Source organism: Cryptomeria japonica, chromosome 10 (assembly GCF_030272615.1).
Source record: "Cryptomeria japonica chromosome 10, Sugi_1.0, whole genome shotgun sequence".
NCBI lineage: Eukaryota > Viridiplantae > Streptophyta > Pinopsida > Cupressales > Cupressaceae > Cryptomeria > Cryptomeria japonica.
This window is the reverse complement of record NC_081414.1, coordinates 560,764,021-560,908,199: the sequence shown is the minus strand read 5'-3', so window position 1 is coordinate 560,908,199 and position 144,179 is coordinate 560,764,021. Positions and strand designations below refer to the sequence as shown.

General features: G+C 37.8%; 1 protein-coding gene across 1 annotated transcript; it reads left to right on the top strand.

Annotated features, from left to right (window-relative positions):
• The first annotated feature begins 65,380 nt into the window (after positions 1-65,380).
• On the top strand, positions 65,381-122,961 carry LOC131859067 (uncharacterized). Its single transcript, XM_059212589.1, has 3 exons — positions 65,381-65,489; positions 121,389-121,531; positions 122,294-122,961. Exons 1-3 carry the CDS (start codon positions 65,381-65,383, stop codon positions 122,495-122,497), a joined length of 456 nt encoding a protein of 151 aa, XP_059068572.1. The 3' UTR covers positions 122,498-122,961.
• The last annotated feature ends 21,218 nt before the right edge of the window (positions 122,962-144,179 follow it).

The window sequence follows — 144,179 nt, the reverse complement described above, 5'->3', positions numbered from 1 at the left end:
ACATCCTCTGGAATGAGAATGTCCTGTGAACACAACTAGGAGTTTGTTGTGCGTTATGCACACCTTGCCCCTTTGCTTCATAGGGGACCCCCATGTGGTGTCTCTCTCTCCCGAGCCAAGAGAGAAGCTAGGTCAACACGCAGGGTATCCAAAATGGGAAAGGACTGAATCGCACATCCTCAGTTTCAATCCCAAGTTGGATGAGTGAAAGTCAAAATCGGCCTCCAAGCTAGGAATATCAGTTGTAAACTTCCGAGTCGGTCCACATTGCTATAATGCAAGCAAAGATCGTGAGAAAGAGCCTTGCTCAGCCGAAATTGGGAGTAAAAATTCCTTAAATCAACAAATATCAAAACTCCTTCACACGCTGAAAAACTCTCCAAACTCTCAAAACGGCTCATTTGGCCGAAATCACAAAGGAGCTCGAAATTCGCCCAACTCATTATTCAGGCCGATTTGCAAATAGGAGGTAAATCCCGTGGCTTCGTATACCAAAAATCAACCAAAACATAAATCGTGCAGTGAGTCCATTTAGGCCGAAAAGGGTGAAAAGGAAAGCTTAAACTTGCAGAATGACCTCCTAAGCTGAAAATATTATGAGTTAAAATCTTGCGAAACCTCTCACTTGGACGAAAACCAAAGGCATTTGAAAATCTCACAAAATGACGTTTAAAGCCGAAATTTGTTATAATAGGCTGAAAGAGTTAGGGGCTCATGAAGTCATCCAAAGCCGAACTTTAGTAATTCAAAGCTCGCAAAAAGACTCCCAAGCCTGAAACTCAAAGACAAAGGGCAGAAGCTTAGGTTAGACAAAATCCCACACTTTGTCCATTAGGCCCGAGGTCGATAAGAAAGCAAAATTGGCACCAAATTGTCAAAACTCGAATTTTAGAGGAGTAGAGGTATACTTCAAAATCACGCATGTTGGACCAAGAACCCAAAATTCACAACAAGAGGGATTTTGGTAGTTAAAGGCAAACTCTCTCACTTCGGCTGAGTCGCCCTAGATTTCAAGATGTCATTTGAGGCTTAAAATCCCACAATTACCCTCAGGCTCGAATTTTATAAAGCACGAAAGGTGTTCAAAACCAAAAGAAACTGTGCACTTTAGTATAGATGCCCCAATTCTATCAAAAGGCCCATACTCTTTTAAAATCGCACAAACACTTCATTTAGACGGAAAACTTAGGAAAGAGAAAAGGTCACAACAACGCCTAAGTCGTGCAATTTGGCTTAATTTGCCAAAATAAGATACATCTCACAAAGGGCTTCTCGAAGCCAGATGTTGTAAATAAAATTTAATGTTTGATTAATTAAATTAATTAATTTTTTAAAATGATTTATTAAAGTGAGATTGATTGTTCACAGGACGTCATCACATAGAACCAGGAGAAGGCCTGAAAACACAAATCAAAGAAGGATCACAATCAAGGCCAGGCATTGAACGCTAAAGAAGAAGATGCAGGAATGCGTTGCAGGAGCGCAAGATCTGAACCAAGCATTGGGAAGCATGCCATTAAACAACAAGCTAAAATCCACCACCGGGACCAAAGACCGAAGAACACTCTGAATGCGGCAATCATGCATTCTCGAGAAAAGTACACAACCGGATTTAATTCCAGGAATTCAGTTTAAAAACTGAAATTGTTTTATTAGAAAACTGCACATTGGCCCCACTCTCGATATTTTAAAACAAAGGGGACACAGGTCAGTTATGTCCAACTACCGGATAGACTCAAATTAATGCCAAACAGTTGTAGGCAGTTGAGAGGTTTGTTGGGTGGATGACTGAGAGTTTAATGGGCATGGGTTAGGGCTGCCAGCTTCTGGAAGGCAGATCAGGACCATTGGGTGCAGTCTATCCTAGCCTTCAATTCAATATTGTAAAGATCTATAAAAGGCAGAGGCCTTTCTTTTGTAAAGAGTTAGACTCTGGTTAGAATTTTTGGTGGTTACACAGTTAGAAGGTTAGATTGTTAGAGAGTTAGATTTTAGAAGTTGAAATAGGTTAGATCTTAGTAGTAGCATAGAGATGCTGCATAAATTGTTGTAATAGGCAGCAGAAATCAATATATAGACATCGATTTGGTGTTTATTGTCTTGTTTTCATCCTGTTTGCATGGTTTCTTTTAGCATTTTAGAATCTTAGATAGATCTTTCTGGTTTGGGTGTGCAGGTATTTGATAGATTCAGGCTCATACCATTGAGGATGTACTGATTGTGTATCCTTTCGTATGGTTAACCTGAGCCTTTAATTGTGCTTAGTTCAATTACAGGTGTCTATCTGAGCTGCGCTAGAATTGGGTGCTTAGCCGTGCGTTTGCAGTCTGAAAATCTTCCAAGTCCCTTTGAAGATTGCACCGTTCCTGCAAGGTTGTGAGCTATTTTGGCCAAGCAGGGATTGGTAATGTTGAATCCGTCTACCCGCATACCAGTCTTGTTAGTTTTAGATCTCTTATCCCTTCCCTTTTGATTTTATTTCGCAGTTCGACAATCGCAGCAAACCAGCTAGTTGCAAAACCGTAAGTCCCCTTGTGTTTCCAGCAAAACACATCAACTACTAAGCTATCTTGCAGTGAAGACCTGACAACGAAAACCTTGAGGTCGTCCCCATTGATCAACTAAACCAGGATTAGGAATTTCCTTATCTCAAGAGAGGATAGGATACTCGGATTCTTAGTATTCTATTTTGCGTTGGCCAGATGAAGTCGTAGTTCTGCGACTTTAGACATGTCAACAGAGTTATATTTTCAAACTCGAAGACTGTAAAAAGCTAAGAGGTATTCACCCTCGAAGCAACGTTATGGAAACAAACCAGCAGCACTTCGTTGCATAAACATTTGATGATGCAAATGAGGAGTAGAGCCATGTATTTATACAGAAAGATCCCGTCAAATTCAAATTCAACTCCCTCCAAAAGTGAAATGGAATGAAATGCTTTTTTGGACACCAAAATATAAAATTATTTGACTTAGATTAAAGCCAAATATTTGTCCAAGGGGGATGCCAACTTAAGCTCATGTTTTTGTATTTTTGAAAGATTAAAACCTTTAATAAAATATTTCCAAGGTGGATGCCCAAATAAGGTGTAAATAACTTAAGTCATTTAATTAATAAATGACTTAGTCCATTCCATCAAATAATCAAGCTGGAGAATTTGAATCCAATCTGGCTGCCAAAATTAGAATTGAATCCTTGGATCATCATGCCGAGTTGGACTACTATAAATAGCGTGTGTTGCACTGGTTCAACCCAAAATTCTAAAAATAGTGTCTCCAAAGTCTGTTAGGGCACAAACCGGGAAACAACCGTCACTTACAGATGGAGATGCATGTCACACTGCTGCGAAGCTCTCAAAAAACACAAAAAATAAACTGTGCTCGCCCTTACTAAAAATAACATATTGCTAAAAATAGTGTGTCCAAATGCATTTTAACCACATTTTGAGCAGCCGCGCAACTCACTAAAAATAGTAAGTTTGGAAAAGTCCTCAGATCCAGTTGCATGCCACACCATCGCGAAGCTTTCTAAATACCAGAAGGAATCCAAAATCAGAACTGTAAAACTCCAACATGCCAGCCACCAAAATTGCTAAAGCATCCTCCTAGAACATAGGAAACCCTAATTACTGCTCCCGACTAGCCTACGTGCCTCTGGAATAGGCTAACAGCCAGCTGAACTAATTACAGCTGAGAAGGGGACGTTACACACTTACATGCTATAAGTTGTTGTGGTATTAGAAAATGTGAAAGGAAAAAAATGAGGGGGTTATCAAAAGAACAAACTATGGCATTCATGAGAGAACAAGAAGAAGCAGATGTTGATTGAGAGGGAAAACTTAAAATCTCATCCTTTTAGTAAAGAAAACATCATCTAATCCACCTATAGATTCTCCTTCAATAATGGCCTCTCAACATCCTTTGTTGGAGATGCCCTCTATTCAAGAAGATCCCTCTTCTTGTAAAAGAGGCCCATTGGTTAAGGCATTTCAAAATGAAACAAGAGATGTTGTAGATGAAAAAATTGCATGTTGCTTTTATGCAAATGGTCTTCCTTTCAACTTTGTGAGATCACCATATTGACAGGAAATGATGATGGCAATTAGTAATGTACCTTTTGGTTACACAGGTCTTTTGTATGAAAAGGTGCACACCATGTTATTGGCAAATTTTTTTCTTTTTTATAGAGACATCACTCAAACCAATTAGGGATTCATGGATTAAATAGGAGTACCCATTTTTTCTAATGGATGAAAAGATTGCAAAACACAATCTTCAATAAATGTTATTGTGGTGTCCCCCAAAGGGCCAATGTTTTTGAAGGCGGTTGATTGTGAGAGACAAATCAAGGATGTCAAATTCATATCCAAAATCCACATTGATTCCATAGAGATTTTGGGTCTTGATAATCTTGTCCAAGTCAATACAAACAATGCAAAAAATTGTAGGGTAGAAGGTGCTTTGGTTGAGGAAAGGTGCACAATCATTTTTTGGACACAATGCTATGTACACTCCTTTAACTTGGTGTAGAGTGGGTGAAAGCTATATGCATTGAGGGTGAGGAAATCCAAGTTTTTGTGACAAACCATCATATGCTGCAAGACATCTTCAAGACTGTCTTCTCGAATTTGGAGTTGTTGAAGGTAAGTTTAATTTATGTCATATTTACTTACATTTTAATGTGTTAATAACTTATGTTTTACACATCATTAGGTTGCTGAGACGTGATTTGTATCACACAATCATTTTGAGACTTGTGAAGGTGCGAGGGGCATTGGGCACTATGGTCATCAGCCACCAATGGGGTATTTGGAAGCAGCCAAATTTAGAGAGGGCCCAAAAGGTCAATTCATTGATCCTAGATGATGATTGGTGGGCTCATGTTGACTATGTCTTGTGTTTCAACGAGCCTATTGTTAGTTTGATCAGGTTTGTTGATATAGATTGGCCATGTTTGGGGGAAATCTATGATGGCATTGACTCCGTGATAGAAAAAATAAAGGTAATAGATAATAGCATGAAAGGAGAATGACCTTGAAATAAACATTTCTCTAAAGTGTAAATAATATCATTCATTGTCATTGGAACAAGATGAACAAACCATTGCATCTCCTCACATATGCATTATCCCCCAAATATTATAGCACAAAGATACTTTCTTTTGCCAAGGAGAATTGCACCATATAGAGATAGTGAAGTTGCTAATGGTAGAAGTTGACATTTCGAAGAATCTTCTCAAATCCCAAAGTGGTGGATAATTTTAGGAAAGGGTTAGGCATGTTCATCTCAGGACGAGATCATTGTATTGGTGCTCTTCAAGACCAACACAAGGAAAATGTTGGTACATGGGGGTACCTCCACAAGAAAGATAATTTGTTATTCCACCCTCTTGCAATCAAAATTCTATCACATGTACGCAATTTTTGTTTTTTCAACATTCGTAGACTTTAGTACTTACCATTCTTTTGCATTTTTTATTTTCAATTTGTGTTGGTTTTTTTTTCCAATTTCAACAATTTGCAAGTTCTTTGATTGAACTGAAGTACATACTCCATTGTACTTACCATTCTTAGACTTCAGTACTTACAATTCTTTTGCATTTTTTATTTTCAATTTGTGTTGGTTTTTTTTCCAATTTCAACAATTTGCAAGTTCTTTGATTGAACTTCAGTACATACTCCTTTATCCACTTAGTGAGGCATAACTAGTCGGCTGCAAAAAAGAAGAAGACTTGGTTTATATCCATTCCAACTTGTGTCTCCTATCACGTAAGTAATATAACTACAAGGAAGGGGTAATGAAGAATTGGGGATATAGCCCTTGAGTGTACCAACTTGGATGCATTTGTTGTAGAGCTTGCTAGTGTCAATGTAGATGATGACGAGGCTCTTACACATGATGTACCTAGTGGGATTGACACTTCATTTGCTTGTGGATCAAATGATATTCAACCAAGTGAGGACCTCAATCTAGATGCTTTTGATGAAGATTGAACACCAGGATACAAATTTTTTGATTGTATTATTTTCAAATTTTGTAATTGTAATGATTTTCATTTGAATCATCTTGGAGACATATGATATATGACATAATATTGAAATTTTTAACTATTAATGGCACTCTTTATCACTATCATTGATCAATGATGAAGCATCATATTATCAAATATTTAAATGTCATTATTTGCTATTGACAATTTTGTATGTTTTTCAATTTTTTGTTGCATACATGCATACATATATACATACATGCATGCATGCATACATACATATATACATACATACATGCATGGATGCATACATACATACATACATACAGTGTAATGTCCCCTTGTGATGTTGCATTCAGTGGTCCATTGGCCTATCCTGGAGACCCGTAGGCTATGTGGAAAGGTGAATTAAGGGTTCCCATGTTCCTTGGAGTTCCGACCAGACTTGTCAAGGGTGGAATGTGAACTTACTATTTTTAGTAAGTTAGGGTTTGGCTGTCAGGATGGTATAGAGTTGCTAAGCTCGCCAAGCTCTTTCTCTGGTTGCGAAGATAACGATTTTTGGAGCATTATTTCATGACTTAATATTTTTAGTAAGTAACAGTTTGGGGCATTCTATTTTTGGCAATCCTGGATTTGGTCTTGTCCCAGCGCAATTCAGTGATCCTCATTGCTCAGCCTCATTTGGATTCCGTTAATAGTCAGTACTGGAACTATATGCAATTTAATTAAATATTATTCCTTATCCTAAGGTTATTATTTAATTATTTTATTACTTATTGATGCTATGGGAAATTGTGCAAAATATGATATTTTTCCTAAGTCATGCTTGGGCGATTTATTTGGAGATTAAAAGGAGATTTCATTCTTTATATTTTAAAAATAGTTTATAATGCCAAAAATCGTGGCCCCTCTCCTTGGCATGATTTTGACTTAGGAAAGTGGGCACCACTTTGCGTCCACCATGAAATGAAATACAATTGGAATGAGGCAAAATTGGGAGGCAGTTTCATTTGAATTTCAGATTGGAAAAGCTATATAAACAGAGGTTGGGCTCCTCATTTGGTCATCCAGAGAAAATATATCGTTATGCTGTCAGAATGACTCCAGACATTCTTCGAGGGTGAATACCTCCTAGATCCTTCCTTCCGGTTTCGAGTGTGAGACATCACTCCTAGTTGTGGTGCATAGTTGTGAGCTTTTTGGTGATTTTTGGGTGTGTTGGTGAAGATTTGAGTGCTGTTGGTTTTTTGGTGTTGCTGGTGTGTGCCGGCTGAAAGTGTATTTTGCTCGTAGCTGTCTGTGTGTTGAATGCATCATTCTGGGTGAGGGCTCGTTGGAAGCGTACCGGAGAGACGATAAGTCTACTATATTGGCATGGCATTTGGAGAACTCCAGTTGCGAATCGAACTATTCATCAAAAACGCCATTTCCAGAATTGCATTGGGATGCATGCATTGCTGTTGGCGCTCTTCAGTTGCAGTTTTGAGGTATTGTTTTGTTTGCTTATGTCATACGCTTCATTTGCTACTGATTTGGCATGATTCTATGGGGTTTTGAGTGAGTTACATGCAATTTAGTGGGTTTCGGGATGGCTGGTTCTGTGTTTTCCTTGTATTTGATTTTAGAACAGCAAGTAGTATTATTGGTTAGATTGTGTTAGTAAATTCATAAGATATGTACTTCACTCTATCTCCTTTCACATTTCTATCATTGTAAGAATTGCTTCAGTAGTACTGACCAATTCATTCTATGTTGTATTTCCCACTGAACAAGTGGAAGACGATGGCTTAGCTGCCTGTATGTTTGTAATTCAGTTTTGTCCTCTCACTGAGCAAGTGGTTGAGTGATATTGTCCTTTCGCTGAGATATGCGGTTGAGTGATAGTTTCATTTAAAAGTCCTTCCGCTGCATAAGTGGTAGAGTGATTTGGTTCTGTTATGCTTTGTTGCGTTGACTAGTTTACCACCAAGTTTGTGTTCTTCATCCCACTGAAAAGTGGAAGGGGCTGGCTTGCCGCTCGGTTTTGTAATTGCATTGTAATTTCCAGCGGATTAGAAAGCTAACGAACTCCTTGTCACCGTATGCTCTCACCTTCCCGCATTGAGCTCTTGGTGATCAGAAAGTGGAAGGGTTACCTTTCAGTGGCTTTGGAATTATATTTTTTAACTTGAATAGGTGCATTGTAATGTTGTTGTGCTTGAAATCCAAAAAAAAATAAGAGCGAATTTTACAGTGGTATTAGAGCTGGTTTTTCTTGCCAACCTGTGAAGTCAGGGTAAACAGAGTTCTCCATGAGTGACAGAGACGTCCGCTACTACAACATAGAACAAAGACGCCAGCAGTATCAGATTCCTGCAATGCCTCTTGAAGAGACTTTTTCAGAAGTCTTGAGAAACAGAGATAAGGAAGTTGATTCAGTGGACTTAGCAGATTCAATGGGGGAGAGCTTTTTTGGACAGAGTGAAACGGCTATGGCTGTAGAGAAAATAGAGAAGAAATTTGACACTATGATGGACATGATGTCCTAGATGATAGCCACCTTTAGGCAGAGTGTTGGAGGAGGGCATAATCAAGATCCAAATCAGAATATGAGTGGTAATAATGGCAGTACTTCCAACAACTCCGACGGTAATGGAAATGGCAACAACAATAGCAGCCATGCTAATGGAATGCCTGTTTGATTGGTGACTAGGCCATTGCAACCTGTTTTCCCTCCAAGGGAAACACCGCCTCCTGAAGTGGAAGTTCCTGTAGCTGAGGAGATTCGGGCCAGCTTTGTGGAGTATGCAGCATTTCCCCAAGAGATTCAAAATGGTATGTCTCTTGACTAATACATGAATCAAAAGAAGAGAAGGGAAGTGAGATATGATAATCGTTACTCCACTCCCATAGATTTTCAAAAAGCCCTTGGGAAGGTCACTCTAGCACACTTTGATGGAAGCAGTGTGAGAACGGGTAGAGCTTGGGTGCAGAAGTTGGACAACTACTTGTCCTTGAGACCCATGCCCGAAGAAGAGGCCATCAAGTTCGCCACCTTGCACCTAGATGGAGCTGCTCATGAATGGTGGTACCATGGGTTGATCACCCTTGGTCACAGCTTGATCCATACCTATGCTGAATTCACCAACAAGTTGATAGAAAGATTTGATCCCAAGGATCCGGAGGTGAAGTTTAGAGAGCTAGCACAACTCAAACAACAGGGTTCTGTGGACACCTTCATAACTGAATTTCAGAATCTTTCAGTTATGGTTAGTAGTATCTCGGAGAAAAGACTGGTGGTCCTGTTCATTGAAGGACTTTAAGAACCATTGAGAGGTTGGGTAAAAGCCTTTGACCTGCCCACCTTGGCTGATGCAATCAAGAAGGCTAGAAGCATGGAGTTGGCTGCCCCTATGTCTAAATTTCAGTCAAAGCCTTTCCCATTTCGTAAAGACAACAAGAAATTTTCTAATCAGCCTAAGAAGTTCCCTCCCCGGATGGATGATGAGCTCCGTCAAGAACTTCGAAGGAAGAATTTGTGTTACTCATGCAAGGAACCTTGGGTTCCGGGTCATAGATGCCATGGAAAGGGTAATGCTCGGCAAATGGAAGAATATTCAGCTGATGGATCAGATTCTGAAAATTCAGAACAGTAGCTTGATTCGGAGGAAAGTGAGTATGAAGAGGCTCCAGAAGGGCCTGAAAGTGATCAAGATGATAAGGGTATAGTTGCCCAACTCTCTAGCTTCCACAAGAATGAATCATTCAGAGTTCGAGGAGCATTGGGAGAGCACCGACTTGTTGCTCTAATTGATACAGGAGCAACTCACAACTTCATTGATGCTAGGATTGTTGCCAAGAGAGGTCTTATCACTAATGATGTTGAAGACTTGAAGGTCATGGTGGCTGATGGATCAACAATTTGTTGTAAACGGATGGTGTCGAACATATCAATGAAGCTTGGTAATTATGAAGTCAAGGATGACTTCTATGTTGTCAATATTGGAGGGACCGATGATGTGGTCCTAGGCATTTGGTGGCTGCGATCTCTTGGTGAGAACACTCTTAACTTGCAAACCATGGAGTTAAAGTTCATGACTGAAGGGAAGAAGGTGGTTTTGCGAGGAATGTCTAATGGGGGTCCTCGGATTGTATCCTTGAAGAGGATGGCAAGGCTGATCCATCATAACCAAGTAGAGTGGGCAGCAAAATGTGTGTTAATGCCATCAAACCCAGTAGAAGACAAGGGCAACTACACTACTGATATTCAAACTCTAATCATAGACAAGAGCAAGGTCTTTGGAAATCCGCCACTTAGAAAATCTCTTGAGTATATGGTCATGTCATCCCACTCATCTTAATAAAGGAGAAGCTATCCTGAAGACATTCAGGCTTTGATTTCAAAGAGGAGCACGGTGTTTGAGACTCCACCCCCAGGTAGGCCGCCTGAGCACGGTACTGAACACATCATTGAGTTGGAAGAGGGTACTAAGCCTATCATGACTACTCCTTACCGTTACCCAAAGAAGTAGAAAGATGAGATTGAGAAAGCCATTAAGGAGCTCCTAGACGTGGGTTACATTAGGCCAAGCAAGAGCCCCTTTGCTTCGGCTGTTGTATTGGTGAAGAAGAAGGATGGGACCATGCGTATGTGCATGGATTACCGAGGCTTAAATCAGAAAACCATCAAGAATCGGTACCCCATTTCGAGGATTGATGAGCTCATTGATGAGCTGCATGGTGCCGTGTACTTCTCCAAGATAGATCTCAGATCGGGCTACCATCAAATCAGAATGAGGGCTTCTGATGTGGACAAGACTGCTTTTAGATGCCACTTTGGGCATTTTGAATTTCTAGTCATGCCTTTTGGTTTGACTAATGCTCCAGCCACATTTCAGTCCTGCATGAACAAAATCTTTCAGAAGTAGTTGAGGAAGTTTGTGCTCATATTCTTCAATGACATTCTCATCTTCAGTAAGTCTTGGAAGGAGCACTTGCAACACTTAGATGAAATTCTTAGCATTCTGTAGTCCGAATCATTGTTTGCCAAAGAATCTAAGTGTGAGTTTGGAATGAGGGAGTTGCTCTACTTGGGGCACATCATCAGTGCAAAGGGTGTGAAGGTGGATCCCGAAAAGATTAGAGCTATCCTTGATTGGCCACCACCTGAGAACATAACTCATTTGAAAGGATTCTTGGGTCTATGCGGTTTTTACAGAAGGTTTGTGAAGGGTTATTCTTAGTTGGCTGCCCCCCTCACAGATCTCACTAAGAAAGGAGGCTTTGAGTGGTCTGCAAAGGCACAAACAGTGTTTGATCAATTTAAGGAAATCATGAGCTCATGCCTGGTTTTGGCCTTACCAGATTTCACCAAGCCTTTTGAATTGCAATGTGATGCGTCAGGGGAAGGTGTTGGTGCAGTTCTTATGCAAGACAAGCACCCTATTGTCTTTGAAAGTAGAAAGCTGAGAGGGCCTGAAAGGCTATATTCAATCTATGACAAGAAGATGCTTGCCATAATGCATGCCCTTGCGAAATTCAGGCAGTACCTTGTGGGAAGTAGGTTCGTTGTTAAGACTGATCATAACAGTCTTAAGCATTTCATGCACTAGAAAGATTTGAATGAAAGGCAACAAAAGTGGGTTAGTAAGCTTCAGGCTTATGACTTCGACATTGAGTATGTGAAAGGGAAGAACAACATAGTGGTAGATGCCCTTTCACGGAGACCCCATCTAAGCTCTATATGTGAGCTTACTGCTGATTGGAGGAACCTATTGCTTGCTGATTATGCCAAAAATCAGTTTGCAACCAGTATTGTTGAAGGCACTTTTCATGATGAAAAGTACAGTTTGCTTGATGGATTGATTTTGTGTAAGGGAAGGATCCTTCTTCTACCTGAATTGAAGTTGAAGATGAAGGTATTGCAGACTTTTCACGACATTCCCCTTGCTGGCCACCAAGGTTTTTTCAATACTTACAAGCAGATCTGAGAGAGATTCTCTTGGAAAGGGTTGAAGAGAGATGTCTTGAAGTACGTTAGGGAATGCCATACTTGTCAGAAGAATAAAAATGAACACACAGCACCCGCTGGTTTATTGCAACCATTGCCAATTCCAAGTCAAAAATGGGAATGTGTCTCTATGGATTTCATCACTGGGTTGCCAAAGGCTAGTGGGAAGGATTGTATCTATGTGGTGGTGGATAGAATGACAAAATTTGCTCATTTTTTTGCCATCACTAGCTCATTTACAGAAGCTCAGGTTGCTGATTTGTTCTTCCGTGAGGTGTTTAGGCTACATGGGCTGTCTAAAAATATTGTGAGTGATAGGGACAACAAGTTCCTAAGCTCCTTCTGGCAAGAGATTTTCAGATTATTTTGGTACTGTGCTAACCCCATGCACGAGTTACCATCCCCAGACAGATAGACAAACAAAGATAGTAAATAAGTGGTTAGAGGGTTACTTGAGGAACTACATTTTAGAACAGCGGAAGGCTTGGGTAAGATGGCTACATCTTGGTGAATATTGCTACAATTCCACTTATCACATGTCCATTAGGATGTCTCCTTTCATGGCACTTTACGGTTATGAGGCCCCTAGCTTTGCTGATTCGGTGTTTGGAGATAATAGAGCACCTCAGGCTAGGGATATGGTTCAGCAGTGTCAGGACATTCTGAAGGCATTGAAGGACAACCTCCAGATTGCACAAAACCAGCAAAGGTTGTATGCTGATCAGTAGCGTATTGAGCGCTCATTTGAGGTTGATGATATGGTCTACCTAAGACTTCAACCCTTCAGACAGTCTACTCTCAAGAAGAGTGGAGCGGAAAAACTCAAGCCACGTTTTTATGGACCATTTAGGGTCATCAGGAGAGTGGGAGTTGTGGCCTACGAGTTGGAGCTACTAGCGAGTAGTCGAGTACATAATGTCTTCCACGTGTCATGCCTCAAAAAGGCTCTTGGGCACAATGTGATAGTCTCTCTTTATTTGCCTCCTTTGGATGAAGAGGGAGAATTGGTGCTAGTTCCTGAGGCCATCCTTGATGTCAGGGAACGATTGTTGAGGAGGAGAACCATCCGAGAGTATTTGGTTAAGTGGAAGGACTTACTGGTGGCGGATGCTACTTGGAATAAGAGGAGGTTTTACAGCATCTTGGCTTATGATTGCTTGAGGACAAGCAATTTTGGGAAGGGCGGATTTTAATCTCCCCTTCCTTGTGATGTTGCATTCAGTGGTCCATTGGTCTATCCCGAAGACCCGTAGGCTATGTGGAAAGGTGAATTAAGGGTTCCCATGTTCCTTGGAGTTCCGACTAGTCTTGTCAGGGGTGGAATGTGAACTTACTATTTTTAGTAAGTTAGGGTTTGGCTGTCAGGATGGTACAGAGTTGCTAAGCTCGCCAAGCTCTTTCTTTGGTTGCGAAGATAATGATTTTTGGAGCATTATTTCATGACTTACTATTTTTAGTAAGTAACAGTTTGGGGCATTCTATTTTTGGCAATCCTGGATTTGGTCCTGTCCCAGCGCAATTCAGTGATCCTCATTGCTCAGCCTCATTTGGATTCCGTTAATAGTCAGTACTGGAACTATATGCAATTTAATTAAATATTATTCCTTATCCTAAGGTTATTATTTAATTATTTTATTACTTATTGATGCTATGGGAAATTGTGCAAAATATGATATTTTTCCTAAGTCATGCTTGGGCGATTTATTTGGAGATTAAAAGGAGATTTCATTCTTTATATTTTAAAAAAAGTTTATAATGCCAAAAATCGTGGCCCCTCTCCTTGGCATGATTTTGACTTAGGAAAGTGGGCACCACTTTGCATCCACCATGAAATGAAATACAATTGGAATGAGGCAAAATTGGGAGGCAGTTTCATTTGAATTTCAGATTGGAAAAGCTATATAAACAAAGGTTGGGCTCCTCATTTGGTCATCCAGAGAAAATATATCGTTATGCTGTCGGAATGACTCCAGACATTCTTTGAGGGTGAATACCTCCTAGATCCTTCCTTCTGGTTTCGAGTGTGAGACATCACTCCTAGCTGTGGTGCGTAGTTGTGAGCTTTTTGGTGATTTTTGGGTGTGTTGGTGAAGATTTGAGTGCTGCTGGTTTTCTGGTGTTGCTGGTGTGTGCCGGCTGAAAGTGTATTTTGCTCGTAGCTGCCTGTGTTGAATGCATCATTCTGGGTGAGGGCTCGTTGGAAGCGTACCGGAGAGACGATAAGTCTCCTATATTGGCATGGCATTTGGAGAACTCTCCAATTTTTATTTGCAAATCGATCTATTCAGCAAAAACGCCATTTCCAGAATTGCATTGGGATGCGTGCATTGCTGTTGGCGCTCTTCAGTTGCAGTTTCGAGGTATTGTTTTGTTTCCTTATGTCATACGCTTCATTTGCTTCTGATTTGGCATGATTCTATGGGGTTTTGAGTGAGTTACAAGCAATTTAGTGGGTTTCGGGATGGCTGGTTCTGCGTTTTCTTTGTATTTGATTTCAGAACAGCAAGTAGTATTATTGGTTAGATTGTGTTAGTGAATTCATAAGATATGTACTTCACTCTATCTCCTTTCACATTTCTATCATTGTAAGAATTGCTTCAGTAGTACTGACCAATTCATTCTATGTTGTATTTCCCGCTGAACAAGTGGAAGAGGATGGCTTAGCCACCTGTATGTTTGTAATTCAGTTTTGTCGTCCCACTGAGCAAGTGGTTGAGTGATATTGTCTTCCCGCTGAGATATGCGGTTGAGTGATAGTTTCATTTAGAAGTCCTCCCGCTGCATAAGCGGTAGAGTGATTTGGTTCTATTATGCTTTGTTGCCTTGGCTGGTTTACCGCCAAGTTTGTGTTCTTCATCCTGCTGAAAAGTGGAAGGGGCTGGCTTGCCGCCCAGTTTTGTAATTGCACTGTAATTTCTAGCAGATTAGAAAGCTAACGAACCTCTTGTCACCGTATGCTCTCACCTTCCCACATTGGGCTCTTGGTGATCAAAAAGTGGAAGGGTTACCTTTCAGTGGCATTGGAATTATATTTCCTAACTTTAACGGGTGCATTGTGATGCTGTTGTGCTTGAAATCCAAAAGAAAAATAAAAGGGAATTTTACACATAGCCATACCGTACCCATGGATGTTTTTCCATATTAGCATACTAGAAACTTGTATCCATACCCGACCTTGTATCAGCACTTGCAACTTAATACATAAGCTTTTAGTTGAAAAACCAAGTCTAGGACATGACAATTTTGCTAATTGATAGGCTACAAATGCCTACCTAGCTAAGTGTAGGTATGAAAATTGAGTTTCATAGGGGTGCAACAAGTTAAACTAAGGTAAACCTTCTCTCAATCAAACCACATCCAAACCAACTCTACATGGGACCTTGTAGGAAAAGGAAGTTGTCTTAAAATACCTCGTGTTGCTTGAGAAGGGACTTGAGGATCTCTATCCTTGAAGATGAAAATATTTTTTTGGAAACTTAGGGGGAATTATCGGAATGTTGCAAACCAATAATTGTTCAATCAGTCATGGGGAATCTACATGTTGATTTATATTGCAACTAGTAATAAACAAATTTAATGGAGGCTGTGTTGCCACTTCTCGTGAGCAGAATAAAGGGAGTATCTTGTGCTAAGTAACTTCTTCGCTAAGCTCTAATGTCCTATGTAATGGAGATGACTTCATATCAATGTGCAGTTTGATGACAATAATGCTTGGAGCTAAATTGTGCTGGGCTTTTGTTTGGCATTAAAATTACCAAGATACTCATACCTTGACCTTTGGTACTCGACTCTTGTATCAGAAATGCATCTGCATATCAGATACACATATACAGATGTCTCTTGATGTTAGGTAACTTCAGATAAAGTTTCTTTGCATCTCTATTTGTCTCCTAGAAGCATTCCTTGAATTGAGAAACTTCCTACTGAGGTTTTTCAGATATATCATATAAATTACATTATCTTTTCCTAACTTGTACTGATACGTGGTCGACAATAGCTAAAAGAACAAAATAAATACACCAATAGACTTGTAATTTTATACTTTTTCACAAAACTTACAAGTTTGTAGCAGAAAATTTTCTTATCATCTTCCAAAGAGGTCTTAGTACAAAGAGAACCAACAAGGCTTAAGTTTTGTACATGCATTAAAGTTTTATCAATTGATTGAAAATATGGTCATTCAAGGATCTCTATTACATGTTTTTAATAATTCTTGTCTTGGTGTCTGTCTACCATCTCTAGTGGATTATGGCTTGAAGTCTTAATTTTTTGTATTATGATTAATGATTATCAAATATCAATATAATTAATCTTTTCTTTTGTTTGACATATATTTTAACTGTATAAAATGTTAATCCTTTTAAGTATTTTTAAATTCTTTAAAGTTGCATATCCATTCTATTATTATTTTTTCTAAATGTAAATTATAGATAAAAATATTTAATTGTTTTCTCCATTTGGGAGTAGTTGTCTCCATCTTTAAAAAGAAACGGTGTGTCCATATGTTTCCCCATCTCTTGTATCAATATCAATCCTTGTCTCTTCATAATTGTGCTTTGTATATGCACTCACTCTGTTAATTGGTAGAATCCTAGTGGTGGTGGTAGGCCTACACACTCTCAATCTCTCAATGGGTTATTGGGGTGATTTCATTATGGTTGAGTGATATTTAAATGAGGTTGGAGGTATGAAATTAAACTTTGCCTAAAGAAGAAGTTTTGAATGGTTGTAAAAGGACATTCAATGTTTTCTTGATGTTTATTGGGGAAAAAGACTTTTGATTTCACTAGTTGGTATTCCTAGTATAATTGCTAAGAAAGGACAAATTGGATACCGTGCAATCCCTCATGTTTCCACTTTCCCATCTTTTGGCAAGCTCTTACTTTTTTGTAGTCTTTCATTTATGATTCTCATCATCTTCTCCTTTTCACACAATTGATAATTGGAGTTGATGACTAGGGAGAAAAGTGTTGTTCTTACAAGCTAAAGTCTCCTTTCTTGAGTTAAAGATTGCTTCAGGTATATTGTTTCAATTTGATCCTTGACTTATTCCTTGAATAGGGATTAAAGTTAGATTATTTGGACGGAAGTAGCCTTTCTAAGCATTATTATTTTTATTCAAGGTTAGAACTTGATAATTGCCAAGACACAAAAAAGCAAGCCAAATATAGGTTGAAATTAGATCCTTTATATGCTAAAAAATAAGGAGTAACTAGTGACCGAGAATCTCAAACTTAGAAATTTGAGCACAATGTGAGAGGAGGTAGAATAAGAGGACACCTTCAGTTTTGGAAAATTATTAACCCTTGAAATTTTACCTCTAATATCTAAAACTTAAGCATACGGAAGAAAGAGTTAATATGTTTTGTGATTTAGATAGTAACTTTCTAAATGATGAATGTCAAATTCGAGATAATTTTCAAGGTAATTTATAAAATATTTTCACATATTTTGGAACCAATTCTTTATGCATTTTTGGATCTTGTCAAGGGAATGGCTCCTTAAGAGATGAAAAGTTATAAGAGGGTTTTTCATCTAAAGAGCTAGAGTTAGAGTAATGCGAGGAAGCCTTGAAAGATATGAAAAATGACAAGTATCTTCCTCATTTATATCTCTATGGAGTTCAATAAGGGATAAGGCCTATTGTTGATTGACCTTGTTAAAGATGCGTAAAAAATCCACCAATGGGGGGTGTCACTCAATGCAATAACGATCATATTCATTTCAAATGGCTCCAAAAGGGAGTGGGTAAGAGGTTGGCATCCTATTACTGTCTTGAATGTTTCATATGAGTGTTAAATTTGGTGATCAGATTTATAATATCAAAATTATCTGATAGTTGTCTAGAATGACCTCTCAAAGAAGAATCAACTTGGTTTAAACCCTAGGTTCAATATGCTTTATTAATGGTGATCTGCTGAATAGATAGATCACATCGGTGATAGAGAATATGCAGAATAAGGAGTTCGATCTGCTAATAATACCCTATGAATTTTATATACTGAAAGAGGACTATCTTTTCTTATGCTACTGATCGATCTTCATGTGGAGGGAGAGATTGATATTAAATACCTAAGGTGATGCCTGTGCTAAACAACACATCTCTTATCCAATCATCATGTCTCTCCTCCTAGAAGCGAGTATGTATTAATGCGACTAACTACAGAAATGTGAATACATTTAAACAAAGAATCGATTCATGCATTAGTCGATTAACATATTAATAATTATTAATACCATTGTTATCATAACTAAATATTAATTAATTGGTTATATAAGTTGTCTAATTCCGATTAGACAACTTAGTTGACTCAGTCAGATTGGATGATTTCTTACCAACGCTAATCTTCAACAATAAGATTTTAGCAAAAACGAAGGATAGAGGGATTAAGCTTTTGGTGGTGAGAAATGTTTGAAGGGAGTAGACTAGATTAACCAATAGTGGATTTAATTTGGATAATGTTATAATTGCATGGAACGCATTGATTCAGAAAGTGAATATGGTCAGAAAGCTTTTTTCTAAAGGTTGACATTGGTTAAGCTTATGACTAGATAAAGTGGAATGTTTTTGACTATTGGAATTGTTGGGTGTTTAGATCCTACTTCCATAGGTTACTAGAGCCTCCTATGAATTCATCTACAAAGATTAGTGAGAATGAAATTACCATATATCCAATTCAGTTGTAGAGATTCATCAAATAAGGATGTCCTCTACCAATCTACCTCTATTTGATTGCCACCAAAGCTTCAGAAATTTTGCAAATTGAAGAAAACTTAAGCTTGTTCCTAGGGAAAGATGATCCTCTTCCATGGCTGAACCAAACATGGAATCTCATAAGTTTGGCACTTAATTCTTAATGGTTGAGCAATGGTGTTGGATATTTGAAAGATTTGAAAAGAATTTACTAACGTGGAATAGGACTATGTTTTATCTACCTCTTGTTGGGAAGGTTACTATTATTTGCAAAATTTTGGTCACAAAGAATATGTTATACTCCTTGTTTGTTTCCCTCTCAAAGCATCATAGAAAGCATTTGAGAAGATTTGCAGAATTCTTTTCCTAGGTAATCAAGGAGTGGGAATGGGATCCTACTAGTTATATTGGATGTTTGCATTCTTCCAAGGAATTTTGGGGGATTGAAGAAGAGGGAAAGGAGAAGCCCTTGCATAGAAGTTATTGTAAGAATAGTGGAGGCTAGGGTTTTGTGGAAAGTCTTTTTGCATTGTTAGCATTTTAATTTGTCTCTCTTGAGACAACACAAAATGGAATAGTATGCAAGGATGAACCTCTCGTCAAATTCTGCGGGGAAGCTCCTTGGAAAAATTAAATTAATCCTAGACTCTAATTTATGAATAAAATATATAATTATAAACACTATACAAGATTTCTTTGAGGGCATTTTGCATAAATGAAATAATTGAAATAAACCTTGGCCTATATTTTTGTCATGAGAATAAGCACGAGGTCCAACATGGTTCTTCTCTCACAAATCATATTTTATATTTTAATGCTTGCAACTGAATAAAATATCAACTAAACAAGACACAAAAAATTCTTCCTTGTCTAAAATTATGGACTGGTAAATTTGCATACTCAAAAATAGGATAAGTGAATTACTTCTAAGTTTTAACACACACACAAAGAATAAAATATTTCATAGCTTGAATAACTTAGATGCATGCAAAGTTACAACTAAGATGAATCAAATAGTTATTACAAAGCCTAACATTATTCTTCACTTTTATTTCAACCAATGCAATCTAATCATGCTAAATGCACACAAAATCCAAATCTAGCACTTGAATGCAAATTGTTGTAGCATAAATATAAATACAACTCTCATTAATCATCATTTGTGCCCAAAGCACTTATTTGTAGGTTACAAAAGATACCCAAATTTAGGGATTGAAAATAAAGATTTTTGGGATCATGGTTTAAACACTTAAAAAGCTATAGAAAAATAGGAAAGCAATATACTTTAAAGAAAACTTACTCTAAATAACTAATAAACAAAACTTCAAGTTAAACTGATCTAAAAATAGGCTTTGATCCTTAGTATGGAAATATGATAACTCGAAACAACAAATGCTAAAAATAGCAATTTGACAAATGAATCCCCTCTATGATTTTGAAGCATCTTTTTGCTTGTGAAGATCTTTAGATCTTATATTTGAAATCCTAACCACCATGAAACTTCACCAACCGTCCTAGTGGCTGAAATTGATGTCAACTGTCCTAACCCATTCGTAAATTGAGAAATATCTCCTAGGATTTGACACTTGAAAATTATTAACACTTTAAATTTTACTTCTAATATCTAAAGCTAAAGCATACGGAAGTAAGAGTTAATATGTTGTGTGATTTAGATAGTAACTTTCTAAATGAGGAATTTCAAATTCGAGATAATTTTCAAGGTAATTTATAATATATTTTCACTTATTTTGGAACCAATTCTTTATGCATTTTTGGATCTTGTCAAGGGAATGGTTCCTTAAGAGATGAAAAGTTATGAGAGGGTTTTTCATCTAAAGAGCTAGAGTTAGACGAATAGGAGGAAACGTTGAAATATATGAAAAATGACAAGTATCTTCCTCATTTATATCTCTATGGAGTTCAATAAGGGATGAGGCCTATTGTTGATTGACCTTCTTAAAGATGTGTTAAAAATCCACCAATGGGGGGTGTCACTCAATGCAATAACGATCATATTCATTTTGTTGGTTGAAAATTTTGTACACCTGGGAAATGTAAAAAATTGTGGTTTCAGCCACAGCGTGTGAGTATGATACTCTCCTAATTAAGGGAAGGATGCCCCTATCTATAAACTACTCCTAAACTAAAACGGATGAGACAATTGTTTTTTTTTTCTTCTTTCAGGAAAAACTATATCCTTTTCTCTTCACAAAAAAGTGATAGCAATTGAAAATAATAGCAATAACAACTTATAAAACAAAGTGAGAGAAAGGAAATGAAGTTTCCTGAAAGCACAAAGACCTCCGTCACTTTGTTTGGGACGGGACAGCAATATCAAGCCAAAGTCTTGAATATGTGAAATCCTATCTACCCTTTTTTATATTAATGATAACAAGAACAAAGTATGGCAGCTCAAAGTCTGAAATATCTTATTCTTCTCTACATAAAACAATAAGAACTAGTGTGAGCTCAAAGTCTCCCTACTATTTCTTATCACCAAATCTACTTCTACTTTCTCTCAAGAACAAGTGTAGACATAAAGTCCTATAGCTTCTCTCAACATAATATCTACTCTTACTGATATTAATTTCCAATACTTGCAACACAAAGTTTGCAAATCAAATTTGATTAAGCTCTTATAGAAACACTAGCAATAAAGATAATTTTGAACACAAACTCAAGATATTTAGCACAAAGTCTTTCTTGCTGCAAATTTTAGTAGAGTTTACTTGCATGCTTTTCAAAAGATAAAAATTACAATAGACCCCCTCAAGTATCTATAGGAGAGGAGTCTTGATAAAAATGTGGGAGGATCCCAACTAACTTGAGAGATTCTCTCAATCACCATGACTTATTCAACAACTAACTAAGACTTATTCAAAGTTACGAGTCATATCCTAAATCGACTTGTAACTAGCCAACTTGTAATTACAAAAGTGTAAGTGATGACTTGCATTTTACAAAAATGCTTTTACAAGTAAACATGTCAAAAAGGAAATTACAACTATGAAATTACAACTTTGAAAATACAACTAAGTGTTGAAAAAGACTTAAGTTGCAGCATGTTTAGACATGAATCCTTCGAACTTCTGGATAACCATTCGTAGCTCATCAGGATTTGGCTCGTGGGTGTTCTTGGCAATAATCATGGTCTTCACAATGGTATCATGGCACTGAAGAAGCGTAGAGTTGTTCTTCTCCAAAGTGGACTGGATTTCCTGCAAGAAGATTTGATGTTTCATTAAAACTTGAATTGAGGCAGCTGAAAATTGTTCACTCCACTCATTATGAATATTCATTTGTAGATCTGCAAGAACCTCTTCTTCTGGTAGAAACTCCCCATTCTGATCCATGATATTGCAAGAGGTCTTCTCATAGCGAGAAACAACACCTTGGAATACTTCAACTCGCAATCTCAGAGCGTCATCAATATCTTCAATGAGGGATTTGAGAACGAGGGCTTTGTTCTCTAGGAGCTCTTCACATTCTAGATACATGAACCTGGAAGGAATAATGTCATGCTCCTAAAGAACACTCAACTGTTGTTGAGGCATCTTGCGCCAAATCGTCAAGCTACATTCAACCCTTTCCAGGTTCTGTTTGAAAGTCTTGGAGGCCTGGTTCAACTTTTATTCAATGGTCTCCAATTTAACCATCATTTGGAATATGTCTTTCAGCACTTGCGCACATAGATCATGAAGCTTATCCACCCCAAGAGTCTAACTCTTGTACCTTCTGAGCAGCGCTTTTAACTGCTTGGACTGGTTCCTGTGTACTTGTAAAGGTTGAAGGACTGTACCCTTCACTTGAAGACTTGGTAATCTTTTGGATTGCTGCAACAAGTTGCACATTTTCCTCTTCTAGCCTATCCTTCTTTGCTAGAAGTTCATCACACCGCTGCACCAATGAGGCTAAAAAATGTTGAGCATCATGTTTGACTACTTCATGCGTTTGTTTGCCCAACTCCACCCTTGTGATCCTGTAATCAGAAGCTTGCATCTCTTCTTGTGGCTTGTCTACAACTGGCTCAACAATTTCAGCCACCTTCATCCTGTTACTATCAACTGTTACCCTCGAGATCATCTTAGCCCTTTTGCCAACCTTGGGTTTTGATTGCTTGAGATGCTGGAAATCAAAGATGTCAGGAGAGATTTCTTGCTTCTTTCTTCTAGGTGTAAAAGAACTATGCCATGGAGGTAAAGTCATCAATTCTCCTTGAGCAACGACTGAAAGTGAGGGAGAAGCAGTTTCTGTTTGAACAACAGTCGTCATCCTAGGAGAAGTTATTGTTTGAACAACTATAGACTGCTCATTAATCAAAGGTCCTGATGACTGCATCATGAACTCATCAAAACTAGAAGCAGAAGTATCAATCTTTGACAAAGGGGCATATGCAGGATTATCCTCAAAGATATTCATCAAATTCCCTTGAGGATGATCAAGAGATAGCTTTGCAACTGAAATCGGAATAACTCTCTGAGGAGATTCACCCGCTGAAACAGGAACAATATGAACAGTGGAAAAAGCATCCACATTCGCATCAAAAGAAGACATAAATAATTCTAAAGGAATCTGTGTGGGAACTTCATGAGGTGACTCCAAAATGGGTGACTCGGGAGCATTATCTGATTGTAGTTCTTCCTCTGGATCTTCAGCATCAATTACATGAATATGAAGCTGAGGCTTTTCTTTCCCTCGAACTGTCACTTCTTCAGGAGGAAGTACCATTGCTCTGCTAACCTTCAACTTGATTCTTGTACTTGAAGATGATGCACCTTCCTTGCTGTCTACTTTGATTTCAGACTTGAGTCTGACAGGTCCTGTGGAATCATCTTCTTTTCCAACCTTGATCTTGATGAGTCTAACATCGTTACTCTTGAGCCAAGTATTGGTGTTAGCTAAGATAGGCTGAAATCTATCAAGAATGGAAGTGCATTCCTTATGCGACCATTGAATTGATGGAAGTGGTGCTTCATCAACTCTCTTTTCAACATATTTAGGATCAAGTATCTTTCCATCATTAATCATTCCTTCTGGAATGTTTACCAAGTTCTGGTCAACAATCTGCTCAAGAGTGAGTCTGCAATAATCCATCTTACGAACCTCCTTTTCTGTGCGGAGATCAACCCAAATGTTTTCTATTCGATGCACATGCATGAAGGACTTTTTGATCTTCTCCTTCATGCCTCAGTAATCATAATCTACTTTTGGCTTGAACCTGTTGAGTTTTATTTCCTGCATTTCGATCTCCATGACCTTGGCTTTGGTGGATGTAATGAGGGAATAATGGCCAATTTTCAATGGGTTATTTGTATAGATTCCCATTCCAACCTTATGCTTAACAAATTGATGTGCATGAACAACCATGATTTGTCTTCCCAACTCCATAAGAATGATCTTATCAGTTGGATATCTAGCAAGCGTATATGGTTGGTTGCTATAACATCCAACTCTCATGTAAGTGAAAGTTGGGAACTGAAGGAATAGGAAGCCATATTCATTCACCTTCTCCCAAGCAGCATCTGATACTCTCCTGTTTTTCAATGTCTTATCAAACATGCACATATAATGACCAAAGAAGGCATCTTGGACCCTCCTGAAGTGCAATCTGCTAGGTCTCAAAGGCAATTGGTCATAGTAATCCCACACTGGTATAAGCGAGCGATCACCCTTGGTAGAAAGACTAGGGAAGTGTCTAAGTGATGTTGCTATATACACCAAATATGAGTTCATGTAGAATGTCATGGTGGAAGGAACTGCTGCAAGTTGTTCACAAAGCGTATCACTGATGATTTCACCCCAAGAGATGTGTTGAGACTGCTTTATGAGCATGATGAACTTATACATCCATGGTTCAAAAACATTAGAATGTTCTAAACCCATCATCTTGTTGAGAGAGTGATTGTGTCTCTGATTTCCCACTTGAAATCACTACGGTACAACTTTGCCCATCTTGTAAAAGCAGCTCGTGGCTCACTGATCCATCTATTGATATGGTGTTTGCAATCTTTTTCTCTTGAAACATAGTACTCAGCTACACTATCCTTGGAGATCTCTATGTAAATAGGTGCTGGTGGTATTTTGAAAACCTTCTCAATAGTATCCGCATCAAGCCAGATTATCACTTCCCCATCATCATTCCTGATAGTTCTTGTTTCTTTGTCAAAATGATTGGCACAAGCAAGAACGAACTCAGGCTCTAGGGCAGGCACTGGAAAGGAAGAAGCATGGTGAATGTGGTTGTCCAACAGGCACTGCATATTGCTATCCTTGGGATCCTCCACCCGTTTAACAAACTCTGACATGTCAACATGCCCCTATTTCCGTATCTTTGATGTGTTCCATGGGAGTGGAAACTTGGGATGGAGAGATCTCATTTTGGTACTTATCATATTTGTATTTCATCTTCTTTTGGGAAGAGGAAGATGGTAAATCAGTCATTGAACAAGAGCTTTGCACGCTACGACGAAGATCTAGAAGTGTCAAAGCAACATTAAGATCAGCCAAATGAAACATATGTCTTCTTTTCAATGGGAAAAACTCGATCCCTCTTGAGAGGAAAATGGTGAATAAGTAGGAACACTTGGAACTCGGCTTTTGGTCAATTTCGGATCTTGGGAGGCATGTTACAAGTATGCAAGTGGGGTAGGACATATTCGCAATTGGGTTTTTAAAACCCGAATGCAAGTATACTTGTAATAAGAAAAATGGAAGGATGTGTGAAAAATGGAATTTTGGCATGGAAAAGATAATGAGAATGGAATGTGTGAATAAGGGTAATGATTGCAGATGAATAAGGAAAGAATTTTGGAAGATCATCTCTATTTTAACCTCGAGAATGGGAAAAACCTTCACTTGTAATCAGGTTTTTAAAACCCGAAATTGAAAAGACAAGCTTTTAACAACTTTGAAACTTGAACTTTTGGCAAAAGATGATGAAGTCTTTTCAAGCGAAGGGGAAAAACTCACTTTTTCATCTTACTTGCAATCGAATTTAAAAAACCCGAAATGCAAGTAAAGAGGGAAAAACGAAAGGGGAAAGACAAAGCAATCCTTAAATTACTTGGGAAGATCTCTCTCAAACTTGAGATGAAAAATAACATGTAATGGACACCCTAGAATGCCCAAAAACTAAACCAGCCGCTAATAGGAATTTGGTCAAACAGTTTGCAGCCAACTCCTTATTTCACCGTTTAATGTTTAAACCCCTTATGGCTTCGGAAATGAAATGCTTGTTTGTTTTTATGTCTTTGCATAGATTTGAAATCACATAACATGAACAAGAAGGAAACTACAATAATATGCAAACTGAAGATTGAACTACTGTTGATAAGATGTTATTTTTAGAATCAATAAAATCAAATACATGGCAGATTATCAACTCACTAATTATTCCAGCATTATTGACATAATACTCCACCAATCATTTTCAATCTTGCTGCTACAGTGACATGAATAGTACCCACGTGAATAGTAACTACGTGAATAGTAACTGCGTGAATAGTACCCGCATGAATAGTGTTGCGGCAATATTTATTTGTCTTCAATAGGTCCAATATCTTCATAAAATCATCTCCTCAAAATGGCATAAGCATTGGACAAGTAGGGAAGAAGATATGAACAAACATTAAATCTGCCTGTAGCTGGAAATGCACCCAATCTGCCTGATAATGAAGCTGGTAGCAATGGATTCCAAAGGCCAAACCCCAGGGGAATGACGTCCAGAATGTCACAAGAGAGGATAGACGTCCTCTAATGCCAAGAACGGATCTGCAACTCACACATACCAATTCTTCTCATATTCAACATGCTGAATGAAGCCACAAAAGATTCCTTTTATTCTTTCTCCAAGGGACGACCCAACTCACTTGAGCAATGTGGGATAAAAGATGTGCAATATAAAACATATTAAAATGTTCACTTATGTCTCCCTTGGGTGCCCCTTTGATTTGCACACATCCCCATAAAATAAATATTAAAGTAACACTTTAATATTTGACAATTAAATTAAATGTTTCTTTAATAACACTTCAGGCATTAAAATATATTAGCAATCGGACTCCGAATAGCGCAAGTGATAGCTCGTCGGAAAGCTCTCGCCGAGGAGTATCAAATCCAATCACCAAAACTAGCCTCCATTGTGTCTTGCTGACTTACTAAAAATAGTAAGTATGCCTGAAACTAAGTAAATCAACTCTGTTTTGGCCCAAACTGGAAATGACTAGGCCAAAACACTCCAGAATCCCCTTAAACCCTTCGTTAGCCCTCAGGACCATGTAGAGATAGGCTAACGCACATACACTTGGTCAATTGCTAAAGTGGGAACATTACATAACAACACAAACATCAATCATGATCAATCAAGGAATTTCAAAACAACAAAAATAAAATAAAGACAAAACTGAAAACAAAACATACCTTGCTTGATCAAGATGCCCTCCAAAGAGATGGAATAACTTTGGAAGAAACAATCAACTCCTTAAATAGAAGGCAAAATGAAAATCATGAAACCCTAGTCATGTTTTTGTCAAACTTGGATTTTAACCATAATCACGAAAAACGACATGCAAGAAGGAAAAAGAATGACTCCAAACACCTAGCAAGGGTACGTGGTGAAGCAAGGAAGCAAAACGTCTAGGTTAGAGTCACCAAAACGCCTTCCTTAATGCTGCAAAAACGGCTCCAAAGGAGGAAAACGGGCATATAACCAGCAAAAACGGCTATCAAAATGGGCAAAACGTGGCACATAAACCAGCGTAAAAGGGATAAGAATCACCACACCTCTTTCTTGAATGAATTCCTCCACAAAAATCGGTTTACAATTCCTCCAAAATTCGAATTCCTTGGAGAAAAATCAGGTCGGGTTCTTGGGAAGAAAGAACAAGTTTAAAATGTAAGCAAAAGACATGAAATCGGGTTTGTAAATCCCATTTACAAGTTTTAATTTGTTTCACTTTTCAACTCATAAGGCAAAATCGGCTTTGTGAGAGATAAGAACAAGAAGACATGTCAAAATAACTTGTAATAGGGAAATAAAATCCCCTTTAGAGGTTTTAATGACTTAACTTAAAAAAAGAACTTGCCATAGGGAAATAAAATTCCCTTTACAAGTGACTAAAAACATAAAAACGTGTAATAGGGAAATAAAATCCCTATTACGACTAAAAAGTAACTTTAAAACTTGTAATAAGGAAATAAAATCCCTATTACAACTTAAAATCACTTAAGTAGGAACTTTTAAAAGAAATTAGAAGTTCTTTTTAACTTATAATTTTAAATTTACTTGCAATATGTCAAAAACATCTTACATTGACTTAAAAGACAAGAAACAAGGGGGAAATAAAAAGTAAGTTGCAAGTTTAAAAAATTACATAAAGTGCACTTGTAATTGACTTAAAATTTCCCTACAACAATAAAACAAGAGAAAAATAAAACTTGCAATCCTAGGAAAATTTCCCACCCGCAATCAAGAAGAAAAAAACCCGAAATTGAAGAAAAAACATAGCAAATGAACTCTGAAAGCGATGAAATTTGAAACATGGATTGAGGATGGATTGAAGATTAAGCCAGTCCAAGGGCGAAGCAAAATTTTACCTCGGGAAGCATGCCATAGAGTAAAGTTTTCATTTTTAACAAAATTTTTAAAAGGGTTGTCCAGTTTTGTGAATACAAAAATACGGGCAACACATTTCAAAAGGCTCCAAAAGGGAGTGGGTAAGAGGTTGGCATCCTATTACTGTCTTGAATGTTTCTCATAATATTTTAGCAAAAACCAAGGATAGAGGGATTAAGCTTTTGGTGTTGAGAAATGTTTGAAAGGAGTAGACAAGATTAACCAATGGTGGATTTAATTTGGATAATGTTATAATTGCATGGAAGGCATTGATTCAAAAAGTGAATATGGTCAGAAAGCTTTTTTCTAAAGGTTGACATTGGTTAAGCTTATGACTAGATAAAGTGGAATTTTTTTGACTATTGGAGTTGTTGGGTGTTTAGATCCTACTTCCATAGGTTACTAGAGCCTCCTATGAATTCTTCTACAAAGATTAGTGAGAATGAAATTACCATAAATCCAATTCAGTTGTAGAGATTCATCAAATACGGATGTCCTCTAGCAATCTACCTCTATTTGATTGCCACCAAAGCTTCAGAAATTTTGCAAATTGAAGAAAAATTAAGCTAGTTCCTAGGGAAAGATGATCCTCGTCCATGGTTGAACCAAACATGGAATCTCATAAGTTTTGCACTTAACTCTTTATAGTTGAGCAATGGTGTTGGATATTTGAAAGATTTGAAAAGGAGTTACTAACATGGAATAGGACTAATGGTTTATCTACCTCTTGTTGGGAAGGCTACTATTGTAATGTCCCCTTCTCATTGATGCTCTTTTAGTGGTCCATTAGCCTATTCCTGAGACCCATAGGCTAGGTGGAATGAGGAGTGAGGGTCTAGCCTTGATGAAACGAGGACTTACTATTTTTAGTAAGTCAGGGAATGACCATTCTGATGTTACTGTCCTACTGAGTTCTCCATGTTTCGCCTCTGGACGCGATGATCATGCTTTTCTGAGCATTGATTCTTGACTTACTATTTTTAGTAAGTGGCAGTGTGGCACAATTCTATTTTTGGCAGTAGACAGGGTTCTGATTCTACAGCAGTTTGGTGGTTGTCCCAACTCAGTTTCATCCTAGCAGTGTTAATAATCAGTACCAGAGCCATATGTGAAATAATTGAATATTAATTCCTTATCCTAAGGTTAATATTTAATTAATTTGATTATTGACGACTGATTTATTATAAATTGGGATTAATGCCTATTTTCCTAAGTTCTTGGCAAATTCATATTTATTAGAGAGATATTGAAATATTGAGGAAGATGTTATATTTTTTTTATAACTTATCTCTAATTTCGCCAAAAGTGGTTATCGTGGGTCCAAGTCTTGGGCGTGAGGTTTGACTCTTGCATTGGGCGCTACACTGGGTCCACATGAAGATGAAATGCGATGCAAATGGGAAGTGGAATTTGCATTTGAATTTGAATGGTGGGAAGTTATAAATAAGAGCCTTGGGCTCTCATTTGGGACATCTTGAAAATTTGTAAGGTTATGCTACCGGTTTGGCGACAGAACTTGAGGTTTCGGAGTGCATCTCCCTAGTGCTACCCGGTTTCGTACTTGAAATACAATACCTAGCTGTGCATTGTATTCTTCTACATTCTCAGAGTTTGCCATAGACATTTTGGTGTTGAAGTGATTCTGGAAACTTGCTGGTTTCGCCTGTGGCCGAAGCACATTTTTGCTCACAACTCTTTGCTGGAGCGACTGACAGTTATGGGTAGCAACCCTATCTTCCTTCCCAGCACTGGTGATAAACTTTGTAAGTTTATAGCATGTTTGTTTAAGTTTTGAATTTATTATGCCAAATCGAAATTCCTAGGCTAGGCGTGGGTTTTCTGCCTTGCATTGGGATGCGTGCAAATTAAATAAGGGTTTGTTTGGGGTGTTGTTTTGATCGGTTGCCAGGGCATATGATGTACGGTGGGTTTGGGACTAGTTTGAGCTGATTTGGATGTAAAATGAGGGAGTTGAGTATTTTGCCATTTCTCTAGGTTGCTGGTCTGTACTTTCAGCCTGCAGATTGGTTGTAACAGAAATTTATATCTATATTGTAGAAATCTGCATTACTCTCCTTGTATCATCTCTATTATTGTAAGGTTAGGTAGTAGTACTACTAACCAGTTCTATCTTTGTAATTCTCATCCCGCTGAATAAGTGGAAGAGGCTGGCTTGCCGCCTGATATGCAACAAATTTGTAATTTTCAGTCCTCCCGCTGAATAAGTGGTTGAGTGATAAGTTCAATGCTATGGTCCTCCCGCTGAAATATGCGGTTGAGTGATTGTTTAGTGTGATGTCCTCCCGCTGAAATATGCGGTAGAGTGATTGTTTAATGTAATGTCCTCCCGCTTAAATACGCGGTAGAGTGATTGAACTTCAATTTCTTGTAATTTTCCCTTGGTCGGTTTATCATCAAGAGTTTAGTTTCTATCGTGTTGGATAAGCAGAAGGGGCAAGCTTGCCGCCCATGCATTGTAATTTTCAGTTTGATTAGTGTTGCTGACGATCCCCGGAACACCGTATGCTCTCACCCTTCCAGTCTGGGCTCTCGGTGAACAAAAGGTAGAAGGGTTCCCTTTCAGTTGTTTGGTTTATTCCTCTAACCTTAACGGGTTATTTGTTGTGGATGAATTGTTATTGGCCTAAAAACAAAAAAAAAAATTAGTGGGATATTACAGTGGTATTAGAGCTGGTTTTCCTGCCAGTCTGTGAGACTCAGTGGGTTCAGAAGTCTCCATGAGTGACAAAGACGTCAGATACTACAACAGAGAGCAGAAGAGATAGCAGTTTCAGGTTCCGATAGTGCCGGAAGAGGATACTCTCTCAGAAGTACTGAGAAACAGAGGAAAGGATATTGATACTTCAGATTCAGTGGATTCAATGGCAGATAAGACTATAGAAACAAATGAGGCACCCGACAAGAAGGCAGAGAGGCAATTCAATGCCATGATGGACATGATGTCTTTACTGCTGGCAAAGCTTAACCAGAACGTTGTTGGGGTCCCTAATCAGCCCAACAATGGACCGGAAGCCAACACTTCTAACACTCCTGTAGGCAATAGAAATGGGAGTAACAACGGGAGTAACAATGGAGGTTCAGCCCCAAGGCCTTTACAACCTGTCTTTTTGCCAAAAGAAGTACAACAAGCTGAAACAGAGATACCCACAGCTGATGAGATATGAAATAGCTACATGGAGTATGCTTCCCTTCCCGGTGAGATCCAAGATATCCTAACTCTGGATCAATTCATGAATCAGAAAATGAAAAGAGGAAGGAGGAATGACTACAAGTCTGCTGCCCTAAGAGATTTCCAGCAAGCTCTTGGAAGAGTGACCTTAGCACACTTTGATGGGAGCGCTAAGAGTACTGCCAGAGCATAGGTACAGAAGTTGGAGAATTAATTGTCCTTGAGACCGATGCCGGAGGAGGACGCCATCAAGTTTGCTACCTTGCACTTGGATGGAGTGGCCCACGAATGGTGGTACCATGGGTTGGTCACCTTTGGTCACAACTTAGTCACCACCTACGTTGATTTCACCAATAAGCTAATTGAGAGATTTGACACCAGGGATCCAGAGGTGAAGTTTAGAGAACTTGCACAATTGAGGCAGCAAGGTTCATTGGACACTTACGTGACTGAATTCCAAAACTTGTCAGTCATGGTGAGTAGCATCTCAGAGAAGCGACTGGTTGTCCTTTTTACTAAAGGACTTGAAGAACCATTGAGAGGATGGGTCAAAGCTTTTGATCCGCCCACACTGGCAGAAGCTATTAAAAAATCTAGAAGTATGGAGTTGGCTGCCCCTAAGAGTAAAATTCAGTCCAAGCCTTTCCCTTTCAGAAAGGATAAGAAGAAATTCACTAATCAGACCAAGAGGTTGCCTCCGCGAATGGATGATGGGCTCCGTCAAGAGCTCCGGAGAAAGAATCTATGTTATTCTTGCAGAGAACCTTGGGTTCCCGGGCATAGGTGCCATGGAAAGGGGAATTTGCATCAAATGGAATGCTATTCAGAAGATGGATCAGATTTTGAAATTTCAGAACAGCAGATTGAAGTTGAGGACAGCGAGTATGAAGAGGCTCCTGAAGGGCCTGAATTTGGGTCAGAAGATAGAGGAGTGGTTGCTCAACTCTCGAGCATTCACAAAAATGAGTCTTTCAGAGTTCGGGGTGTGATTGGAGAGCATCTTGTCATAGCTCTCATTGACACAGGTGCAACACACAACTTCATTGATGAGAGGATTGTTGCAAAAAAGGGACTAGTGGCAGAGGAAGTTGAGGGCTTCAAAGTCATGGTAGCAGATGGCTCGACTATATCCTATAACAGAATGATTTCCAACATGTCTCTAAAGTTGGGAAATCATGAAATCAGAGATGATTTCTTTGTGGTAAGCATTGGAGGGACTGATGATGCAGTCCTTGAGATTCAATGGCTGAGATCTCTTGGTGAGATCACATTGAACCTACAAACCATGGAGCTGAAATTCATGTCGGAAGGGAAAAAGGTAGTTTTGAGAGGAATGTCACATGGGGGACTTAAAGTTGTATCCTTGAAAAGAATGGAAAGATTGATCTGCCACAATTAGGTGGAGTGGGCAGCGGAGTGCTTGATAATGCCTTCCAATCCATTGGTGGATAAGGGCAGCTATTCCTCAGATATTTCAGCTATGGTCAATGATAGGAGCAAGATCATGGTAATGCCTTCAGAACCACAACAAGAGCACTGAAATTATCCTAAAGACATCCAAGCCTTGATAACTAAGAGAAGCAAGGTGTTCGAAAACCCACCTCCTGGCAGACCTCCTGAAAGAGGAGCCGAGCACATTATTGAGCTTGAGGAAGGAGCTAAGCCAGTCATGACTACTCCTTACCGATACCCAAAAAAGCAAAAGGATGAGATTGAGAAAGCAATTCAAGAATTGCTTGACATGGGTTAGTTCCGGCCTAGCAAAAGCCCCTTTGCTTCGGCTGTTGTTTTGGTGAGAAAGAAGGATGGGACCATGCGCATGTGTGTGGATTACAGAGCCCTGAATCAAAAAACCACCAGGAATCCATATCCTATTTCGAGGATTGATGAGCTCATTGATGAGCTACATGGGGCAGTATTCTTCTCCAAGATTGACCTCAGATCGGGGTACCATCAGATTAGAATGAGAGCTTCAGATGTGGCAAAGACTTCTTTCAGGTGCCACTTTGGGCATTTTGAGTTCCTAGTCATGCCCTTTGGTTTGACTAATGCTCCTGCTACATTCCAGTCATGCATGAACAGAATCTTCCAAGAATAGTTGAGGAAGTTTGTTTTGATATTTTTTGATGACATCCTAATATTCAACAGATCTTGGAAAGAACATCTTCAGCAGTTGGATGAAGTGTTGGGCATACTAGAATTTGAATCCCTATTTGCCAAGGAATCCAAATGTGAATTTGGGATGGAAGAGTTGCTCTACCTTGGTCACATCATCAGCGCAGGTGGTGTGAAGGTAGACCCTGAAAAGATTAGAGCTATCATTGATTGGCCTACTCCCGAAAACATAACACATCTGAGGGGATTTTTGGGGTTGTGTGGATTCTATCAGAGATTTGTAAAGGGATATTCTCAGTTGGTTGCCCCCCTTACAGATCTTACCAAGAAAGGGGCTTTTGAATGGTCCGAAAAGGTATAGACAACATTTGAGCAGTTTAAGAGGATCATGAGCTCCTGCCTAGTTTTAGCATTGTCTGATTTCACCAGGCCATTTGAGCTACAATGTGATGCATCTGAAGAAGGTGTTGGTGCGGTTCTCATGCAGGATAAGCACCCTATAGTTTTTGAGAGCAGAAAGTTGAGAGGTCCTGAGAGACTATATTCCATTTATGACAAGGAAATGCTTGCCATAATGCATGCACTTGCAAAATTCAGACAATTTCTGGTGGGGAGTAAGTTTATTGTTAAGACTGATCACAACAGTCTTAAACACTTCATGCATCAGAAGGATCTGAATGAGAGACAACAGAAATGGGTGAGTAAGCTACAAGCTTACAACTTCGATATTGAGTATGTTAAAGGAAAAAACAATGTGGTGGCCGATGCCTTATCCAGGAGAACCCATTTAAGCTCACTCTGCGAGCTTACTGCTGGTTGGAGAGAGTTATTGCTTGCTGATTATGCCAAAAATTAGTTTGCAATCAGCCTTATAGAAGGTACTTTTCATGATGAAAGGTACAAATTGGTTGAGGGATTGATACTGTACAAGGGAAGAATCTTCATAGTACCTGAATCTAAGTTAAAAGAGAAGATTTTGAAGACTTTCCATGATATCCCCCTTGCTAGTCACCAAGGTTATTTCAAAACATACAGGCAGATCCAGGAGAGATTCTCTTGGAAGGGGCTTAAAAATGACGTTTTGAAGTACATTAAAAAGTGTCATACATGTTAGAAGAACAAAGATGAGCTCACTCTACCCGCTGGTTTGTTACAACCCTTGCCTATTCCCGGTCAAAAATGGGAAAGTATTTCCATGGATTTCATCACGGGGTTGCCCCGGGCTCAGGGGAAGGATAGTATCTATGTGGTGGTGGACAGACTTACAAAGTTTGCTCATTTCTTCGCCATCACCAGCTCTTTTACAGCAGCACAAGTTGCTGAAGTGTTCTTCCGGGAGGTGTTCAGATTGTATGGTTTACCGAAGAACATTGTGAGTGATAGGGACAGCAAGTTCCTAAGTGCTTTTTGGCAGGAGATTTTCAGATTGTGTGGTACTGTGCTCACTCCAAGTACCAGTTATCATCCTTAAACTGATGGGCAGACCGAGATAGTGAATAAGTGGTTGGAAGGTTATCTCAGAAACTATGTCTAGGAGCAGCAGAATACTTGGGTGAGATGGCTTCACCTAGGGGAATACTGTTACAATTCTTCCTATCACATGTCCATTCGGATGTCCCCATTTATGGCACTATATGGTTATGAAGCTCCTAGCTTCGTAGACTTGGTATTTGGTGATAGTAGAACCCCTCAGGCAAAGGATATGATGTAGAAAAGTCAGGATATTCTGAGAATTTTGAGGGACAATCTCTAGCATGCACAAAATCAGCAGAAGTTGTATGCTCATCAGCAACGTATTGAGCGCACCTTTGAGGTGGGCGACATGGTTTATTTGAGGCTCCAGCCCTACAGACAGTCTACTCTCAAGAAGAGTGGGGTTGAGAAATTGAAGCCTCGATTCTATGGGCCTTTTAGAGTCAACAGAAGGGTTGGAGAAGCGGCTTATGAGTTGGAATTACCAGCAAGCAGCAGGATCCATAATGTATTTCATGTGTCTCGCCTTAAGAAGGCTCTGGGACATAATGTTGTTGCTTTAGCTGAGTTACCTCCACTTGATGAGGAGGGAGAGTTGGTTTTGATTCTAGAAGCTATCCTTGAATTCAGGGAACGAACCTTGTGGAGAAGAGTGATCAGGGAATACTTGGTCAAATAGAAGAATCTACTAGCAGAGGATGCTACGTGGGAAAATGAGGAGATTTTGTTGCATCCAGCCTTACAGTTGCTTGAGGACAAGCAATTTTGGGGCGGGCGGACTGTAATGTCCCCTTCTCATTGATGCTCTTTCAGTGGTCCATTAGCCTATTCCTGAGACTCATAGGCTAGGTGGAATGAGGAGTGAGGGTCTAGCCTTGATGAAACGAGGACTTACTATTTTTAGTAAGTCAGGGAATGACCATTCTGATGTTACTGTCCTACTGAGTTCTCCATGTTTCGCCTCTAGACGCGATGATCATGCTTTTCTGAGCATTGATTCTTGACTTACTATTTTTAGTAAGTGGCAGTGTGGCACAATTCTATTTTTGGTAGTAGACAGGGTTCTGATTCTGCAACAGTTTGGTGGTTGTCCCAACTCAGTTTCATCCTAGCAGTGTTAATAATAGATACCAAAGCCATATGTGAAATAATTGAATATTAATTCCTTATCCTAAGGTTAATATTTAATTAATTTGATTATTGACGACTGATTTATTATAAATTGGGATTAATGCCTATTTTCCTAAGTTCTTGGCAAATTCATATTTATTAGAGAGATATCGAAATATTGAGGAAGATGTTATATTTTTTTTATAACTTATCTCTAATTTCGCCAAAAGTGGTTATCGTGGGTCCAAGTCTTGGGTGTGAGGTTTGACTCTTGCATTGGGCGCTACACTGGGTCCACATGAAGATGAAATGCGATGCAAATGGGAAGTGGAATTTGCATTTGAATTTGAATGGTGGGAAGTTATAAATAAGAGCCTTGGGCTCTCATTTGGGACATCTTGAAAATTTGTAAGGTTATGCAGCCGGTTTGGCGATAGAACTTGAGGCTTCGGAGTGCGTCTCCCTAGTGCTACCCGGTTTCGTACTTGAAATACAGTACCTAGCTGTGCATTGTATTCTTCTACATTCTCAGAGTTTGCCATAGACATTTTGGTGTTGAAGTGATTCTGGAAATTTGCTGGTTTCGCCTGTGGCTGAAGCACATTTTTGCTCACACCTCTCTGCTGGAGGGACTGACAGTTATGGGTAGCAACCCTATCTTCCTTCCCAGCACTGGCGATAAACTTTGTAAGTTTATAGCATGTTTGTTTAAGTTTTGAATTTATTATGCCAAATCGAAATTCCTAGGCTAGGCGTGGGTTTTCTGCCTTGCATTGGGATGCATGCAAATTAAATAAGGGTTTGTTTGGGGTGTTGTTTTGATCGGTTGCCATTGCATATGATGTACAGTGGGTTTGGTACTAGTTTGAGCTGATTTGGATGTAAAATGTGGGAGTTATGAGTATTTTGCCATTTCTCTAGGCTCCTGGTCTGTACTTTCAGCCTGCAGATTGGTTGTAACAGAAATTTATATCTTTATTGTAGAAATCTGCATTACTCTCCTTCTATCATCTCTATTATTGTAAGGTTAGGTAGTAGTACTACTAACCAGTTCTATCTTTGTAATTCTCATCCCGCTGAATAAGTGGAAGAGGTTGGCCTGCCGCCTGATATGCAACAAATTTGTAATTTTCAGTCCTCCCGCTGAATAAGTGGTCGAGTGATAAGTTCAATGCTATGGTCCTCACGCTGAAATAGTCCTCACACTGAAATATGCGGTAGAGTGATTGTTTAGTGTGATGTCCTCCCGTTGAAATATGCGGTAGAGTGATTGTTTAATGTAATGTCCTCCCGCTGAAATACGCGGTAGAGTGATTGAACTTCAATTTCTTGTAATTTTCCCTTGGTCGGTTTACCGCCAAGAGTTTAGTTTCTATCCTGCTGGATAAGCAGAAGGGGCTGGCTTGCCGCCCATGCATTGTAATTTTCAGTTTGATTATTGTTGCTGATGATCCCCGGAACACCATATGCTCTCACCCTCCCAATCTGGGCTCTCGGTGAACAAAAGATGGAAGGGTTCCCTTTTAGTTGTTTGGTTTATTCCTCTAACCTTAACGGGTTATTTGTTGTGGATGAATTGTTATTGGCCTAAAAACAAAAAAAAAATTAGTGTGATATTACAAATATTATTTGCAAAATTTTGGTCACAAAGAATATGTTATACGCTCTCAAAGCATCATAGAAAGCATTTGAGAAGATTTCTAGAATTCTTTTCCTAGGTAATCAAGGAGTGGGAATGGGATCCTACTAGTTATATTGGATGTTTGCATTCTTCCAAGGAATTTTGGGGGATTGAAGAAGAGGGAAAGGAGAAGCCCTTGCATAGAAGTTATTGTAAGAATAGTGGAGGGTAGGGTTCTGTGGAAAGTCTTTTTGGATTTTTAGCATTTTAATTTGTCTCTCTTGAGACAACACAAAATGGAATAGTATGCAAGGATGAACCTCTCGTCAAATTCTATGGGGAAGCTCCTTGGAAAAATTAAATTAATCCTAGACTCTAAGTTATGAATAAAATACATTATTATAAACACTATACAAGATTTCTTTGAGGGCATTTTGCATAAATGAAATAATTGAAATAAAACTTGCCGTATATTTTTGTCTTGAGAAGAAGCACGAGGTCCAACATGGTTCTTCTCTCACAAATCATATTTTATATTTTAATGCTTGCAACTGAATAAAATATCAACTAAACAAGACACAAAAAATGCTTCCTTGTTTTCTAAAATTATGGACTGGAACATTTGCATACTCAAAAATAGGATAAGTGAATTACTTCTAAGTTCTAACACAGACACAAACAAGAAAAGATTTCATAGCTTGAATAACTTAGATGCATGCAAAGTTACAACTAAGATGAATCAAATAGTTAATACAAAGCCTAACATTATTCTTCACTTTTATTTCATCCAATGCAATCTAAATATGCTAAATGCACATAAAATCTAAATCTAGCACTCGAATGCCAATTGTTGTAGCATAAATATAAATACAACTCTCATTAATCATCATTTTTGCCCAAAGCACTTATTTATAGGTTACAAAAGATACCCAAATTTAGGGATTGAAAATAAAGATTTTTGGGAAAATAGGCTTTGATCCCTAGTATGGAAATATAATAAGTAGAAACAGCAAATGCTAAAAATTGCAATTTGACACATGAATCCCCTCTATGATTTTGAAGATCTTTAGATCTTATATTTGAAACCCTAACCACTATGAAACTTTACCAACCATCCTAGTGGCTGAAATTGATGTCAACTGTCCTAACCCATTCGAAAATTGAGAAATATCTCCTAAATCTAGCACTCGAAGGCCAATTGTTGTAGCATAAATATAAATACAACTCTCATTAATCATCATTTTTGCCCAAAGCACTTAGTTATAGGTTACAAAAGATACCCAAATTTAGGAATTGAAAATAAAGATTTTTGGGAAAATAGGCTTTGATCCTTAGTATGGAAATATAATAACTAGAAACAACAAATGCTAAAAATTCCAATTTGACACATGAATCCCCTCTATGATTTTGAAGATCTTTAGATCTTATATTCGAAACCCTAACCACTATGAAACTTCACCAACCATCCTAGTGGCGGAAATTGATGTCAACTGTCCTAACCCATTCGAAAATTGAGAAATATCTCCTAGGATTTGACACTTGAAAATTATTAACCCTTGAAATTTTACTTCTAATATCTAAAGCTTAAGCATACAGAAGCAAGAGTTAATATGTTGTGTGATTTAGATAGTAACTTTCTAAATGATGAATTTCAAATTCGAGATAATTTTCAAGGTAATTTATAAAATATTTTCCCATATTTTGGAACCAATTCTTTATGCATTTTTGGATCTTGTCAAGGGAACGGTTCCTTACGAGATGAAAATTTATGAGAGGGTTTTTCATCTAAAGAGCTAGAATTACATGAATGCGAGGAAGGCTTGAAAGATATGAAAAATGACAAGTATCTTCCTTATTTATATCTCTATGGAGCTCAATAAGGGATGAGGCCTATTGTCGATTGACCTTATTAAAGATGTGTAAAAAGTCCACCAATGGGGTTTGTCACTCAATGCAATAACGATCATATTCATTTCAAATGGCTACAAAAGGGAGTGGGTAAGAGGTTGGCACCGTATTGCTGTCTTGAATGTTTCTTATAAGATTTTAGCAAAAACCAAGGATAGAGGGATTAAGCTTTTGGTGGTGAGAAATGTTTGAAGGGAGTAGACTAGATTAACCAACAGTGGATTTAATTTGGATAATGTTATAATTGCATGGAAGGCCATGATTCAGAAAGTGAATATGTTCAGAAAGCTTTTTTCTAAAGGTTGATATTGGTTAAGCTTATGACTAGATAAAGTGGAATTTTTTGACTATTGGAATTGTTGGGTGTTTAGATCCTACTTCCATAGGTTACTAGATCCTCGTATGAATTCTTCTACAAAGATTAGTGATAATGAAATTACCATAAATCCAACTTAGTTAACTCAGTTGTAGAGATTTTTCAAATAAGGATGTCCTCTAGCACTCTACCTCTATTTGATTGCCACCAAAGCTTCAGATATTTCGCAAATTGAAGAAAAATTAAGCTTGTTCCTAGGGAAAGATGATCCTCTTCCATGGCTGAACCAAACATGGAATCTCATAAGTTTGGCACTTAACTCTTTATACTTGAGCAATGGTGTTGGATATTTGAAAGAGTTGAAAAGAAGTTACTAACCTAGAATAGGACTATGTTTTATCTACCTCTTGTTGGGAAGGTTACTATTATTTGCAAAATTTTGGTCACAAAGAATATGTTATACTCCTTGATTGTTTCCCTCTCAAAGCATCATAGAAAGCATTTGAGAAGATTTGTAGAATTCTTTTCCTAGGTAATCAGGGAGTGGGAATGGGATCCTACTAGTTATATTGGATGTTTGCATTCAAGGAATTTTGGGGGATTGAAGAAGAGGGAAAGGAGAAGCCTTTGCATAGAAGTTATTGTAAGAATAGTGGAGGGTAGGGTTCTGTGGAAAGTCTTTTTGCATTGTTAGCATTTTAGTTTGTCTCTCTTGAGACAACACAAAATGGAATAGTATGCAAGGATGAACCTCTTGTCAAATTCTAAGGGGAAGTTTCTTGGAAAAATTAAATTAATCCTAGACTCTAAGTTATGAATAAAATATATAAGTTCCTTGTGCCAATTTCCAGTTTGAGCATCAGTTTGAAAGGTTGGTTGGCAAGTTTCAAATTGTCTTATTGGTCTTTCGGAGCAAAGTTAAAATTCAATAAGACTAACTGCATTTTATATTTCAGTTGCAATCCATATAGAGGCTTTTGATGTGATGGTCTTGTTTTGAAAACAATCTATTAAAACTGTCTCCATGGTTATACATAGGATCTTTGAATTTTAAATAGTATGAAATTAGTAAGGGATGAAGGCACTGGGATGTTGTTGATCTGATATAATTAAATCAGGTATTTTCAGAAGCAATCTTCATGAAGGAATCATACTTTTAATTTATACAGGCACAATTTCATAAACATTTTAAAGTAAGCATTTCATAATTTTCAGCAAGCAATAAATATAACCAGACAAAATTTAAGAATCATTTGCCTCCTCAAAGGGTCACTGGTTTTTTGAAAATTTGCTATAGAAAAGCCTTTAACTGGAATTCAATAATTTCATGTTTCTCAACCTAATTGAAATTGAAGATCATTAGAAAACTATTCAAATGCTAAATTACATCCCACTTTAACTTAAATGAAAGAACCAATAGAGAAGTTCCTTCACCCTTTGAGCAAGCCCTATCTGATCAAAGTTATCGTGCATATCTATAGATTCTCGAAGCCTATCATAATCTTCCTCTTCTACATAAATTTCATTCAAAGACTCATTAACATCAGCTATATTGTTTCTTTGTACTGCTACCATGTACGGCTTCACAAGATGGAGATGTCCAGCGTGAATAACAAATACAACAGAACAAAAGATACTCATGAAATTTTTCCAAACTAAATAGCTTCTAAAGAGAACATCTAGAAAAACTTAATACCCAAGTGAAAGACATCTCGGTAATCCTAAAAACGCTAACAGAATAAAAGAGTTGAGAGCCATACCTTACACATGATTTCAACCACTCATGTGTGGTCTACCCTAAGGGCAAGGACATTCAAGAGGTCATTAATAAGATTTGGGTGTTCTTACAAATAAAAGTGTACAACTTTGTAGTACAATTCAACATTGGCCACTTTAACTACAACATCTTTGAATTGCATATGATCCCATGCCTCTGGAGAATGGTTCATGATAGTAGTGGCAGCATTATCATATTCATCATCTTGTATATATAAATATGTAAGTTCCTTCCAGTGCTGCTGCTCATCACAAACACGGATATGAGTTCATCAAAGTGACCCCTGTTTTGATAGTAATCATTGATCTCTTCCAAGTCATCCACTTGGAACAAAAAATATCAATTTCTCACCTTCACAGTTACACATAACACTGTAGATAAACCTTCCCAGATTATCATGAAAAAAAAACTTAAAAAACAAACCACTTACTTGTGGTATTGTTGTTCGTGTTGGACCCTGCAATTAAGATTCAATATGCATTATTCAATAAGATTAACTGTGCAACATAATGAAATATTGAAAAGTGTGTTATCCTATTGAGCTTCGCTTGGTTTCGAGAATAGTTTAGTATTCTCTACTTAACAGGGCCAACCACGTGAAGGTGGAAGCTCATTTGGCCCCTCCCCCCTCCCCCCCTAACATCACTCTAAATTCCCCGTTAACATCTAACATTCATTCATTGTTTCATCCATTAATAAAATATAACATTCATTCATTATCACATAACATTCATTAACACTCATTAACACACAGCATTCATTAATATTAATTAACACATCATTCATTAGCACATAATTACATTCATTAACACATAAAAATCAGTCATTATCAAACAATGTAGATTACATTCATTTCTTTTTTTTCTTTTTTTTGAAGCTTTGTAAAGTCTAAGTGGAGCATCGTTTTCTTCATCATTTCCCCCGTCTTCAGTTGTTCTGCCCTCTGCTCGTGATCTCGATGTATGCCTAGTCCTCTTCTAAGGACGAGGACACCCATGCAAAGGGGGGTCCTTTGCAATAACAAAGAAATGGGTTAAATTCAAATCATTTTTTGTTTTTGTTACAAGTATTTCATTAATTTAAAGAACATAACTGTGGCGCTCTTTACCTGATTGGGCCACATCATCTTCGAAATCATTTTGTCTAGCCTCAACCTCAACATGCTGAACACCCTCTAGATCCCATGGAGTTGAAATATGAAAGGTTACATCAATCAATACACCAATTGCAATGAAATTTGTTTAAAGGAATAACAATGGTCCTCTTTACTTGACCGGGGAACATCACGTTCCTGATGTTGTCTACACGGATCATGCTCCACTTGGTCACCACCGACTACATGCTCTAAAATATTAACAAAAAAGGTTACATTAATTTCTACACCAATTACAATTTAAGATGTTTATTTGTATTAATAATTACATAAAAAAAATTGAATAGCAAATGAATGCCTCCACTACTAGGATGCACATCCGGACCTTCATGTGGAGGTCATGTTCCACGATTATCAAGTTACATTCCAATGTCATGCACATTGTTATAATTGCTTGCTTAATTAAAACAAATAAATTCATTTTATGTTGGAACTTAACATCAAATAGATTATGTGGCTTTGATGTAGTCTCTTCTTTCCCATTGAAAAGATGTTTTCCGGTATTTCGATACGTATGCTTTCTGTGGAGGAAGTGCCTATACTCATCAAACACCTGCTTTCCTCAACTTTTTGAATGACGGGATTTCATCTTTGGACCACAAACTGGACATGCAAATTTTCCTATTGTTTGAAGACCTACAAGATAATGTATAATTGGATTAAATATGTTAATTTTTATAATTATAATTATAATGTGCAACTTGAACACTGTAACATACCACAAAAATGTATTAGCCCTGGGGCATCATGTATTGTCCATACAAGCATTGCATGGAATTGAAATTGTCTTTGTCCTATTGGTCTAGAGACGTCATGCATAGTGACACCATTCCATAACTCCAGCAACTCGTCGATAAGAGGCTCAATATATACATTCATATCTTTAACTTGGTACTTACCTAGTTGAATGAACAAAAACATTACATAATTATTATGACCATTTTAATGCAATATTTATAATTAAATGTAGATGACTATTAAATGATAAAATACTTGGAACAATCATCACCAACATTATGTGCTCCCTCTTTATTGACATCCATGGAGGAATGTTATTGTTGATAACAAAAACTGGCCACACCGAGTAAACAGATCTCATCTCTCCAAATGGATCGACACTGTCCACTGCCAATGAAAGCTTGAGATTACGAGGTTCTTCTTTAAAGTGTGGCCACTTTTCCTCTATGTCCATAAATGTTGAACCATCCATAGGCATTCGAATAATGTCATCTCGACTTCTATTGTGTGCATGGTAATCCATAAATTGTGTCAAGCTAGTGCACTTGAATAATCGTTGCATACATGGAATAATGGGAATATAATGAAGAACCTTGCGAGACACCTTTTATGTTATTTGATCAGTTCGATATCTACTGATATGACATTCAGGGCATTATGTTGCAAATTCATGTTGTTTATGATATATAATATGATCATTGGGACAAACATCTATTGCTTGATACTCCATTCCAATATCTTTCAAAATGGAAGATAATTTTTCGGTATGAGCGAGGTAGAATATTTGATGGTGGTAACAAAAACTCACCTATAAATCTACAGAATATTAATTTGTTAATATAAAGAATATTAATGGTACATGATTCACCCTTTATAATGACATATATGACATACCTTAACATACGTGAGATTGTTATGTTGGATAAACCATTCATAACCTTGAAGTTCACCAACAACAATACAGCGGAGAGAAGAGTTGTTTGGGAGCCTTCATAAAGGGGCTCGTATGCCTTCTCAAGTATAGGTAAATCATGAACAACATCAAAGTCATCTTGATCATCATGATCGGCTGCGCCAGTACTAAATGCGTCATGGATCAATGTATTTGTACCATCATCCTCAATTGTGTTTTCTGGTGCATGATCGTCATCTTCCATGGGATCATTATCTTCAACTTTGATATTCACATCTCCATGTTCCTCCACTTCGAAAAACATATTCTCCGGGTTGTGTTGGTCCATATCATGTGCCCTAGGGAGCTCGACCTATATAAAAATGATCAACATAAATAAACCATGATCATGATCTCATGATGAAGTGATTTCTTATGTATATAAATTGTTAAAACGATATAATGAACAACTTACCAATGGTTGATAATCATGTCCCCATTCAATGTGACCATGTTGCCTACAATGTTTCTTAGATGTTTTGATTAGAAGTCTTCTAGTCTTTAAGCCCTTACAAATTTTGCAGGGACAATAACATTTTCCATCACCTTTTCTTTTCAAGTTAGACTACAATCTAGCAATTGTCTCCTTATTTTGTTCTTCGCTGATATTTTCTGACATGGTCTTTCTTTACATGCAAAAAAATCGGGCTATCAAAACTTCGGTGCATAACCTTCACAAACTACGCAAAAGGATATCGCAAGTACGGAAGTCTTCTTAGAACTAGTTATATAGAAGTTGAAATGTTACTTAAACTTAGACTCTCTTCAATTATGAAGACTATTTTATTTAGATAGTTTTCTTGGCTAAAAAAGAAGCTTGATTTTGGCAAGTTGATGAAAAATATTTGAGTTTTAAAAAAGAGAAACCTTTTTATTTTGTCATCTAATAGAATCAACATAGGAATGATGAATTTATGAAGAATTCAATCAAGTCATTCATATTGTATTAAGGTTTTAATTTGAAAATTTTAAGGTTTTATCATTCATAATGTGGTTTTTGAGTCAATGGCATTTAGGCTCATTCCATATTTAGCTTGCTAGGGCATAAGATTTCTTATAATTTATACAACCAAGCAACATGAAACCAACTTCATATGAAAGAGAATTGAATTGACTATTAGAATCCAAAATATGAAGAAACTTAAGTGCTTACATTAAGAGTTATAATCAATTCTTTTGTTGCAACCTTGTCAACAAGGGTTTTATGATAGTTTTGACAAAAACCATTAGAACTTTCTTTATAATCCATGGCTGACCTTCAAACCTGTCTTGAATTAGGGGCAAAAGAGAATGGAATATTGGGACAAAGAGACAAAAGTCCAGCTGTTCGTTAAAAACCCACAAAAGGAGGAAATAAAAATAGATGAAGAGAAGAAAAACCCAATATACTTAGCAGAGCTTCCATGTGGGACTGACTATTGGAACTGGATATTAGACAATTAGAATAAGTCCAGTAGTCAACACAAAGTCTGCAACTCAACAAAAAGTGAGAATAATGACCAAAACCTTCCTGGACAGAGAAATGTTTTGGGCTTTTGCAACTTTCAACATATGATAATAGCAGGTGGAATGAAGAGGAATGACACCTAGACAAATTTGACCGAGGGAGATCCATTTAAAGATTTCTCAAATCTGTTATATATGATGGGCAAAATAAGGCTATATGCACAAGGGGGCATTCAAGCAAAAATTCCAACTGTTAGATTGAATCCCAACACACTCTACAACTGGTGCCAAATTGAACTATGGAAGATTCAAATGCTTATCACCTTATTTGATTCTAAAAGATTTTTCTGTGGATTTGACAAAACTTGGAAGTTGAAATCTATTTTGTAACACCACTTAGATAAATATGTGTTGTTTTTATTGTGTAACTAGGATAGGAAAATAAAAAGGATTCGGATTGCCTTAAGGCATCATCCGAATCCTTATAGGGCTGGGCCCTTCTTCATTAAGGAGGCGTGTAAATAGGGTGGGCCCTATCTCCATCTAATGTATTTATGTAAAAGGGCACATAGGGTTGGGCCCTTTCTCTTCCACATGCCAAGCAAGGTCAAACGTGTGAGATTGTAGCATCTACCTTAGCGCCCAGGATAGGGCTTAACTTAAATAAATCGTGGAGTGAGATATAGGCCCGACCCTATCTTGCACATATAACGTGGGAAAAGTACAAAGACTTTAGTGCCAAAAGGTGCCTTATTGGGCGACCCAATAAGGAACCAATCCTCATATATAAAAGCTACATAGAATGCATCTTGATACAATTATCATATATGCGAATCAGATCTGCAATAACAGTGCGAAATATATCTGCTCTCCTTTGGTGTGAAGATACCTGATCTATGGATGCGACTCTGCTCTGATTGATGCGAACTTAAGTCTATTGTTCATGCTGAAGAAGGCACGATTATGCTGATTACAAAAAGGTCAGTTGAAGTTGATGATATTTGCACATGTATTCAGCCTGAGATAAGTGTTGTAAGACTACAATTTTATTCATAATGAATAATCAGATCTGAGGATTTGTTGTTGTTGGGTTTTTCCTCCAAGAGGGAGGTTTTCCCAGGGTAGACTTGTGTTGTGTGCCCTTTCTATTTGTGTGCTTTGATTCTTGTGACTGTGCATTATTATTTCCTGCTCATTATTGTTAATCTGATCACGAAAACTAACAATGTGGACATCACTGCTGCTTATGTCCCGATTCTGGTATAGTAAATAGGGTTTACTTATTTTTTAATTTTTATACAATACTTTTAGCCTTCATCTAACAAATCGATATTTGGAAGACTTTTCAATAACTAGGAATTCCAGCGTTAGGAAAGTAAAGAAAAACAGATAAATGAGAACATACCGGTAGGATGACAAGCTCAAATTTATGAGACACACTCTGAAATGAACTTGTCTGAAACCAACTTTACTTGATTCAAACACACAACCTGCAAGTCCACAAGAATTTACAAGCATGCGAAAATATACAGGAATTTCGCCATCTCCAATAGTTCGATACCCTTTAAACTAGCTACTCAATCCTTCGATATCATTTGCTAGACAACCCAATTTTAAACCAGACCAAGAAAAGATAACAAGATGGTTGATATAATTCTGTTGTTGTTAATTAGGAAGTCGAGACTTAAAGGGAGAAGGACACATCGAACCCGATTTGCAGAGAGGCATAGAAACAAAGGAATTGGCAGAGGCAAAGGAATTGTTAATTCAATCCGTCGCGCGCGGCTTTCAAATGAACCTGCTCTTTTTTTTTTATTAATAATAATGCCCGTGGTTGTCAGAATTCTGACTAACACGGGCTTTGTCGGAAAACGTCGTCGGCATTTCGACATTATCGGACATTTAAAAAAAAAATATCAAATTTGATCACAAAATGCCTTGTTCGTTGGAAACCTCCGTCGGAATTTGAGGCCAAATGTATTAGTGGTAGCACAAATATAAATACAAGTCTCATTAATCATCATTTGTGCCCAAAGCACTTATTTATAGGTTACAAAACATACCCAAATTTAGGGATTGAAAATAAAGATTTTTGGGATCATGGTTTAAATATAAGCACTTAAATAGCTATAGAAAAATAGGAAAGCAATATACTTTAAAGAAAACTTACTCTAAATAACTAATAAACAAAACTTCAAGTTAAAGTGATCTAAAAATAGGCTTTGATCCTTAGTATGGAAATATAATAACTAGAAACAACAAATGCTAAAAATAGCAATTTGACAAATGAATCCCCTCTATGATTTTGAAGCATCTTTTTGCTTGTGAAGATCTTTAGATCTTATATTTGAAACCCTAACCACCATGAAACTTCACGAACCATCCTAGTGGCTGAAATTGATGTCAATTGTCCTAACCCATTCGTAAATTGAGAAATATCTCCTAGGATTTGACACTTGAAAATTATTAACCCTTGAAATTTTACTTCTAATATCTAAAAGTTAAGCATACGGAAGTAAGAGTTAATATGTTGTGTGATTTAGATAGTAACTTTCTAAATGATGAATTTCAAATTCGAGATAATTTTCAAGGTAATTTATAAAATATTCACATATTTTGGAACCAATTCTTTATGCATTTTTGGATCTTGTCAAGGGAATGGTTCCTTAAGAGATGAAAAGTTATGAGAGGGTTTTTCATCTAAAGAGCTAGAGTTAGATGAATGGGAGGAAGCCTTGAAAGATATAAAAAATGACAAGTATCTTCCTCATTTATATCTCTATGGAGTTAAATAAGGGATGAGGCCTATTGTCAATTGACCTTCTTAAAGATGTGTAAAAAATCTACCAATGGGGGGTGTCACTCAATGCAATAACGATCATATTCATTTCAAATGGCTACAAAAGGGAGTGGGTAAGAGGTTGGCATCCTATTCTTGTCTTGAATGTTTCTTATTACTTATAAGATTTAAGCAAAAGCCAAGGATAGAGGGATTAATCTTTTGATGGTGACAAATGTTTGAAGGGAGTAGACTAGATTAACCAATAGTGAATTTAATTTGGATAATGTTATAATTGCATGGAAGGCATTGATTCAGAAAGTGAATATGGTCAGAAAGCTTTTTTCTAAAGGTTGACATTGGTTAAGCTTATGACTTGATAAAGTGGAATTTTTTGACTATTGGAATTGTTGGGTGTTTAGATCCTACTTCCATAGGTTTCTAGAGCCTCCTATGAATTCTTCTACAAAGCTTAGTGAGAATGAAATTACCATAAATCCAATTCAGTTGTAGAGATTCATCAAATAAAGATGTCCTCTAGCACTCTACCTCTATTTGATTGCCACAGAAAGCTTCAAACATTTTGCAAATTGAAGAAAAATTAAGCTTGTTCCTTGGTAAAGATGATCCTCTTCCATGGCTGAACCAAACATGGAATCTCATAAGTTTGGCACTTAACTCTTTATAGTTGAGCAATGGTGTTGGATATTTGAAAGATTTGAAAAGAAGTTACTAACGTGGAATAGGACTATGTTTTATCTACCTCTTGTTGGGAAGGTTACTATTATTTGCAAAATTTTGGTCACAAAGAATATATTATACTCCTTGTTTATTTCCCTCTCAAAGCATCATTGAAAGCATTTGAGAAGATTTGTAGAATTCTTTTCCTAGGTAATTGTTATCACAAAAGCTTGCACCCTTGCTAAGCTACCAACTCAACAACCTTATGAAACATGGAAACAATCCCGAAGTGTGGGACCTTGCGCAAGGTGTTGTTTCTCCGGAGAAGGCTGGCTTCCTTCTTCAATTAGGTGTAGGTGTTGAACCATGTTGTCCTCATTTCTGTACCATTACATGAAATTTTGGTGAAAAAATGAAAAAAATTACTCTATGGCACGCTTCTCGAGGCAGAATTTCGACTAATCTTTGGACTGGCTTAATCCTCAGTCCATCCTCGAACTACGTTTCGAATTTCGTCAAATTCTGGGTTCATTCGCTATGTCTTTCCTTCAATTTTGGGTTTTAAAATCCCGATTGCAGGTGGAAAATTTCCTTCAAACTGCAAGTTTTAATGATATTCATTGTTTTGGTCTTTGTAGGGGAATTTTTGACTTATTACATGTGCACTTTTATATAAAAGATGTTACTTGTAATTTGTTTTAAATTTCCCCTTTGTTGTTTTTATCTTTTTTATTGTTTTTTGGTCTTTTTTAGTTAAAATAGGGATTTTTTGACTCAATTACAAGTAAACTTGGAGTTTGGTCAAACAACCCCTACTTTTATGGTTTTTGCATGTAATAGGGATTTTAAATCCCCATTACATATGTGCAAGCAAGTATAACTTCTTGTAGGGATTTTATTTCCCATTTGCAAGTATTTAAAACTTGCAGTTTGCTCCAAAAAACCTAATTTTGCCTTGCAAGTGCATTTTTGACAATTTTTAAACTTGTCATTTGTCTTAAAAATCCCGATTTTGCCTTGTAAGCGAAAAAGTGAATTTAAAACTTGCACTTTGGTCCAAAAAACTTGATTTTGCTCATAAAGTGCATTTTTGACATTTTAAACTTGCTATTTGGCCAAAAAATCCCGATTTTGCCTAACATGTTGAAAAAGTGAAATTTTAAACTTGTCATATCCTCCAAAAAACCCGATTTTCATTATTTCATACATTTTAAACTTGCTATTTGTTCCAAAAAACCCGAATTGCAAGGAAAAACATGTTTTTTGAGGATTTTTAGCAAATTTTTGTGGAGATTTTTTGGGAGATAGAAGACGTTTTGGATTCCTCCCTATTTTTATGCATTTTCAAACACCTTTCACGCCACATGGAGGTTAAGATTACTGGTTTTTAGCTTTATAACAGCCAACACGTTTTTGCCAAAAACCACGTTTTTCTTCATTAAAAATGCCACGAATCAGCAATGTTATGAATCGTTTTGGCTTGGTATTCTAAGGTATTGAGGTTAGAAAGAGTCTTGGCCATTTTCCATGCCATTTCTCATGCATTTGCTGCCACGTTTTTCAGTTTTGGGCATTTTTCAAAAACGTGGCTAGGGTTTTGGAATACAGTTAATTTCTTTTTAAGAGATATTCTTTTTTATTTCAAAGATTAATCATCTTTTTGAAGAAGGCATTTTCAGTTTGGAGCAAGGTAAGATTTCTTTTCTTCTTGTTTCATTTTTCTTGTCTTTTTTGTTTTCTTATTTTCTTCTTGTTTCATTTTTCTTGTTTTCAAATATGTTGGTTCTTCCCCAAAAATCGGTTTTGTGAGAGAGATTTTCCCCCTTGATTAGCAATTTTAGAATTGCATTGTTCTTCCCCATTTTCCCTCTTTACCTATATTCGGGATTTTAAAATCCCGATTACAAGTTGGATGAAAATAATTGTTCTTCCCTTACGGATAAAAGATTTAACCATCTTTTGTTGAAATTCCAAGTTGCAAAGATGAGAAATACCCATCCTTTCAAAATGGGGTTTTAGAACCGGATTACATGTTGAAAGTTCTTCCCATTTTCTTGAAGATGATCTTCCCAAAATATTTTCATATTCATTTCCATCATCCGTACATACCATTTCATCCACTCATTTCACACTTTCATTCATTTTCCCCATTTAAAAGTCTACCTACGGTCAACCATCCAAAACCCGAAATTCACTGGTGAGCCTGTTTTTGCATCAATTTCTCTCTTCCCTTGTCAGTCCGGTTTGCACACACGATCTACCAAATCAATGGATTAAGGCATGGGCCTTATTTTGCAAGCAAATTTCAAGAATGAAGGATGATACAAAGCAGAGATACAACAACAATTCATGGTTGAGAGCATAAAATGCTTTCAAGACAAAGATGGTCATTAAATGAAAAGAGGAAGGCAGCCCGTTCCCTCTTGAAAAGCTAGTACTACCCCAAGCAAGAAGACAAGGATGCAAGTTCCCATTCCGGTTCAAGATGTCTTTACCAATCCAGAATACTTCAAGTTCTAGCATCCTAAAGCGACATGAAGATCATCACAGACAAAGCATGATGCAGTTAGAGTCGTGTCTTTAGACACATGGAATAGTTTTAGTTATGCATTTGTAATTTTGTTTTGACAAGTTACATGTAAAAGTATTTTTTGTAAAATGCAAGTTACACATTACTTGCACTTTTGTAATTACATGTAAGGCAACTACAAGTTGTGTCCGATTAGGACTGTAGTTGGAATAAGTCTTAGTTAGTTGGAGCAACTCTTAGTTAGTTAATGAAGTCTCAGTTAGTTATTGAATGAGTCTTGGTGGTTGAGAGAATCTCTGAAGTTAGCTAGGATCCTCCCACCTTTTTCTCAAGGCTCCTCTTCTATAAATACTGGAGGAGTCTATTGTAGTTTTGAGTCTTTGAGCTACATGTTTGAGTTTGAGTCTTTTTATTTCTTCTATGCAAAGTGTTTCTAAAGGAGCTTAGTCCAATCTGATTTGAAGTCTTTGAGCTACAAGTAGAGAAGATTAATTAAAATAGGAAACTCTCTTGAAGGAGCAGCAAGTCTTTGAGCTTGCGTCCATCCTTGAGAAAAATTACTGTTTGATAAGAAATAGCAGCAAGTCTTTGAGCTTGCATTAGTTCTTATCTTTGTGTTGAAAGAATAGATTATGTCTGAACATGATGTAAACACTTTTCGGACCCCAGGTCCGAACCTTCACGAAAGTGAAAGTTTAAAACATTATGCATACACTTTTCGGACTCTAGGTCCGAACTTGGCGAAAGTCAAGTTAAGTCAAAATCGAAGGCGACACTTTTCGGACTCTAGGTCCGAACTTGGCGAAAGTCAAGTTAAAACAAAACATAATGCTGACCCTTTTCGGACCCCAGGTCCGAACTTTTACGAAAGTAAAAGTTTAAAACATGAAGTCAAGTTAAAACATAGCATTGCGCGACACTTTTCGGACTCTAGGTCCGAACTTGGCGAAAGTCAAGTTAAAACAAAATATAACGCGATCCCTTTCGGACTTTAGGTCCGAACCAACACGAAGATGAAAGTTAAAACATAACGCAATCATCCTTTTCGGACCCTAGGTCCGAACTTTGCGAAGGCAAAGTTAAAACATAACGCAATCATCCTTTTCGGACCCTAGGTCCGAACTTTGCGAAGGCAAAGTTAAAACATAACGCAGTCATCCTTTTCGGACCCCAGGTCCGAACTTTGCGAAGGCAAAGTCAAAAGCATAATGCATCCACTTTTCGGGCTTAAGCTCCGAACTTTGGCGAAAGTCGAGTTTTAAGAAAGCATCATGCATCCACTTTTCGGGCTTAAGCTCCGAACTTCGGCGAAAGTCGAATTTTAAAAACCTAACGCATCTCATTTTCGGACTTTAAGATCCGAACTTTGGCAAGGGCGAACAAAAACGCAGAAAGCGAAGTTTTAAAACACAGAGAGCAAAGGAAGAACGCGGAGGCGAAGGTCCAAAGTCCGCAAGGCGATCATTATTTCCAACTTGAGGTCCGAAGTTTTAAAAACAAAGATAACAGTTATATCGCAGAGCTTATTTCCAAATCGAGAGCCAAAGCTCCAACGAAGGCACAGTTTTAACGCAAGAGCCAAAGCTCCAACGAAGGCACAGTTTTAACGCAAAACCCAGCCTTCAGCACAAAACGCAGTTTTAAACCACGGAGCCGAAGGTCATATCCCGAGTAAAGCCAGGTTAAATCCGAAGCCTCCAAATTTGTCAAAATTCAAAGTTAGAAATAATGCAATTCAAAATCTGAAAGAGCTCTCAAATCCGAAAAACAAGGAGGTAAGACGCCGCATTATCCTCCCATCAACCATTTAAAATTCAGATTGCTAGGCATAGAACCATGTGAAATTGATAAATCCTCTTTCATCCTCCAAACCGCGAAAATTTAAATAGGAAGGATAACCGTTGGGATTCAAATTTTGCAGGATCGTCCGTTCGCCTCGCGCAACAAGGTCGGGCAATCACTCGTCATTCGCTCCAATCAGGTAAGTACGCTTTATCGCGTATGGTCATTTAAAATGTGTGAATCAAATAGGCAAATACGCAAAATTTGAAATGCTTGGGGTCTGCGTCTCCTTTTTTATAAAATGTTATTCGAACATCCGAAATTTAGGATTCATTCCCGAGGTTTGGCCAGAAACTGCATCTCTTTTCAAATTCAAACTTCTCATGTTTCGCCTTGGTGAAAATTAATCCAAAAAATTCGAAAGTGAGAATGCATAGTCATAAATCTTCAGGAAAATGATGCTGTTAAAGTTAATCAAATTGTTAGCCAAAATGATATTTAAACTAATCCCGGTCTGTTGAAGCACTTCTGTTATTATCTAACCCGCATTATCGTTCTTGTATCACCCTGTAATCCGTGTCTGGCTGTGCAGGATAAATGCCTAAATCGGCGGCAGAATCATCAAAAACACCCGCTGCAGCCGAAACCTCACGAGCATCCAAATCAGACATCCCGCGGAAAGTTGAAAGAATGAAGTATCAATATCAGAGGGGAGGATTAAGAGAGTCAAAGGTCCAGAGCGTCTAGGACAACATTGGTGACACCGACCTGGGCCACATTGATATTCAGGATTTCAGGGATCGGGTCTTCTCACCCAACGCATATGGCAGGCCTAGGCAAATGGTGGAAAGTGGCATCGCCCAAGCAGCAGGTTTTCCTCCAGCAATCCAGAACTATGAATTAGTAGTGGAGGCTGCTCGGCATTACGAACCAAAGTCCAGATTAGTGCTTCTGGAAGATATGACTATCGCCGACTTCTCCCCTGAGGCTATCGGTGATGCGTTTGATATCCCCTTTCCAAATAATCCCATAGCTACAACAATGGACGAGGCACAAGGGGCATATGATATGAACCCGGCCCGATGCAGGGCATTGATTAACGAAGAATGGTTCAAGGAGAAAAGGCCTTCAAGCACCAGGATTGTGAAAAAGACCCCCAGGAGTGACTTTCATAATGAACATGGGGACATGGTCACCTTACTTAGCCGAGTCATGGGACTTCCTAAGTCCAGCTACTTTGAAGAGTGGATGTTCTATTTTACAGAGCAGGGCTTTGCCGGAAAGTCTAAGTTTGACTGGGCCCAGATCATAAGTGATAACATCCACGCTCAGCTGATTGAGCTCGAGACAAAGAAGTATTTTACCATGACCTCCTATTTGGTCTATATGTTCGCAAAGAACCAGCCACTGCCAGGATTAATAATGAAAAGTGAGATCGGGAATGGGCCTGGTCAGGTAAAGGTTTATGATTGCTACCCGCAGCTGCATTACCAGGATATAGCTCAAAGGGAAAAGAGCAGCCCGGCTTACGCGGTTGGACAGTACGAACGTGTCAACGACGCCTTCACAATGCGCCTAGTCAGGCTAATGCAGGGAGGGTTACACATAAGGCTCTCGGAGCAAGCTACCATTTTATTGCAGAGGTATGGGGCCTGGTTCATTCAGTTCCCAAGGTTCTCCTACATCCGAATAGCTGGCTTCGAAGGTGCCCCCCTTCGACTTCCGCGGTACCCAACCGATAAAGTAGTCCTCATGGAGGTGGCAAGACAATCACGCCCTGCCGGCATATTACTACGAGAGAGCAAGCAGGCTGGATTCGCATTTCCAATGATCATAGGCAGCCATGATGTCCAATTGAGAACCCCCACCCTAGCAGAAGAGTCCCTTGCAGAGCTAGCCTCTTATGGCCTACAGGAACATTTCCCAAGGAAATGTTTTGATCATGACAATTTGGCAAAGAGAGCTTATGGTAGGCGCTACAGAGCAAAGGAGTCAATTGAAGATTATTGGAAAAATTGCTCCGATGACTACGAAGTCAGGCGACGGGAATATTCTAGATTGAGTGTGCAGCAAATGCGACTCTTTGAGTACCGTCAGGTCCCGGATCAGCTCACAGACTCGGGGAACTGCCTCCAAGTCCGAGAATTCGAAGCAGTAAGGCACCTCTTGCCAGGCGTTGATTGGTCTCAAGACCCAATCACGGATTTCGAAGCAGTCATGGCAGCCCCGGCAAGATACACAGATCAATGGTTACATCACCAGATGGAGAGGCTAGTCCATGAGGGGGTCCAGTTTACTTACCATCTGATGGGCAGTTTCGACTCTCAGTCTTCCGAAGACGAAAGGACATCAGCTGAGAAACCAGAGAAAAGAAAGAAAGCTAAGGCTTGCAGAGGGACTCGGACGTCCAAAAGAACAAGAAGGGAGAAGATTCCCATAAGAAGGCCAGAAACCACTTCATCTTCGAGGGACCCCAGTTCGTCCGACCACGCCATAGATTTGGATTGCAAACCTGCTCCGCCTTCCCAGAGCGACATAGAGGCATTCCAAGCCAATGATCCTCCTGCTCCAGATATGCCGGACACCGAGCAAAAGGACCCCAATTCGACCAAGCCGGGTGACCAAATAGAGGAAGGAGAAATCCCATCTACCCAGGGGATCGAAGTGCATGAACCTACCCAGCAGAGCCGCCACGAATTGCTACTCCTCCATGCAGCCAAGGACGACTCGACTGTCGAAGGGGAACAAAGAACAGACGAGATTCATGAGCCCGAGGGAACCAAGGAGCCACTGTCACAGGAGGATGTCAGACAATTGTTCAGTGAAATAGGGGAGAACTCAGATGCAAACAAGGAGCTTCCTCCTTCTTTCACCCCTCCGATGGCGGGACGGCTGCTAATTTGTGATAAGCCGGTTGAGAGCATGGGAGAACAAGGTGCCAACTTAACCCTATCCTCAACCCAGACGGTGCCTCAAGAGTGGCTGATCGCTAGAGCTCAGCGCAGGGCCGCCACTAAGGCACCCATCGATCTAGAGGACATCTTCTCACGAATGGATCAAGCAAAAGCGAAAGGGAAGAAGAAACCAAGAACATACTCTAAGATAACCAGGGATGAGCAAAGGAACTGCACTCTTCATATTGCCACCCCGCCCGCGAACAAGCCAGCAGATCAAATAACACTGGCAGATTATAGCATCACGACTGTCCCCATCGGACGAGCTACAAAAGAGCAAGAAAAGGAGGAATTTAAGGACTCAGTGCAGAACATACTTAGACAGCTCGAGGAAATCACTGCCGAAAAGGATATGTATCGGGCCCGTGCTGAACAGGCCGAGGGATACATCGATAAGCTCCTACGGCCATTACACAACCCCTCTGAATCCCATATTCCCCCAATAGCATTGGCGCAAAGGACCACAACTGAATTTGAAGGAATTCGGGATACCGCAAAGGCCGTCAAGGAATGGGTGCAGGACATCAAGAAAAAGGGAGAACAGATCCTCAGAGAAGTAAAGGAAATGGCTCTCCATCGAGAGCTCACTCTGGTCAGGTTGTTGGAAGTAAAGAGGGAATCCCTTCACATGCATGAAGTAGCGGCCTCTACCCTTCCCCTCCTAAGAGCTCTTTTCTGGACACATACACAGATTCCCACACTGCCTGACATCCTAGATCCCCATGGCATCAGTGTTCTCAAGGAATGGTACTGGACCGTCACCATGAAGAATGACGCCCAGGAAATTATTGACAAAGAAAATGACGCATGTGAGGCAATTCTGGGGAACATGCAAGAACTAGGCAAGACCATCCTCGGATCAATGGTTTCAGGGTGGATAAATGACCTATCCGACAGTATAATCCGGCCGGATTGGGAGGAAAGGTTGGGAGCAGATAAGGTTTCTTATTCCATTGAAGACTTGAGTTTTGCTGGTCAGTTCCATTCAGACATATTGTGCTTCGAGCGTAATCGCTCCAGCTGGAAGGACGGTTTAAGGCACGTGGACCAGTATCTCGAAGGCATGCAGTACAAAATTCGCCACCCTCCCATGCCACCTTTTAGTCCCCTCTTTCAATTATGTATCAAGTTTCAGGAATATGTCCGCAAAGAACGAGCAGCAGGTCGTGATTTATGGCGAGAATACCTGCATGGCGAAGACCAGTTTCTACAGAAAGAATGTGAAACCAAAATAGAGAAAGTAGTTTCTCAAAAATGCCTTTTTCCCTCCAAGTCTTAAAAGGTGCACTTTTGTCCCAAAAAGGTGACAGTTGACTTCTGGTCAACATATTGTAAAGTTTTTTGTACACCTCCTTTTTTGGATTATTCCAATTGTTGTAATTATCCTTTTTGGTAGTTATTGCTCCCTTTGGGGTGGTTGTTGATATTTACCCCCCATTTATGGGTGTGGGTCCCTCTTTTTGTAAGGATGAATCTGGGCCACTTGTTTAGATTAGATCTTGGCCATTCATCCATTTTTGGAAACCTATTTAAGGGGACTGGTTTTCCCTCATTTGAAAGGAAGTTCTTGGATTGTTGCGAAAGCTCTGAAGGAATTTTGCAAGAATTAATACAATGGATTAAAATTACCTTCAAGTTTCCTTGTGAGTGCATGGTCTCCTTCTTCATTTAATTTAGAAAGCTTTTAATTATGTCTATTCATTTTGCACAGCAGTTCTTACCAAGCATCTGATAGAACCTTCACAGTCCATACCATTAGAGGATAGCTGATTGCTTTTTTTTCCTTTCTGCATGGTTAATCTGGGCTATTTTATGATTCAGTTCGATTATCAAATATATATATATCATGAATGTAGAAGTTCTAATATCGTATTTGGTAATATGAAAATCTGGTTTCTCCTTTGAAGATTGCACTAAGTTTATGCAAACATTGTGTCTGAATGACTGATGAGGCTTAATTTAGTTTCCTGGAGGTGTCTGTCTGCTTGAGTGAATCTGCTGTCCTAGTTAGAATTTACAGTTCTCTTTCTCTCTATCCTTCCTTTCTTCCCTCCCAATTTTATCCCCCCTTTTTAGAAATCTGCAGTCTTGCTAAATCAGCTTCAAATTAACCAACATCACCTGAAAGAAAACCGTAAAAGGTCCTCGGGAATTTATACATGGAATTGCCAATCAAACGTAAGTCCCCTTGTGTTTCCAGCATAAACACATAAAGCCACTGAGAGATCCCACAATCAAGACCTGACAAAAGAAACCTTGAGGTTATCCCCATTGATCAATACGTAGAAAATAGCATTAGGGATTCCCTTATTTCAAGAGAGGGTAGGATACTCAGTGAGTTTATTCTATTCTGCGTTGGCCGTATGGAGTTTGCAGCGATGCGATTTCATCCACGTCAACACAGTCACAGACAGGTGACGAGGTCAGATTCATGTTTGGTTGGTTATTTTGGGCTATCATTGGATCTATGGAAATATTTTAATATATTTAAATATTTCCTAAGTTAGCAATTAAATAAATTAAAATAAGGCTATGTATATAGCCATTTCAGAGTAATAAGGGGTTTTTGGCTTCATCTGGTTTGATATGCCTATGTGTTATAGCTCGTTGGAAAGGTCTTGAACTTTGCTACATGATTCTTACCTCCCAGCTTTTGGATGCTTGAAGCTATTTATTTGCAATAAAGTGATATTTTTCTATAGTTTGGCGCCATAATTGGGAAAGTGTCACTTTAATTATAAAGCGCAAGCTTTATTATTCTTTAGGGTTCGACTTGCAAAGGGAAAGGATTTATAAGGAGATGAAAACCTAATTGATAGCATCTTTGATCATTTTGAAACTTGCGAATTTGGGAATTGCTTTGGAAGAGTGATTTTTGTCTGGGACGTAAACCCCAGGTCTGAACTTGTTGGGACGTAGCCCTCAGCAGGAGTTGACAGTGGATTTATCCAGGATTGCACAAAGATTGTCAGAGGTAGAAGACACATCTTCTTGGCCTGAAGATTCAGCGTGCATATTGGGGGTTTCAACAGGGCAGCTGGTCTATTTCAGCTGGCACGTGATTTGCAGCAGCTTCCACGCCTCCTTTGCAACCACGCCTTGTTTATATGTTGGCTTGAAGAGTTGTATTCAGCTTATTTGGTCTTCCTTGTTCATTGCCAGTAATATTCCTCCATCTAGCATCAATCCAGATTAAGAACAGCTCCAAATAAATGTACGCATTCTTGCTGAATACAAAACTAGGTTATTTGCCTGGTATGATTTGCAGTATTTTTAGATTGCTTAAGTGTTCTTACATATGAACATTGTTTGCCGTTTTATTTCACAGTTGTTGCTATTTATCAATTACTTTACTTATAACATCAAAACCCAAAAAGAAACAATCCCTTTCTGCAACTTCTGTCTATTCTATAAGATCACCGGAAAATTACAAAAAAAAAGTATGTTTAATTAAGAATTTACAGCAGCAACAGCAAAAGGATCCATTTGGGATCTTTCAAACTAAGATGAATCATATTGTTAATACAAATCCTAACATTATTCTTCACTTTTATTTCAACCAATGCAATCTAAACATGCTAAATGCACATAAAGTCCAAATCTAGCACTTGAATGCCAATTGTTGTAGCATAAATATAAATACTACTCTCATTAATCATCATATGTGCCCACAACACTTATTTATAGGTTATGAAAGATACCCAAATTTAGGGATTGAAAATAAAGATTTTTGGGATCATGGTTTAAATAAAAACACTTAAAAAGCTATAGAAAAATAGGAAAGCAATATACTTTAAACAAAACTTACTCTAAATAACTAATAAACAAAACTTCAAGTTAAAGTGATCTAAAAATAGGCTTTGATCCTTAGTATGGAAATATAATAACTAGAAACAACAAATGCTAAAAAATAGCAATTTAACACATGAATCCCCTCTATGATTTTGAAGCATCTTTTTGCTTGTGAAGATCTTTAGATCTTATATTTGAAACCCTAACCACCATGAAACTTCACCAACCATCCTAGTGGCTGAAATTGATGTAAATTGTCCTAACCCATTTGAAAATTGAGAAATATCTCCTAGGATTTGACACTTGAAAATTATTAACCCTTGAAATTTTACTTCTAATATCTAAAGCTTAAGCATACGGAAGTAAGAGTTAATATGTTGTGTGATCTAGATAGTAACTTTCTAAATGATGAATTTCAAATTCGAGAAAATTTTCAAGGTAATTTATAAAATATTTTCACGTATTTTGGAACCAATTCTTTATGCATTTTTGGATGTTGTCAAGCGAATGGTTCCTTAAGAGATGAAAAGTTATGAAAGGGTTTTTCATCTAAAGAGCTAGAGTTAGATGAATGGGAGGAAGCCTTGAAAGATATGAAAAATGACAAGTATCTTCCTCATTTATATCTCTATGGAGTTCAATAAGGGATGAGGCCTATTGTCGATTGACCTTCTTAAAGGTGTGTAAAAAATCCACCAATGGGGGGTGTCACTCAATGCAATAACGATCATATTCATTTCAAATGGCTACAAAAGGGAGTGGGTAAGAGGTTGGCATCCTATTGCTGTCTTGAATGTTTCTTATAAGATTTTAGCAAAAACCAAGGATAGAGGGATTAAGCTTTTGGTGGTGAGAAATGTTTGAAGGGAGTAGACTAGATTAACAAATAGTGGATTTAATTTGGATAATGTTATAATTGCATGGAAGGCATTGATTCAGAAAGTGAATATGGTCAGAAAGCTTTTTTCTAAAGGTTGACATTGGTTAAGCTTATGACTAGATAAAGTGGAATTTTTTGACTATTGGAATTGTTGGGTATTTAGATCCTACTTCCATAGGTTACTAGAGCCTCCTATGAATTCTTCTACAAAGATTAGTGAGAATGAAATTACCATAAATCCAATTCAGTTGTAGAGATTCATCAAATAAGGATGTCCTCTAGCAAGCTACCTCTATTTGATTGCCACCAAAGCTTCAGACATTTTGCAAATTGAAGAAAACTTAAGCTTGTTCCTAGGGAAAGATGATAGATTTGAAAAGAAGTTACTAACGTGGAATAGGACTATGTTTTATCTACCTCTTGTTGGGAAGGTTACTATTATTTGCAAAAATTTTGTCACAAAGAATATGTTATACTCCTTGTTTGTTTCCCTCTCAAAGCATCATAGAAAGCATTTGAGAAGATTTGTAGAATTCTTTTCCTAGGTAACCAAGGAGTGGGAATGGGATCCTACTAGTTATATTGGATGTTTGCATTCTTCCAAGGAATTTTGGGGGATTGAAGAAGAGGTAAAGGAGAAGCCCTCGCATAGAAGTTATTGTAAGAATAGTGGAGGCTAGGGTTCTGTGGAAAGTCTTTTTGCATTGTTAGCAGTTTAATTTGACTCTCTTGAGACAACGCAACATGTATGCAAGGATGAACCTCTCGTCAAATTCTAAGGGGAAGCTCCTTGGAAAAATTAAATTAATCCTAGACTCTAAGTTATGAATAAAATATATAATTATAAACACTATACAAGATTTCTTTGAGGGCAGTTTGCATAAATGAAATAATTGAAATAAACCTTGCCCTATATATTTGTCTTGAGAATAAGCACGAGGTCCAACATGGTTCTTCTCTCACAAATCATATTTTATATTTTAATGCTTGCAACTGAATAAAATATCAACTAAACAAGACACAAAAAATGCTTCCTTGTTGTCTAAAATTATGGACTAGTAAATTTGCATACTCAAAAATAGGATAAGTGAATTACTTCTAAGTTCTAACACACACAAACAATAAAAGATTTCATAGCTTGAAATTTGAATAACTTAGATGCATGCAAAGTTACAAATAAGATGAATCATATAGTTAATACAAATCCTAACATTATTCGTCACTTTTATTTCAACCAATGCTATCTAAACATGCTAAATGCACATAAAATCCAAATCTAGCACTTGAATGCCAATTGTTGTAGCATAAATATAAATACTACTCTCATTAATCATCATTTGTGCCCAAAGCACTTATTTACAGGTTACAAAAGATACCCAAATTTAGGGATTGAAAATAAATATTTTTGGGATCATGGTTTAAATAAAAAACACTAAAAAAGCTATAGAAAAATAAGAAAGCAATATACTTTAAAGAAAACTTACTCTAAATAACTAATAAACAAAACTTCGAGTTAAAGTGATCTAAAAATAGGCTTTGATCCTTAGTATGGAAATATAATAACTAGAAACAACAAATGCGAAAAATAGCAATTTTACGCATGAATCCCTTGTATGATTTTGAAGCATCTTTTTGCTTTTGAAGATCTTTAGATCTTATATTTGAAACCCTAACCACCATGAAACTTCACCAACCATCGTACTGGCTGAAATTGATGTCAACTGTCTTAACCCATTCGAAGATTGAAAAATATCTCCTAGGATTTGACACTTTTGAAAACCTCTACAAAACATGGAGAAATCTTAGAATTATCACTATCAATTTATTTAAAAAACAGAAACCGATAAGGTGTTTGTAAACTTTCGAGCACCTTTGGAAACTTGAAATTCTTAGAAGAACTACAAACCCCAACCATAGAAACTTGCAAAGCTGTCATTTACGCTGCCTATTGTTTTGCCTTAAATCTACGATATTTAAAGAAGGATAACGTGAAAGCATGAAACGGGGGTATCATGAATTTATTAAAAACCCACTATCATACATATGTAAAGTTTTCCTGTCATAGTAAAGAATCGGAAACATCATTTTGCTCCTGCAAGAGGCTGGAAAATTGATGAGCACATCTTCTTTCTACCTTAGCCACTTCATATCAAACTTGGGCAGTCTTGAAATTTTTTTTGTTGTTGGATACTAGTTATAAATATCTCTAGGTGTCACTTTTAGGTCTTGCTGCCACCATCAGGCATCTAGGTATCCATTTTGACCATTCATGTCACTAAATGATATGGTACTGAGGATAGAGGCATTAAAAATATCCCCTTACAATGTAGAGATCCATTAAAGCAAAGTTTATATATGAATGAGATCTAAAAATTGAATTCCAATGCAATTAGACAACATATGAAAACATGCAAAGTTATTTTCTCTTTATATCATATAGTCGTTTATACTTTATAGTCCAAATAACATTAGTCAAGATAGAATTATGCAACATGGCTTTGGCAACATGCCTACAGTTAATTATTGAATGACCACAATCTTGAAGTGTAAAGGTGGATTTCAAGGTGGTCTAACTCTCATTAATCTCAATGATGTCCACTCATACAAAGGAGATTTGATGTTTAGCTTCTCTTGATCTTATAATTTCTCCTACCATAAGTTCTCCTAGATTGGACTTTGAAGTCCCAATAAAACTCATCTTGACCTAGCCAACCATTGGGGTTTCCCATCTTGGTTTACATTGAATCTTGAAGTTGTGGAATCTTGGATTGGATTGACTCCTGAATTAGTGTTATATATAGTAAAGGGTTGAATTTGTTAGTGGTATCTTTAGTTGAGGGTTGAGTCTTGAAGTAGTGTTATCTATATTAGAGGATTCAATGTTGAAGTAATGGTATCTATATTAAAGGATTTAATCTTAAGGTAGTGGTACATGTGGAGATACCACTACTTTAAGATTCAAGTCAATTCAAGATGGGAAGGTAGTGGTACATGTAGAGATACCACTACTTGATGATTCAAACCAACCCAAGATGGGAACCCCTAGTGGTTAGCTAGGTCAAGTTAAATTTTGATTGAACTTCAAAATCTAATCTGCAAGAAGCTGGGATGGGGCAATCATGAGATCAAAAGAAGGTAAGCATAAACTGTCCTACAAAGGCTGATATCCTAATGTCCTTAAAAAAGTCTTATTGCATATCCATTTTCTGAGGGTCTAAGGATCCTCAATCAAAGTTAATGTGAGTTTCTTGTTGTTGCCTAGGACTAGTCTCTTGGTATGGACCTGGGCAACACTCTCAAATTAGAACACTTAATGCTTCCTAATGAATGAAAACTTTCTGACACTCTCAATGTTATATGTTTTCATTATGGTGTGCCAAGGGGTTCATTAAGTTCACCAGTTGGAAGTTAAACAAAACTTCAATTTGTAGTTTAAAAATTCTAGGAAGAGGAACAAATTTCTAATTAAATATCTAAAAACATAAGGTCTTTTGTTTTTGTTAGTTTGCTTGATTTATATTTTATTGCTGATAAATGGCATTTATGCTTTCCCAAATATTTGAGGCTCGATATTTTCCCAAAAAATGAAACCTCCAAGAAAAGACAGTCAATTGTTAGATATTATATCTTTTTAAGGAAGATATTTTCCTTGTGACTTTGTTGGACTGATCTAAACATTTTTGGAGTAATATAACTTGTATTTCCCAAAAAAAGAAAATATAAAAAAGATATTAATAGTTGAAACTATTAATATCATTGTATATTTGATTTCACTTTTATGTCTGGTGATTGTTCATGTATTGGTAAATGATATAATTAGGGGTAACATGATTAGGATAATTAGTATATCTTTAGCTTTCATGGTGTATTTTCTCATTTTATTTAGTTATTGTGTGATGGAACAGGGTTGTATGTATATTGTTGAATCATTCAAGGTTTATTGGGCAAGCTGTGTCAAAGGCATTCATACAGGACAAATGGTTCTGTGCCTGGTTGAAGCTGTTGGTAAGAATTATTTTGCAACCAAATAACTCAGGTTCAAAAGGTATTACAGTCTGTGTTTGCAGTGGCCTGCTATTAGTGAACTATTTAATTTTGTGTCATGACAACTATCTAGTTAAGATTTCTTGTATATCACATGGCTTGGCAAGTAACCACCTACATTAGGTTCCATATCCATTGTGAGACAAGTCACAACTGTTAAAAATAAGTTTGCTAAGTTGTGTTGAATAAATTGTTAGTTTTATCAAATGCCTGCTGCACACAACAGTTTGTTTTGGTTTGAATGTTTATAGAATACATGCAAAATAGCTCAAGTTACTGCTCCTTTCATTATTTTTGCCATGATTTTAATATCAATGCTCACTATACCTTTTTATGTTCTATTTGATTTAAAATACATTCTCTTTGTTGCTTTGTGTTTCAAAAATGTGTATTTACTATTTATATTGGTTCTAATGTTGTCATTTGAGTGGCTGAAGTAGAAAAAAAACATAAATAGCATATTTTTTTTGGTAATTATGGGCCTTTTCATGTCCAATTCAATTTGAATGCAGTAGTGTGTTGGTTCCTCTTTCATGATGTTCACTACAAAAAGGCATTGTTTATTAATTCCAAATGGTGGCCTTGTATACAAAGTCATACTAGTCCTTATCATGCAATGGTATAACAAATATTTGTGTGTTGATATGTTGGAGAATGAAGCAAGAAGTATCAAAATGCTTTGCATAGGCATGCTTCCTATAGGGGCCTCATAATTATACAAAATCATGAAATTATATAGTTGACATCTATGCATCCTAACTTAGAGAAACTTTTCTATAATTAGCTTTTGTCTTATAAGTGTTAACTAAATGAACCATATAATTATGCTTATACTACAAGCTATGGAGAGCGGGAAGAGCGACATGTTTGAACGGGCATTGAGCAGGAGTGAGGAGTGCTTAGAAGGAGGGGACAATGAGCATAGCGGTGATGAGGACTCTATTTATGACAATTGGGGTAATCCTCCAGCTATTGAAGACATTAAACTATTAGATCTCTGGTTAAATGCTTGCATAAGTGTTGGCTCTATTGCTTCCAAAAAGTTTGTGCATTCCTCGGGAGTTCTAGAGGACTAGTTTTTGGGCTTTTTTGGCTCCTCTAGTTTGGGCCTTAAGAGAGGTTTCCTCTTCTCTCCTTGCCCTACAAATAATAATGTGTTATGTGAGGTGGGTTCAAGTTCTGATGGGAGCTCGCCACCTTTGGCTGCTTTTGGTGTGGCCCTAGAATTGTTGCCTTTGCTTGTTGTTGGTTTGGCCCCTTCTATTCTAGTGGTGGCATATCTTGGTGGGTTGGACTCGAGAATCTTTGTGGCTCAACGTTCAGATGTGCCCCATGTCCTTATTGCTTCTCGTGTGATTGGTCCTATGTCTCCCCATTCTCAAGGGGTTGCTTCCTCCTAGCACTGTTCCTTCTTCAATGTTTTCATAGGGAAGAAGTATTAATATTCCTAACAAAATTATTGATGGGTCAGCCTCCAAGTGGGTAAAGGCAAGTGACAAAAGTGTCATCTCTTGCACATATATATTGCTTGTTCCATGTAATGAGTAACATGATGGTAAAGTTGTCTTGAAATGCATAGATTTATGCAAATATTGGTAGCTTCAAATGAAGGTCAAGGATTTTTAGATAATCCTGAAATTTTTTGAGACAAATCTGATGTCAGCTTTGTGATGGGATATATCAAATATAAACTTGAAGAGGTAAGAAATAATTTTCATAACCATACATTGAATGATGTAATGCGTTTGCATAATCAAGAACTATAGGTGGAACAAGAGTATCTACTAGAAACATAAATATTGGTTGCTTTGCTCAAATTTTTTGTAGCTAAGGAAGGACTATTGATGGAGGAGGAATTTGATGTTATACAAGTCTTGCATATATTCTCCAACGAGGATAAGTCACACAAATACCTCAAGAGGAAAATTATAAACAAGAAGTCGTCAAATACATCAGAGAGCATGATGATAATATCCAAATGTTCTTTTTGTCATTTGAAGGGTTGTTTGAAGAGCTTGCATCAAATATAATAGAAGAAGAGAGAACCATCTTCTCTCAATTGATTACAACTTCAAATTTCAAAGTTTCTAGAAGAACTCATGATAAAAAAATCTCATTTGGTATTAGTGGAAGAGACAAAGACTTGGTAATCAAGGGTTAGTGTTTTTGTTCAGGACATGAAAGAAGCATCATAGTTAGATCAAAAACAAGATTTTATTTTTATTGAAGATAATTTAGCCTTTGATGCATTCATCAGATCAAAAGTCCATGTTCAAGATTCACTACCAAATATTGATAGTTTTTTGCAGCACCTCGAGAGCGAGTCCTCAGTCAAGGACACTTATTTTTATTTTTGACTCATCCTCATCTTCATCTTCAACACATCCTACCCATGACAATGGAGGTGTCCAAGATCTAACAATTTTCAATGAACTTATGCTAGGAAAGGTTGTAGTAGAATATATGATAATGCTATATTAATGATGAACCTTCAAGGCTTCTATGTAAGTAGATATAGGTACAAAGAAGATCATGGAACATTCATTTATGAACAATGAAGATGATGGTATTGAAAAATTAGAAACTTTCGATGAGTTTATGGTAAAATTTGTTGATGCTATATGTGAAGGGAATCAAATTAATGATAGAGCGAATGCCAAAATTGAAGGATGTCAAGAAGATATCAAGGAAGATGAACCAGAAACAATAGAAGATCATGTTCCCTTTCCTACTTTTATATCAGAAGATGATGGATGGCAAAATTTTCTACTAGAAGATGATATTGTTTAGCATGTTTACTTTGAGAACAATTTGTTGCTATAAGATCCAAACCTTGATGGTTCTTTTTAGATTCAAACATTGAATTTGGTCAGCCAAAGGATCAATTGATAAAGATGGTCATTAGTATTCCCACCACGAGATACCACACTAATATCAATTGTGGACTTGTAAGTCGAGTTGGTGGGTGAGATTTTCTTTCAATACCTCTAGCCTTTTCTAGAGTTTGATAGTTAGATTGAGTTCAAGATTGCATATGTTGAAGAGATAGGTGGAGAGGATCAATCTAGACATGTGGTGACTACTATGCCACAAGACCTCGCTAGATACCTTCTGAAGAAGATCACTGTTGTGCGTTGCACACGCTCCCTGTCGCCGATAGGTTCCCCCTTCCTGTTTTTGAGCCTTTCGTTCTCGCCCTGTTGAGTTTCACGCAGTGTTTCGCGTCCTTTCGAGCAGGCCCGCGACTGGTCAGTGAAGTGGTGATGTCAATGGAAAGAGCCGATGAGTCCATCAGGCTAGTCTAGCCCTCGGGCATGAATGCCAAGAGTTTGTTCAAAATTGTGAAATCGCCTTGAGTGGGCGTAAGATGATTGAGGATGGCGAAGCCCGCCAAGCAAGAGTAGTGCATCTGAAGGTCACACGAGGACCCAAAATTGTCATTTTTCACCTGAGAGCGATGAGATAGATTGCATAAGGTTTGTCCTTGCGATGTTTATGAGATTTGAATAAAGGATGATTTTCGCCTACTGATGAAGGAGCGACTTTCCTGGCCAAAATGCTAAGGTTGCAAAGCTTGCCCAAGTGCCCAAGCTCGCGCTTCTCGAGGAGAAAGTTTAAATCGCCAACATCGCTCTAGGAGTAAAATTGTGGACTTTCAGGTCAAATTAAGAGAAATTTCAAAATTTGTTGAACTGTAAAAACTGATCCAAGGTCCGAAATTTCGCGTAAACTCCCAAAATTGCCTAAGTCACCGAATTTCGGACCTAGAGGCCAAAAATGTTAAAACTTCACGAGGTTAAAAGATTGCCATAATCGCCCTGGGGGCCGAATTTCAGACCCTGGGGTTAAATTTCAAAAAATTCAAAATTTCCCAAAACTGGCTTAAGGTCCGAAAATGCTTGGAAAATTTGCATAAGACCCCAAATGGTCCGAATTTCACTTAAAGCATCCAATTTCGGACCCTGGGGCCGAAATCCGAAGTTTCATATAAATTTGCAAAAAGGTGGTTTAGGTCCGAAATTCTGGACAAATGGTAAAAACGCCTTAAGCCTCGAAATTCATGAAATTTGCAAAATGGGCCAAATGGTCCGAAATTCGTAAAATTTGCAAAAAGTGTTCAATGGTCCGAAATTCACTTAAGTCCTCCAATTTCGGACCCTGGAGCCGAAATCGAAAAAATGATAAAGTAGCAAAAACATCTAAACACTCCGAAATTTGCGAAATGGGCCAAGTGGTCCGAAATTCTTCGAAATTTGCAAAATAAACAGATGGTCCGAAAATGCCTTTGGGTCACCAAAACGCGAAAACTCCAAAATCGCAAAGGCGTTAAAGTGTGCTAAAACTCCGAAAATCTTCAAACTCGCGAAAGGTGCCTTAGGTCCGAAATTCGCCAAAAGGCGTTGAGCTCCGAAAATCTGTGAAAATTGCGAAGGACACCTTAAGGATCGGAAGTTTGTATAACTTGCAAAAGGCCATGCAGGGTCCGAAAATGCCTCCAGTTCGCCAAAACGTGGAAAGCTCCTAAAATTCCCAAAACGTTTAACACTCCGAAATTCGCCAAAGACACGAAAATCGCGAAAGACGCCATAGCTCCGAGGTTTGTATAGCTTGCAAGAAACGTTAATTAGTCCGAAGTTTGCCCCTAGGGTTAGATAAAACGAAGTTTAAGTTTTGGAAGGGCCTCCATATCACCAAGGTCGCGAGTTGGAAGATAGACACAGGTCGGGCAATTCCTCGGCAGAAGGTCCGAAAATGAGAAGATAAAACGCCATTCAAATTTGAAAACCCTCTCCATACTGCTGAATTTCATGTAAAGGAGGATCACATCCGATTTTGGAAGGGAGACAGAGCCAATTTCGTGCATTTTGCATTCAAGATAAAACACTGCAAACCATTCACATTCAAGTTCAGATTGCCAATTGCCCGAGGTAAAAACCGTTTAACATGATAAATTCCTTTCAAACAGCAACCGCGAAAATTTGAATTAAGAAGATAACCGTTGGAATTCAAAATTTGCAGAGTTGTCCATTCATCTTTATGTAGCGAGGTCAGGCAATTCCTCGTCATCCGTTTTCGTTAGGTAAGTACGCTCTGTCTTTCTTGATCATCTGAAATGCTTATAAATCAAATAGACGTATGTGCGAAATCTGATTAAAATGTTTAAATTTTCGAAATCTGCATCTTTTTCGCTTGTAAAACGTTGTGCAAAGCAGTCAAAATTTAGAATTTGCTCCTAAGGAATAACTAGAAATTGCATTTTCAAACTTAGGAGAATTTTTCGAGCTCTGTCCCTATTGAAAATAAATCCAAAATGCTTAAGTATAAATTCGCGATCAAAAGCTTCATAAATACTTTGGTTCAAATCAATCAAGCTCTTAGCTAGAAATGTCGCTCCGTGTCCAGTCTATATTTTGAATTAATCCTTGAATACTGGAGTATTTTCTATCTAACCCGCCTTACTTCTTTTCTATCACCTCGTAATCCGCATCCGGTTGTGCAGGATAAATGCCTAAATCGGCGGTAGAATCATCAAAGACGCCCGCTGCAGCCGAGACATCGCGAGCACCCAAATCCGATATCTTACGCAAAGTTGAAAGGATGAAGTATCAGTGTCAAAGAGGAGGATTAAGGGAGTCAAAAGTTCAGAGTGTCTGGGACAATATCGGTGATACTGACCTAGGCCATATTGACATTCAGGACTTCAGGAATCGGGTCTTCTCCCCTAATGCATATGGCAAGCCTAGACAGATGGTGGAAAGTGGCATCGCCCAGGCGGCAGGATTTCCTCCAGCAGTACAGAACTATGAGTTAGTGGTAGAGGTTGCCCGGCACTATCAGCCAAATTCCAGATTGGTGCTCCTTGAGAATATGACCATCGCCAACATCACTCCTGAGGCCATCGGCGACGCATTCAACATTCCCTTCCCAAACAATCCCGCAGCCACAACCATAGATGAAGCACAAGGGGCATATGATATGAATCCGGCCGGATGCAAAGCACTGATCAACGAAGAGTGGTACAAGGAGAGAAGGCTTCCAAGCACCAGAATTGTGAAAAAGACCCCAAGAAGTGATTTTCATAGTGAACATGGGGATATGGTCACATTACTTAGCCGAGTTATGGGACTTCCTAAATCCAACTACTTTGAAGAGTGGATGTTCTATTTCACAGAGCAAGTCTTCGTTGGGAAGTCTAAGTTTGACTGGGCCCAGATCATAAGCAACAACATTCACACTCAGCTGATTGAGCTTGAAACCAAGAAATACTTCATTATGACCTCTTATTTGGTCTACATGTTCGCCAAGAACCAGCCGCTGCCAGGTTTGATAATGAAAGGTGAAATCCAGAATGGGTCTGGTCAGGTAAAGGTCTATGATTGTTACCCACAGCTGCATTACCAAGATATAGCTCAGAGAGAAAAGAGCAGCCCAGCTTATGCAGTTGGCCAATATGAGCGCGTCAATGATGCCTTCACAATGCGCTTGGTCAGGCTAATGCAGGGAGGATTACACATAAGGCTCTCAGAGCAAGCTACTATTCTAGTGCAAAGGTATGGAGCCTGGTTCATTCAGTTCCCAAGGTTCTCTTTTATCCGAATAGCGGGCTTTGATGGTGCCCCTCTTTGACTTCCACAGTACCCAACCGACAAAACAATTCTTATAGAGGTCGCAAGGCAGTCACGTCCGGCTGGCATCTTACTCAGAGAACGCAAGAAGGCTGGATTCACGTTCCCCATGATCATAGGTAACCATTATGTCCACCTGAAGACCCCTACCCTAGCAAAGGAATCCCTCGCAGAGCTGGCCTCTTATGGCCTACAGGACCATTTTCTGAGAAAATATTTCGATCACGATAATCTGGCAAAGAGACCCTATGGCAGGCGGTACAGAGCAAATGAATCAGTTGAAGACTATTGGAAGAATTGCTCTGATGACTATGAGGTCCGGAGACGTGAATATTCCAAGCTGAGTGTGCAGCAAATGCGGCTCTTTGAATACCGTCAGGTCCCAGATCAACTCACAGATTCAGGGAACTGCCTCCAGGTCCGAGAATTTGAGGCGGTATAGCATCTTTTGCCAGGTGTTGGTTGGTCCCAGGACCCAATCACTGATTTTGAGGCAGTCATGGCAGCCCCAACAAGATACACAGACCAATGGTTACATCAGCAGATTGAGAGGCTAATTCATGAGGGAGTCCAGTTCACTTACCACCTAATGGGCAGCCTTGATTCTCAGTCTTCCGAAGATGAAGGAACGTCCAGTGCACCCAGAGAAGAAATTGAGAAACCTGCGAAGAGAAAGAAGGCTAGGGCATGCAGAGGGACTCGGACGTCGAAGAGAACGAGAAGGGAAAAGATTCCGATAAGGAGACCAGAGGTCACTTCATCGTCAAAGGACCCTAGTTCGTCCGACGATGTAGTGGAATTAGATTATATACCTGCTCCGCCTTCCCAAAGTGACATTGATGTGTTTGGAACTAATGACCCTCCCACACCCGACATGTTAGAAGCTGAGCTAAGGGCCATTGAATCAACCCAACCAAGTAACCAAATAGAGGAAGGAGAGATTCCATCCATTCAAGGGATCGAGGTGCATGAACCCACCCAACAGAGCCGCCATGAGTTGCTGCTCCACAATACGGCCAAAGATGACTCTACTGTCGAAGGAGAGCAAAGGATAGAGGAGACTCGCGAGCTCGAAAGGATCGAGGAACAACCATCACGTGAAGATACCAAACAACTGTTCAGTGAAATGGGAGAAAGTTCAGCTGCAAGTAAGCAACTTGGCACCTTCCCCACCCCTCCGGTAACAAAACAGCCGCAAATCGGTGACGAGTCGGCTGAAAACCTCAAAGAACAGAATGCAGACTTAACCTTATCGTCAACCCAGACAGTTCCTCAAGAGTGGTTGATTGCCAAAGCCCAGCGCAAGGCCGCCACCAAACCGCCTATTGATCTAGAGGACATTTTCTCACGCATAGACCAAACGAAAGCTAAGGGGAAGAAAAAGCCCAAGGCATATTCTAGAGTGACCAAAGACGAGCAAAGGAACCGCACTCTTCACATTGCCGCCCCACCTGTGGACAAGCCAACAGATCAGATTACACTGGCAGATTATAGCATCACGACTGTCCCCATTGGACGAGCCACTAAGGAGCAAGAAAAAGAAGAATTCAAAGATTCAGTGTAGAATATACTCAGGCAGCTTGAAGAAATAACAGCTGAAAAGAACATGTATTGAGCTCGTGCTGAGCAGGCCGAAGGGTACATCGATCAACTCCTGAGACCATTACACAATGCCTCTGAATCCCACATTCCCCCGATAGCATTGGCACAGAGGACCACAACAGAATTTGAAGGAGTACGGGACACCGCAAGGGCCGTCAAGGAATGGATACAAGGTATCAGAAAAAGGGGAGAACGAATCCTTGAGGAAGTGAAGGAAATGGCTCGCCACCGAGAAAGCACTTTGGTTAAGTTATTAGAGGTAAAGAGGGAATCCCTCCACATCCAAGAAGTGGCTGCCACTACTCTTCCCCTCATGAGCGCTCTTTTCTGGACCCATGCACAGATTCTTGCATTACCCACCATTTTGATAACCCTATGGTATCGCAAGATGTAAAATCACCTGCGGGGATGAGGATATTGTAAAGGAATAAATTAACATAAATAATCCAAAGGAAATATATTTATTTTATTTTAATAAAGGGAATGTTGTTTAAATAACTAATTTTTCAATGGAAAGGTATTTAAATATATTTTCGAATATATTTTGGATATATTTAAAAAAGGAAATTATACATAATGTTTTTTATATATATATTTAAAAAGAAATGTAATTAATAATTTAGTATATTAAAAAGGAAGGAAATATTGTATGAAATATAATTAACACTTAATATATTAAAAAGGAAATAAATTGCAATTTATATATTAACATTTAATACTTAATAAAAAATAAAGCAATCCTAAACAAGCTGGGTGACCCCGCACGAAGTGGTGCATAGGTAACCACAGCCTAAGGCTGCGGTTACCTCCGCACCCCTTCATGCGGAAGGGGGCCCGTGGAGGGGCATAACCCCTCACGGGTATTAAGGGAGGCAGCAATCAAGCTACGGGGGGGAAAAAGAAAGGCAGGAGACTATGGGGAAATAGGAGGAAGGTCAACGGACTGCAAGGAAATAAGAGGAAGGTCAGTGGACTGCAGGAAAATAAAGAGGAGGGTCAACGGACAGCAAGGTAAGGACCCTACCCTATATTAAGTTAAGGTATCATACATAGGGTTTCCTTTATTACTAATATTAATAGTTAGGATTAAGGGTAAAGGTCCATTAATGTTAATTAGTATTAATTAATAAACAAGGGGTAATGGGTAAGACCATTAATAGGTCATGTTCATAATTGTTTAGTGGGAACTTATACACATTGTAAGGCATAACATTCACTAGTTATAACATAGGGAAAAGTAATCTTGTAAATGTCATATACATAAGTTGCATATCAAAAGGGATTTAGGAATACAAGGTATTTTAAGAAACATATTGCAAATGTGAAGGATGAAAATGTCATGTTGATATACATATATAAGTTAATTAAATAATGCATTAGGAGTTCATGTTAACATAAAGGAATATTTATGAACTAAAACTGTTATGCAAATACAAGGCTTGGTTGATTCAAACCAAACCAAGAAGGGAAGGATCGAGTCAATCCCCTTTGAGGACTTGGATGATGAAGGCATTATCCAGGACAAGGAAAGGCAAGGGTCTTCCTTGGCTGGCTTGGGTATAAGAGGTTATACTCAAGACAGGACTCAAAGGTCAGGCCGATCCCTCTTAAGGACTTGGATGATGAAGGCATCATCCAAGGCAAGGAAAGGCAAGGGTCTTCCTTGGAGGGCTTGGGTGTAAGAGGTTACACCCAAGACAAGATTCGAATTCATCTTTGAATTCCTGGAGGGCTTGGAACCAAGGGGTTCCAAGAAGGCGAGCCTCATAGCCGCCTAAGGACATACCTTCGTATGGCATTCGTATCCTTTTTATGAGATTAAAATTATGATTATGTTAATTGAGCATTGAAGTTAAGTTGTAATTTTTTGATTACTTACACATGTATATTTATATGTTTGTGGTGTTCTAACCATTTGTTTTGCAGGTTAATGATCTCTAAATAGTAGGGACATTACAGTGCTATCAGAGCATAATCTTGCCATCCTGTGGGAAACGTTCCTCATTTATGATCACATATCAGAGGAAGAAAGGAACAAAAGCAATGGCTGATCAACTAGTCAAACAGTTCCAGACCTTCATGGAGCAAACCAATGAGAAATTTGAAAGAATGAGCCAGTTAATCCTCCAAAGTACCAACAACAACAATAGAGATATGTCAAACCCTAGAAGAGAGACGCACTCTAATTACGCTGACAACGAACGATCGCCTTAGAGTTCTAGGCAAACAATTCCCGAATTTCTCCCTAGGGAAGAACAGGGGAGGGAGGAGGAGGAACCGACCATACTTGGGTTGGAAGAAATCGCCCAAATTTATGCTAGGTTGGAACCAGAAGTTCAGAGGGTGGTGTCCTTCAGGGATTTCTTTGAGTCCAAGACAAATGAGGGTAGAAGGAAGAAACCAATGTGTAACGACCTCAAAGCTAAAATTAACAAAATGTCCCTACCCTGTTTTAATGGGGCAGGGAAGGATGTGGCCCAAGCTTGGGTACAAAAATTAGACACCTACCTATCATACAGCCCAATGACCGAAGGAGATGCTATAAAATTTGCCATATTACATTTCACCGGCAATGCCCATAATTGGTGGCATAACAGTCTCATTACCCTAGGACACAAAAACGTCTCCACTACAATGAGTTTACCCAAAGGCTCATCAGCCGGTTCGACCAGAAAGATTCTGAATGGTACTTCCAAGAGCTAACACACCTTAAGCAAGTAGGGACCATTGAAGATTATGTAGATCGATTCCAAAACTTGTCAGTAATGGTCCCCGACCTATCCCAGAAAAGGCTTACCTACATGTTTTTAGAAGGGTTGAAGAACCCCATTAAGAATTTTGTTAAATCCTTAGAACCACAAAACTTAGGAGAAGCCATTAAGAAAACCAGGATGGTCGAATTTAATGTCCCCAAGAATACCTCAACCAAAACTCCGCACAAGAACGAGGGACCCCAGAGAGACTGCCGAGAAAAACCTTGCCACTTGTGCAAAAAACCTTGGAGCTTTAATCACCAATGCAAGGAAAGAGACGAGCTCATGGAGAAAGGGTTATGCTTCAAATGCAAAGCCCCATGGGTGAGAGGCCATGATTGTAAAAGAGGACAGCTAAACAACACAGAAGAAATACAAGAAGAGAAAAGACCTTATAAAAGAACCAGATTTGAAAACAATACACCTAGTACTTTGGCAGTAATCACTCAAGGAAGTGAGAATAGATGTTTCAGAATCAAAGGAACTATCAAGGGGCAGAAAGTGATCGCATTAGTGGACACTGGAGCCTCCCATGACTTCATTAGCAAACATTTAGCAGCAAAGAGACGATTAAAGACCCAAGAATTTGGAGGATTTAAAGTGATCATGGGCAACGGAGTCCTGGACAAGTGCACTCAAATTATACCTCAATTGGAAGTCACCTTGGGAGGACATACCATTACAAGGAACTTCTTTGTGGTAAACCTAGAGAACGATATCATTTTGGGAATGCCATGGATAAATTCATTGGGAAAATTTACCATGGATAGTCCAAACCGAGAGATATGCTTCCAGCATGAAGGAAGGGAGATAACATTGAAGGGGGTGCCCGACGGCTCTCCAAAAATAGTATCATGCAACAAAATGGAGAAAATCCTTAGACACGATCAAGGAGAGTGGGTCACCCAATGTATGATCTTGGACAAATCTCCAACCGAAGGCCAAGACATTCAAAGGGATATACAACCTATCCTTAGAAGACACAAAAGGGTCTTCGAGGACATTCCCCCGGGTTACCCCAAAAAAGGGGATTTGAGCACTCCATTGAATTAGAGGAAGGAGCAAAACCTGTCATTACCACTCCCTACTGCCACCCACACAAATTCAAAGAGGAGATTGAAAAAAACATAAAGGAATTATTAGAAATGGGACACATCCAACCAAGCAGCAGTCCTTTTGCTTCATCAGTAGTATTGGTTAAGAAGAAAGACGGAACTATGAGAATGTGCATAGATTACCGAGCCTTGAATAAGAAGACTATAAAAAACAGGTACCCTATCCCAAGGATTGATGAACTCATGGATGAACTCCATGGAGCAAAATACTTCTCTAAAATCAATCTAAGGTCAGGATATCATCAGATTAGAATGAGGGAAGAGGATGTTCCCAAAACAGCATTCAGATGTCACTATGGACATTTCGAATTTTTGGTCATGCTGTTTGGTCTCACCAACGCTCCAGCCACCTTTCAGTCTTGTATGAATCATACGTTCAGGCAACAGTTGAGGAAATTTCTTCTAATATTCTTTGATGACATACTCATTTACAGCAAAACATGGGAAGAACACCTCCTGCACATCGAAGAGGTATTAAACATCTTGGAGTCTAAATCATTATATGCTAAAGCCTCCAAATGTGAATTTGGGATGAAAGAAATCATTTACCTGGGACACAAAATTAGTGAAGCAAGAGTAAGTGTAGATGAAGAGAAGATCAAAGCCATCAAGGAATGGCTCACCCCTAGGACCTTAACACAATTAAGGGGATTTGTGGGACTTTGCAGCTACTATAGACGCTTTGTAAAAGGGTTCTCCAAAATTGCAACATCCCTTACAGATCTAACAAAGAAAGGGGCTTTTGCATGGAATGACCAGGCCCAACAGGCCTTTGAACAACTCAAAATCACCATGAGCACTTGTCCAGTATTAGCCATTCCCGACTTCTCTATACCTTTTGAACTACAATGTGATGCATCGGGGGAGGGAATTGGGGCCGTACTCATGCAAAAAAAACACCCCATAGCTTTTGAGAGTCGTAAACTTACCGTAGCAGAAAAACTCTATTCTATCTATGACAAAGAAATGCTAGCCATAATGCACACCTTGGCCAAGTTTCGCCAATACCTTGTCTGTGGGAGATTTGGTGTGAAAACTGATCATAACAGTCTACGCTTCTTCCTGAGCCAGAAGGACCTTAATGATAGACAACAAAAATAGGTGAGCAAAATACAAGCCTACGACTTTGATATAGAATATGTGAAAGGGGTAAATAACGTGGCGGCAAATGCACTATCCCGACGGATTCACCTCAACGTCATCACCAGTATCTCAAAGGACTGGAAAGAAGAGATCCTTAATGAATATAACCAAGATCCACAAACAAAGGAAATCTTGGCGGAAAATCTTCCAAATGAAGATTTTAAAGTTAAAGGAAATCTCATCTTGTATAAAGGAAGAATATACTTGAGTCCTCAGACTCGATTCAAAAGCAAAACTCTCAAAGAATTTCATGATAACCCCTTAGCAAGACACCCGGGGTACTACAAAACTTATAAACACATTAGGAAACGATATGCATGGAAAGACCAGAAAAGGGATGTCCAAAAATATATACAAGAGTGCCTAACATGTCAGCGCAATAAAACTGAACTCACCCACCCCGCTAGGTTACTTCAGCCACTACCTATTCCTAATAAAAAATGGGAGAGTATTTCTATGGATTTCATAACAGGGTTGCCAAGGACGCAAGGGAAGGATAGCATTTTTGTAGTGGTAGACAGACTCACGAAGTATGCCCACTTTCTTGCAGTCTCCACGGAATACAAGGCCTATCAAATAGCAGATCTATTCTTCAAGGAAATTTTCAGACTCCACGGACTCCCTCTAAATATTGTCAATGACAGAGACAACAAGTTTATTAGCCAATTTTGGCAGGAACTCTTCAGAATGGCAGGAACAAACTTGACCCCCAGTACCAGTTACCATCCTCAAACCGATGGACAAACTGAAATAGTAAACAAATGGATAGAGGGCTACCTAAGGAACTATGTTACAGGGCAACAGACTGCTTGGGTTAAGTGGCTACACTTAGGAGAACATTGTTACAACACGACACACCATATGTCAATAAAGATGAGTCCTTTCCAAGCCTTGTACGGTTATGAAGCCACGGGCTTTGGGGAACTAATAACCCAAGAGAGCAAATTACCAAAAGCACAAAACTTTGTGCAACAGAGCAGAGACATCATGAAGACCTTGAAGGAGAATTTACATCAAGCTCAAAACCAACAAAAGATCTATGCTGACAAGAAGTGTATAGAACGGTCATTTGAGGTTGGAGATTTGGTGTTTCTAAGATTGCAACCCTATAAGCAATCATCCCTCAAAAAGAATGGGACTGAAAAATTGAAACCCCGATTCTATGGACCCTACAAGGTAATTCGGAGGATCGGAGAAGTAGCATATGAGATTGAACTTCCCAAAAGTAGTAAAATCCATAATGTGTTCCATGTTTCCCGACTTAAGAAAGTACTCGGACAACACTTGGTCCCTTGCAGTGAACTACCTCCTCTAGATGATGAAGGGAAACTCACATTGTACCCAGAGATCATTCTAGATACGTGGAAAAGAGAACTCAGGAACCGGACCATTACCGAACACCTGATAAAATGGAGGAATCTCCTAGATGAGGATGCCACTTGGGAAAGAGAGGAGGATCTAAAGATGCTTGAGGACAAGCAAAATTGAGACGGAGGGACTGTGATAACCCTACGGTATCGCAAGATGTAAAATCACTTGCGGGGATGAGGATATTGTAAAGGAATAAATTAACATAAATAATCCAAAGGAAATATATTTATTTTATTTTAATAAAGAGAATGTTGTTTAAATAACTAATATTTCAATGGAAAGGTATTCAAATATATTTTCGAATTTATTTTGGATATATTTAAAAAAAGAAATTATACATAATATTTTTTATATATATATTTAAAAAGGAATGTAATTAATAATTTAGTATATTAAAAAGGAAGGAAATATTGTATGAAATATAATTAACACTTAATATATTAAAAAGGAAATAAATTGCAATTTATATATTAACATTTAATACTTAATAAAAAATAAAGCAATCCTAAACAGGCTGGGTGACCCCACACGAAGTGGTGCGTAGGTAACCACAGCCTAAGGCTGCGGTTACCTCCGCACCCCTTCATGCGGAAGGGGGCCCGTGGAGGGGCACAACCCCTCACGGGTATTAAGGGAGGCAGCAATCAAGCTATGGGGGGGAAAAAGAAAGGTAGGAGACTACGGGGAAATAGGAGGAAGGTCAGCGGACTGCAGGGAAATAAGAGGAAGGTCAGCGGACTGCAGGAAAATAAAGAGGAGGGTCAGCGGACAGCAAGGTAAGGACCCTACCCAATATTAAGTTAAGGTATAATACATAGGGTTTCCTTTATTACTAATATTAATAGTTAGGATTAAGGGTAAAGGTCCATTAATGTTAATTAGTATTAATTAATAAACAAGGGGTAACGGGCAAGACCATTAATAGGTCATGTTCATAATTGTTTAGTGGGAACTTATACACATTGTAAGGTATAACATTCACTAGTTATAACATAGGGAAAAGTAATCTTGTAAATGTCATATACATAAGCTGCATATCAAAAGGGATTTAGGAATACAAGGTATTTTAAGAAACATATTGCAAATGTGAAGGATGAAAATGTCATGTTGATATACATATATAAGTTAATTAAATAATGCATTAGGAGTTCATGTTAACATAAAGGAATATTTATGAACTAAAAATGTTATGCAAATACAAGGCTTGGTTGATTCAAACCCAACCAAGAAGGGAAGGATCGAGTCAATCCCTTTTGAGGACTTGGATGATGAAGGCATTATCCAAGACAAGGAAAGGCAAGGGTCTTCCTTGGCTGGCTTGGGCATAAGAGGTTATACTCAAGACAAGACTCAAAGGTCAGGCCGATCCCTCTTAAGGACTTGGATGATGAAGGCATCATCCAAGGCAAGGAAAGGCAAGGGTCTTCCTTGGAAGGCTTGGGTGTAAGAGGACAGGATTTGAATTCATCCTTGAAATCCTGGAGGGCTTGGAACCAAGGGGTTCCAAGAAGGTGAGCCTCATAGCCGCCTAAGGACATACCTTTGTATGGCATTCGTATCTTTTTTATTAGATTAAAATTATGATTATGTTAATTGAGCATTGAAGTTAAGTTGTAATTTTTTGATTACTTACACATGTATATTTATATGTTTGTGGTGTTCTAACCATCTGTTTTGCAGGTTAATGATCTCTAAATAGTAGGGACATTACAGCCATCCTAGATCCTCATAACATCAGCACTCTTAAGGAATGGTACTGGACTATCAACATGAAGAATGATGCGAAGGAAATCATTGATAGAGAACACAATGCATGCGAGGTAATTCTGAAAACCATGCAGGAACTTGGCAAGATAATCCTTCGATCAATGGTTTCGGGATGGGTAAATGACAAATCCGATGAAGTGATACCGCCAGACTGGGAGGAGAGATTGGGAACAGATAAGATCACTTATTCCATTAAGGACCTAGGCTTCGTCGGTCAATTCCACTCGGACATGTTGTGCTTTGAGCATAATCGTTCCAGTTGGCAAGATGGTCTGAAGCAGGTAGACCAATACCTCGAAGGCATGCAATATAAAATTCGCCATCCTCCTATGCCTCTATTCAGTCTGCTTTTCAAATTATGCATCAGGTTCCAGGAATATGTTCGTGAGGAATGTGCAGCAGGTCGTGATCTATGGCGGGAATATTTGGATGGTGAAGATGAATTTCTAGAAAAGGAATCTAGAGCTGGAAAAGAAAAAGTGATTTCTTAAAAGTGCTTTTTTCTCTCTAAGTCTTAAAAGTGCACTTTTGCATCAAAAGGTGACATTTGACTTTTAGTCAACAAAATGTAAAACTTTATGTGGGCACCTTTTTGGATTATTTCTGAAATTGCTATAATCACCTTTTTGGGTAGTTATTGCTCCTTTTGGGGTGGTTGTTGATATTTGCCTCCCATTTATGGGTATGGACAACCATGCTTTATGGATGAATCTGGGCCACTTGTTTAGATTAGATCTGGGCCATTCATCCTTTTTTGAAGCCTATTTAAGGGACTGGTTTTCCCTCATTTTGTAAGAAGTTCTTGGATTGTTGCAAAAGCTTTGGCGAAATTTACAGGAATTAATGCAAAGATTAAGACTGTTTTCAAGTTTCCTTGTGAGTGCATGGTCTCCTTCTTCACTTAATTTAGAAATCTTTCATTTATGTTTATTTCCTTTACATAGCATTTTCAAGCAAACATCCTGATAGAATCCTCACAGTTCACACCATTAGGGAATGGCTGATTGCCTTTCTCTATGCATGGTTAATCTGAACCTTTTATATGCTTAAGTTCGGTTATTGAATACTCACTATGAATGTAAAGTTCTGATGTCGTATTTGATAACATGAAAAATCTTATTTTCCTTTGAAGATTGCACTAGATTTATGCAAACACTGTGCTTGAGTAGCTGGTAATGCTTTAGTCTTGTTATTTGGAGGCTTCCGTCTATTTGATGAAACTGTTATCTTAGTTAGAATTTACATTTCATGTATCTCTCTCTCCCTGTCATAACCCCACATTTTTGTAATTATTTAATAAAAGATAACATTTATACCTTCCATTATTTAATCGGAAATGACTCCTTTTATATTAATATAATGATCATGTTTTAATTATTAACTCTTAATTTAACTTTACCGTAAAATGTTGTTAATTGAATATATAATTATTGATACATAACATTTACCATATAATGTGTTACCGAGCGTATTGCACCCAGCAATCACATTGTATGTGATGCGGTGCATATAGTTTAAGGCGCCAAAAGGAGTTTCGGGTGGACCAGGGAGCGGTGACTCCAACAATCACCACCGCTCACTCCTCCCTCAGCAGTCACGACCCATGGTTGGATCCGCCCCAACCCCCCCCGCTGGTATTAAAAGCATAACTCGAGGGGAAGAGGGGGAAGAAAAAAAGGTACGCAGGAGATAGGATGGGGTGAAGGATAACGTCAAAAGCGGAAGGGACACAGGTAAGTCACTTAGCCGCCAATATTAATTCTGCAGTAAGGTTATTTATAAATCAGTAGGGTTACATACCAAGGGTAGATGTTCATCAAAATCATCAGTACATAAATGTATGTAGTTTATTTAATTCAGTACATAGCATATACATAGATGTGGCTGGAATACAATTGTATAGAGACTAATATAATGAAAATCAATATAATATATTAACATATAATATGTGTATATATATATATATATATATATATATACGGGTATACAATGTTAATGAACCTCCATGTGCTAAATTAACTAATAAATAGATTACAACTACAAATTGAGAAATAAACAACATTATTCAATTAAGGACTAGTAGGAATGAATTAAGATATTACCATGTTAATGAATGAGGCAATTGCATATCCAAACCCAATGAGATTTATGAAGAATAGAGTAACAAGGATAGCAGGAACTAGGCCTCTGTCAGGTAGGCCACCCACTGCGGATGACTAAAGGTCTGCCGACGGTTGGGCCAAGGGGGAGTGTACCGCCCTTGGGCCTGATAAGCGCTACGGGCATCCTATTGCAGCTAGACCTCTTGATCTCATTAGGAACTAAATATGGGAATTGACTTATTGATAACAAGTGACCTTAAGAGAATTTGCTAATTACACTCTAGGTAAATCATTCATATCAAAATCAATTGTTGAAATACATTGTTTATATGTTTTTTTTAGATTGCGGATTTGGGGACATTACAATTGGTATTAGAGCCTGATTCTGCCGTCCTGTTAAGGGTTGTTAATGCAAACTTATCAAAGGAGAACCAGAGGAAGTAGTAACCACATGGGTGAACCATTGGAAAATGAACTTAGAACATTTATGGAAAACAATGATAGAAAAACTCAAGCTCTGATAGAGCAAAATGAAAAAACAAGCCAGGCTTTGCTTCAAGCCTTACAAGATATGAATACCACCATGAATACTCTTAGGAATCATTCCAATGTTAGAGAAGAAAACTCTAATCATTCTGAAAACACTCATAATACATCCTCTAGCTCCAGGATCCAAAAACCCAATTTCCTACCTAGAGAGGAAAACAATAGGGAAGAAACAAACACTAACTCCTCCATGAATAACACAGAAGAAATGGTCGTGGCCTGCGCTAGATTAGGGCCGGAAGTAAGAGAGGTTGTATCTTTTAGGGAATTTTGTGAAGCAAAGAAAAATGAGACCCCTAAGAGAAAACCAATCAGCAGGGATCTAAAACACAAAGTTAATAAACTATCAATACCTAACTTTGATGGCTCAGGGAAAATGTCAGCCCAAGCATGGATCCAAAAACTTAATACATATTTAAATCTCAGCCCTATTACAGAAGACGATGCAGTCCAATTTGCCATTTTACACCTAGAAGGTTTAGCCCATGAATGGTGGTATCATGGCACCCTCACACAAGGTCATGATGGTATAACAACATATGACGAGTTCACTTAGAAGCTCATTAAGAGATTTGAGAGGAAACACCCACAAAAAGATTTCAAAGAATTAACTCTCTTAAGACAAAAGGGAACAGTGGAAGAATACATCACTGAATTTCAAAAAATTTCCGTAAGGGTCTCAGGAGTGGATGAGGACAGGCTCACCTATCTTTTTGTGGAGGGACTCAAAGACTCCATTAAAGGATTGATGAGAGCATTGAAACCCCCTACCCTAGATGATGCCATAGATAAAGCTTTGGGCCTAGAAGACACTTCAACTTGGGAGAGACCATCCAAAACATTCACTAAAAATACATATACTAAAGAATGGCCTAGAAAGGGAAACACCTCTAAAGAAAAAGAAGAACTTAAGAGAAAGAACGTATGTTACCATTGTCATGAGAAATGGGAACGTGGCCACATTTGCAAAGAGGGAAATGAAAGAGATATGCTTAGAAGAAAAAATTTGTGTTTTAAGTGCAAAGAAAAGTGGCAACCGGATCACATATGTGGAAGGAAGAGCCAAGCACACAACTTGGAAGCCTTATCTAGCGATGAAGAAGAAGAACTCAATGAACCCCCAAGCAAAAAGAAAAAACTTACCGAAGACGTGCAAGTATCATTAGCAGCAATTTCCGTAGCCTCAAAACACCATCCCTTTAGAATCAAAAGTGTGATCAAAGGGCAGAGAGTAATTGCACTACTGGATAGCGGGGCTACCCACAACTTTATTGATAAAAGCTTGGTTAAGAGGTTGAAACTGACAACACAAGAGTTTAAAGGGTTCCAAGTAGCCCTTGCCAATGGATCCACTTCCTCATGTAACAAAAAATCCTTCAATTAAGCATAGCATTAGGGAAATACCCTACCAAAGAAGATTTCTATGTGGTCGAGTTAGGGGATTCAGATGTAATCCTAGGAATTCCTTGGATACATTCCTTGAGAGGATTCTACCTCGATCACCCCAAATTGGAATTATGTTTCACTCAAAATGGGCAGGAGGTACTAATCAAAGGGTTGCATGATGGCACGACCAGAATGGTAACCTCCAAAAGAATGGAAAGGATTTTTAGACGTAGTCAAGGAGAGTGGGCTGCCCAATGCATGGTACTAGACCAAAATTCAAACCAAGGGGAAGCCATTCATATTGATATTAAACCCATTATTAGAAAGCATAAACAGGTGTTAGAAGACATCCCAAAAGGACTGCCACCCAAAAGAGGCTTTGAACACACTATTGAACTTGAAGAAGGTGCAAAACCAGTAATCTCCACCCCTTACCGCCATCCAAGGGGCTATAAGGAAGAAATTGAGAAAGCTATCAAAGAGCTTCTAGAAATGGGGCACATTCAACCTAGCTCCAACCCTTTCGCCTCCTTTGTTGTATTGGAAAAAAAGAAGGATGGAACCATGCGGATGTGCATTGATTATAGAGCACTCAATAAGAAGACTATAAAAAACCGATACCCCATCCCTAGGGTGGATGAACTTATAGATGAATTACATGGAGCAGTATACTTCTCAAAAATAGATTTGAGATCAAGATACCATCAAATAAGATTGAGGAAGGAAGATGTTCCCAAAACAGCCTTCCGATGCCATTATGGCCACTTTGAGTTTTTGGTCCTTCCATTTGGCCTTACAAATGCCCCTGCCACCTTCCAATCATGCATGAACCACATTTTCAGGGGACAGTTGTGGAAGTTCCTGTTAGTATTTTTTGATGATATATTGATTTACAGCAAAACTTGGGAAGCACACTTGAGACATATAGATGAAATATTGGGCCTACTTGAACAACATTCTCTTTTTGCCAAAATGTCAAAATGTGAGTTTGGGATGGAAGAAATTTTGTATCTTGGTCATAAGATCAGTACCCACGGAGTTAAGGTAGATGAAGAAAAAATTGAAGCCATCAAAAACTGGCCAAAGCCCCGAACCCTCACTCATCTCAGAGGTTTCCTAGGTTTATGCAGTTACTATAGAAGATTTGTTAAAGGGTTTTCGAAGTTAACTTCTCCCTTAACCAATTTAACTAAGAAGGGAGCATTTTTATGGTTAGATGAAGCCCAATCCACATTTGAAAAGCTTAAAGAGGTGATGAGTTCTTGTCCCGTCTTAGCAATACCGGACTTCTCAGCACCTTTTGAGCTTTATTGTGATGCCTCAGGAGAAGGCATCGGAGCTGTCTTAATGCAAAAGAAACATCCCATAGCTTTTGAAAGCAGGAAACTTAGAGACACAGAAAGGACCTATTCAGTTTATGATAAAGAAATGCTAGCTATTATGCATGCATTAGAGAAGTTCAAACAATACCTGATCTGTGGGAAGTTTATAGTTAAAACTGATCATAACAACTTGAAGTTCTTTCTCAATCAAAAAGATTTGAATGATAGACAACAGAAATGGGTGAGTAAACTTCAGGCATATAATTTCAACATAGAATATATGAAAGGGAAGTATAATGTTGTGGCAGATGCCCTCTCAAGGAAGCCCTACTTGGGGTCTTTATCAATCCTATCTACAGATTGGAAGGCAGCTCTAAGTACCGAATATGCCAAAGACAAATTCTCTAGCAACATTCTAGATGGGAAAGAAATAGATGAAAATTACCGGGTAATTGATGACCTCATCCTCTACAAAAACAGAATCTATATTCCATTCGGATCAAATATGAAAGTAGACATTATAAGGACTTATCATGATCTTCCTTTAGCGGGTCATCAAGGGTATTATAAAACCTACAAGCAGATCAGAGAAAGATTTTCATGGAAGGGGTTGAAGGAAGATGTACTGAGGCACACCCAAGAATGCATGGTGTGTCAAAGAAATAAAGAACACACTTTTCCTTCAGGATTACTCCAACCACTACCCATCCCAAATAAAAAATGGGAGAGTATATCCATGGACTTCATAACAGGACTCTCAAAGGTACAGAATAAAGATTGCATTTTTGTAGTAGTGGATAGATTAACGAAATATGCATATTTTATGACCATTCCTTCAAGTTTCGGAGCATCACAAGTGGCCGACGTCTTCTTTAAGGAAATCTTCAAGCTACACGGCTTACCCAAGAATATTGTGAGTGACAGAGATAGACGATTTCTTAGCATATTTTGGCAAGAACTATTCAAACTAGCAGGGACAGAGTTAACGCCAAGTACCAGTTATCATCCACAGACCGATGGGCAAACTGAAATCGTAAACAAATGGATAGAAGGTTATCTAAGGAATTATGTTTCAGGTCAGCAGAATGCTTGGGTAAAATGGCTTCATCTTGGAGAGTATTGTTACAACACAACCCATCATATGTCAATTAGAATGAGTCCCTTTAAAGCTCTGTACTTGTATGAAGCAACATCCTTTGGGGATCTCATCCGCTCAGAGAGTCATGTACCAGGTGCAAAAGATTTTCTCCAGCAAAACACAGATATCATGAATGCCCTTAAAGATAATCTTCACCAAGCACAAAATCAACAGAAACTGTATGTGGACAAAAAAAGAATTGAAAGATCTTTTGAAGTAGGAGACTTGGTATTTTTAAGACTCCAACCTTATAAGCAGTCATCCATTAAAATCAGTGGAGCTGAGAAATTGAAACCACGATTCTATGGTCCTTATAAAATTTTGAGAAGGATAAGCGAAGTGGCCTATGAATTGGAGCTACCAGATCACAGTAAAATACACAATGTATTTCATGTATCTCGACTAAAAAGGGTCTTGGGTCTACACATTTCCCCTTGTACCGAGCTACCCCCAATTGATAATGAAGGGAAGTTGATTTTGGAACCCGAGCTCATCCTTGACAAGCGAGAAAGAGAATTAAGAAGGAGAACCATAACGGAGTACTTAGTCAAATGGAAGAACCTTCCTAGGGAAGATGCCACATGGGAGGGAGATGAGACCATTAATCATCTTAATCCCAGATTGCTTGAGGACAAGCAATTTTGAGTGGGGAGGACTGTTATAACCCCACATTTTTGCAATTATTTAATAAAAAAAAACATTTATACCTTCCATTATTTAATCGGAAATGACTCCTTGTTTTATATTAATATAATGATCACGTTTTAATTATTAACTCTTAATTTAACTTTACCATAAAACGTTGTTAATTGAATATATAATTATTGATACATAACATTTACCATATAATGTGTTACTAAATAAATATAAACTATAAATATACAATATAAAACTTAATGCATTATAATCATTATTATTAAGAAATAAGATCTTATCACCATACGATATTATTAAAATAGAACCCATATTAATATACAAAAACAAAATACTTATAATGTATCGATACCCTATAAAGTAAATGCTAACCTTAAACATTACCGAGCGTATTGCACCCAGCAATCACATTGTATGTGATGCGGTGCGTATAGTTTAAGGTGCCGAAAGGAGTTTTGGGTGGACCAGGGAGCGGTGACTCCAACAATCACCACCGCTCACTCCTCCCTCAGCAGTCACGACCCATGGTTGGGTCCGCCCCAACCCCCCCCCGTTGGTATTAAAAGCATAACTCGAGGGGAAGAGGGGGAAGAATAAAAGGTACGCAGGAGATAGGATAGGGTGAAGGATAACGTCAAAAGCGGAAGGGACACAGGTAAGTCACTTAGCCACCAGTATTAATTCTGCAGTAAGGTTATTTATAAATCAGTAGGGTTACATACCAAGGGTAGATGTTCATTAAAATCATCAGTACATAAATGTATGTAGTTTATTTAATTCAGTACATAGCATATACATAGATGTGGCTGGAATACAATTGTATAGAGACTAATATAATGAAAATCAATATAATATATTAACATATTATATATATATATATATATATATATATATATATATATATATATATATATATATATATATATATATATATATATATATATATATATATATATATATATATATATATATATATACAGGTATACAATGTGAATGAACCTCCATGTGCTAAATTAACTAATAAATATATTACAACTACAAATTGAGAAATAAACAGCATTATTCAATTAAGGACTAGAATTAAGATATTACCATGTTAATGAATGAGGCAATTGCATATCCAAACCCAATGAGATTTATGAAGAATAGAGTAACAAGGATAGCAGGAACTACGCCTTTGTCAGGTAGGCCACCCATTGCGGATGACTAAAGGTCTGCCGACAGTTGGGCCAAGGGGGAGTGTACCGCCCTTGGGCTTGATAAGCGCTACGGGCATCCTATTGCAGCTAAACCTCTTGATCTCATTAGGAACTAAATATGGGAATTGACTTATTGATAACAAGTGACCTTAAGAGAATTTGCTAATTACACTCTAGGTAAATCATTCATATCAAAATCAATTGTTGAAATGCATTGTTTATATTTTTTTTTTAGATTGCGGATTTGGGGACATTACACTCCCTATCCTTCCCTCCCTTTTCCCCTTTTTTATCTAGAAAATCCACAGTCCCACTAAAAACAGTATCAACTTAACCGAAATCATTTGGTAAGAAAGATCATAAAAGTTCCAGGGAACTTATCTATAAATTGCCTATCTCAACGTAAGTCCCCCTTGTGTTTCTAGCATAAACACATCAAACCACCGAGAAATCCCGCAGTCAAGACCTGACAAACGAAACCTTGAGGTTATCCTTTTTGATCAAAATATAAAAAATAGCATTAGGGACTTCCTTATCTCAAGAGAGGATAGGATACTCAGCTGGTTATTCTATTCTGTGTTGGCCGTATGGAGTTTTCAGCAATGTGATTTCAGACACGTCAACAATCACCTAGCCTCGATGCTTATCAATGAGTTTGTCCTTGACTTCTCATTGCTTTATAATGTTTACATGTCTATCCACTTGAACCATGGCTGTTTGATAAATTCTTGTGATTGTTTTCAAGCTATGTGCTATCACTATTGAATTATCAAGTTAGGTGAAGTAGTTGCTAATTTTTCCAACTTGTAAATTTGTGTAACCTAGTTCATTCCCCTAGTTTCTTTCTCATAAAACAACATTTTTGTTTTCTAACTTGTCATATTGTATTTCCTAATTCGTGACATTTTGTTATGTCATATTGTATTTACCCTTTCAATAATGTAGTTCCATATTTTGTTAAAGTGATTTAGATATGTTTATCTTTAGGTGATTTAGGAATACTTTGACTCTATTGTCCCAACTAATAAAGCATTGATCTGCTTGTAAACCTAGAGATTTTGGAGTTCTCCTATACTACAAGTATACATTGTGGTCCCTATATAAAGCCAATTGTCGTACCCATACAAAACTTTCATATTGCCTCAAGTTTTTGAAAGGTAAATTCTTATCATTTTCACTCAGGCACAAGTCGCATTTCAAACATTGTCTTGTTTTGTATGTGTCATCTTTGTTGCTTCTTGTTCATATTTTTGGAGAGACACGGAAGATAAATTTTCGAATACACTTGGCATGGCCACTTAGTAGATCATATGGAAGGAGAATCTTGAATCAGTTATCTTAGACTTGCAATTTGAAGATTAAATTGTTGGGTATATGTAGTCTCCAATTCATGTTAGTATTATCATGTAGTCATTAGTAACATCCAAGCAATATTCTTAGGAATCTTGCTATACTATAACTATTGCAATCTGCTGTTGGTCTCATACTACATTTGGAAATGGGAATTAAAAATTAAAAAAAATTAATTGTAATGTTTTTTTTTTCTATTTTGTTGGGGTTAACCCCTACTATGGAGGTGTGGCCTCCACATTGGGGGTTGTGAATCCAATGGGCCGCAGCCTCCAATGTGGAGGTTGCGTCCCTTAGAGGAGTGTGATCCTCTCCACATGGGGGTCAACTATGCTGAATAGGAAAAAGAAAATTATTTAGATTTTTCCTTTCATAAAAAAATGCCCTCTCATTCTTATTTCCGCTAATATATGTGATACCTACTCTATATATATGCATACAGATACATACATGATATATCTCCATATATATACATATTGTTGTATTTTGATGGAGATACAGTCATATATATATATATATATATATATATATATATAGAGAGAGAGAGAGAGAGAGAGAGAGAGAGAGAGATTCTCAAATTCATATTGATTATATAAACCACATGTACATAGTTATATAATTTTAGCAGAGATGATTGTTACTGTTAATTGTTAAAGAAATGAATAATTTGATTATGTACTAATCTGGAAATGAAATATTGACAATTATCTGCAACTCCTACTCCTCAAATAATTGACATTAACTTTTCAACATGAACACCCAACTTTGATCCAACCAGAAAATAATTTAAACAATATTAACATCATATTTCCCAATAAAATTTAAGCTAAATAAATCATGAAATATAGCTAAAGAAATAGGAGAACTATTCGAGAAAACATTATATTCCTTTCACTTATTTCAGATATACATAATAATACTGCTTCCAGCAAAAGAGAGAAATTTTGGACACTATAATCTAATATTGAATAGAATATAGGGTCAATATAACTATATAAATATGTATATATGTTTTCCTTAACATGAGTCTAATCAAGAAAACAGATTGCATTTTCTTTACAAATCATTTCAGATCTATATTGGCATTCAAATTCTATTTTAAATTTTAGCAACTAAACTACATAGGAGAACATGCATAATATTTACAGCAAAACAATGAACCAACCTTCAATTTCCTCTTGACAGCATATGGGATGGTTCCCATTTTTACTCAATCCCAACAATAAATAAAACTGCAATTAAACACAAATCTTCTCCCTCTTATTTGCCAATGGGAGCTCACCTCCCAACCATAGGGCTATACACAGCCCACCCCCGAGCTAGGGAATATATGGCAACCCATGGTTAACTACAACCATACACATAGAACATTACAACAACACAGCATGACAGCCACATAACATACATAGATCAGCAACAAAACTTCAACAATCAGGTTTATTGCAATACACAACAAATTACCCAACAAGCACAAAGAATTTCCCCTAAGAAATTCTTAAAAGGGTGAGTAGGGGCTCAACCTTGGAGCGTTCATTTGTACATACTAATCTCCAAACCTCCATTCCGTACTCATGAATGCAACCATCTAACTGTCCAAGGATACACCTTATTTTTCCAAACCAAATCAATACAAAGTGAGGGGATACTCATATCCCATAAAATGCATGGAGGAGGATACTCATACCTCAAACCCTACTCAATGGAGCCACTCCCACTCTATCCCACACATGAAGATCCCAATTTCAAAAGGAAATGGGTTAAATCCTTCACAAAATAACACCCCTAAACCACAAGACTCTCACATAAAATCACATTTACTCAATACAAGCTATACATTTCCCAACACATTCATCCACACAATTAACAACATTATTTTACGAACAAAAAGCAAGGATCATAACATTGATCAACAAAATAACACAACATATTTGCAAACCAATAAGGAAGTTAAGAATCTTATCTCAAAGCTCTTCTAAGTTCAAATCCACAAGCTCTTCTCTCCTAACTTTCTTTCCTTCTCTCCTTTTCCAAATTCCCTTCCAATCCAAAATGAAGCAAAAGTCCCATCCCTACTCAATTATCTTGTAAATATAAGAAATGGTTTTCTTTCACCCATGATTGGGAAGATGTCAAGTGACTTCTTCTTTGTTCATCCTTCAAAACTCTAAACTCAAGATCCAAAAGACACCTAACCTACCTTACTCCTTCCACTTGTTATTTTTCCTTCAGGAAAAACTTCCAAGTGGCCCATTCTCTCTTTCCCCAAAATCAAATCTTATTTTATCCATTGATTTTGAAGGATGAGGTGGAGTAACATCTTATCCTCTCTATAACATAGGTTCATAGACAACGAAAAAATGAAAAAAATGAGTGGGAGCAAGAACTCTAGGGTATCGAAAGCTGGAGAAGGAAACACAAATGGTGATGGTGATGGGGATGCGGATGCAGATGTGAATAGGGATATTGTGGCTGAAATGGCTTTGGCTTTGCTCATTCCTATTATGGTGACGTTGTTCGGATGGAGTGTTGCTTGGGTTTCAGTGAGAGTTGGTGCCGCCAAAGTTGTTGGAGTCCCTATAAATGATATGGTTGTGGTTGGTGTGGCTTTGCTTTGGTCGGGGTTTGGTGACTCTGATGTGGCCGATTTTGGCATCTTCTCCCGTGCCTTTCGGTTTGCTTCCTGTTGTGGGTGGAGGTCGGATGTTTTTTCTTTTGGCACAGCGACTTCTGAGTTTTCCATGGATGGATATGTTTTTTGTGGCGGTGTTGCTGGAGCTACTAGTAATTTTTCTTTGGTGCTCCTTGTCCCTACTAAGTTTTGTGCCCCCTCTCTCTTTTGTGGCTCGTTGCTGCTGGGGGTTTCAGAGGTTTTTTCTTTGGTTTTCTTTTCATGGGTTTGTAACGTCCCTGTTGGTTGAAAATTTTGTACACTTGGGGAAATATACAAAATTGTGGTTTCAACCACAGCACACGAGTAAAAAACTCTCCTAATTAAGGGAAGGCTCCCTCTATCTAACTACAACTTGGAAAATAAAATAGGATGGGACATCAATCTTTCTTCTTTTTTCAAGAAAGACAATATCCTTTCTCTTCACAGAAAAGGACAGCGATTGAATATGAACAACAGTAACCACTTTTAAGTGAAATAAGAGAAAGGAAATGAAGTTTCCTGAAAGCGCAAAGACTTCCGTCACTTCCTTCGGGACGAGACAGCAATATCAAGCTCAAAGACTTGACTATTGGAGGTCCTATCTACCCTTTGCTATACTAAATTTTACAACGAATAAAAGATAACAGCTCAAAGACTGGAATAATCTATTCTTTCAACACAAAGACAAGAACTAATGCAAGCTCAAAGACTTGTTGCTATTTCTTATCAAACAGTAATTTTTCCTCAAGAATAGACGCAAGCTCAAAGACTTGTTGCTCCTTCAAGAGAGTTTCCTATTTTAATTAATCTTCTCTACTTGCAACTCAAAGACTTCAAATCAGATTGGACTAAGCTCCTTTAGAAACACTTTGCATAGAAGAGATAAAAAGATTCAAACTCAAATATGTAGCTCAAAGACTCAAAACTTGAGTGATCCTTCTTTATTATTCTTCAAAACCTTCAATTCACATACATAAGCTCAAAGACTTCTTGCTGTAAATTTGGCAGAGTTTTTGCTTGCTTTCCAAAAGATAAAAATTACAATAGACTCCTCCAGTATTTATAGAAGAGGAGCCTTGAGAAAAGGTGGGAGGATCCTAACTAACTAAAAAGATTCTCTCAACCACCAAGACTCATTCAATAACTAACTGAGACTTCAATAACTAATTAAGACTTATTCCAACTACAGTCCTAATCGGACACAACTTGTAGTTGCCTTACATGTAATTACAAAAGGGCAAGTAATATGTAACTTGTATTTTACAAAAAATGCTTTTACATGTAACTTGTCAAAACAAAATTACAAATGCATAACTAAAACTATTCCATGTGTCTAAAGACACGACTCTAACTGCATCATCCTTTGTCTGTGATGATCTTCATGTCGCTTCAGGATGCTAGAACTTGAAGTATTTTGGATTGGTAAAGACATCTTGAACCGGAACGGGAACTTGCATCCTTATCTTCTTGCTTGGGGTAGTATTGGCTTTTCAAGAGGGAAAGGGCGGCCTTCCTCTTTTCACATCATGACCATCTTTGTCTTGAAAGCATTCTATTCTCGCAACCATGAATTGTTGTTGTATCTCTTTTTTGTATCGTCCTCCATTCTTGAAATTTGTTTGCAAAATAAGGCCCATGCCTTAATCCATTGATTTGGTAGATCGTGTGTGCAAACCGGACTGACAAGGGAAGAGAGAAATTGATACAAAAATGGGCTCACAAGTGAATTTCGGGTTTTGGAAGTTGCATTACATGTGTGGGGAAAACAAGAGCATTAACTTGTAATTGCGGGGAATAAACGTGCAACTTCATATGTGTAATGGGTAACTACAAATTTGCACTTGTAATTGGACCTTTAAAACTCATTTATAAGTGTTTTTTGAGTGCATTTTGGACCAATTTCGGGTTCTGGATGGCTAACCGCAGGTAGACTTGAAATGGGGAAAATGAATGAAGGTGTGAAATGAATGGATGAAATGGTATGTACGGATGATGGAAATGAATATGAAAAGATTTTGGGAAGATCATCTTCAAGAAAATGGGAAGAAATTTCAACATGTAATCCGGTTCTAAAAACCCGATTTTGAAAGGATGGGTATTTCTCATCTTTGCAACTTGGAATTTCAACAAAAGATGTTTAAATCTTTTATCCGTAAGGGAAGAACAATGATTCTCATCCAACTTGTAATCAGGATTTAAAATTCCGAATACAAGTAAAGAGGGAAAATGGAGAAGAACAATGCAATTCTAAAATTGCTTTACAAAGGGGAAAATCTCTCTCACAAAACCGATTTTTGGGGAAGAACCAACATATTTACAAATTTACAACTAGAAAGGAAAAACAAGAAAACAAGAAAACAAGAAAAATGAAACAAGAAGAAAGGAAATCTTACCTTGCTCCAATCTTAAAATGCCTCTCCAAAAGATGATTAATCTTTGAAATAAAGAAGAATATCTCTTAAAAAGAAATTAACCGTATTCCAAAACCCTAGCCCCGTTTTTGAAAAAAATGCCCAAAACTGAAAATCGTGGCAGCAAATACATGAGAAATGGCATGGAAAATGGCCAAGACTCTTTCTAACCTCAATGCCTTAGCATACTGTTGTGCGAATCGCACACCCATCCCCGTCTTGGACAAGGACCCCCCCAGTTTGTGCCTTTCTGTCCTGCCCTGAAATTTGGCTAAGTCTGGAATTTCCTGATCCTTCAATTTGGTTAAGTCTGGAATTTCCTGACCTTGAAATTTGGCTAACTCTGAAAACTGAGGAAACCTCCAAAAACTAGAATTTGCAATACAACTCCTGGAGGTCTGAAACCACTCTCAAACATCCTGAAAGTATATATGGAATATAACTTAAAGTATAAGAAAGGAGAAGGATATAAGGAAATATCACTTATACTTTAATGTCATATTCCATTAAATGATCCTCCGAGGAGAACTGGACAAACTTGCCCAAGTGCCCAAGCTCGCACTTCTTGAGAAAACGTTTAAAATTGCCCAAAATGCCCAATTTCGGACCCCTGGGCCAAAAAGTGAAAAAGTTGACAAAACTGGTAGGAGGTCCGAAAAAGTGAAATGTTGCAAAAGTGCCTTCAGGTCCGAATTTCACTTAAAGCACCAATTTCGGACCCTAGGGCCGAAATTCGAAGTTTCTTCTAAATTTACAAAACGCGTTTATAGGTCCGAAATTCTTCTGAAAATTACGAACTATGTCTTATGGTTCGAAAATGCCTTTTGGCACCAAAGCGCGAAAACTCCAATTTCGAACCCTGGGGGGAGGTAAATGGAAAGTGTATCGAGTTTATAAAGGCGCGTTTAGGTCCGAAGTTCCTTTTAAACTTCACCAAAAACCCTTTATGTCCAAAATTCGCCTTAAATCCTCATTTTCGGACCCTAGGGGCGGAATGTGAAAACGTGAAATCTTGCAAGGCTCCTCCAGGTCCAAAGTTCGCCTTAGACAGCCCCGAAATTTAAAAAACCCATCAAACTTGCAAATAGTATGAATGCTCCAAAAATATCTCCAAGGTTGCAAAATGCTGGGAGCTCCGAAATTTGTTTAAAATTTCGCAAAATATGCTTCAAAACGTTGAAAGCTCCAGAAGGTTAAAATCGCGAAAAATACCTTGGGCACCAAAACGTTAAAACCTCCAAAAAATCCGAACTTCACTTCAAAGATTCGCAAAAACGTTGAATGGTCTGAAATTCTGGACAAGTTGTAAAAGGCGCCTTAAGCTCCGAATTTGGCATTAAAGTCGCGAAATTCCAAACACGCCAAAGGGTCCGAAGTTTTTGCAAATTGCAAAATAGCGTCTAAGTTCTCCGAAATTTACCAGAAAAGCATGAGAGTTAGAGTTTTAAAATCCGCAGAAGTTCTCCAAACCTCCAGAATCGCACCATAAACCCATTTAAAACGCCCAAGACTCCAAAGGTAAAATCACGCAAAAGTAAAAGACCAAGGATCAGATTTCACAATCGAAGAGAAGGAGAAGCATTTTCAAGATACATCTCACAAAGAGCTTCTCAAGCCAGACGTCGTAATTAAATTTAATGTTTGTTAAAATTAAATTATTTAATTTTTCAAATTGATTTAATGAAATGAAATTGGTTGATCGCAGGACGTCATCGAAGAACCAGGAGAAAGACCTAAAACGCAAATCGAGGAAGGGTCGCAATTCAAGGCCAGGCGTTGAAGACTGGAAAAAGAAAAGATACAGGAGCGTAAGAGCATCCAAAAATTGGGAACCGTGCCACTGAACAAAGATGAAGTCCACCATCGGGACCACAGACCAAAGAACACTCTGAATGTTGCAAGTTTATGCATTCTCAAAAAAGCACACAGTTGGATTTAAGTCCAGAAATTCAGTTTTAAAGCTGAAATTGCTTTATTGTAAACTGCCTATGGGTCCCGTGCAAGATATTTTTGTGGATAACTATTCCCAACCACCAAGAAGATTGGATAGACTTGAATTAAAGCCAAATAGTGGCAGGTAGTTGAGATAGTTGCTAGTTGGATAACTGAGAATTAATTAGGCATGGGTTAAAGTTGTCAGCTTCTGGAAGCCAGATCAGGGCCCTTGGATGCAGTCCATCCTAGCCTTCGGTTCAAAATTGTAATATCTATAAAAGGAAGAGGCCTTTCTTTTGTAAAGGGTTAGAGATGGTTAGATTGTTAGAGAGATTGTTAGATAGTGAGATGGTTAGATAGTTAGATTTTAGAGTTAGAATAGGTTAGATCTTAGTAGTAGCATAGAGATACTGCAGAAATTGTTGTAATAGGCAGTTGAAATCAATATATAAACATTGATTTGGTGTTTATTGTCTTGTTTTCATCCTGTTTGCATGGTTTCTTTCAGCATTTTAGATAGATCTTTCTATTTTGGGTGTGCAGGTATTTGATAGATTTGGGCTCATACCACTGAGGATATGCTGATTGTGTATCCTTTTGTGTGGTTAACCTGAGCCTTCGATTGTACTTAGTTCAATTGTAGGTGTCCGTCTGAGCTGTGCCAGAATTGGGTGCTTAGTCGTGCGTCTCCAGTCTGAAAATCTTCCAAGTCCCTTTGAAGATTGCATCGTTCCTGCAAGGTTGTGAGCCATTCTGGCTAAGCAGGAATTGGTTATGTTGAATCCGTCTACCTGCATACCCGTGTTGTTAGTTTTAGATCTCCTAACCCTTTCCTTTTGCTCTTTATTGCGTAATTCGAGAATCACAGCAGACTAGCTTGTTGCCAGTTAAACGTAAGTCCCCCTTGTGTTTCCAGCATAAACACATCAAGCCACTGAGAGATCCCGCAGTCAAGACCTGACAAAAGAAACCTTGAGGTAGTCTCCTTTGATCAAACTTAGAAAACAGCATTAGAGACTTCCTTATCTCAAGAGAGAGTAGGATAATCAGTCGGCTATTCTATTCTGCGTTGGCCATATGGAGTTTGCAGCAATGCGATTTCATCCACGTCAACACATACCAAGCCAAAACGATTCATAACATTGCTGATTCGTGGCATTCCAAAAGGCAAAAAAAAGTGGTTTTTTGAAAAAACGTGGCTGCTGTTATAAAGCTGAAAACTAGCAATCTTAACCTCCATGTGGCGTGAAAGGTGTTTGAAAATGCATAAAAATAGGGAGGAATCCAAAACACCTTCTATCTCCCAAAAAATCTCCACAAAAATTTGCCTAAAATCCTCAAAAAAAACGTTTTTCCTTGCAATTCGGGTTTTTTGGAACAAATAGCAAGTTTAAAATGCATGAAACAATGAAAATCGGGTTTTTTTTGGAGGATATAACAAGTTTAAAATTTCACTTTTTCAACATGTTAGGCAAAATCGGGATTTTTTGACCAAATAGCAAGTTTAAAATGTCAAAAATGCACTTTATAAGCAACATCGGGTTTTTGGAAACAAAGTGCAAGTTTTAAATTGTCACTTTTTCATCTACTAAGCCAAAATCGGGTTTTTTGGAGAGAGATGCAAGTTTTATGCACTTGTAAAAGGGAAATAAAACCCCTACAACAAGTTAGAAATACTTGCACATATGTAATGGGGATTTAAAATCCCTATTACATGTGAAAACCATTAAAGTAGGGGTTTTTAGACCAAACTGCAAGTTTACTTGTAATTGAGCCAAAAAATCCCTATTTTAACTAAACAAGACTAAAACAATAAAAAAGATAAAAACAACAAAGGGGAAATTTAAAACAAATTACAAGTAACATCTTTTAAATAAAAGTGCACATGTAATAAGTCAAAAATTCCCCTACAAAGACCAAAACAATGAATATCATTAAAACTTGCAGTTTGAAGAAAATTATCCACCTGCAGTCAGGATTTTAAAACCCAAAATTGAAGGAAAGACATAGAAAATGAACCCAGAATTTGACGAAATTCGAAACGTAGTTCGAGGATGGACTGAGGATTAAGCCAGTCCAAGGATTAGTCGAAATTTTGCCTCGAGAAGCGTGCCATAGAGTAATTTTTTTTATTTTTTCACAAAAATTTCATGTAATGGTCCTTCATTTTTTAAAACAAAAATGAGGACAACAGTCCCCTTTTGGGAATAACCTTAATTTAGTCCTTCATAGCTTTCTCTGCAAACTTCTTGAAGTATATGCCAAACAATATCTTGATATGATGCTTGATGATACTATAACTACATTATAATGGAGGTTGCCTTTGATTGTTCAAGATTGGCTTTACATTTCAGAGGCTAATGCAAAATAAAGTCTGATGAGACAGAGGTAAATCTAAATATACAGGAGATTGTTTGTCTTACGCTAATCTGGATTATAACTGATGTAGAATCAGTACCGATATGATAAAGATAGTGTTGTCCGCAATATCAACCACCATATAATAAGGAATGGATTGTTAGATAGCTATGTCTGAATATCTCTTCCTGAATTTCTGAGGTAGTATCTGATTTATATGTACAAGAAAGTAATATTGATCAGTATCAAGATCTGTTTGCTGCTCCTGAGTGTTATCTTTGAAACCATGCGTAAACTTGATTATAGATTGGTCTATAAAGGACACTGCTGCTCCTGATTTATGTTTTCAAGATCATGCATTAATTTGTATATTTTTACCCACCATAGGCTTTACATATGCAGTCTGACTTGAAGCTCTTTCCGATTTATAAATTAGAATTCTATGCTTCTATATTTTGATCTGCTCTGCTCGATGGAGCCTATCTGCGTATGAGGTAACCCTCCTTATGATGATAGCTATAAGCTATGTAAGCATGCATTGTCTGATGTGCTAATATGGACGTGCAGATGTAAATGTTGGTATCCCTTTGCAGTGTCACATTGCTGTTCAAAATGGGATTAAGAAATAAGATAATAGCTTTCTTCCATGCCTCTTGAAATAGTATGGATCCTTATTAAATATCTCATAACTCAGATCGGTGGCATCCCTTCATTTAGAATAGACATATTCCTTCTTTGTACATGACTCCTCATGATTATGAATCGCATCTCCTTGTTTAGTTATTAACTAATGATGGCTGGTTTAAATCCTCGACTTTAAACCTCCATCAGATCTCCCTTAGTTGGCTAGACTAAATCCTTTGATATCCGCTTTTTCCTTTTACTCAATAGGGATGTTAGATAATCTACTTGGTGTTTGATTGATGCCTCAACTGATATTGGAAGTGCTTCTTGAAACTATAATCGGGCCTTCAACCCATAACCAGTGATGATGATAGGAGCAAATCGTATATTCTTTATATCCTTTGTGGGTCTGCATACTCAATGTCTCTTTTCACGATCAAGGCTAGGCTTATGTGGAGATTGATATTCTTCTGCCTTCTTATTGCATTGACAATGAAAACGTATTTGTCAAGCTTAATCTTCCTATTGATGCTTGGTGATTATATTTATCTTTAGATTAGCTTTCCTTCATATCAATTACTGACATAGAATAGGTTATTTCCTTTGATTGTTTGATCGTGGTTATATCTGGATACTCATTGCTGCATGCTGAACAAATCATTGTTGTCATTATCAATGCTTGTTATTAATTGAAATCTCAGATTAGTATATATCGCACTTTACACCATATTTATTAGTCCCTTCCAATCGTGTTTCATTAGTCTTCAATCCTCAGCATCCTTTTGGTCTTTAATTCTGATCGCATCCCCTGCAGGGATAATTATGGTGCTCCATATGGAAATACTTAGTGTCGGGATGGTAGAAAAAGTCCCGTGTTAATAATGATTTATCAGAAGTGCTCACATCATACTTTGATGATTATGAGCAACTATAAATTGGTGATAGTATTATTTACATGACTCAATACCATAATCGATAGTTTGACTAGTTGTTGCCGAATCATCGGCTGTCCCAAGACATATTCTTATTGCTGAAATCGCTGCTCTTATATGTCTTTGTAATTCTATCGCTGTTGTAGGGAATATAGCCGCTGCAAGGTGATGATATCGGTGTTTGCTGACTTAGACTCCGCCTCCATTTCATTTATCAAATCATATTATTGGTTGACTAACTTGCTTCCTGGTGTTGTAATCGAGCCAGTGACAATCGATCACCAACTCACTTACTCATGGATGAAGATAGCTGACTTTAAGTTCAATCACAAGATAGTCCTATTAGGAGAATTGGTTTATCTTTATATGAATCCTCATTCGTAAAGATAATACAAGGAGCTTTCTCAATACTTGACTGAGTCTTATTTGGGGACATCACAGGGTTCCCCTTTGGGGTTGACTCGGATGTTTTGGTCTAAGTGGAGGGTTTCTTTGCCTTGTTTGTTGTTCATGATGGGTTGTATTACGCAATTTCGGATGTTCTTGCTAGGTTCTAGGGTTGTTCCAATGAGCTCGTCCTTGGAGAAGGATGTTTGGTTGGAGCTCTTGATCCACTGCTTGTGGATTTGGAGTTTAGAGGTTGATTCTTTGTTGTTGGGCTAGCGTTTGGTGAGTTTTCCCAAGATTGTGTTGGCTGATCCAAAGGCTTCTAGTGTTGAGGAGAAGAATTTTCTTGCGGGTGATGATGGGGCTCCTTTTACCTAGGTTAATGGTTATCTTAAGAGGGCTTGTACTACTCTTACCTTTGACCTCTTTTCACGCTTCTTCTATTGAGTTGGAGAATCCTCCTACTGAGGTGGAGATTGTTCTTGCAGGAGAGGTTGGGAGCTACTAGAAGGGGGCTTTTGTTGCCCTTATTCTAGATTTTGTTTGCAAGGGGGTTGTTATCCGTTCTGTGGAAGTTAGTCTGTCAAGCTCCTAGCATGATGTTTGTTTGTTGTTTGCAACATTCTTCATCTCTCTCTAGGTTTGATGAAGTGTTAATTTTAGGGTCGAGCCTCTTGTCTCTCATCAGTTCTTTGCTTTGGTCAAAAGCATGTAAGGTCTTTTGTAGTTTTGTTGTTATTTTGTGGTTGTTTGACATCTTGTTGGGCTATATTGTTCTATCTTTCTCTTTGTAAAAGGATCAGGGCCCTTTCAAAATCCCTACTTACCTTATCAAAAACTTATTATCCTCTCTAACCAACTCCAATTCTCATCACTTTTTGGAGTGGTAAAGCTCAAGATTTTTATCCTCTTTAGGCTTAAAGTGAAATGTCCCCCTTTATTTTTTCTCAAATTTTTAACACAATAATTTCACCCATTAGCGTTAGCAAGATGAAACACTAAGAGCAATACACGTTGGCAGTTAGACCAGCCACTTCCACTTTTCAACGGGATAATGAAATACTTGAAAATTAACAACTACTTGGCGGCATAACCAGCCACTTCCACTACCAGTGGGGAAAATTACAAACCCAAGAAATCTGAAATTAAGTAAATGACAATCACTCAACCACTTATTCAGCAGAGGACTAAGAATAACAAATTATCACTCAACCACTTATTCAGCGAGAGGACTGAGAATAACAAAATATCACTCAACCACTTATTTAGTGGGAGGACTGGAGTACAAAATGAAATAGAGATAGGCAGCAAAGACAACCTCTTCCACTTATGTAGTGGGCAATACAAGAAGTATAATGCAGTATGAAAATGGATTGTTTCAGTACTATTGAATATAGTCTTACAATAAGCAAACTTTGCAAGATACTGTCAATACTTTAAAGCGCCAACCTCTAATGGATACAAGAAGGTAATCCAAGAAGCTACAAACAAGAATACTGGAAAACACAAGCCAAAATGAATACTTTACCAAATCTGAAATAACACACCAGCATCACCAAAATCAGACCAGCAGCACTATGAAGTCCATATCTCCATCAAAACACCTCCGAATGAGCTCCAGTAAATTGCAGATGAAGCACAAGAGATAGGCAGCCAAGGAAGGACAAGGAAACACGCCACCAAAGGGGTCTTAGCGAGGGCACACTCTCCAAAACAGAAAATCGAACTAGGGAAAACAAAAGCAATTTCGATTTGAAATAGGAAATCAACCACTCCACCAAAATCCACCAAAGTCTAACCCAATGGGCGCCAAGAGCATACGAAACTTTTGAATCCATACCCACAAAATTCGAATGAAAGCTCCAACCAGAATGAGCAGAAAAGCGGATCAGCTGTAGGGTTTCTTCACCAATTTATCACACCAAACTTCTTGAAATCCACTGGTAATCTCTGAATGAGATCACTCTGTCAGCTAGGAGTTATCTTTCAAACTCGAAACTGAAGATGAGCTAGGAGGGCATGCAACCCCGAAGTCAAGACTTTGAAAGCAATTCAGTAGCACTTCATTATGAAATTTTAGCATCCCAAAACAAGAGCCCAACACTCTTATTTATAACCTTGGTGCCTCCAAATTCAAATTCACATTCCCCCCAAATGGACGCCAAACCCAAATGCAAGATCATTTTACATTAATTTGAAATTTGCATTTCATTTCCTTTTTCTTCCCAAATCGATCTTCAAGAGGTAGCAAAAATACTTAATTAAAAATGACAATAAAATAATAATGTTGCATCCAAGGTAGTTAAGTGAAATCTATTATAAAATTAACTTATTTCTCCATAAGGCGTCCATCTTGCCTTATTAATATTTTGCTTTATAAAATATTTTTCCTCGACAATAAATCGCCTAAACCTTATGACATAAAAATAATACTTTATCTCCTCAAATCGTCCTCTTAAGCCATAATAAAAAATACATAAGTCATACGCGTAGGCCAAGGGGGGCATTAAAAAATATTAAAAATACATTTTCCATGTGCTGAATAACTGCCAAAGTGAACTGAAGGCCAAAAGTACTAAAAACTACACTACCAGAAATAGCCTCTGAACTGGACCACCAAAACCTGCCAAAAATAGCACTTACTAAAAATAGCATACTGCTAAAAATAGTGTGTCCAAATGCGTTTTAACCACATTCTGAGCAGCTGTCACAACTTACTAAAAATAGTAAGTCTGAAAAAGTCTTCAGATTCATTTGCATGTCACACCATCACGAAACTCTCTAAAAACCCAAAAAAATGAGTTGTTGTTGCCCCCACCTACTAAAAATAGTAAGTTTACCAAACTCCACTGATTGCTACACATGTACCATCATTGCGAAGCTTTCAGAAAACCCAGAAGGAATCCAAAATCAAAACTATAAAAATCCAATATGCAAGCCACCAAAAATGCCAAAACATCCTCCTAGAAAATAGGAAACCCTAATTCTGCCTTTGATTGACCAATGGATCTCAGAATTGGCCAACATTCCCCAAAACAAACCAGAACAAAAAAGGGGACATTACATAAAGTCATTCCCAACCCATAACCATATGACCTAGGAATAAATTTTCTATGAAGGGAGATGTTTTTGCTAACCAAAAGCCCTCTAAAACATAGGAAAATAATACTTTTAGGAAAACTCAACAAAATCTAACATTTTCTACAACCAACACACTTACACACATCATGACTCACATTCTTACATGACAACACATAAATGACACACACAAGTTGACCCTAACTCTTCCATATGATTAGGTTCAGCTTAACTGGGAAAACATACTCAAGATTGCCATATACTCCCAAATTGTTCATTGGCATAATACAGATCAATCATAAATATATAGCCGAAGCTTTTATAGCTCAATTCTATTCTATTACAGTTAATGTTCTTCACTTCATATTACATAATGTAGTCAACTAATCTAAAATCATCATGAATAGTAATAATCACAATTCACTTTAATTTATCTTCATCTAAAATTTCATAATAAAGCATCATTTAGTATGACTTGATTTAAATAATTCTCAAACTCATAATTCATAACCTAAGGTCAACCCATAAATCATCTCATAATCATTAATCATCATTCATGCACTAGAATGTATCAAGAAATGATATAATCTAAATCAACTCCCACATATGAATCAGTTTAGTCATAAGATACCCAAACCACTACTATTGAGATATCGAGAAGTAAAAGCAACATAATGAGAGATGTAGGACATACTAAATCTATCTCAAAATCCAAACAAACGATCATAGGGTCATACACAGATGTCTATAATCTAAGGGCATAAACCTCCTAACAAGATCATAAAACACCATGAAAACATGAAATGAGTGTAGTTGAAGGAGGGTCCTCACAAGTGTTGACGTGTTTTTTATGACTACGTCGAACACAGAACAAAGTTGCCTAACGGTCACTTCACTCTCTCTTGATCAAAGTGTGATTGCATGCTAAGATTGCAAGAAGTTTAAACAATTGACTCCAAGGTTCCTTTATGCTACGGACGTGACTCGGTTGGCTCATGTGATTGCTGGTAATCCAAGGGGCCTTACGTTTGCGTCATTCTTTCACTTCTTTGTTGTGGCTGGAACTCCATCATTGGATATGGCAATTCTACGATGCTGCTACTTCGAACCGACTAAAATGAACTAAAAGTAAAGGGGAAATGTTAAGATATAGTCCTCGTGAATCTAACTGATGGTAAATTGGTTATTATCTGGAGAGTGATATATTAACAGAGCATACAGTTCGGAAATTAAACATAAACAAACTAATTGTTATGAACGGTTGCCTCCGTAGGGGCATGTCCATACGTGGCAACTGCCACGTATGGACATGTCCCTACGTAGGCAACCTTTCCTCTTGTATTTAAACCGGATTCAATGATGGAGACGATCAATAACTCACGGCAATCAGTCTTCCAGAATCGTTGTCATTATTCTTCGATCCATATTTCACAACATGGTATCAGAGCCAGCATACTAAGAGAATAAATTAGACAGCCATATTACTCATAAGCATTTATCGGAAGTAAATAACAAATCGACGCAGAGGATATATCCAACTAAGAAAATATTCAAAATGTCAAGTAATATGAGAGTGGAAGATAGACTCAAAGGAGCCTCCAACTTCGTTTCCTGGAAGATACGAATCATTGCCATTCTTGAAGAACTAGAATTAGAGTCTTACATAGAAGAAAATCTAGACATGCCAAATGATGAACCAGAGAAATCTACCTGGAAAAGGCGTAATAATAAAGCAAAGAAAATAATTATTGACTCAATCAAAGATCATATTCTTCCATCTATAGCCAGACTGCCTAAAGCATATGAAGTATTTAAAACCATTAAAAATACATATGAAGTTAACAATGCGAGCAGAATGTCAACCTTGAAACAACAACTTTTAAACATAAAGATGAATAAAGATGATACAATATCTACATACTTTTCAAGGATATCTGAAGTAAAAGACCAATTACAAACTATTGGAAATGAGGTAGATGATCAAGAAATCTCTCTCATAGCCCTAAGAGGATTACCAATTTCATGGGAATCCTACATTCAATGTATTAGCAGAACACCCCCCTTACCCAAATTTGAACAACTTAAGAATGAGTGCATTCAAGAGGAATCTCGACTAATCTCAAGAGGATTAGGGCCAAATAAAGAAGGAGAAATCCAAGCACTTAATACAAATACCTTCAACAAAAAGAAAAAGTTCTCCAAACAGAAGAGAGGAAATAAAAACCATCAGAAAAGAGATATGTCTAAAATTCAGTGTTACAAATGCGACAAATATGGGCACACTCACAAGAATTGTCCAGAAAGGAAGAAAACACAAGCTACTCTAGCCGAAGTCAAAGGAGAAAACTCACTTTTCTTCTTAGCCCTATCAAGCGAAATAAATACAAATAAAAACACTTGGATCGTAGACAGTGGAGCATCAAGGCATATAACTGGATTCAGAAATCAGTTTGAAACACTTAACAGGCACTCAAGTGAAGAGGTTACTATTGGAGATAACTCCACATACCCTGTGAAAGGAATTGGGACTTGTACTATCAAACTAAGAAATGGAGTATCTCTACAATTAAAGGATGTTCTGTTTGTACCTGGAATAAAAAGAAATCTAGTCTCAATCTCAGGCCTAGCTGATCAAGGATATCGAGTTACCTTCAATGAAGATAAAGTTCTACTCTAGCCTAAAAGTACAAATATCAAAAATGCCATAACAGTAGGTTCAAGAGATGGTAGCCTATACAAACTATGCAGTGATCAAAAGGAAGCACTAAATCTTGAAGTTTCAAATAATAATGAATTATGGCACAAAACATTAGGACACCTAAGATATAGTGCTCTATCCAACATAAAGAAGATTACTTCAGGACTGCCCCAACTAAAATCTGAACACACAGGCATTTGCAAAGGATGTGTCTTGGGAAAGAATGTGAAAGTTTCTTTTCCCTCAAGTGAGCACAAATCAAAAGTTATTTTAGAACTAATTCACTCAGACCTATGCGGTCCCATGTCAACACCATCCCTAACTAGATCCTTATACTACATAATCTTTGTTGATGACTACTCTCGAAAAACATGGATATATTTTCTAAAGTGCAAAGACTCAAATGAAGTACTATCTAAGTTCAAAGAATTCAAGGCACTAGTAGAAAACAAGTCAGGGAAGAAAATTAAGGTGTTAAGATCCAACAATGGGGGAGAATATACATCTGACAACTTCAAAGACTTTTGTAATTCTGTTGGGATTAAGAGGGAGTATATTGTACCATATAATCCACAACAGAATGGAGTAGCAGAAAGAAAGAACAGAACCATAATTGAAGCAGCAAAAGCCATGATGCATGACCAAAACTTACACACTTCATTCTGGGCAGAAGCTTCAAATACAACAGTCTACATTCAAAACAGATGTCCGCACTCAGTTCTAGAAAACATAACTCCTGAAGAAGCTTTTACAGGGAACAAACCAGATTTAAGTCATTTAAGGATATTTGGCTGTCCTGTATATATACATGTTCCTAAAGAAAAGAGGACAAAACTAGAACCATTCGGAAAAAGAGGTATCTTCATTGGCTATAGTGAAAATACTAAAGGATATCGCATTTACATTCCAGGGAAAAACTCTGTTGAGATAAGTAGAGATGTAAAGTTTGAAGAAAACACTACACTCAAAGAACTTGAGGATGATAACATTACTAAAGAAGAAGAAGATCACATAACTGAGATTGAGAGGGAGAATATCATAGAAAATTCCGAACCTTCAGACACTGAGAGGGAGGACATCATAAGAGCTTTTGAACCTCTTGTTGATGAACATATTGAAACACTTAATAACAAGAAAAGACCTCTATGGGCAAGGAAAATAATTGAAGAGAATAATGTAGAACCAAATGAAATTTCCAAAGAAAATAAGAGAACAAGAACTCTAAAATGTTATGCTGCACTTCTAACCGAACTCACAAATTCTGAACCAACAAATGTGTTGATGTGTATTTTGTACACTATCAAACACAGAATAAAATACTCAAGGGTACCTTATCCTCTCTTGAGTAAAGTCTCCGAATGCTGAAGATATCGCGAAAAGGATCAATCGGGATGACTTCAAGGTTCTTGTATGTAGGATCTCTACGTGTGGATAAGCTCTCTGTGGTATGATGTGATTTTGCTGGAATCACAAGGGGACTTACACTTGATGATTGAACTTCTTATTTGCTTTGAATATTGTTGGAACATGGGATTTTACTGCCTTAGATTTGAAAAAAGGAAAAAAGACGAGGGCGAGGAAAGGATCTAATCCTAATACTAAGAATGTAGGAGCAATGAATGATCTTAGATGAAATTCTAACTAAGTCTTGTTTTGACATCCCAGGACCATCTCCACAAGGTTAGTGCGATCTTCGAAGGAAAGCTTTATGATGTTCAAATCATCACTGCAGGCATAGACACCATCAGGTTGATGCATATCAATGAAGAAGCGACAATTGAAGTTAAGCTTAAGCTGAATGATTCCAGTTGACTACACAAGGCAAGTCTGCAATCAACAAACTGCTAGTAGTATGGATATACGAATTCCACCATCAATCAAGCACATTTCTTCCACTCATCTAATAACACGAAATCAAATATGAGAAGTATAGAGACCATGCAAATTGTCGAATCGACCCATAAATTTCACCATTTCTTCAATGAAGTTACAAGTCTTTTACAACAACATCTTGGCAACAATCTTTGCCTTCTCTCTCTACTCTACTCTAATTGCTATTCTATTAACTAGCTAATCACCTTCTAACTACTCTCTATCTGTCTTCTATTAACTGCTTCTATATGCCTTTACAAATGAAATGCCAGGGCTTATATAGTGCCCTCAATACAATTCGATGGCTAAGATCAATTTGAGATCAATGGCCAAGATTTTACAATGAAAACCCTAATTAGGGTTTGTTACAACCATTACATAACATTTAATGCTCGACCAATGAAATAATTGTATTAATTGGACACATGTCTTCTCTGGAAAATTCAACCAATGGATAGCTGGGGTAGGTACATTGAAGTTTGTGCCACCCTCCATGAGTTAGGTACATTGAATCTGGACATGCTGAGGTGGACCGCATTGACTGGAGAAGTGATGACTAGGATGCCACCTCGTCTGACACTTGTAACTTGGTAGATATCCAACTTGATGTTGTTGAGAAGCTAGCTTTAATTAATTCATCTGAAACTATCTACTTCTTCAACGAACCCTTGCTCTAACTCCTTTTGTCTTTGATGTGCAGGATGATGATGTACCTCGCCTTGGAATGCTGGATTGGAAGAAGTCGCCCTTGTCCTTGCTTGATCGAAGAAGGTCGTCCTTGTCGATGCTAGACTGGAGGAGGTCGCCCTTATCCTTGCTTTGATCTTCTTGGAGGAGACCGTCCTTGATCTGGCTTGATTTTCCAACTCCGGGATCTCCATTTGATGCCTACACAAAATATTAAAGTTAGTCTTTTGAGCATCAAACCTTAAAGCATGAAATTTAAGACCTTTCAAAGGTAAAACGTAAGATATTGATTTGAAAAAGTCATGATAAATCAAGAATTACACATTTTCAAATTAATAATGAATGGAATTTGGATCTTCAAGACTTAGACTTTACAAAATTGCAATGGGATCACAATAAGTCTTGAATAAGAACTTCAAAAAAGTAATTCTTCATACCTTCCCTTGAGTATTTAAGTACAAAACCTTGAAAAAGAAGGAAGACCGGATTTTGATGGACAAGCTTAGATTATAGTCCTCCCTTGGATGAATTACGCCTCCTCTAGCTTGAAAAAGAATAAACTCCACTAGCCTCTTCAAAAATCTGGAAATTCGCCTTCAAATACCTTCAAAACATCTGGAAATTATCCTCCAATTTAGCAAGAAATTCGCCTCTCCAATGGCCTTCAAGATGAATTTCGCACTTAAAGGAATGATTGAATGATTTGAAATGTGAAGCAACACTCCTCAATATATAGAGCGCTCACCTTCCACTTACCCATGAGGCCGACCTAGCAAATAAAAGGTGAAATAATAAATAAAACCTCAAAAGGAGTAGGCCGACTTGTCAAATAAACGCAAAATAATGCCTTGTACGCTCAACTTTTAATTTTTAATTTCACAAAAATTAATTTTAAATGCCTTTATAATAGAAATTCGATTTTTTTTTTAGGCCCAAAATTAATTTATTAAATGCCAATTTAATTAATTTTTTCAAATATTCCAAAGTTAGCAATTTGGCATCTAATGCGATTTGGAGGATATTAACGCCCAAATATGGTAAAAAATAATGAATGCCATTAACTTCGCTCTGGTCCCTTGGAGAGGGACAGGAGCGAACTCTCAATCTAGGCCTTGCATTCCTCATTTTCTTGTCCAAGACTTCATCTAGGCATCTAAAATGGCATTTTTAATTGGAGCTTTGAGTTTAATTTCACTTGATTTCTAGGAGGAAAGTGCCTTTAGGATTTTTTTTCGCCCTGGACCCTTGGAGAGGGACAGGAGCGATTTTTCACTTTTGGTTTTGATCCTTCACCTTTTATTTGTCAATTCTCGTTGTGGGGTAAGCAATGATCCCCTTCGTCCATTCTATGCATGCTTAACTTGTTTTTGCAAGGCAAAATTGGTGTTCTAAAGATTTTCGCCCTGGTCCTCCAGTGAAGGACAGGAGCGCTTTTTGCATTTTAGGCTAGGATTATCAAGTTTTGAAGGCAAATCTTTGTTCACCACGCTTTAGAAGACCTTTTCCATCTTGCACAACCTTGCCTTAGCGTAATTTTAGAGGGAAGTTATTGGTTTTGTAAAAATCGCCCTGGTCCTTCAGTGAGGGACAGGTTCGCTTTTGAGTCCATTGCACAAATTCTTGATCACATCAACTTCAAATTACCCTCCAGGCGTAGAACATCATTCCCCACTCCTTCTTGAGTCTTGGAAACAAAAATAGCATTTCAAAATGTAAGGTAAATGGGCATATTTGGAAATTTCGCCCTGGTCCCTTGGTGAGGGACAGGAGCGCTTTTGCCAATTGTCATCAAAATTTGCAACTCTTGCATCTCAATTCCACCTCGAAGCATTTTAAACATTATTTCAAACTTGCGCCTTGGCCTAGATTTGTCCAAAATTGGCGAGAAAGGCTAGATAACATGTTTTTCGCCCTGGTCCCTTGGAGAGGGACAAGAGCGCCTTTTTACATCTTGGTGTATTTCTTTGTTCTTTAAACCCTCAATCGCATCTAAGGCATAAAACATCATTGCTCCCTCCTATCCAAGTCAGGTTTTGCCTCAAAATCTTAAACAAAGAGGAGAATTTTGGAAAAGACGCCATGGTCCTTCAGTGAGGGACAGGAGCGCTTTTTGTCATTTGGGTTGATTTCCTCCTTTGTGGACCACTTAAATTATATTCAATGGATAAATCATGTTTTCTTTGGTCTCTTCAAATCATAAAATTGTCTTGATCCTGCAAAAATAGTGCAAATTTGAAAATCAAGCTCCGGTCCTTCAGTGAGGGACAGGAGCGCTTTTTGCCCTCTAGGCCAAAATGCTTCATCTTTCATCATGAAATGCCTTGGCTAAGGAAGATATCATCTTGTTACACGCCATGAATAAGAGTTCAAGTCCAAGAAAGGTCTAAAAATGTGTATCTAAAGAAAATTGCTCTGGTCCTTCAATGAGGGACAGGAGCGCTTTTACCTTTCTAGACAAAAACTCCATCATTTCATCGTCTTTGATCAAGTCTGGATGCTCTATCACGTTCATTTCGTCCTCCACCATGCCTTTGATGTCTCAATTTGACTAAACAAGGTCAGGAATGACTCCAATAAGCCTTTTCGCCCTGGACCCTTGGTGAGGGACAGGAGCGATTCGCCTTGGACCTCCTGAGAGGGTCAGGAGCGAAATTCGCTCTGGATCCTCAGTGAAGGACAGGAGCGAAATTTGACTTTTTGAACTCTCCGACAGGATAATTTTTATGGAATATAACATTTAAGTATAAGAAAGAATTTCTTATACTTTAAGTTATATTCCATATATACTTTCAGGATGTTTGAGAGTGGTTTCAGACCTCCAGGAGCCATATTGCAAAATCTAGTTTTTTGAGGTTTTTCAGTTTCCAGACTTAGTCAAATTTCAGGATCAGGACATTCTAGACTTAGACAAATTTCAAGATCAGGACTTTCAGACTTAGCCAAAATTTAGGACTAGGACATCACCCAAGCCGGACTTGCTATCCATGTGATCCCCTTGGCGACACTCAAAACGCAAAGGCTAACTGACAAAACCCTAAAAGACCTAAAGAACAAACCCTAGAAAGCAAAAAAAACAAGGGTCCCCATTTGCAATGGGGCGATGTGTGAAATGGTCACAACAAAATGTCAAAGAAGCCTTATCAAAACAGGCTTGGAAAGATGCTATGGTTGAAGAATATCAATCTATACTAAAGAATGATGTTTGGGATATAGTGCCTAGACCAAAAGACAAATCAGTTGTCTCATCAAAGTGGTTATTCAAGATCAAATATGCATCTGATGGCAGCATTGAAAAACATAAAGCTGGCTTTGTGGCTAGGGGATTCTCTCAGAAAGTAGGAATTGATTATGAAGAGACATTTGCCCCAGTTGCTCGGTATACGTCAGTAAGAACAATCATTGCAATTGCAGCATCCAAAGGATGGAAAATTCACCAAATGGACGTAAAGACTACCTTCCTAAATGGTTCAATTGAAGAAGAAGTATATATAGAACAACTAGAAGGATTCACCATACGTGATAAAAATTGCTATGTTTGTAAACTAAAGAAAGCTCTCTATGGGTTAAAACAAGCACCTAGGGCCTGGTATGCAAGGATAGACAACTATCTCTCCAAACTAGGGTACTCCAAGAACCTAACAGATCCCAACATCTACTTCAAGGCTTCAAATGGTAATATGATTATATTGGTCCTTTACGTGGATGATCTTTTGATAACAGGAGAGGATAATCTCATTGAAAAATGTAAGCAAGATCTGGCAGCAAAATTTGATATGAAGGATCTAGGGCTTCTACATTATTTTCTGGGATTAGAAGTATGGCAGAAGAAAAACATCTTCCTAAATCAAGGAAAGTACACCACAGATATTCTAACTAGATTTGGGATGATGGAGTGTAAGCCATTAGCTACACCAATGGAAACTAATTTGCACAAGCTGAAAATTGAGGCAGAAGATTCAAAACCTACAGATCCCACACTCTACAGACAAATCGTCGGTTCACTCATGTATTTGGTAAATACTCGTCTTGATATCTGCTATGCTACAAATGTATTAAGTCACTTCATGTGTGAACCTAAGAATATACATCTAATGGCTCCTAAACACATTCTAAGATATTTACGAGGCACAATCAGACTTGGCTTAAAGTATGAAAATGTTGAGATTCAACTTGAAGGATATTCTGATTCTGATTGGGCTGGAAGTACCACTGACCGTAAAAGTACTACAGGGTGTTGCTTCAGTCTTGGTTCTGCTATGATATCTTGGTTCAGCAGAAAACAGTCAGCAGTTGCACAAAGCTCCACCAAAGCAGAATATATGGCAGCCTCCATGGGAGCTCGTGAAGCGGTATGGCTAAGAAAGTTATTATTTGGATTATTAGGAAAAACTCTGAATTCAACAATAATTCACTGTGATAATCAGAGTTGTATCAAGCTCTCAATAAATCCAATTTTTCACAATCAATCCAAACATATTGAGATCCCTTATCACTACATAAGAGATATGGTAGATCAAAACGTCATAAAACTAGTGTACATCAGTATTGAAGAACAAAATGCTGATATCTTCACCAAGCCACTTGCAAGATTGAAGATAGAATACTTCAGAAGTAAACTTGGTATGACTAGATTATAATTGAGATTATTAGGATGAAATTCCTACCATGCGAAATTTGTTCATGAATAAATAAATAAAATGTATATTGCAATATTCTAACTATGTTCAAGAAGATGACGATCTTCTTATGTTTAAGGTTACTATTTCAAGGTGACGATCTTGACAATAGTGGACCAAGTGTCAAGATTGACTACATTAAGTTGTTGTCCTGGACTGTGCCGGATATCTTGATCCTAAAGTATGTGATCATCTCATGATTGACTTCTTAAGTGATTGTCCCGGACTGAGCCGGATATCATGATATTGAGTTTATTGTGTCATGACAAGACTATATTAAATGTTGTCCCAAATTGTGTCGGAAGTCATGATAGGATATGCTCCCAAGAAAATTACTTAGATCCACTCCTGCTAAGAGGGAGTATTAAGATATAGCCCTCGTGAATCTAACTGATGGTAAATCGGTTATTATCTAGAGAGTGATATATTAACAGAGCATACAGTTCGGAAATTAAACATAAACAAACTAATTGTTATGAACGGTTGCCTCCGTAGGGGCATGTCCATACGTGGCAACTGCCACGTATGGACATGTCCCTACGTAGGCAACCTTTCCTCTTGTATGTAAACCGGATTCAATGATGGAGACGATCAATAACTCACGGCAATCAGTCTTCCAGAATCGTTGTCATTATTCTTCGATCCATATTTCACAACAGGAAAAAGGTTTAGAAGGATCTAAATCTACTCCTAAGGGCAGTGATAACAATGAATAGTGCTCTAGTGGACAAATTCCAAATAAACCAAGCTCTGCTTTGCCAAGTTTAACTACAAATCCGCAAAAACCGGTGCAATCTTTTGAGGATGTTGAAGGATTTTCACATTGAGAAAGTGCATTTGAATACCCAACACGATGCAATCCAAATGACCATTCACAATCGAACTTAGCACAAATTTGGGGGTTCAGGCTAACTTTACACTGCAACTTACAATCAGCAAGATGCAAAAAGTATGAACCATGGAAATTCATCGAACACCATTACATTCTCTATTGAAATCAAAGCACTTTACTACTTCTAATCTAAGTGAGGAAGGTGAAACCATGCAAGCTTTGAAAACATAACTTAATTGGACACCATCAAAGAACAATGTTTCACTGTTATTATCTCAAAACTTATCGCAACAATTTCATACAAAGCTCCCTCCTTTACAAATGAGGGGGTCACCCCTTTATATAGGCTTCTGGCCTTGGCTACATGTAAACCCTAATTAGGGTTTTCCCAAAAGATTCTCCACTCAAGATGCAACAAGGTGGGAATTAGCAATAAATACCCCATAAAGCCCATATATAATTAATTTTACGTGCCCAAAATGGCACCCATAAAGCATTAATTAACCATTACATTCCAAAAGTGCCCACTATGCAATGAATGTACCCTCATGCAAAAATTGCCCATGATGCCATAAATGCACCATCATCTCCTGAACGTGACAGCTGCATGCAGAAGGAATCTGCCATAATGCCATAAATGTGACGGCTTCATTCAAAGAGATGCTTCATTAATTCAGCGTCTGTTGACTTGGCTGCCAGTTGGCGAGAAACCCTTGGAGAGAAAACTTTATCTAGGAAGAATTTTCTTGAGATTTTGAATTTTCCTTGCCTTGGAGGAAGATAATTCATCAAATTCTACACATTTCCTATTTTTTAGGAAAATTTCCAATTTAGGGTTCCACGGTCCAAGAGAAAGAAAATTCCCTCACGACTCCAAGTCTACCATCATTTTCAAATTCGGATGATTCTTGATGCCCGAGAATGGATTTTTCAATTTTTTCCCTGGGGGGGGAATTTCTTGTTCAATTCATCCTCGATTTCTTCCTTACCGTAGAAATTGTTTTTACACCTTCAATTCATCCCGACATGGAATTCATGTTGTGAAGGAATTCTCCTTTGGACAGAAATTTGTTCCTTACCCTGAGGAAGGAAATTCTTCATGCCTTGGCCAATTTTCATGATTTCCAAGAACTATGTCCTGAAGGAAGAAATTTCAAACACTTAGTCAATTTTTCACCTTTCCTGAAAGAAGGAATTTCCGACACTCAGTCAAATTCTCACCTTTCCTGGAAATTCTTCTTCTTGGGCACACTTCTTCCCTGAGGAAGGAATTTTTGTGCTCTTTGAATTCATGATGTTTGCAGGGAGATTTTCGACCAATTTTCACATCTCCTATTTTTTATGAAATTTCCTAAAATTTAGGACCCGGGTCCAGAAGAGAGAGAATTCTCCCACGAGTCCAAATCTGCAAAAATTTTCGGATTCTGATAAGATTTGGTGTCTAAAAATGGAAATTTCAAAAAATTTCTCAAGGGGATTTCTGCTTTTCATTCTTCCTTGACCCTTGGATTTTCATGCCTTAGACAATTTCTCTTCATTCTTTGACTTGAACGTGGAATCCATCTTGGTGAAGGAATTTCATTATTTCCATGCCTCAGAAAATTTCTTTCAACTTCCTGACTGGGCATGGAATTTTGACCTTGATGGAGGAAATCTCATCTTGAAGCATTCATCCTTGATCCCTGGACTTAGGCACCTACCTTTGGACTTGGGCAATGATTCCACATTGGTAAGGAATTGTGTGATTTTGAAGCTTTCCATGACCATCAAGTTTTGGCACCCTAGTACCTTCCTTAGGCGCAATTCTCCCTAAGGCAAGGAATTCTTAACTTCAACATTTTTCCATGCATCATCCACTTTGGTGCCCTTCCATGTCTTAGGGAGGAATTTTACTAGGAAGAAGGAATTTCATCACATTGAAGGTTTTCCAGGATAACACCTCTTTCGCGCCTTCATCATGGCTTGGGTGCTAATCTCCTTTAGGCGTGGAATTCTAAACTTTCTCCATTCTCCTTGAGCACTCCGCTTTGGTGCCCTCCCTTGGAGTAGGGCGGAATTTTCACTAAGCGGTGGAATTCACAATTTTCCATGCTTTCCATGTCAACTTCACTTTGGCGCCCTTGGTGAAGTATGGGCGCTAAAACCACCTAGGCAAGGATTTTCACATTCTCCACGTTCTCCATGGACTCCTTTGTTTGGCGCCCTTGGCCAAACTTGGGCGCTCAATTGACTTGGGGAAGGATTTTCATGATTTTTCTTCATTCAGGACATGTATATATATATGAAATATAACATTTAAGTATAAGTGGCATCTTATGCCACTTATACTTTAAATTATATTTCATATATATTGTCAGGATGTTTGAGAGTGGTTTCAGGTCCCCAGGGATTATAATGCAAATTCTGGATTTTGGAAGATCTTTCAAATTTTTAGACAGTGTGAAATTTTAGGCCATTTTTCGGATCAGGATGACATTGGTGGATTGATGTGAATTTCCAGACTTGGATGATTTTGCATGCTTTCCTCTTCTGGAATAGGAGTTCCAAACTTAACCATTTTTTTGATCCAACTTGTCTGCCTTCTGACTCTTCCGGATTTAGAAATGATCTTCAAGAGCAATCAGTCTTCAGCGTCTTCGGGGATGTTCATTTTTCAGTGTTTTCCTGTGAAGAACCTGCCAAAAATAGATTTTCCCAAATAGTAAGTATTTCAAAATGTCAAGGTTTGGAAAAAATAGGTCAAGAAAGCACTTACTAAAAATAGTAAGTTTGATTTTTGGCAAAATTAGACCAATCCGGGAGGTAGTGAAACTTACTAAAAATAGTAAGTGCTCAAAATTTGCTCAAATTTTACTGGGAGGTTCCTTGAAAGGTCTTGATTCCAGTTGTATGCTTAGTTTTCCAAAACCCTAACAGAAACCCTTAAAATATAGGACTAAAGGCAAAAACCCTAAAATTGACAAAACGAGTCCTAGACAACCAAATTTGCTCAAACGAAAAGAAGACTTAATCAATATGACCCCCAAACACTTGCAAAGCAGAGAGACTGACGAGATTGCCGCGAAAAGACCTGAAAACCAAAACCAAAAAACCGAGAGGGCCTAAAAAGTAGGGGGTCCCCATTCGCAATGGGGCAATGTGTGAAAACGTCACAACAACAGGTATATGCTTTTTGTATGTGAGTTAGTCCATGGGTAAATAAAAATGACTAGATTTCGATGATGATTAAAAATTCAAATGCATTGCGGCTACACATCTTATATTCTCGTAAATCCAAATCCAAAAGACAAAAATAGGTTGTGCTTCATAGGTGCATTTGGAAGGATATGGTTTGTGCAAAGGCAACAAAAAATGCATCTGAAACTTGCATGTAAAGAGTTTGGACACATCATCACTAAGCAAAGACCAGGATAAAGAAAACAAATAGTTTAAAATCATAAGGTGCATATGGATGCAAGCATGTGTCATGGTGAAAGAAGAACAGATTTTTAAAAAAATGAATAACAAATAGGTCTGTGCCTCAAAAAAGGGGCACAAGAAAATATGAAATCAGTCACAAGCCTATGTGTGATAGGAGGAAAATGAAAATCACAGCCATAGTGAATAGGCACACACTCAATTAAAACAAAAAACAAAAAATATGTTCAATGAATCGGAACATATGGCATATACAGGTGTGTTCTTTAACAAACAATGCCTTCAAAAAATGAATGAAAGTTACGGGATTAGAGGTTCACGTGGCTAGTCAAAGTGCACACTTATATATGTATACAATCATCATTAAAATAGTCTAACTCCACAATTGCTTTTGGGAAAGCATTCTCTATTAATAGAATGTGATCACAAATTGCTAAAATGGTCCAAAAGAAAGATTTTTTGTTAAATGAATCTCGATTAGTAAAGGGATATCATCAAAATTGAATTTTCAGAATTTCAAATTGTTTTCATTATGAGGTTTGCAAACTTGGGCATTGTGGTGAATTGTTAAATTTAGAGGTCTTTTGAAGATTTTCTGAACTTTATTAGAATAGAGGAAAGCTCCTTTGAAATAATCTAGAACCGACCTCCAAAAAAGCTTATTTTCAACTCGCACTAAAACTCACATTACTTTTAGTTGTCATTTTCGAATAGAAGAGCATATTTTAATAGATTTTAGCCCAAGCCTGCTATTTATAGCTTTCCACTATTTTTAGCATCCTCTATTTTTGGTTAGGAAACAGTTACTTCTAGATTGTCGATCTCATCATGCAGGATACAAGAACTTTTTATGAACTTTTATGAGATAATTGTGATAATTTCAATCTTCAGTGGAATTTACAGTCACATATGTCAAATCAGAATTAGTGGATAGGATTAATTTATAGTAAAGTTTGCAGATCATGCGGCTCTCATAACTAGAGTAGAAGTTCAGTCAATTTATTTTATTTATTTTCATACAATTAATTTGGGCATAGATTTCCGTTTCTTATATATTGGCATATTTTTCATAGAATTTCGTTATACTGTAAGAATGTCTTATTGTGATGTAAAAGACTATTTTGGTGAATCTCTTGATATTTAATAAAATTCTTGCATTTCTATATTACTCTGATTAAACTATATATTTCCTTGTGAAATAAGAAATATAAACTTCTATCTTGTTTCAGATGTCTATCTGGCAGGAACTGTCATGTTGATATTTGGAATGGGCTTATATGAACTATTCATTAGCAATGTGCCTCGCAATGTGCCTCCCAGTGAAGATCGAGCTCTTCTAAGTTCTTCTTTGTTTGGGATGTTTATACTCAAGGTATTTGATTTGATTATCTATAAAACAACACATCATGTGTAGTTGGTAGATATATTCAAGCACAAGATTCTTTAACTAACTTTTGTATTAGATGGGTTAAGGTAGTTCAATGCATTAAAAGATTTCATTACTATTTCAGGCAGTCCATATATATGGCAATTGTTGGATCAAAGAAAAATACATGGAATATTCCACCTAATCTCCCAAAAAATTACGACATATGCATTCACTGAAAAATTGCAAGACTACCAATAATACTACGTACAGATATGTAATCACATGCCATGAACTTAATAGTTAATGCAGAAGAATATAAATAACAATCTGTGCCTGGTACAAGGACCTGTAATATCAGTTCCACTCCATTAGCATTCAACTTGTTATTTATAAAACTAATGGTTGTTATTTAAGACACCACTGTCAACCCAAATTTAAATCCATCTATTATGGAGATCATGGGTGGAGAGCAACATGAAAATGGGCATACTGTGAACAAGTCTGTTTGTGTCAACGATATAAACCTAATAGCTTAAAGAATTTAATGGTGATTTCTATTACTCAGGTATCAAGGAGCGGATCCCTCTTCAAGGCCAGCACATAACTTGAAAATTTCTGGCTAACTTGCATTCTTATAGTGAAATAGATACCTAATCTAAAATGGGCTCCTACATTCTAGATACCTCAAATAAACTTTTTACCTCAATTATTTTGCTAAATACTGAGGGGTCTAATTGATAATCTTGACATGTCTGCTTATCACAGGAAAGACCACGATGGATGCGGATTACTTCATTAGATGAACTGAAAACTAAACTGGGGCATGTTATTGTAATGATTCTTCTTGTCAAGATGTTCGAGAGGAGCAAAACTGTTGCTATCACAAGTGGCTTGGATCTGCTTAGCTATTCTGTGTGCATTTTTCTCTCTTCAGCTTCATTATATGTGCTTCATAACCTTCACAAGTAGATATATTGTACATAGTTGTATATATCCATGTAATCAGTGCATATATGTATGAGATCAACCAAGCAGCAGGGCTCCTCACTGCCAATAAATATTGTTAAAACTTATAAGGAAATAATTCCCAAGCAGGAAGATCAATTTCACTTCACAAACGTTCCACAATGTGGTGAACTTTTCAATGATGTAATTTTTAAATTGTAAGTCATTCTTCAATCTCCAATTACATTCATGTAGGTTTTAAATAAAAGAGCGTTGAGAAAATTGGCATATATGATAACTTTTCATACATTACAAATTGTATAATGATTGTCATATAGCTCACACCATTTCCTTGACTACCATCAGTATGTTGGCATTTTGGCTCACAGCATTCAATAGATTGTGTTGAGTCTCTTTGATATTCAGATACCTTGATTTCTGGGTGCTAGTAGTCTTCATCTTTATAAAATATAGATAACTTATACATATTTCATTTGTAATCATCCATTGTTGTTGTGATTCAATGATTATATTAAACACTTTCAGATATAGGATAATCTCATCTACTAAAGTATTTTGAAATTTGAAGTTATAGAACTTGTAAGCACCATTGTCCTTAACCAGCAATCTGTTATATATCAATACGCACCATTCTCTTCATCATGTTACATCTATACATGAATTTCTCCTATAAGTATACCCATAGATCAAAATCTCATCAGATACTCACCTGACTCGTAAGTGCTCATTTTTTCATCTGATTAAATTGTCATTTTACTTGCCAAGCAAAGTTTTTGGCGAGTTTGGCAAGTCTTGGCAAGTTTTGCCCAGAACTCAAGTTTTTTGCACACTTAATGAATTTAAGTATTTTTGAATTTGCTGAGATTCCGAGTCCAAGTCAAAATTAGGTCTGCCAAGTCTGAGTTTTCAAACTATTAGTATAGTAATTTGTGGGGTTATTGCCATTGAAAATTTATGCACTACAGAAGAAAATATTATGGATTGTGCCTCCAATGACCTTGAAGGTTGTTTCCCATTGCTGGACACATCAAGATGAGGTTTACTTCATTAGATTAAGATGAGTTTTTATGAAGGAAGATTATTTTTCAATGAGCCAATTATAGATTTTTAGTAGCACTCTCAAAAGGAGGATAATAGGAATTTCCTATGGCTTTTCTGAATTTATATGTTGAAGACACAATGTTTGATTCAATGGTGGATTTTATCCAAGTTTAAAGGGAAAATGTATTCTTTGCCTTTGAATTTGAGGTTGGAAACAACAGCGCAAGTATTCTAAACTAGGAATTGAGATTAATTGTATATGCTAGATTTGGTTTACAAACATCATCATGGAACTCGATATCAACATCACTTTAAAGGATTTTAAGGCTTCAATTGGAAATCGACTTCCTTTTTTTAAGTAAAAATTATAAATGGAATGATAAACAATTGAAAGTTGTAGAATCTAAATGGAAAACTTCAAGATAAACAATACAAACTTGTACATAGAAGGATTTTGTGATACCACAAATGTTAGGGTAGACAATAGTTCCTTGCACATTCCCTTGCTTTGGTGATATGACTGGGCCTTTTGAAAGAAAACCATACTTGCACCCAAATTTGAATTTCACACATCTCATAGCCTCACAAATGAACACTCAAGGTAACAAAGGGGCCAAGGGAAGAACCAATTTTTTTTAATGTAAAGTTGTATCATGGACTAATGAGATACTAGTTATCCAAGGAAAAATTAATGGTGGCAAAAGAAGCAAAATTAGAAGGAAAGGACACAAAATTGGGAACAAAACAAGAAGCTTGCCATTATTTATCAAAAACAAGCTTGGAAACCCAAACATAATAATACCCCAAACAGGAACTATTAGAACACAAATTGTACACCAAAAACTAAACTAGGAAATACAAGTGCAAAAGAACCAAATGAGCACAAGAGATCAAACCATGCACTTGACAATAGATAAAGAGCTCTCGGGGAAAGCTTTAGATGGAGTAATCTATAGCTCTACATTGACACCACTTATTTGGGTGGTAGAACTATATGTAAGGGAATTATTGAGCATCAAAGAGAAAATGGAAGATTTGGAAGCAAGGGAACAAATACAAGAAGCAAAACTTACATAATCAATATATGAAAATCAAAAATAGATAAAGGCAATGGTGTACTTAAAAAGAAAGTGATCAACTTGTAGAAAGTGATGGAAATTGGATAGTAAGAACCACATATGCTAAATAAAAATGCAATGAAAATAGTTGTTAGGGAAGACAAAACAAAAACATCACAAGAAATGAAAATTGCACAAAAAAAAGTGTTGTAAATAGTGATGCTAAACAAATGTAAAGGAGAATGACATAAAGAGTCAACTTGAGAAGGCTAAGACATGGGCAAGAGTAGTCAAAGAAAACCATTAGAGAAATATGAGCTAATAGAAAAAATAGGCAAAACTATGATTGGTGGAGAGAGGAGGGAAGCATTAGTTTAATCAACATAGCTATTAAGGGAGTCAAAGCTCATGGAGAGAAGGAATGCATCAATGGCCTTGTAAGGATTCCTTAAAAGAAAATTGTTATGGAAAGGAAAAATATGTCAAGCACATCCTAGGAAAGGCAAAGGAAAGATGAAGAGGTGGAAATATCCAAGTAGCAATGGAAGACATTGATAAGGTAGAATTTTTAAGATATAGAGGGTTATTTAAAGGATCACACTTTTACTTGGATGAGGATTTGATGCCAATTAAACAAATAGAGCAAAGGAAGGAATAGGAAAAAGTGGGAGCAACTAGGTTAAAAAGCAAATGCGCATAATGGAAAAACATGTATTGAAAGTCATATTACACATGATAAACAAGGAGACAAGGCTTGTTGGGAGCAATTAATGATGGAAAACTAGAATTATAGAGTTACCCTTGGATTAGAGGTCTTAATGTAGGGCTCATAGCCGAAAACAAGGATAATTGTTCTTATAAGCATTTTAGACCCTAGATTTTGTAGGGTAGACAAAAGCATTGATATCGAATAAAGTAGTTAAAAAGGAGAAACAACATGGATAGCTGACCATAATTACAAAGGAAATACAAGACATATTTACACTAGTAATGATAAACCACTTGCACAAGTAGTACACATAGTTTTGAATTATAGGAAATGAAAGAACAATCAACATGGCAACATACAAAATAACTTGGAGAAGTAAAGCTTATAGGTTATTTCAACACTTAAAACAATAAATATGCAAGCTAGTACTTGAGATAGTGATGACACATATAATGGCTTGTTATGGCTATAGGAAGATGAAGAGAGTAGGTGGGAAATAAATCAACAAATTGGAAATAGAATGCAACTTATTTTGAGTAAGAACAACTAGGCTTATGTAACAAACACAACCTTGTTATATACAATCACATGGAGATACGCCAAATGTTAGCGGGTACACATGTACAATATACAATTTATCGATTAATTGGAGTGGTTATAGAATGCACTAGAATACTAGCTAATATGAAGAAAATTAACAGTTATGCACACACAATTGCAACACAAGATATATTTGGAGAGACTATTTATTGGGGATAAAACTCTAGGAAGAGTGTTCTTTTGCATTACCTCATGCAACAAATTTATAAATGTACAACAATTTTGTATTACCTCAACAAGACTTACTATAACAATATGCACACTACCTTGAAAATTGCAAAACCTTTAATAACTTTGCTTCCAAATACCAACATTTATCCCAAACTTAGACACAAGTAATCTACGCTTCATTCTCACACAAATAATGTTCTATGTTGCATTAACATTCCATAGTCCACCATTCAACACCTAGAGGAGTTCATAGCGCTACTTAGATCCATGACAATTGCCTCAAGTTTCCACTATTAGTGAATGAATTAGAGATTTGTCTGCCACACCTAGCTTCTTCAAGCTCTAGCTTAGGTTCTTTAAGTTTATACCATTTGCAAAGATTATTGTCCCACCTAAAATTTTGATGAAGGGTACTCCCCTTACAAAACTAAACACATAAAATAGAAAAATAGGTAGAACAATGCATATAATGATAATGGTGATGATTCTACTATTGGTCATGATTTATTATCCTTATGGATGGCTTTTTCGGACACAACCAAATCTTTATCAATCCTCAAGATCAATATAAAACAACTTGCATAACACCTTGGGGTACGTTTTGTTGGGTTGTCATGCCTTTTGGATTAAAAAATGTTGGTGTAACTTATCAACGTGCTATGGATCTTATCTTTCATGATTATATGAATAAAATCTTGGAGGACTATGTTGATGATATATTATCTAAATCTATTTCACATCGTGATCATGTCAAAATCCTTTGTTAAATATTTGAACATATTCATAAATATAACTTGTTCTTGAATCCCCCAAAATATGTTCTTCGTGTTGATAGTGAAAAAACATTAGGATTCATTGTTTCTCATCACAATATTGCGGTGGAAACAAAGAAAAATGATGCTATTGTTAACATGCCACCTCCTAGAAACATTTTCAACTTTGTAGCCTACAAGGAAAAAATCAGGCTATTTCATCAATTTGTTTCGCAACTCACAGATTGAACTCTTACTTTCACCCAGTTGCTTAAAAATGATAGTTCTTTTAAATGGAATGTGGATTATCAAAAACCTTTTGATGATTTAAAAAATCACCTAGCTAATCCTCCTATCTTACAACCTACTATTCCTAATCATCCTTTTCTTCTTTATACTACTGCTTCTTATAATGCTCTTGCAACATTATTGGCACAACATTATAGTGATGGTAAAGGATGTCTAGTGTACTACATAAGTCTTACTTTGCTCGATTATGAGATCTGATACACTTCAATAGAAAAATGTCTAGCTCTAATTTTCGCAACTCAAAAGTTAAGATATTACCTCCTTAATGCTTAAATGCATGTAATCGTTGAATTTGATATGTTGAAACATCTCTTCTCTAAAATAGATCTTTCAAGACGCTTAGTGAAATTGGCTATGTTGTTAACATAATTTGACCTTAAGTTAGTCTCCCAAAAAGGGATTAAAGGACAAGCTTCAACTGACCATTTAGCTAATGATCCTTCACCTTTCACTCTTCCTAATCAAGACTCATTTCCCAATTATCTTTGTCCTTCCTTTGGATGTGGACGATACTTGGGACTTGTTCTTTAATGGACCTAGATGTCAAACTAATAACTCAATGATGAACGGATAGTACCAAACTGGTACTGAGAGGGGGGGGTGAATCAGTACAGACAAAAGCACATTCCTAAAACCGGTTTGTCAGTAGACACTGTGCTTTGGCAGACAAACAGTAACACCGGTCTTAAACATAGTACAACCGGAAAAAGCCAGAATAACTAAGACAAGCATAAACTGGTTGACACTTATCTTTTCATACAATCTAATACTTCATTTCCATTTCACCCTAGTGCATGAATGGGCAATCTATCATCAAAATATATAAACAGCTAGATCAATATGATTTACCTTCAAACACAAATCACTGAAACCATCACATGAATAACACCACACATGACACACAGATTTTTCACGTGGAAACCCAACTGGGAAAAACCATGGTGGGGATGAATACCCACAAGCTGTTTTTGAACTCTTCAGAAGTCCGCTCTGTTAGGAGCCTTGTCCGGTTAAAGACTGATACAATAGCTTTTGTTAGGAACCGATCCTGTTAGGGATCACCCGGTTAAGGGATGGCTAGAATACCCTGTTAAGGGTTAAACCCTGTTAAAGGTTACCTTGTTAGAGGATTTCAAGAACTCAATGGTTTTGAGTCACCCTGTCAAAGGATTTACAGTAAGCCGGTTAAAGTTACCCTGTTAAGCGATTTCCCAACTATTGAAGTGGTTAGAGATCAACAGGTATTACAATGATCTGGTAACAACACTCAATGCCAATGCAGATCCGCTTTAGCTCCTCTTCACCTTGTGCACTTACACTCTGCAGGTATCACTTCTCTCCTTTGGTCTGGCAAGAATCACGTATCTCTTCACTTGGATACACACACACAACTTTTGCTAACAACTTCAAAAAGAAACACAACATCGACCTTATAGGAAACAGATAGGTCGGTAGCATAAACCCTAAACCCTAAACCAGTTAGGTTAAGCAATTCAAATGATTCAATCCTGACCGTTGAGCACATTGCATTAAATGCAACAATCTTGAACCGATCTCAAGACGTTCTCCATCATTCGTTTTCCACCGCTTTCATAGCGGCTGATAACCCATCACACGTTTTCACCATTTACAGACTTCGCACATTCCCGAGGTAGATAGGAACAATCTCCTTCATGCAAGATCCTTCATGCGCACAATGCTGACATGGCAACACGATCTGTTCTTCGTTACAATGCTAACTCATCACACAAAGTCACCGATTGAGTCACACATGCTTGAAGCACTTCAACCAGAAACCCTGAAGTTAAGACTACCAACCGGTAGTCATACAAAGCTTCCATGTACCAGTTTCCATATCAACATGCCAATTTACCTTGAACAAACACATCGCTTCACTTTGGCACATATACCGGTTCACAATGTTATACTGGTTCTCACATATACCGATTCTTGGTAACATACCGGTTCTCTCTTCTTCAGCATATTGACATCAATGACAACATACAATGTCATCATGTCCTCATACCGGTTCACATAATGCCAACAATCTCCCCCATTGAGATTGATGGCAATATACAAAGATATCTCTCCGCTTCACATCTTCTCCCCCAATTTCTGCAGATATCTTCTTCGCTTCACTTCTTCTCCCCCTTTGACAACAATGCCAAAGTGGAGGCACAAGCTTCCCTATTCCATTATGTTGCTCCCCCTGAAGAGTAGCATCCTTCAACACATCAATCCTGAAAAAAAATTGACTATGCAATAACTGATTGATGTGGAGCATATTCCTTTAGTTCACCTCCTCAAGGGGCAAAACCCCTAATTCACCTCTTAAGTACATAAATGTAGCCTTTGGGAGAGGCTTGGTGAATATGTTTGCTAACTGCTCCTTACTAGAAACATGTTCCAGTGCAATCTCTTTGTTTTGAACCTTTTCCCTCAAGAAATGATACTTAAGCTCAAAGTGCTTGGTTCTAGAATGTAAAACCGGATTCTTGGAGATGTTAATTGCACTAGTATTGTCACAAAATATACTTACCGGTTCAGATACAGGAACTTTGAAGCCATTTAATACATGCTTCATCCAAATTGTCTGAGTGCAGTTTATGAAAGCTGCAACATACTCCGCTTCTGCTGTAGACTGAGAGATACAACTTTGCTTCTTAATCATCCATGAGACCAGTCTACCACCGAGAAAGATTGCACCCGGTCGTCCACATTACTTGCCTAATCAGCATCTATGAATACTTTCAAGTTGAAATCCTTGCTATATGGATACCACAATCCATAATCAATAGTTCCCTTTAGATACCTAAGAATCTATTTGACTGCAACCAAGTAGGATTCTCTTGGACTTTTCTAGAACCTTGCAGTAATGCCAATTGTATGTGCAATATCTAGTTTGCTATGCACTACATAATGCAACTTACCAATCATTGATCGGTATTCCTTCTCATTAACCAATGCTGAGTCATCCTCTTTGGATAGTTTACAACCGGTCACCATCAGTGTACCAACCGGTTTGTTGTCTTCCATCCCAAAGGTCTTCAACACCTCTTTGACATACTTGGACTGAGTGATAAAGATTCCATCTTTCATCTGCTGAATCTGTAGTCCAATGAAGAACTTAATCTCCCCTATGAGTGACATCTCAAACTCTTTCTTCATCTCATCTGCAAACTCATGACTCATCTTGTCATCTCCACCAAAGATAATGTCATCAACAAATACCTCACAGATCAGGATCTGATCTCCTTCAGATTTCAAGTAGATATTGTTCTCTCAAATCCAATCTTCACAAGATGGGAGTGCAAGTGTTCATACCATGCTCTAGGTGCCTGCTTTAGACCATATAAGGCTTTATGTAGCCTACACACCATGTCACTATCTTCAGATAGGGGAAATCCATCTGGTTGTTCTATATACACCTCCTCTTCAAGTACACCATTTAGGAATGCAGATTTTACATCCATTTGATATACTTTGAATCCTTTAAAAGCTGCATATGCAAGAAGCATACGAACTCCTTCCAATCTGGCTATAGGAGCAAATGTTTCTCCATAGTCTTCTCCTTCTTCTTGGGCATATCCTTTACACACCAGTCTGGCTTTGTTTCTAATCACTGTGCCATCCTCATTCAGCTTATTTCTGAAAACCCATTTGGTATCGATGACATTTTTATGCTCCGGTCTGGGTACCAAAGACCATGTACCATTTCTCTCTATCTAGTCAAGTTCCTCTTCCATTGCCTTGATCCAGTCTTCATCTTTATGTGCCTCTTTGAATGATTTAGGCTCAAATTCAGAGATCATACATGAGTTTTCTTTGACCTTTCTTCTTGTAAGGACTCCTGCATCCTTATCTCCTATGATTTGCTTAGGATCATGATTCAGCTTGACATACCGAGGAATGGTCTTACTAGATTCCTCTTGCTTTTCTTCTTCATCCTCATCTCCATTAGTATCAGCATCTACATCTACCGGTGTAGGAACACTGTTATTGGTACTTGGTTGACTGGCAACTAGCTCCCAGAAGGTTACAACCGATTCATTTACCGCTTGCTTATTGCCGGTTTCCTCAGTTTTCTCAGAGGTTTCATCAACTCTCACATTAATTCTTTCCATAATTCTCTGAGTCCTGTTATTGAAACACTTGAGAGCTTTGCTCTTGGTAGAATATCTTAAGAATATTCCCTCATCACATTTCGCATCAAATTTGCTCTGGTGTTCGCTCCTCTTGATGTAACATTTGCTACAAAACACTCTAAAATAGCTAACCACAGGTGTCTTACTGGTCCAATACTCATAAGGAGTTTTATCCTTACCTTTCTTGATGAGTACTCGGTTCATTGTGTAGACTGCAGCGCTCACCGCTTCTCTCCAAAAGGTGTGAGCAACCTTTCCTTGAATCAACATTGTTCTTGCTGCTTCAACCACAGTCTGGTTATTCCTCTCTAGTAGTCCATTCTGTTGTGGAGTCCGAGGGGCAGACAATTGCCTCTTGATGCCATGTTCTTCACAGTACTTGTTGAATTCACCGGAAGTGAATTCCCCTCCTTGATCAGTTCTAAGACACTTGATCCTTTTACCGCTTTCCTTCTCCACTAATGCTCTAAAAGCTTTGAACTTTCCAAAAGCTTCAGACTTATCTTTCAAGAATGTGACCCACATCATTCTTGAGCAGTCATTAATGAGAATCATGAAGTACCTATCACCCTGCACACTCCTAGTTTTCATAGGACCACACAAATCAGTATGCACAAGATCAAGTAAATTGTCAGCAGTGAAAGGTTTACCTTTAAAGGTTGAGGAAGACATTTTCCCTAGTTGACACTCTCTGCACAAGGTATTTTCTGGTTTGCTCAGCACCGACAACCCTCTAACTATCTTCATCTTACTAGCCTTCACAATGTTATCAAAGTTTACATGGCAGAGTCTCCTATGCCATATCCAGTTGTCATCGAACTTGGCCATAAGACATGTACTGATATTTGCATTCAACTGAAACAGGTTACCTTTGGTCTACATGTCGGTTGCCACCAATTCACCATTCTTTCCTTTGATTCTGCACACTCCATTCTTGAATGCCAGAGTGAGACCACTATCATTCAGCTGGGAAACACTCAGAAGGTTGTGTCTAAGACCATCAACCCAACACGCATTGTCAGCACTACTCTTTCCATTCAGAGAGATGGACCATCTGCCTTTGACCATACATGGTGCATCATTACCAAAGCGAACCACACCACCATCATATTCTTCCAAGGATAGAAACTTGCTCCGGTCACCAGCCATATGGTGAGAATAGCCACTGTCAATAATCCACTCATTGGAATTATCAAAGTGGGAGACAAGAGTCTTCTTGTCTAACACATCTTCCTTTACAGCAACAAACATAATATCTTCATTTTCTTCATCTTTTGATTCCTCATCTGTGACACCTTCATCAACTACCACAAAACAGTTTCTCCGGTTTCCTCCTTTGAATTTCTTGAACCTTTCTGATTTGTCCTTGTTGTCACCATTAGGACAGTTTACAACAATATGTCCTATCCGGCTACAAGAAAAGCATTTCAAAGGGAGTTTACCTCTGTATTTATCGGTTCCTTTAGGAAGTTTTCTGGCAAGAAGAGCTTCAAATTCCATCAGAATCTCCTCATCATCCATTTCTCTGCTGTGTCTTGGTTCACCACTGGTGCTTGCTTCTTTTCCTTTTCTGGATGTTCCAGCAAAAGCTTAGAAAGCTGATTCAGTCTTTTGAACACTGCCATCAAAACTAATTAGCTCATAGGCTGTCAACTTTGCAATGATGGAGTCTAGGGATACCTTAGTCTTGTCTATTGATCTCAACACCTGAATAGCAGCAACCCTTATTGCATAGACCAGTAATAAGGATCTCAGAACTTTGCTTACCACAATGGAATCTTCCATTTTACCACCTGCACTCTTGATATCTCCGACAACAGTTTTGATTCTTATTCCATATTGTTGAATGGTCTCACCTTCAACCATCTGCATGTCTTCAAACTTCCCTCTAAGGATTTCTTCCTTAGCTTGTTTTACATGCTCATCACCGCCATAGATATTTTCAAGAGTATCCCATACTTCTTTGGGATTTACTTTATCTTGGACATCAATAAACTCAATGTCAGATAAACTACTAATTAGGGCTTCCATGACTTGCCCATTCTCCTGCATCTCTCTCTTTTGGTCATCAGTGAGAGTACCTGTAGGGGCAACATAAGCATTCTCAACATAGCTCCAGTGTTGAGCACCCATGCTTCTGATGTATATCTTCATTCTGCCTTTCCATATATTGAAATTATCTCTGTTGAACTTTGGACCTTCCCTCTTCATCATTAGATTGGGATCTTTTCCTCAAGTGGTTAAGCTTATAACACACAGGATGTGGAGGACGCTCTGATACCAATTGATAACTCAATGATGAACGAATAGTACCAAACCGGTATTGAGAGGGGGGGGGGGTGAATCAGTATAGACAAAAACACATTCCTAAAACCGATTTGTCAGCAGACACTGTGCTTTGGCAGACAAACAGTAACATCGGTTTTAAACAGAGTACAACCGACAAAAGCCAGAATAACTGAGACAAGCATAAACCGGTTGACACTTATCTTTTCATACAATCTAATACTTCATTTCCATTTCACCCTAGTGCATGAACATGCGATCTATCATCAAAATATATAAACAACTAGATCAACATGATTTACCTTCAAACACAAATCACTTAAACCATCACATGAATACAACCACACATGACACATAGATTTTTCATGTGGAAACCCAACTAGGAAAAACCACAGTGGGGATGAATACCCACAAGCTATTTTTGAACTCTTCAAAAGTTCACTCTGTTAGGAGCCTTGTCCGGTTAAAGACTGATACAATAGGTTCTGTTAGGAACCAATCCTGTTAGGGATCACCTAGTTAAGGGATGGCTAGAATACCCTGTTAAGGGTTAAACCCTGTTAAAGGTTACCTTGTTAGAGGATTTCAAGAACTCAATGGTTTTGAATCACCCTGTCAAAGGATTTACAGTAAGCCGGTTAAAGCTACCCTATTAAGGGATTTCCCAATTGTTGAAGTGGTTAGAGATCAACAGGTATTACAATGATCTGATAACAACACTCAATGCCAATGCAGATCCTCTTTAGCTCCTCTTCACTTTCTGCACTTACACTCTGCAAGTATCTCTTCTCTGCTCTGGTCTGGCAAGAATCACGTATCTCTTCACTTGGATACACACACAACTTTTGCCAACAACTTCAGAAAGAAACACAACATCGACCTTATAGGAAACAGATAGGTCGGTAGCATAAACCCTAAACCCTAAACCAGTTAGGTTAAGCAATTCAAATGGTTCAATCCTGACCATTGAGCACATTGCATTAAATGCAATAGTCTTGAACCGATCTCAAGACGTTCTCCATCGTTTGTTTTCCACCGCTTTCATGGCGGCTGATAACCCATCACACGTTTTCACCGTTTACAGATTTCGCACATTCCCAAGATAGATAGGAACAATATCCTTCATGCAAGATCCTTCATGCGCACAAGGATGACGTGGCAACACGATCTGTTCTTCGTTACAATGCTAACTCATCACAGAAAGTTACTGATTGAGTCACACAGGCTTGAAGCACTTCAACCGGAAACCCTGAAGTTAAGACTACCAACCGGTAGTCATACAAAGCTTCCATGTACTGGTTTCCATATCAACATGCCAGTTTACCTTGAACAAACACATCGCTTCACTTTGGCACATATACCGGTTCACAATGTTATACCGGTTCTCACATATACCGGTTCTTGGTAATATACCAGTTCTCTCTTCTTCAGCATATTGACATCAATGACAACATACAATGTCATCATGTCCTCATACCGGTTCACATAATGCCAACAAAAACTAGCTTTGGTGTTGGTGTCATATTATTACCTCCTTTAGGAAAGTCAATTCCTCTATCCTACTGTCTAAACTTCCTATGTACCAATAATATAGTCGAGTATTAAGCTCTTATCACTACTTTGTGTGCGGCTTTATCTTTCAAAGTTCAACACTTGCTTATCTTTGGTGATTCATAGTTGATCATAAGACAAGTTATGGAAACATATGAAGCAAAACAAACTAAACTCTCTCAGTACCATGACTCAATCTTATCATTGTTAAAGAAGTTTGTCTCTTGCACCATAGATCCTTTATCACGTCAAAATGGTTAGTCGAGATTAGTCAAATAACATAAAACTAAAACCATTTTAGTGTATACCAAGAAAGATTGAGATAAAAGCATAATTAGACATCAACGAAATGGACAAACTCCCTCATGACGCTCCCATTGCCACGAATAGTCCTTGTCCTCCTCGTCTCCACAAACCTTGAGTACTCTGAAGTTGACTAATCGAGAATGGGAGAGATAGATGGGGTGAGAGTGGAATGTGGATTGCTCACATTCACATAACAACATAAAGATGTGTGGATAAGGATTCTGACATGATGAGGGTGTTATGATAATGCATTATGCACTCAAGAGGGCAACATGATGGATGCAATGATTAAGGATATGCAACCAAAAGGGCAGCATAAGTCTATGATGAAAAAGTGGATGATTTGCTATGAGTAGAGGCTTCAATCTATAGAGTTGGGAGCCTAGGAACAGACGGTCAGGATTGGAAGGATGATGAAGGGGCCAGATTAAACGGGAGTGTGGTCCCATATCTAAAGCATTAGCTTTGTGACAAGTGTCACAAGGTCAAGAGGGGTGCAAGGGTAAGTGTGAACACACATGGGGAAACTCCTAAAAGGGACATGTCTATGACATGTGTAAGGGATAAGGTGGTTATGAGGTGACTTGGGAGTCGCATGTTGAAATGGTAGAGGCTTGTGAAAATGACATGTCTATGACATGTGTAAGAGGTAGGTTGACTTTGTGAGTCACATGTGGAGTGACATGTGGGTCTGGGTAGATGTGTAGTATTTAAAAATTAAATAAATATTAACAAGGATAAGGCTTAGGTTAATTAGGTTAATGGGGGGATTAAAAGATAGGTTTGTACGAACCACAAAATTAGCTTAATTAATTATGAATTAATATAGGTAATTGGGATTAGGAATAAATTTGGAATATTCCCTAAAGGTGAGTTTGATTTATTAAAATAAATCTAACTTTAGGAGGAATGTAAAGGGGGTATTAATCAAATATAATTTAATTAATTTAGGGGAAATGATAGGATAATATGATTTAAATTAATCATGTGATAAACGGTTAATTAATTGAATATCAATTTAATCAATTTTATGTGTCTACATTTTGCCCCTCTTTGATATAGCAACATGAAGTGATGTTATATCAAAGAAGAATAAAAAAGAGTGGATAGAAAAGGATAAGGACTAGTAGCATGATGCCCCAGTCACTGAGGGGTTGAGGAAGGATGAGGAGGAAGTCGTGGTCTACCCCTTGAGAGGACATTTGGATTCCAAGAACACGGGTGTTCTCTTGAAATGGATAGGACCATAGGATGAAGGGAAAAACAGAGGGATAAGGAAGACAAATAAACTGAAGCCTCTAGGTGAAAAGGGGAAATGGAATGAAAGAGGATATGATTGGTTGAATAGAAGGATTATGAGGATGGGATTGTTGTTATGCATTATGTGAAGATCAATCCTAGGTTTGATATTTTACTTGACGTTATGCACCAAGGTATGAGGAACTAGGATGACAATGTGCCAAGTACATGATAAAAAAGGTCAAGTGCAAACATATGCCTTATGACACCATGATATGGAAGACCATGATGCCCTAGTGGCAATAGGATGCGAAGACCATGATAAATGCAAAAAATGATAACACACACAAGCAACAAGCAAGCATGCACAACAAACAAAAAGCAAACCAAAATTTTGCCCCTAGTCATTGAAAACTAGTGGATTGACCTATTAATGATTGATTGAGAGGATATAAATGTTAACGATAAGAACAATGCATACCCCAAGGATTGAGAAGGATACATCCCATGATGATGATTGGATTAAAGATGGATTAATGGATTATCAGTTGATTTGGATCAAGATGATGACTTGCTTAAGGATGGTGGGCCTAATTGCAAGATTGGATTGCATGGATTAGGATTGATTTGGGATTTTTGGATTATAGGGATAAAGGAATTGGATGGGAAGAGGATAAATGAATTTGATATTTGATGGTTGAAGGATAAATGGATTGGATAGGCTTAGAGGGGGATAAATGGATGGGAACCAATGACAAGGGAGAACCAAGGCTTGGTAAAAGGATGGAATGAATGGAGATATTGCTTGGATAGGAGATGGATAGATATGAATAGGATATGGAGGACTAAAGAATGGAAGATAGGAGGATGGAGACCCAAGGACTATGTTGCAAAGGAGTAAAATGGCCCACACTAGAGGTGGGGGAATTAAGAATGGAAGTATGACAGATAAAGGATGTATGAGATGGAAGGATAATATGTAATGGATATGGATGGAGGAGGAATTAAGGCTTGTATTTTTCAAAGCATGCATGGATATTATTTTGCCTCTATCTTGATCAAGATCAAAGGTATGAATGGAGTATGGATTTGGATAGGATGAGGGATATGAGATAGAGGATAAGGGACATGGATAGGATATGGAATGTGAGATGGATTATATGGATGGCATGGTCAAGATCAAAGATAGGAAAGGAGGATGGACTTAGATAGGATGTGTCTAGAGGATAAGAGATATGGATGGTAGGATGGCCATGATGAATCTTGCCTCCAAGTGTAGAGTGCAAAAGGATGAGGGGATTACACATGATGCTTGTTTACCAAGTTTTCATCATGGTACTTACCCAAGGTGCCACAAGAAGTGGTTTTCACTATTGGATGGATTTTTTCTCTTTACTTTCTTTTTTCTTTTTCTTTTTTTTTTTTTTTTTTTTGGAATAATTTGGATAGATAAAGAGGAGGATAAGTAGATGGGGAAGATATTGGATGCGTGAAAGTGAGATGGAGGGAGGACTCAAGCATCTAGTTCCACTAATTGTATCTCTTAAAGATGTGCTATATTGAACCAAGATAACTAGAGCTATGCTCATAGATGTTGGTAGCAATGGATGGGGAGATGGAATGGATGAAAGATGGAGAGGGATAAGTATTTATGAAAAAGTTTGAATTAATGGGATGGGATGGATGAAAGATGGAGAGGGATAAGTATTTATGCAAAAGTTTGAATTAACGGGACAGGATTATGGAAAATGGATGGGGTTTTTGAAAGACTTGTAGATGAATGGATGGGGATGTAAGGAAGATAAACATTGGCACACACCTTGAAAGGTAGTGGAGTTGTGGAGGAGGGGATATTGAAGTAGATGGAGGATCAAAGGAGGATTTTGGGAAAGGAGCACCCAAAATAGATGAAGGGGAAGATGGCCTTGGGATGGTGGATTTTGGGACATAAGGATGCAAAATGGATTTTGAAGATGGAGGATTGTTAGATGGAGGATTTGAGGACTTGTGAGTGGAGGGATCTTTTGGATTAGCAAGTTTGGATGCCAATTTGGATTTCTCTCTGAGATGCATTTGTTTTATAGCTTCTTGGGAATCCACATAGTTTTTGATTTTTTCTTTTTGGGCCTTTGTGGCCTTTTGGATTTTTTTTTCATTTGGATCATATTTTTCTTTCTTGAGCATGTCTTTTTGATGGGACATGTTGATCCTTGGATTTTTGTGCATTTCTAGCTTTATGCATTTTAGATTTGGCATCCAAATTGTTTCCAATAGCAATGGTACGAGTGCATGAGGATAAATGACACAGATATTTTATGGATGGTGGTGTGGAAGGAGAATGTTGGAAGGTGATGCAGGAGCATCCCCAGTTCATAGCAATCTTGCATCAACCAAAAACATTTTCCTTTCTGTTTGCAATTTCAGCATTTATTTCTGTGTGTCTTGGTTTTGGCTCACCGGATCCTGCGGAGTTGGATTATACTTGAAGACTTGATCATCTTTCTTATTTCCAAACCGCATTGCATTTGGATCATTTTCCAACAAGTTATCACTATTGGTTTCCTTGACAGTTTCATGCTACCGGTTGACAGTTCTTGTTACCGGTTGCCTGGACTTATTTTTGGTGATCTATTAGAACCCCTTCCAAATCTTGCGGAGCCTTGGGCGTTGATTCCGATGTTTCTTGGTGTGTGGACGACCTTTTCCTATGATCTACACTTCATCCTTTGGATTTTTTGGAGGAATCTCTTGGCAGAGGCCGATCTTGTTGATTTTACATGTTAGGTCTTGTTCTTCAGGTTTTGATCCCTTTTTGGGCCGATCGGATCTCCTTGGATCGTATATATAATTGTAATTGCGCATTAGAATGTAGCAATTGAACAATCAAGTATTTAGACTAAGCATAGAAGATAGATCTTAAGATTGAAGGTCCCGGTTGTGACCTATTCTGTACTTTGAGCATGTTTTAGCAGGCCTGTGAGTTGGTTTCTATAACCCGGTTGTTACCAGTTGGTTGTAATCAGTTTTCATGAAATAAAACAATCTATTTTGCATTGCCTCCATCATATCTTTGTGTTTCCGTTGTGTTTACTATTGTTGACCAGTCTTGATTGATCTCTTTGAGGTCCCTCCTAACCGGTGACTGCTTCAGAAGGGATTCAAGGATGTGTGTCTTTGTTGATCTCTCTTAGGGATTTGAGGTGATAGAGGGATGTAAGGACCTAATATGGATGGAAGGGGTGAAGGGTTTATCTTTGGAACATAAGGACCCAAAATGGATGCAGATGAGAAAGGAATAGACTTTTGGACATAAGGGTCTAAAATGGATATGGAAGATGGGGGATGGTGTGATTTTGATTTATATGGAGGGATTTTGGATTTAGGAGGGATGGAAGATATAGCAACATCTTGAGTATGAGCTTTGTAGCCAAGACCATATGATCTTTCATTTTCTTGGACTTGAAGGGGTTCCAATATGCCTAGTTCATGGAGGCCTAACCCTTTGCCTTGATAGTTCATTTTTTCACAAATAATTTTTCCAATAGGATACTTATTATTGTGGAAACAAGATGCGAGTCCATGTTGAGGGGGATAGGAGGTGGAATGAGTTGTAAGCTCTTGGAGGAAACCGGAGTGGATAAAGGTGGAAGAGCCAAGTTGATAGATATGGGATTCATGAATGGCTTCAATAGGGGTGATGGGCGCTTGTGGAGGAATAGGATCATGTGGAGAATTAGGAGGAATATTACGATCTTGAGATGGATTTGGATCATGACATGGCGATGGAGGTATACTTTGATCTTGACTTGGGATAGGATCATGTGGTGGAATGCGAGGGATTATTGGATCTTGAGATGGCAGGGGATTATGCAATGGGATGGAGGGGATACTTTTCTCTTGAAATGTAATGGAATTATTAGATGGAGTGATTGGATCATGACATGGAGGGGAATCATTGTACTGGATAAAAGGGATGTTGTGATCTTGATGAGGAAGGAGATTTTGAAGGGTATTAGGAGGGATGATCAAATCTTGAGATGGAAGAGGATCATGGGATGGAGTGGAGGGTAGACTTGGTTTTTGGGATAGAGAGGCATCATGATATGGAGGGATACTTTGATCTTGAACTGGAGAGGAATCGATGCTAGCATGTTTTGGAACAAGCTCTTGCCTTGGTTGGGATTGTGGGGATTGTGTGAGGGAGAAGGATATGGATTCTTCCACATGGGTGGGTGATGGGATGGAAGTATCGTGAAGCTTAGGGGATTGAGGTTTATCTTGATTTGGAGGGGATGGACATGCAATTTCAATGTCACCCTTGTCAATGAGGTTTTGAATGTAATTTTTTAACCTTAAACACTTTCTAGAGGCATGACCTTGGATACGATGGTAATCACAATACTCATGTTCATTGTACCATTGATGTTTTGGTATATTTTCATCAAATGGGCGAGTCATAGGAAACACTGCAACATCAGCTTGGACCAACTTTTTTAAGACCACCTCTATGGGCTCAACAAGCGGGGTGTACTCTTGATGAGATTCTTGATCAAGAACAAAGATGGTGTTGTGGGGTGGGGATTCTTTCTCCTTTGCACATATTTTTGGGGTCATTTTTTCGAACATGACTGTGAAGGATAAGGATGATGTGGATTTTGATGGAGTGATTTGGGATGTATGGGGATTAGGACTATGGGGAGGTTTAGGATTAGATGAAAGATTGGGATTATGGTTTGGGGGATTAGGTGGAGGAGTAGGATTATGAAGGGGATTTAGATTAAGTGGGGGATTAGGATGAGATGGAAGATTAGGATTATGGTTTGGAGGACTATAGTGTAAGGGACTTGGATGGTGAGTGGAGGTGTTGTAAAAAGAGGGGGCTTGAGATGTGGATGGGGGATAAGATTGTGATATATATGCTAGTTGGGAGGGGTGTGTGTGTGAGGGATAATATGGGGATATGGAGGAGGGATAAGATGTATTTCCCTTGTCAAAGGTAGAGGAAGGATAAGAAATGTGAGATGGATTGGGATTGGATATAACTGGGTGAGATGGAATGGATGAAGATATGGTAGATGGATTGGAGGCTATGGAACTAACTTGGCAAACAGGTTGGGGTGGGTATGATTAGTATGGTGATCCTTGAATTTCCATAAGAATTTTCTCATACCAAGCTCTGATGTTTGGATTTTGGATTTGGGTTGGAGAAGGTCTTTGATGAAGATTGAGATCAAGAGGTTCAAGTCTTTGAAAAGCCATCTTTTTCTTTTGGACTTGCATCAAGACTATGTAAGGGTGACCTCAAAATGGCGAGAGTGGATGAAATGCTAGATGAATGTATATGGGACTTGGACTTAGTGCTTTGATTGGAAAAAAGTGAACCTTAGGGTAGGATTTGATTGTTGGTTTTGGATTGAACCTTGATCCTTTGATGAGGAGTAGGTTGGATTGGATTGAACCTTGATCCTTTGATTAGGATTAGGTTGGATTAAAATCTTCTCTCACTTGGAACAGACAAAGTTTCCAAGAAAGATTGGTTAAGGTGTAGGAATCAATGATTTGTCTATAAAGCAAGGTAAAAACCTAGCTAGGTTAAATCTAGATCCTTTGATTAAGATTTGATTTGAATGGGTCTTTGCTAAACTCAAAACAGACTTATGTTCCTAAGCAAGGTCAAACACAAATAAGGGTTTGGACCAACCCCAAATGATTAAAGCTAATTCAGAATAATACTTGAGATAGATAATGTCTCAAGTATTATGCTAATTAAGGATTTTAAAAGGATGAAAAGATCTAGATTAACTTTTGCAAAGTTTCAATCTTGGATTAGGGATGATGATGATTGTATGTGATTTGATAGATTTGGATCATAAGGTCGATTTTGGTTGAGTGCACTAAGTCCACATGAAGTATGGAATTTTGGATTTTGGAAGAGACTAGTTGGACAAATGAGTTGATAGCAAAAGATGGTAGGTGAAAGGTTATGGACAGGTGATTGATGGATTAGGACTAATTATGATTAGAAGAATGATTAGGATTGATTAGGAGATGATAATTGTGATGGTTAGGAATGAAGTGATCGGGAGGAGATAGATGGAATTTTTTACTTGGAGATGATATGCAAAGCTTGACTTGGAGGACACCTAGACATAAACAAAGAACTTGTTTGTCTTTTGAAATGTTTTGATTTTTTATGATTTTTTTTATTTTTTTGGATTTTTTTAGTTTTATGATTTTTTTTTTTTACTTAAGATGAAAACACACAATGAAATGATACAAAATACAAAATCTTATGGCTTAATTGGGATTTGTGTCCCCTTTTGGTTTCAAGTGGGGAAAGTGACTTTAAACATTCAGTAACATAAGACACACCAACAAGCCTACTCAAGAGTGATTATCAATCCTTGTATGCACAAGGCACCACAAGAAAAGATGGCTTAAAGAGTTTCAACTAGGCTTCACGGGCTCAACTAGGGGGTGTCCTCTATATACACAAGGTACGTGAGGTCTAAATCCATAGATGAAAGAGAATAATGTCAAACAATCAGGAGGAGATGGTAACCCAATCTCCACCTTCACTTCCCAAAGGTATAAGTTTCTTTAGGGCTTAGCCAAGATTGACAAGATTCTACTTCCAATAGGGGTGTCTTTAGATTCACCCCCCACTTTTTAAACTCCGCTGGAACACGGGAGTTGAGGTCGTCCCTTGAGGTGATGAAATCCCCAAGCAGGCCCCCTAAAAAAAGAAAACAACACCACTTATTTCTGGTGCACTTAAGTTCACCCTAGGGTACAAGAGGAGAGCATACGTCAAGTGAGTCTTGGGATTCAAAAAAGACACTTGTTTATTTTAGGTCCCAATCCAAATGTGAAGAGTTTATTTTAAGCTCATTTTTCAAATGTGAGTAAAACACACCAAAAAGATTGTCTAATGCACAAATTACTCACAAAAATGAATTCCTTGTGAATTTTTGATAAATTTGAAAAAAAAAAGTTTGCTCAAAAATGATTTTATATAATAAAGATGAGCATTTGAATTTTCAAAGTAAAGGCTGACTTTGGACGTGTATACTTGATTTTTGAAGCCAGATCTGAAAAAATGGTTTAATCCACAACACATAGCTTTGAATCAACACATAGCTTTGAATCAGCTTTCCAACTCTTGTTGAAAATCAAAAATTCAACCTGTGAGCAAAAATTGACACTCGATTTAGTGAAACTTCTTATTTTAAAGATACAAAAGAAAAAAAGAAAAGGGTTCCCATTTTAGCGCCCAAGTGCTTGAACGCCTATTTATCCACATGAATAGATTAAATTCAAGCTTTTGCATTCCTTTGTTAGTAGTTGTGCTCACAATTTGGAGAGTTCAAAATATTTTGCATTTACATTCCCTTTGTTAAATGCGATCTTCTCTATATTCACGAACTGAATATGTAGCATTCACCTCCTTATGGATTGGAGGAAAGCTTGTAGTGTAAAAAAACCAATTTGAACGTCATTTAAACAAAATTAAACTTC

What these genes read in the sequence shown, in the direction of transcription:
- LOC131859067 (XM_059212589.1), top strand. Translation starts at nt 65,381, where the DNA reads ATGGAACAGGGTTGTATGTATATTGTTGAATCATTCAAGGTTTATTGG. An exon ending in GTGCCTGGTTGAAGCTGTTG is followed by an intron (nt 65,490 to 121,388) that starts GTAAGAATTATT and finishes ATCTTGTTTCAG; the next exon opens with ATGTCTATCTGGCAGGAACT. An exon ending in TTGGGATGTTTATACTCAAG is followed by an intron (nt 121,532 to 122,293) that starts GTATTTGATTTG and finishes TGCTTATCACAG; the next exon opens with GAAAGACCACGATGGATGCG.